This window comes from Camelus dromedarius, chromosome 12 (genome assembly GCF_036321535.1).
Source record: "Camelus dromedarius isolate mCamDro1 chromosome 12, mCamDro1.pat, whole genome shotgun sequence".
In the NCBI taxonomy this organism is placed as follows: Eukaryota; Metazoa; Chordata; class Mammalia; order Artiodactyla; family Camelidae; genus Camelus; species Camelus dromedarius.
In genome coordinates, this window is record NC_087447.1 from 11,786,572 (window position 1) to 11,926,963 (window position 140,392).

Here is a 140,392-nt window from a genome sequence, read left to right on the forward strand (position 1 = left end):
CCTGACCTAGGAATAAGCATTCCTAGCACCATGGGATGAAATGGTCATGCCACACTGTGGTCAAATTTCTGATCATAAGGGCACTTGCCATCTGCCTCTACAAGGACAGGATCATGTTGGCACTTGCCATCTACCTCTGCTTGGACTAAATCATGAGCCCCTGCAGCCACTGACCTCCAACACACCCTGAAAGGAGTTCAGGATGGAGGTCAGGAATGAGGCGCTCTGCGCTCTGGGAAAACTGGCTGAACAGGCCTTCAGATAATTAGATATTTTCAGGAAAAGATTTTATGAGCCCAAATTCTTGCATCTCCTCATATCTAGAAAAGTACTAAAATCATTAATGGTAACATCTGTTTTGGCCATTAAGGAGAAAAATGCATTTAAAATCAAAATGGAATAACTGTAGTTCAGACATCCAAGGTACAATTAGGTAACCAGTGTAGATGTGATTTCAGACAAGTTTCTGTATTGCTGAGAACTTGAGTTTTCTGAGCGGTGTCAAAATTAGAATGCCACCAGCCATTCTCAAAGCAGTGTCCGCTGGCAACTTGTAACTACAACCTTATGGGTTTAAGTTCTCCTCTTGTAGTTATTGAGTTTCTGGATTCATACTGCCTGCTGTATTTTCATACCAGATAAATCCAGGAACATCATAACTTCCTTGGAGGACATCAAACAACAAATACATAATGTAGAGAATTCAGAAGCGCATGCGCAAAAAGTTATAACCCAAGTTAACACCTGGTTTTCTGGTCCCTTTTCATGGACACCCCAAGGTCTCAAATCCATTCTTATGGGAATTTTACAGTTTCTGTTATCACTTCTGTTAATAGGAGTTGGCATATATCTAATATTCAGACTGTTTTCCAGTTGCAGGAAACATGCAGCTAAGGCTCTTTCTGAACCCCCAGCCACATGGCAAGATCAGGTTCACTCATTCCATTTCAAGGGCCCCAAACAACGCCCCCTTTCAGCAGGAACATGACACCCATCTCCCTATTTCCATAGAAATGGAATGAGAGAAACTGACAGTGGGGATTTTGAAGGAGGATTAATAAAATGGCTGCACTTAGGCTAACACATTGCTTATTCTTATGCTTGCCCTTGAAACGGTCAACTGATCTGACTGACCTGTTGCTACTCACAGTTCCAGGCCCATTGTTGAAACTAAAGCTATTGATCTTATTGTGTCTACTTTATTCCAGTAATCAATAGCTATAATCATGCTTGGTCTCTGAGCTGATTTCCAGGGAGAAGGTCACAGGACTGTAACCTTACAAAATAGCCTGAATTACCAAGACCACACCTTGGGTGCCTATAAGATAAAGAGATGGAAAGAGTGACAACCGCTAGCCTCTATAGAACTGGTTGCCTGGAGGCATCATGATGCCATTCTAAGTCTTCTTATGAACTAAATAGCACAAGAATCTAGTGTAATTACGGTACAGTGGGAAAAATTAACATTAACAGATATGTTTGAGGAACAGGAACCAAAACTCAAAGTTCAACAAAGTATCAAGGAGTTTTATCAGGATCAAATAGTTATAAATAAAAAGAAAGAGAAAAAAGAAAGAGAGATTATACTACTGACTAAAAATGCCCAGGAATGTTCCCGGGCCAAGGCTGATCAATTCCATTCCATAATCACCCCTTCATCGCCCCTTTCCAGCAGGAAGTAGCCAGAGTGGTCGTTGCCTCTTTTCCCACAAGGTAGTGGAATGGACATTGACATTGTGAGGAATTGTAGTAGAGAACAGCCTTTATTTTGTTGGAGGTTTACAGGGACACCATGACCTAGCCCATGTGGATGGCTGCAAGAACAAAAATGCCTACAGCAAGAAGATTGCAACTATCAACCACACCCCTTCCCTTATTTTTCTTATAAAAGGACCCTGTATTCTGACTAGAGCAAGACGGTTCTCCAAGACATTAGTCTGCCATCCTCTTGGTCGTTATTCCTTGCCCCAACACCTCATCTCCCAATTTATTGGCCTGTCGTGCAGTGAGCAGGATGAGTTTGGACTCGGCAACAAAAAGATATATGCATGCCTGACTGGGACATTGTGTGGTACACTGGAAATTGACACATTGTAACTGACTGTACCTCAATAAAAATAAACAAATAAATAAATATATATGCATGCCAATATTTATTGCAGCATTAATTACAATAGCCAAGATATGGAAGCAACCTAAGGGTCCATGAATAGATGGATGGATAAAGAAGATGTGGTGTGTATATATATACACACACATGCACACACAATGGAATATAATTCAGCCACACAAACACACACAGGAAAGAAATCTTGCTATTTGCAACAACAATGGATGGATCTAGAGGGCTTTATGCTAAGTGAAATAAGTCAGGCAAAGTCAATTATCATATGATCTCACTATGTGTAGAATCTAAAAAAAAACAAAACAAAACAAACAAACAAAAAAAAAACAGACTTATAGATACAAAGAACAAATGGGTAGTTGCCAGAGGGGAAGAGAATAGGGGTAGGGCAAAACAGGTGAAGGGGATTAAGAGATATAAACCTCCAGTTATAAAATAAATAAGTCATGAGGATGTGATATACAGAATAAGGTACATGGTTAATAATACTGCAATAATTTTGTATGCAGACAGATGGCTACTCAACTTCCCATGTTGACCATTCCATAATGTATGCAAATGTCAAATCACTATGTAGTACACCTGAAACTAACATAATATTGTACAACTATATTTCAATTTTTTTTAAAAAATTACATCTATTTTTACTTTTTAAAAAAGTGTAAAATTAGGGACAAATGTAAAGGTACAGTTGACCTTTGAACAGCACTAGTTTGAACTACAAGAGTCTATTTCTATGGGGATTTTTCTTCCAGTAAATACATACTACAGTTCTATACAATCTGACATTGACTGAACCTGCAGACACGCAGGGCCAACTGTAAAGTTACACAGAGATGATAACTGTAAAGTCATCCACTGTGTGGAGGGTCTGAGCCCTGAACTCCCACACTGTTTAAGGATCAGCTGTATTTAGTTAAAGCCTAAACTGCTTGGTTGAAATAAATATTACAGGAACTGAGGGCTGGGCAGGTATGGATTGGATTGGACCTTTCAGAGAAGGTTCCAGACAGAAAGTTAGTGTTGGTTTAAAATTAAAAAAAAAAAAACTTTGAAGCAACCATGATGTTCTTCAGTAGGTGAATGGATAAACATACCATGGTATAGCCATACAATGAAATATTACTCAGTATTTTTTTAAAATAAGAGCTATCTAGCCATGAAAAGACACGAAGGAATCTTAAGTGCATATTACTAAATGAAATTAGACAATCTGAAAAAGGGACATAAAGTATGATTCCAACTATAGACATTCTGGAAGACACAAAACTATGGAGACAGTAAAATGATCAGCTGTTGCAGGGGTTAGGGAGGAGGAGGGGGTGAATAGGAGCACAGAGAATTTTTAAAGCAGTGAAACCACTCTATATGATACTGTAATGGTGGATACATATCACTATACATCTGTCAAGAACACATAGAAAGAGAAACTCACACAAAGAGTGATGCCTAATGTAAACTGTGGACTTTAGTTAATAACAATGTACCAATCAACACTGGCTCACAAATACAAGATGTTAATAGGGGAAACTGCTTCAGGGCAGGCAGAGACTAAGTGAGACTATATGGAAACTCTCTGTAGTTTGCACTCAATTTTTTTGTAACTACTCCAAAAAATAGTCTGTTGTAATTTTTTTTAAAGTTTGCAAGCTATTCTCCCCAAGATTTAGTATTCACTTGTTTCTCTTACCTTTTTTAAATATAACTTTTAAAATTTAAATTAGTATAGTATGTGGTACGGGAGGGAAAAAAAATTTTTTTTCTCCTGTTAATGCCATCATCCCAACACCATTTACAGACATTTCTTCCCTCGGATCTGTGATGCTTTACGCAGCCTTACGCAGAGTAGGACCTATTTCTGCGCTAGTCCATTTAACATTTTGAATTACAATTGATCTACTCATCACCCAGTGAGTTTATCTTTATTCTTAGCTTTCTATGTCCCTGGTTTCTGCAAGTGAACCTTAAAAACAACTCTATTTCCTTTCAAATCATAGCCTACTAGAGCTAACAGACCATCAGAACCTAAATATGACAATACCCAAATGACTCATTTTACAGATGAGGAATTGGGGCCCAGATAGTACATAGAATAAACTAGTCATGCAACTGGTTAAAGGAAGAAATAGGACTAGTACCCAGGAGTTTTTCATCTATGTCAGAAGATAATCTAAATTTAATCTTCCAATTTTTCAAGCAGTTTAACCTTAGAAAATTTCAGAGATGTGTTCACTTATTAATTGAGGTGTAGTGGGCAAAACAGGGCACCTCATGTGCAAATGAACCTCAGGAAATCTAAGATAAGACAGAACCCTGGAGCTCTTCCCCAGCCCAGTCTCTGGGGAACATGCTCCAAGTTCTAGGATGGAGGGAACTGTAAGAAACTGAAAAATTAAAACCACTCTTGAGCATGGGTGGGAGGTAAGGATCCAGAGTCAGCCAGCAAGGACATCTACCTACCAAAGGAAGAAAACTGAATTCCAATTTTAAGGCAGGAACTGCCTGGGGAAAAGATAGCAGGAGTCTTAGCAGAGGCGCCAAAGGGGAAATAACTTTAGCCACAGGAGAAAGAACAAGAACAAAGGAGGCAAGTCTCCTGAGAGTTGACAATACCAATGGCAAACTAGGTTGGGTTCATAATCTAAAACTCTGTCATAATATTTACTCAGGCCTGAAGTCTCTGAGAGGATGTGGTGCAGAACTGAAAAGTTACACTTCTAGTGTGAACAAAAAGGACCCCCCCTCCACCTCAGGGGAGAAAAAGTGCTGTTCCCATTGATCCTCTCCCCCCATGTACCCACACTTCATTGTAACATCTTGCTTATGCGCAAACCCTTTGAAGTATTTTTGTTACATAGTGCAACTTCTATGTGTGGAAAGACATTGCCATTCAGCTAACCTTTCCTGAAAACAGTTTGGTACAGTATATCAAAAGCCTTAAAAATGTTCTTAACTTTTGACCCAGAAATTCCTCTTCTAAGGAAATAACCCCATTGACAAAGATTTATGCACAAAGATGTTTATTACAGCATATTTTTAATACTATACAAAAGTATTACACCTAAGTATTCAACAACGGAGTTAAATAAATAACGTTATGTTCATTTGATCAAATATCATGCAGCCATGAAAAAAAAATGATAGTCTTGAAGAATTAACTGGGAAATGTTATAAAACAACGTTAGACAAGAGAAGCAGGTAACTGTTGTTCATACTGTATAAACTCTATTATGCTTTTTTAATAGGAAAATACTAGGTGGAAGGATGCCAAAATGTTACCAGTGGTTGCCTCTGGATGGCAGGACCCAGAATTATAATAACTGACTTATCTTCTGCTTAAAAAAAAAAAAAAGTGACGGGAGGGTATGGCTCAGTAGTAGAGTGTGTGCTTAGCATGCACGACGTCCTGGGTTCAATCCCCAGTATCTCCATTTAAAATTAAGTAAGTAAATAAACCTAATTACCCCCTTCCAAAAAGAACCTTAACTCCTAAATGCCAGCAGGTCCAGTTAGATTCTGTAGGTTAAGGTTTCTGTTTTCTGTATCCCTCTACCCCACTTACAAAGCCCTCTAACCTGAACCACTTGCGATCCAAAGGAATAATATGCCAAAGACGAGGAAGACATGCAGAAGCACAAGACATCTTGCTTTGGGCAGAAATCTGCACCTCCACACCAAGGGAGTTTCCAAGCAGGACTGGAGAAAGTGAATATAGAAAGAACTAACGGAAGATGGATCACAGGAAGGCGGGAAACATGGGTCTCTCAGACATGGCTTGGCTCTCTGACTTTAGAACTATGCCTGGGAATGAAAGCAACCCAGTCCCGGTGTCAGACTCCAGAGCTCCTCCACCAAGAGGCTTCACTATAGCCCTAGAGGAAAGTAGTTACTTTCTTTGGATGAGGAACAGGACTCTAGAGTTTGAACTCCTGTAGCAACAGTTAAGTGGCTGGGAGGGGAAGATGAATAGACTGTGACAATAAACTGAGTCTTTAGAGAAGATTTTCTCAAATTTTAGTGGACTTAAGGGTTAACAGGGGGTGGGGGAAGGGATAAATTAGGAGTTTGGGATTAACATATACACATTACTATACACAAAATAAACAACAAGGACCTACTGTAGAGCACAGAGAACTGTATTCAAACTCTTATAATAACCTATAGTGGAAAATAATCTGAAAGAGAATATATATGTGTGTGTGTATTACTGAATCACTTTGCTATACACCTGAAACTAACATAACATTGTAAATCAACTCTACTGCAGTAAGTTTTTAAAATAAAAATAAATAAATAAAAGAAGTAACAGGGAGATTGTTTAAATTGTTGACTCCTAGGCTCTACCACCAGAAATTCTGATTTAATGGGTCTGGGGTAGAACCAAGAATGATGTATTTTTATCAAACAATTCCCACCACCACCACCAAAAGGCTTCCTGATGCATTGAGCACAGCTTTAATCACCTGGAGACGCTAGAAGAAATGAAATGATAAAGATAAGAGCAGAAATCAATGTCAATGAAAACAGGAAATCAACAAAACCAAAAGCTGTTTCTTGATATGAGCACTATAATTAATAAACTTCTAGCCAGGCTAACCAAGAAAGAAAGACACCAACTACTGATATCAGGAATGAAAGAGGGGCTATCACTGCTGGTCCCATGGACATTAAAAGGATAATAGAGAAGTATTATAAACAATAACCAAAAAAAATCTAGGAAGTCTGAAATTGTAGGCAAAATACTGTGTGTGCGCACTTCTCTGGAGAAAGTCCATAATTATCACCAGATTCTCAGGAGTTCCATAACTCAGCAAGGCTAAGAACTGTCTTGATGAGCACAAAAAGAACTAGGGAAGCTCACTCGGGCATCGGGTCAGAGGGGCAAGGGTAGGGTTTTGAAAAAAGAACAGAAAGTTACAAAGCCAAACTATTAGAAACCAAGCAGACGCAGGATGGAGTGATGCGAAAGCCAAAGAGGTGCAGAACCATGAGGATGTCCCTGAACTGTTTTCACCTGTAAGTCTGGAATGTTAATGGCTGTTTTTATCAGCCCCAGGAGCTTGGTGTGTGGGTGTGTGGCTTAGGGTGACATCATCTCCAAGGGAGAGTAATGGGGGGAAGGTGGGTGGACTTTCCTAGGCAACGTTGTGGAGATAAGGGAAGAAAAGGTGCTTAATTGGTGGGTTTTACAGTTTGGAGTTCACCTCCTATAAGAAGCTGGAGACAGTAAAGTAGTCCTGGTGGGCTCGATCTGAGGCAGTTGTAGTTGAGAGGGGGCAGCAATGACAGAAGTGGTCACCATGAGCCCAGATAACTGGCAGCATTCCCTTCCTCCCCACACCATCAGTCCTGGTGCACAGGAGGACCAGACTAGAGACTGGTCGAAGACGCTGAGACTGCAGCAAGGAGGACGAGTTCTAGTGCTCTGCCAAGAATGGGACAGAGGAGGGAGCGGCGTTCCAGCCCCGACTCTAGGAGGTGCTCAGTGAGACTGACTTTGTTAAAGGAATGAGCATATTTCCACACCCTCTTGGTTGTCCTTTGCAAACTGGGAAACAAGTATTACAAATACTATCATAAAAGGTTCACCTCCTGGACCGAATCTTCATTAGCTGAATTCCCCTCAAAACAAACTTCTCATTCATGTGTGATATCACAACAGTCTCTTAGCTGCTTTCCCTACCTCCAATCTTCTGCCCACAGCCCAAGTGAGAGTCTTCAAATATTCAACTGTTCCTCCAGTGGTTAGAGACAATTTTCAATGCCTCAGAATCCTGTTTTTAAATGAAATATGAATTACTGAGAAGCCCAATTTAATAAAACAGTCAGAAGCAAAGCTGTTCTTATTAAAATGTGTGAGTGACCTCGTGTCCCCTCTGCTCAGCCCCACCCTTCCATCCTTGTGGCCGCCCTGGTGGCAACACCACAGAACTCTAGGTGTCCATGGTGGTTTGAAACCCATTGGCCTGCATATGGCAGGAAAAGAACTTCATAACCCAAGCACTACAACTGCCACCACCATCCTTCCTTCTAGTCCCATTACCTGCCACTATCTAAGTGCCCCTGTGCCTCATCTACCTGGAACAATTAGCTCCCAAATTTTTTTTGCCATTAAAAAAAATTATTATTAAAAATTCATAAATATCAAATCAAATATTATAATAAACCTCCATATACCCGTAACCCAGCTTTAATGGTACCAGCTCACAGCCAATCTTGTTTCATTTATACTTCCCTGTTCACTCTTGCCCCATACTACTTAGAAGCAAACTTCCTCATAACATTTCATCCAGTAGAATTTCATTACATTGCTTACATTGACAAGGAATTAATTATAATCCACAATACCAGTGTCACACCTAAAAAGTAATAATCCCTTAATAAAATCAAGAATCTAGTGTTCAAATTTCCAGTTTTCTCCTGTCATTTTTATATCAGGATCCAAATAAGGCTGGTGCATTGAGATTGCTGATGTCTCTTAATCTATGGAAACTGATTCTTTTAATCTGTAGATATCCTTCCATCATTTTTGCAGTTATTTTAAGAATTAGGTTATTTATTTTGTAATTCTTTCCCCATTTTGCTAACTGCATCCTCGTGGAGCAGATTAACATCTCCCCCAATCCTCTGTATTTCCTATAAAATACTAACTGGATATAGAGGTTTGATCAGACTCAGGCTTGAATTTTTTTTTTTTTTTAAAAACTACTTTGTAGGTGGTATCTGATTGTTTCCTTTTGTGATGTTAGCAGCTGTTGATGCTCAACGCCTAAGGTCTTTTTATTAAAGATTAGAAAATAGTGATATTCTATTTCAATCACTCCATTTATTAGATAAAATGTTTTTATATAAACTTCCCCTCACCTACAATACCAACACCTCAATACTTTTGCACATTACCCTGTCTGTTCTGCATGACTTCACATCTCCAGCTGGTGGAATGCTAGTTATCCTTTCAAACCAACCTGAACATCACCTCTCAGTGAAGCCTTACCCTCCCTCCCAGGAGAGCTCACCCCTCTTCTAATGTAGAAATGTGTCATTATAATAATGCTTATAAACATATAAATGTAATGCCTGACATAAATTCAATGTCTCTATCCCTGGGGCTGGAACGCCTCAAAAACAGGAACAGCCTTTGGCCCTCGCCTCTGTATATAGTAGTAATTGAACAGATATTTGCAGGATGAATGAAATATTAATGGAGCCAGGATTTTATTTCAGAAGTCAGTTATCACTTAAGTGACATTATGTAAAATACAAGTTACAAAGCAACTGGCAACGTGGTAACCAGAATAAGAGTTACCAGAATTTAAGACACTTTACAAGTAAAGATGGAGTATAGCTGAGCTACCAAGTGTCCAGTCAGACATTAACCAGACTGAGAGGAGAGCTTGGGGCCTGACTTCAAAAAGACAGAAGAGGCATGGTGAGATCAGGCTGAGCCAGGATCCTCTGTAGGAATTCCATCAGGGACAAGTCAGAAGCAGGTAAGATTTGAACCCTGGTAGCACAATCAGTGTTTAAGAAGGGAAAGGAGGTCCTGAAAGAGGACTAAAAGGACTGGAGTTTGTTCCCTAGAATGCTGATGACGTCACAAGGGGCAGGAGATTAGAGAACTCTCTGGCTTAGGAACAATTTTTCTTTTTTTTTTTTAAAGATTGCATGACTTCCCAGTACCAAGAAAAGTTAACTAGCAACAAAGAGAGTAGGGTTTGCTTTGATCTGTTTCATTTTTGGATGATTTGCTTCTCTTCTGATCTTCCTATATATAGTGTTTGGATCTTGTTCAGGGGGGTCTGGGGCCTGGAAACCTGAGGGCATAGATTCAACCTTTTAACTCTTCTTCCTCTGGCATAAAACTAAGTTTCCATATCCTGAGGGGCCGGAGAAGTGAACAATTCACTCAACAAGATATGAAAATATTCTGTCTTTAAGTCAGATTGACCAACTCACACACCAGCCAGCAAATAATTTTTATTTCAACTTTGCTCTAATGGAAATTGTCTTGGAACTGTTCTCTTCACCCCTTCTCACACGTCACTCGCTGTCCTTTTCCTGCACACACTTAACTTCATCTGCACATACTATGTCCCAGTACCGTAATATTGAAGTAGGCTCCTCACCACCTCCTGTAACTGGTACCCTGCAAGCTTAGATTGTTCTGTCAGAGGTAGAACCGGATCTAATCCCCTACCCTCCTCTTGCCTTCTTCCATCTCTACGTTTGAAGGTGACATGCTCTATTCTTTAGTGGTTATTCTAGCTAATATGTATGGTTTCACAAGTCTTAAGTTAATCAATATCTTTACTTTCCTCCCGAATATAACATGAAAATTAGTGCTTTCATCACCTCAAGTTACATGCTATCGTTGTCCAGTATTTTAATTCTAGTCCGTATTTCCCTCCCAGAAACTACATATTGCTTTCACAGTTATTGCTTACTTACTTTCACCAACATCGTTGACCACTATCTTTGGTCAGTGTTCCTTCTTGCATTTCACTTTCCATTTGAGATCATTTTCCTTCTGCCTCAGGACATCCTGTATTACCTGTTTGGAGTGGCAAATACTGCTTTTGTCTGAAAATGTTTTGAATTAGCTTTCTTTAAAGTTTTACTACTGTATAGCACAGGTAACTATATTCAATTTCTTGTAATAACATGTTACTTATTATATAATGGGAAAGAATCTGAAAAAAATATATGTATATGTAAAACTGAATCACTGTGCTGGTACACCTGAAACTAACGTTGTAAATCAACTAAACTTCAATTTAAAAAATTTGTTTTAAGTTTCAGGATCAATTTCTATCAAAATAGTTCTTTTGTTAACAGGATGAAGGGTAAGCATCCTGCAGTTTCCTGGCTTTCACTGTTGATGCTGAGAAGTCCCCCATCGGGGCTGTTTTCTGTTGGTAGTCTGTATCTTATCTCTAGCTGCTCAAGATAGCGTTTACCTTGAAGTCTCTAGGCATGGGTTCTTTTATCTTGCTTGGAATTCATTTGGATTCCCAAATTTGAGATTTGGTGCCTTTCACCAAATCTGAAAATTTATCAACTATCAAGGATTACCTCCTTGAATATTGCCTCTTCCTATGATCTCCTCCTGGAGCTCCAGATAGCAATTAGGTCTTCTCATTCTCACGTCCTCTGTTGTCTCTCAACTTCTCTGCTGTTTTCCATTCTTCCTTCTCCTTCTTTGGACTGTATTCTGTATGATTTCTTGAGATTTTCCAAGTCATTAGCACCCCTTCAATTTCTCCAATTTAATCTGAGTTTTTATTTCAAGTTTGTATTTTTCATTTCTAATGCAGAAAGGCTTCCCCCCCTGCCCTCCCAAATCTACTGGGTTATTGTCCTTATTTTCAAGCTTGTTTTAGTTCATTAATCAACAGTTATTTCATTAGTCTGTGTAATAGTGTCATCACCTGAAGCATTCAAGGATCAGCTTCTGCATCTCTTTTATCCCCCTTACCACTTGTGGTCTTTTTTTTTTTAACCTCAGTGGCATACAAATTAATTTATTTGGGGGGTGGGTAATTAGGTTTTAGTATTTATTTTAATGAAGGTACTGGGGAATGAACCCAGGACCTTGTGCATGCTAAGCACACACTACCACTGAGCTACACCCTCCCCCCATCACTTGTGTCATTTCTTTGTGCATCTTATAATTTTTGAGCAAGGCTGTTCATTTGCCCTGGAAGTTATTATATATGAGAATTGAAGCTTTAGAGGGATTACATTTGCTTCTGAAAACACCTGGAGGTATGACCAACTGTAAGCAGATAGGGTAGGGGGGTCCCCTGAGGAAAAGAACCAAATGTAGCTTTTTACAAGAGAAGCCATTTTAGCCCCAAGCCACTTTGTGATCTACCTGGCCACAATATTTGCCCTTGAACAGGTCTCAGTGATAATGATCTTAAGGGAACAAAAGAACTGTTATCAGGCAAGAGAAGTAACAACAACAAAGATAATATTAAGTCAGTTGTAAAGACTCCCAGTTCTGTTTCAATGGTAAAGATCAGTCAACCACTGGAACCTAAGGGAAGATGACAATAACCTTTTCTGACCCTCTTGCCTTCAATCAGCTGAAGGTTGGGCTCTGTCAACCTTAGCCCCAATTCGATGCTGAATTCTCCTCTGCTCAAGCCACTTTATGAATATGCATATACCCTTGGGCTTAAAAATTCCCCAACTTTGCTGTTCATAGAGCCACTGCTTTGGGAGAGATCCTTGGTGTTCTCCTTACTTGCTGCAATAAATCCTCCCTTCTCCCCAACTTTGGCTTGGTTCTTCTGGCTCAACACCCACCAAGAGGCAAACCCAGTCTTGGGGTAACAGCAAGAGGGCTGAAACAAGTAAGTTCTTTGCTGCCCCCATTATACTCTACAGAGTTTATTTCTTGTGCACCTTCACACTGAGGGGATCCCAGCTTTACCTGCAATTACTTTAGTTTCATTTCGTTTCCCATATCCTGCGTAGTCACTAAAATAGATGTTTACAGCCTGCTGAGTTTGGCAAAAACAGTAAAGCTAGCTTTAGCAGTTGTTCACTTCCTAGGATTCCAGTTTTCACTTCATTTTGAAGATCTATGGATTCATTACTTTTGTGCTTGTTCAGCAATGTGTTTATAAGGATTTTTTTTTTATAAATACATTTTACCGAGCATCTTGTTTCTGTTGAAAGTATTTTTCAGAGTATCTAATCCACCACAGTGCTGAAAACAGAAGCCTGAATTAGTTCCAACTATACACTACACTCCCCCGACCCTTGATTCTCATAACAAGAGTGGGCTGTAAAAAGGCCCAGAGTCCAAAGTTTACAAAAGACCAATGATAAACTTTGCCCTAGAGATGGAACAAAAAGACTGAGGTGAAGAGCAGAGTAAGTGCCTGCACATTACCACAGATACAAGTGCCTTATGGCATTCAAACTATTTGTCCATAAGCGCAAGATATCTAGGGAAAGACAGCAAGATAGCAATCCCTTCTGTATCCTCAATAAATGGAAGAATCTGTCCTGTTCAACAAAAAAGATAGAAATGTATATGGTAAGAAGCACAGCACTTTTTCCTCAACTAGAAAAAAACAAAAAAGCTAGTTGCCACAAGCTCCTAAATTACACGAACAGGGGTAAAGCTCTTAATCCATTCGTGGATAGGCGACTCTGGCTGTTTCCTGGTTATTTCGTACTGCATAAAAGGGGAAAAAATGTAAGTCAGGACATAATAATGCAGACAGAACAAGATAATTCCTTTCACTGATGCTTTCCCTACCTCACTTCCTCCAGCTTCCTCTCCATGTCTGCCCCTAAATTCTGGATGGATCAGCTGATGAACTAATGCTTTACCTGACAGAGACAACAGGAAAGTCAAGAGGTCTTAAGGTTGTATGAAAAATAAATTCGCTCCTACAGTGTGCGGTTTGTGTACATGCGCTTTCTTAACAAAGGCTGTCTCTCAGGAGTGATTTAAGTTTCCATACATACTTCCTTGGCTTTGGCCAGTGGGGTCACTTGCTCCCCTGTTGTGATACCCGTTGTAGCCAGAGGTGAGATTTTGTTATAGCCGTCAGCTTCAGGAATTTCTCTATGCCCTAGAGGCCCCTATATCAAGGGCTAAGGCCACCTCTCAGGGTATTATCTACATGACATTAATTGCAAAAGAAATCTCTCCTACCCACATGCTACATAGCCTGTCACTATTATCAAATTTCAAAGTAAGCAATTCATTCCTTTGAGAGAACATTGTTTCCTCTATGAACTCTCCTTTACTGTGCTTACCACCACCCCCATGAAATCAGTATTACTGCCAGTGGTGTTAAGCCAGTCATCCTGGCTTCTAGTTTGAGGCTGAAATCTTAAGCAAGTCTCTAGATCAGTCTCTCAAGTTGCAATTAACTGACCACAGATATCGGAATGACCTAGGTTACTTAACAAGATTTCAGACTCCTGAGTCCCACCTGTTGAAGCAGTTTTTGGAAATGGAGTGTAGGAATGTCTTTTTAACAAGCTTCCCAGGTAGTTCTTGTGTACTTGCTCAGATCTGTAAGGCCAGATCTAGTTGGTCTATAACTCCATCTATGAAAATAACAAGATGAACCTTTACTATCCTATACTTCAGATATAAAGATAGACAAAATGAGAAATGATCTAGAATGATGGTCCTTAGTTCTTTCTAGGTGAGACTTTTAATTTGTAACAAATTGCATTAGTTCAGCAAGAAAGAACAAGTGGCCAAGTGAGGTTAGAACTTTGTCAGAATGTCACAGCAAGACTCATTACAGCCATTCCAAACATGTTCACAAAAAAGCCTCACTGAGGCAGAAGAGTGGATGAACATAACCTACAACCTAAGGAGGGGAGGGAGGTGGGCGGGCGGGGGGTGGGGGGGCTCAGTCTCTAAAGGATCCAGGAATAAGTGGGCAAAACCCACAGGATTCCTAAAGCTGGTGTAAGAGATAGACTTCAAAAGCATTACTAAGTATCAAGAAACAAGACACAAGGACTTCACAGATCATTCTTAATACCTTTAGTTAAGGGCAGAGAAATGTTTTGAAAAAATACCAATCTCAGCTGCATAGAATTTTCATGGATTGTAGTCTGTATGAGAAAGGATCTGTTTCATTCTCTAATCTAAACCTGACATCCACAACAATGCCTGGCATATAGAAGATGCTGAGTAAATATTTATTGAATGAGATAAAATAAATGGACTGATCGAGGGAGAGGGGAGAAGAGTAAGGTTTGTATATAGATCAATGCCAGTGGATAATAAAGAATATACTGGCTATTCACCAGTAGCCAGGTTTTTCTACACAGATAATAAAAAATCATTCCAACTAGGGCTACCAAACTTCTTTGGAAAGCAAACTCTAATAGCTTTTTGGTTCTGTGCTTCATCTAAAACTGTCAGACATGAATCAAGCTTTAAAGGGTATCAGCAATACTACTTAGATCTCCTGATCTCACTACCCAAGAAAGTTTTAATACCCAAGACCTAGTTCAACAAAATTGAGACATGAGCATCACCAGAAGCAGCTATATATTTTTAATCTAAAGATTGGGCATACAGAAAGCATTTTACATAAATTCTCGAGTCTTAGTATGTAACAGGAAATATGAATCCCAAAGAAATAAGCATCTTTCCATAGGTCTTAATCCTTGACATCTGCAATAAAGACACCCCTGGTAATCCAACAAATATTTGCCACCCACCCACATTACTACTTGGTAGGACACAAAGGAAGCTATAGGCCTGCCCCTTGTCTTCTCACTAAAGGACTGCAGATAGCCTGAGAAGAAACATTATGGCCAGGGAGCCTTTTAATTCTACATTTTCCTATTTGTTAGGATGACGGTTGGAGCTGGTAGCTTCTAATCTTCCTCCCATAAATGTTCAAGAGGGTCATGTACTGCAATGAGCTTTATTCAATGTTAGTTTTGTCAAATGTTGCAAAAAAAATCCCAGTGACTAAGGAAGTTATTAATTCTTTATACTTCAATTTCCTATCTCTAAGTTAGCAATAAGATTATTGTACTCTACTTAGCCACATTTAATTTTTAAGAATCTTCAGGGGGATTTTTAAATATATTTTTAAAGATGTTCCTTGTTAAGAGTTGGGATTGAGCTCAAAATAAATCCATCCTGGTACAACCCCCTTCTGGTTGCTCTGGAGAGAAAAAAAGACACTGATACATAAGGAAGTAACCAAGATGAAAAGGAGGAAGAAATACAGCTTGAAGTGAAGAAATGACACAGACCCCCCACATACACACTTTAAAAACTTTATTTATATAAAAAAAACTCATTTGTTTTTAAAAGCATTAACAAGAGAGAAAGAAAAACAGAAAAGATATGGAGCAGAAGACATGCCCCTTAGTAGTGTTCGGTGGGAAGGTGGGATTTTTGGTTCTCTGGAAATGAATGTTTAGTGTTTTTATAAATGAAAAAAAAAAAGACAGTTAAAGGTCCCCAAAAGCCCATGGCTGTTCTAATACCCACACCCCACCGAGAAAAAGAGCACCAGGAAAAGAGCAGAAGAAGACAAGAGAAACCATGAGTGGAGCCAGGTCCAGATGGGGGTGACTTCCCCTGTGCAGTATGCTCTTAGGGTCACAGAGAGGAAAAGGCTCCTTTTTTGCCAGAAAAGGAGAGGGAAGAAATGTGAAGGGGGGAAAGGGGTGAATAAGGAATTTTAATGCTTAGGGGAAGGGGGAGGAGGGTAGTGGGTTGTGCACTTGTCTCCTACCCCATAGCCTCAATACATAAAGGAAAGGGGAGAGAGGAGGATAAAGATTTCCAGTTGCACTGAACAGAGCTTTTAGATTAAGGGGAGGAGTAAAAGGCAAATAAGGGAAGGGGTTAAAAAAAATAATCAACCGCATAGCAGCTGATTCCTCTAGCCCAACCCACTAATACACAAAACTAAAAGGAGGGGGTAGGGCAGGGGACAGACACGACTTCCCTAAAACCCCTTCAGAGATGACAATTCTGGGCAACTAAGGAGTAAGAGCCACACCACTCACTCCTCCCACCAACCTCATTTTGAGATTCATCAAAACAGGATTTTTGCAAAATCCCAACATATACTGTTGAGCAAAAGCTTGCTATGGCTGAAATCAGAGACTATTCCAATTCCCAGTGGAGAGATTGAGGTTCTCTAGGTCACCTCTCCTCTTCTTTCTGCTGTTCAGGGCCAACAGTGGGTAAGACAGCAACAAAATATAATTTGCAAAATCATGAGAAATGAGACTGCAGAGGCAAAGAAAGGCACATGGAAGGGAGGGAGGAGATGTACCCCAGGCCAAAGGCACAAAGAAGAGGCAAAGCCAGGGGTGATCCCCACCTTTTAAGGGTAAAGGGGGCAGGACTATGTACATCAAGTCCTTTAGTCAGTCGGTAACCAATCCAGGGAGGAGGCAGGGGAAGATGGGGTTATAAGGGTGAGAAAAGGAGAAATAAGGGCAGGGGGAAGCCAGCTTTGAAACTTCCTGCCAGTTTCAGACTAAACGATTCATGTACATTCCTACTAGCTCCTCCTAGGGGTTCTTCTCCTCCCCGGAAGACATCTTTCTGCTCCTTCTCACCCAAAAAGTCTTCCTTGACATATTCTCCTCTTTCTAAAGCCTCTTGCAAATGGCCAGGCAAAGTCAGCAGACATTATCACAGGATAGGAGAGAAGGGTTAAGGACAGCCTCAGTAAGGGGCAGCAGCAGCAGCCCAGGGTTGGCATGAGGCTTGGAGAAGACATGGAGTCTGTAGGTCCTTGATGCTCCCTGCCCTGGAGATGAGGAGAGCAAGGTTTCTTAATCTCAGCTCTAGGTGACTTTCACTTAGTCAAGGGCCCTTGCCAGGTGGTACGTGCCAATGTTGCCGTCCTTCTTTGCTTCAAAAATAGTCATTAGGAATGAGGGAAGAGCTCAAACTTTCCATTCTCAAAAAAAAAAAAAAAAAAAAGCAGCCCCTTTCCCACCAGGAAAAAAAAAATCTTGATTAAGAACCATCGGTTTATCACATTGCTGGACACTGCATATACAGCATGTAACTTCCAATTCTTCCCACGGCTTCCAGTGAAGAGTCCCACTCTCTCCCTCCTTCCACACAAGGCCAGGAGTTCCAGGGAGAGCTGGCAAAAAGAGCTAATCTGCAGCAGTTTCTCAAGATATGCTTATAACTGAGTCAGGCTTCCAGGAAATAACTGCAGGGGTCCTGGAGGGGGAGGAGGGACAATTAAGCTTCACTGGAAGAAGTTAGGAATTGATGGGAAGAAGGCAGCCACTTAGGGCTGTAAGGGCAGGAGGCAGCCTGGCAGTTGGCACAACAGTCCAGCAAAGAAAGGGAAAAATCATCAGTCCATTTCACCACCAAAAAATAAAAATACATATATTATAAGCCCAGATGTAGCGGAGAGAGTGGCGCTAAATCTTCTGCTGTGGGGAAAAAAGAGAAAGAGATGTTAATAGGGTTGGGGAATAAGGAGAACCAAAAGGTAGTTAAGCAAATCTGGAGGGAAGAAAGTAGCACATAATGGAGAGTCAGATCACCAGCAGCATATCCCAGCCTCTTAAGAGGTAATAATCACAGAAGCAGGACCCTCAAGCCCCACGTGGCGGAGACTGATCAGATTAGTATGATTGGTAAACTGCTGGCACACAGGGACCTCCTTCCTCAAGGATGAACTTGGGGTTGGCTGGAGGACATACCATGGAGGGGTAAGACACTTGGTCCCCCTCATCATCCAAAACCAACTCATCCAACTCTTCCTCCAGAGATTCCTGCCCCTCGTCCTGCTGTGAATACATGCAATTTGTTAGTATGAGAGTAAGAAAACAGGAACTTCATGAATGTGTGCCAGACCTAGGGAAAATCCCCACATGTATAAACCCAAACAAAACAAGGTAATAGTAAGTGAAGGGCAAGACATTCGAGAAAGGCAGGAACAGAAAAAGAGTAATGTGAGAATAGATCAGCTGGCGTTAGTCACAAGTAACACATCTACAGCCTTCCTTCCCCCATGTCAACCATGGCAGAATGGCCCAAGAAATCCCAACATGAATCAAAACTCCTACTTTTTCCCTGAAAAATCCCTACAAGGAAAGGATGCTGTCTTTCACTAGGTACCTTTTCCCTATTTCACAAAACACTCAGGCTTCAAAACAGAACTACCCTTAGAAGGACAACAGTATATAAAGAGGATTTACCATCAGGGGTGTTCCCTTCAATGGCTCCATATCGCCTAGATCTCCAGATCGATCCAGTGTTCTATTGTGGTCCCCTCTCTCATTCAGTGTGGAATAGTTGTTATCTAGTTAAAAAAAAAAAAAGAAAAAGTACACAGAAACATGACAGTCCCTTCCACTATACAATATATTTTAAGCAGGTAAGTGTGAATTGGCACCTCTACTGGGCACTAAGCTTTAGTCAGATGTTCCAGAAAGGTATTAAGGTCTCATTGTCCTTGACTTAAAAAAACTTAAATCTATTTGGGAAGGCAATATATATGAAATATGCAGGGTGTGACATACGATAATAAAACTAAACTGAAAAGATCTGTCTATGAAGGGGACTGAAATTAGAAGAGAGTGAGGTATGCTGCAACTGTTAGGAAGGACCTAACAAAGGAGGCAGGACTTCAGCCAAGCCTTTAAGGATGAAGACAATTTAGAAAGCAATTAGGAAGGACATTCCAATAGGAGGTATTAAATAAGCAAAATTTTAGAAGTATAGAGTGGAGAGACAGAACACCAAGTAGACTAGGTGGGCTGAAACAGAGCACAAGAAGAGAGGACAGAGGAAGACTGGGGTCAGACTGCGAAAGGCTGTAACAGTTTAAGGACACAAATTTGATTCTGTACTAATGGGGGGGAGGCATATGAAGATTTCTTTTAAACCTATAAGCATGTGGGAATGTGGGGAAAGTAGATGGATCAGGTTTTACTCAGTTTTGTCACATCCTTCCAAATGGAAAACTCCAGCCAGTGCTCTTTCAGGAACTGGAAAGAACTGCAGAGCCAGACAGTTCTCCTCCTCCCAATGAACCATTACTCCATATCCTCAGGCAGGAATTAATCACCTACCTAATGATTTTGTGTTTGATCCCATATTGCTCATCTGAATTTCTTCCCGATCAGGTTTCTTATCTGTAGGAAGTTAGAAAGTTATCCAAGTCAAAAACCAACTCTTCAAATCTATACTCATCATAAAAAAATTGTTTCCTAGTCTGACCTCCCTTCCCCCTCCCACCCATTAAATTTTTACTGAGCACACACCAAGTGCAAGGCTCTAGACAAAGCCTTCATGGGACTTAAAAAGATCCCTTTCCTACAGACTTCTAACACAAGAAATCATTCACTAAGCCAGAAGGTTTCAAATTATTTGGTCTCAAGGCCCCTTTATAGTCTTGGAAATTATGTAGGTCCAAAGAGTATTCATTGGTGTAGGTTACAAATATTAATATCTATTGTTCTAAACATTTTTAATGTTGATTTATTTCATTAAAAAATAATAAACATTCCATGTTAACATAAATAATACTTTTAATTTTTAAAAAAGCATTGTTTTTCATTTCTGCACCTCTTTAAAGTTTGGCTTAAGATGAGATAGATTCTTATACCTGCCTCTGTATTCAATCTGTTGTGATGTTATTTTGGATGAAGGGTACAAAGAAAATCCAGCCTCATAACAGGTAAGAAGTTGGAAACTGGAGGAGAATTTTAATGGTCTTTTCAGATAACTGTGGATACTCTTTGATAGTATACTAATACTCGACATTAGAGCTTCTTTAAGGTTAGCAGCGATGTAGAATCTGAATCCAAACTAATGCTCTCTTCATACTCTGTTAAATTAAAACCCACCGGTCTGTCTTGCACTCTGAATTGATCAATTACTCATACATAATTTTGAAATTCACTTGGAACATACTGGTTCACAGAGTTATGCAGATCTTCTAAATGTTAACCCATTTCATGATATAATATTAAAAACTCACATTCATTAATATCACCACTGATTTCATTTAAAAGTGTTTTAAGTATTGGGATGTTACCAGACTCACAGTGGCAGATAAGTTTTCCAAAATTAAAATTTTCACTTGACAATTGAGGCATCATGTACTGTCAGTTATTTTTCCTCAAAGTGACAAGTTCACTGCAATCATTTCGAGAAAATGTCTGTCAAATACCCGAGTCTGAATAAGCATAGTTTGTCTTTTCAGTCATTTTAAGTAAAGAATAGTATTCCATTAAAAAAAAAAGCTTTGTTTTTTTTTTAAGTGGCTAGTCTACCTAGTAACTCAAACAATAACATGAGTGCTTTTCCTCAAGATAACCACCATGCTCTGGGGAATGCAGCAGGGTGCTTTATGAGTACTGCCTACTTCATCAACAGAGGATGTTAAACAGATGTGTACTCAAGGGCAGAAAACAATAAAGCTAATAATTTTTACAGCACAATCGAGTACATTCTTAAGTGAAACTGGATCTTTACAAACTGCAAGTACATGGCAACGAAGACCACAATGACTAGTCTAGTTTGGTGTCACTGTCCCGGTTTAAGCTCAGTCCCCCAGCAGTTAAGTGCCACCACTGCTTCTGCACCATCAACACAAACATCAAGAGACTTGGTGATCCTCAGACCACATTTCAAGTACCCTGAATGAGGAGGAAAGGGAAATAGCTCAGTGGTAGAGTGCATGGTTAGCATGCATGAGGTTCTGGATTCGATCCCCAATACCTCTATTAAAAAGAAAAGAAAAAAAGAACCCTGAATGAGGCAAAACCCAAGTGGCATTAAGATAAGGGCTATAATATACATTTACGTGAAAAAGAAAATATTTTACAAAACAAAATATATGACATCTTTTGGGTGTGCTTGCTCACATAGTGATGTTTAAAAGATATTACAAAATAGCAGTGGCTATCTCTGGGTAACAGAAATAAGTGATCTTCTTCTTGCCATTTTTCTGGTTTGTCTGCATTTTCTAATTTTTCCACAGTAAACACTTATTACTTAGTATTATATGGAAATTTAAAAGGGAAAAATATGTAGATCTTCCCTGGACTTACAATTGGGTTATTTCCCAATAATCCTATCTTAAGTTGAAAATGTAAGTCAAAAATGCATTTAGTGCACCTAACCTACCGAACATCATAGCTTAGCCCAGCCTACCTTATACATACTCAGAATAATTACAATCAGCCTACAGCTCAGCAAAATCACCTAACACAAAACTACTTTATAATAAAAATATCTCATGTGATTTATTGAATACTAGACTAAAAGAAAACAGGATGGCTGTCTGGGTACAGAACAGTTTTAAGTGTACCAGTTATTTACCCTCGTGATGGTGTGGCTGACTGGGAGCTGTGGCTCTCTGCTGCTACCCAGCATAAGAGAGTATCCCACTGCATTTCTCTAGCCCAGGGAAAGATCAAAACTCAAAATACGATGTACGACTTCTATGTAATGCATATCACTTTTACACTATCTTATAAAGTTGAAAAATCATAAGCCAAACCATGATAAGGGACTGTCTGTATACATATATCAAATCATTATGTTGTACATCTTAAATTTATACAATGTTATATGCCAATTATATCTTCAATACAGAAAACAAGGTGAGTAGGGTTCACTTTCCACTCATTTTAAGTCCACAAGCAGAGATAGGGGACCACAGCCAGGCTGCCTGTTTATTTTCTAATGCTCAGGCCTACCAGCTTCTATGTTATAATCCTGAAGTGAAGTATTACTCTCCTCTACCAAACAACTAGCTCCTTCAGAAATAAATATACATCCTATAGATAGTAAACCACTAAAGAAGAGCAGAGGTGGAATAAAAGCAGAGAGGTACGCCCCCTGGACACCGTACCTGACTTCTGGTTCCGGTCAATGAGAGGGAGAGTGCTATCATCGTAGGAATGACTACTCTGGCTTCGAGAAGCACTGTTTAGATTCACCTGGAGGCAAATATAAAATGCAATAATGTCACAGGGTACTGAATTCACAAACATCTTATTCCTTAATAGGCAGGGACTTTTTAGGTCCCTATTTCCAAATACAACTCTTACCAAAAGGTAACTCATAAGGGTTACGTAAATACCTATATAGTAAAACAAACTAGGATATAATGGCTTCTATTTATGTTCCTGAACAGATTACAAAGGTACCAAACACTATCAGAAGGAGATAAAGTCTCAGAAAATGATAAACTCCTTCAAAGGGCTATGGCAGATTTGGAGAAAAGTCAAAAAGGCCACCATACTTCACTGCACCAGTGTTCACACTACGCTAAGACAGACAGGAAGACCAGAGCTATCTGAGCAGCAAATGCACTATAGGCACGTTCTTTTTTGGGAAGAGTAAACCAAATGATTTCCTCACTAACAGAGACTTGCGTCAAAAGTAGACTCAGTGTGATAGGGAGACAGAAGAAACCAAACACAAAAAGCATTACTGGAAACCAAGGGGAAAAACAAAGATCAAAGTCTCAGTCCAAAGAGTTATTTATTCTACCTGAAAGTCTGATTTTTTCCATCCTTCTTTTTCCAGTGGCTTCCGTAGTTCCTTATATCCCCAGATTGTCTGCAATACAAGTGCTGCTGCTCGAACTTCTTTTTCTGAGCGGTTCCTTTTAAGGAAAGTAACATATGAAATTTGGATGTAAGACCAGGGAAGAAGCTGAGAACTTGTACTCTCTAATACAATGTAACATAAGAATATAAATTCCAAAATGGGCAAGAGCAAATACTCACTCACAAAGTCTGGTATTTTAACTCAAAGAGTGACACAAAAAAAAATGTTTGATGGAAGTCTTATCAATGTTTGGATCAACATTAAGACAGAAAAAAGAGCCATACTTCTTCACATTTTGTATGTTAACAAGGGGAAAAAAAATTAAAGAGCAAAAGGGAAAAGCTCCTTTCCTAGCAACTCCCCCTTCATATTCAAATTTTTCCAGCTATAACTTAAAGTGTTAAGCTCACCCTGATTTGTTGATCAAAACCAGCTTCTCAATACCCTGTGTCTCTCGAAGCTTTTTGGCAGCCTCCAGGTTCTCAGCAATAACTTCATTGATGGTGTTCAAAATAGAGACCACAGTGTCCTCAGAGAAATTCTGGGAAGAGCTCTGCTGCCCTCCTGGCAGATTCTTTACCAAGTTAGGAATAGCATGTTTACCTACAGCAGCAAGACAGGAGGAGTAAGTGCAGAGAGAACAAGCTGAGTCAGGTTCTGAGGAGACTAACCCTATACTGAATTGCACTGATCCTATCAAGTATAGGTACTGTTCATACAAATCAACTTCATTCTCCTATAGGATTATCATTTCAAAAGAACAAAGGACCTGGACAGCCATGAATGGATTATCCTTCCTATTCTTTTATTTGTTTTCTCCTTCAGTCACAATGAAACATGGTACACAGTCCATTCAGATATTCTAATGAAAACAGCATATTGAATATTATCATAGTTCAATAGAAGAGTCATTGTGAATTTGAAGGAAAAAAAAAAAAACCCAAAAACTGGGCTCTACCACACTTACGAACTATATTAACTCTGGCCAAACTACATAACTTCCTTGACCCTCAGTTTCCTTATTCTATTAAAAAAAAAAAGGATCTTTGTAAAGTGGTGACAATTAAATGAGAACATACAGAAATGCTTAATAATCCCTACTAACAAAGTACATGCTAAATAAATAATAGCTATTATTATTCTATTTTTTTAATGCATCACTTCCTGTCTTTTAAAGAACCATTAAACTATAACCCTCTCCAACTCTTAGATTCACAAACTGTGGGAGGGCCTAGGATCCTTCCTCTCAGTCATTTCAATAAATAAATTTAGTACCTGCTGGATTAAAGGTACTGTACCAGACGCTGAGGTAACAGTTAACATCCAACTCCTTACCAATTAACTCTTTGTTGCGAGCATCCACAGCCAGATTTCTCAGTGCTCCAGATGCAGCTTTCACAACCCGCTCCTGGTCATTGGTCAGGAGGTCAGCAATGGCAGAAAGAGCCTTCTCTTGACGCAGAGCAGAGCGGATGTATCGACCATACTACAAGTAGCACATGGAAAGAAGTAAAACAGATTACAGATGGTACCAAACTAGTTAGTTTGTTAGTAAGTCATCTCACCTCCTGGTAAAGGTACTCACCGTCCAGCGCCCAGCACACAAGTTCTGGATGGCCCCGGCTGAGGCTTCTAGGATGGCAGGATTCTTGCTCTCCTTGAGGAGTGAGATGTATATCCGCACCACCTCTGGCTGAAATAGAAGTTCATAGCCTGCACAAGAAAGGGCAAGAAAGCAGAGGATGCTTCTCAGTAACAATGACAGGCTCCGGCTGGCTGGAGTGACGGGTCTATGCTCCTACACCATTAGATTCCCTAAGCCCTCCACCCACCCAAAAGCAAAATTACAAGGCTTGACTTGAGTATAATTTATCCAACTCCTCTCTCTTCTTCCTCCTTGACTCTTCTCTCCCAGTTTGCTTTAGCCTTGCTTGTTTCCCAAGGGATTCATTTACTCAATGAAGGCACTCAAGAGTTAAAGATTCTTCATCTCAAATGAATTACTTCTAACTTAACTGAGTCATTCTGCCCACCTTAACCATGATTAAGTAAAAGGGCCTCTCAAAGATTTAGTAACAGCTAACTATTTATATCCATGGAGAGCTGTGAACTTTGGTCTTACCATATTGATGAATATAAAGATCCAGACTGTGATAAGGAGACTTCTTATAACAAGTAAAGTTTAAGTCCCATGAAATAGTGGCTACTTAGGGTAGTCCCTAAGCTCCTGGTCTAGATTACCATCAAGACCTTACCGTATCCTCAAGTAATCTGAATAGCTGCCAAAACAAGCAGTCCTTTATAAGTTACTGCTATAAAATTATAGTTTCCAAATACTTTCATCATCACATCAAATCCATAAGTCAGAAAAGACAAAACAGTGAACATACTGTATACCCTGTCAGGCTGCCAAGTACTTAGTCTGTGGACTATGTTTATGAGACCCATGGAGTCTAAGAAGAAAAAGATAACTTACCTCGAGCAGGACTAGTTCTTTTAGGGAAATCCACTGTATCATTTGCTGGATCCTCTGTGGGTTTTTTCCCTTTGGAAATTAAAAAAGGGGAAAGGAGTAAAAAGTTTAAGAAAGGAAAGAGTCCACCTGGTATATTTCTTTTATTCTTCAGTCAGAATCTTTGGATCAGAAACGCATTAAGAAGGACAAAAACACAAAACATAGGGAAAAAAAAAAAAAAAAAAAAACCAAAACCAAGGTCCCCAGCTTGTCTCAGCAGGAGGCTATGCAGAAACAAGAACAGAAAACAGGCAGCAGATGGGTAAGGTGAGTATAACCACTATCACTGCTATTATCTTGAGTTTTGATAACTAGGGCTGCTGCCCAGAAATAGCATGCCATGAGCCATTAGCTCAGAAGAGCTAAACTTGTTTCAATGGTCTTCCTCAACTGAATTTTCCTACATGCATCCACAGGGAAGGGTTAGGCAAGGAAATACCATGGAAGCTAAAACCGAAACATGCAAATTAGAAGTAAATAAGCGCCTTAAAAGATTCCACTCACCTCTGGAGAACCACTCATCTTCCAGTGCATCACCCAAGGTGGAAAGCAGAGAAGAGAAATGAAGAAAGAAAAATGCGAGAGAAAGATGTCAACAGGATCATGAGCAAATAAGCAGGAAAGCAGAGAGGAAAAGAAAAACACAGGAAACACAAAGGAGGAATGGGGGAGAAGGCTCCAGATTAGTTGAGTTCTCAGCCTTCACTGTCCAATCACTGGTACCAATACCAATACCACCACCACCACCACCACCACCATCACCACCACCACCATCATCATCATCATCATCACCATCACCATCACCACCACCGTGAATGAAGCACAAGACACAGGGGAAGCAGCAGCAGAGCAAAAAGACATCCTTGACTAGGCAGATTTCTGCACTGCTCACCAAGTATTTTGTACCCAAAGCTAAATGTTCCTTCCTCTCCTCATCCTACGTTAAGGAGTAAAGAACAAGGAACCAAGACTCACCTTTGCCCTTCTTGGCCCCAAAGCAACTGGCAGCATGTGGCCCAGTATTATTGGCAACACTGGGAGGTGCCTCTTGGTAACGTTCTGCCTGTGGGATTTCCCGGTGAACTTGATATGACAAGTTCCGAAGGAGGCAAACACAGTTCTCCACAAGCTTGGGATCACAAGATAAAAGTCTCAGTAAGAGAAGAGAATGACTATAGTGATTTCCCAGTAAGTATAGGTTTCCATAATTCAAGTTTTAAAACACTGATCCTCAAAAGCATAACCTAATCCATCATCTCTCACAATGCCTCTTAAGTACCCCAAGTGTCTAAAAATTCTTGTAGCTTCAGGCTAATAGAGGGTTTCTTCTAACATTTGACGTATAACACAAAACTTCGGGTCACTCTTTTTCCTAATTAGAAAAAAATTTACTATCTTGGAAGTATGGCTAAACAGCTTTAAAATATATTACACAGGTGAAGGAAATTCTAAAGGAAACAGTTTTCTTTTAAGGTAAACACCCACTTTAAGGAGTAGGTGGGGGTACAGGTATATAATGTTATTTGAAAGCCTGAGATGATAGGTCTGCACTATGGGTACTTCATGGTTACTGTGAATGGAATTCACTCACCCATTAACTTACCTTGCTGTCTGAATCTTTCTGTCCAATCACAGCCTGAACAATGAAAATGAGAGCATCCACCAAACCATCACATTCCCGAAGTTTCCGGCGAGCTTCACTCCTCTCTGAGCTGACATTCCTGAGAGGAAAAGGAGAGGCTTCAAGATGACTAAAATCCAGAAGTCCTCTCTTAATATCCTTAACATCTAAAAGCCTCCTTAATACTTTTTATCTTCACTATGACAAATAATGAGTACTTGTTATAAGGAAGGTACTGGAGCTGAGATAAAGTTGAGTAAAACAATTCCTACTTTCAGGACATTTATAACCAGTCTGGGGGCAGGAGGGTGTATAAATAAAAACAATAATTTAAGGTAGAAAAAAATACTTCTTGTATGGAAGTACAAATGAAGAATGGGGCACAGTACACAGGGGTATATTCCAAAGAGAGAAAGAATATACTGCACATTTATAGGAGATAAGAAAAAGAAATCAGGAAAACTTTCATGAAATAAAAGCACTTGAGTTTAGCCTCAGAAGATAAATAAGCAAGAAAGGTACTGCAGACAGAAGAGCTCTTCCTCATTCTATCCTTCTAGTATTCTATATTCCCTTTGTTGCATTTACTGTAGCCTGACTTGAAATACAAATAATTGAAGGCAGGACACAGACACATGCAAGTCCAGGACTAAACAACTGCCTTATACGTGGTAGGTACTGAACAACTGTTTACCAAATCATATGAACAAAGTCAAAGCAGCACACAAGTGAGTTAAGACGTGTGGGGAACAGGAAGTAAACCGACATCGCAGACATACATAGCATGCAAGAGAGCAGTGACAAAGGTAATAAGACAGGTTGGAGTCATGATATGTGATACAGACAGGAATGGAGGCTGAATGACAGGCTAAGAAATTTAAACTTTTTTTTAAAAGAAATTTAAGTTAGTCCTCAAAAATTCCATCTTCACCTGAAACTAACATTGTAACTACATTTCAATTAAAAAAAATTTTTTTAATTCCATCTTCATACTCTCAAAGTCCTTCTGTTACCTGAGGCAGCCAGCTGTGTTGGTGAGTACAGATTCCCACTCAATATGGCGTGGCTTACAATCCTCATTAGGTTCCCGCTCCCAACCAGAATGTGGAATGATCACTTCATCTGTCAAGGCATGCAGTGCATGGTCCACAATCTCCATTTTGATTGAGTCATGGGATGAGAGATTCCACAAGGTTCCTGGAAGAGACAACTCATCAGATAGCTCTCCAGAACCCAAGACAATACATATGAAGAATGCGAAAGAAAATCTCCTATTCCATCATTTCTCAGTCTTCCCCAATGATCAAATACCTGTAAAGACATTCAGGCTTTTGTTTGTGACTCACAATAAGAAATATATTTTATATTATGGCTCAATACAAACATATATAATCATAAAAATAAGGTTTCATAAAACAAGAGTATACTCTAGGTAAGCAATACTCTCTGGGCTTACCTACACAAGAGTTTCTCAATCTCAGCACCACTGACATTTTGGGCGAGCTGTCCTTTCCATTGTTAGATGTTTAGCATATCTCTAGCCTTTACTCGTTAGATGCCAACAGCACTCCCTCCCCACCTCCCTGAGTTATGACAACCAAAAATATCTTCAGACCTCTGAAGGTCCTCTGCGGGAAACATCACCCCTACTTGAGAACTAATGGTCTACACTACTTCTTTTTCTTTCTTTCTCTTGTGTTCCACAAAGTTGTGTTCAATACACACTGATGGATCACAACCCACAATCTGAAAAACACTTCTAAAGCAAGGACCACAAGCTAAAATGTCAGCATGTTCTAAGCAGGTGAGTGAGGACAAGCAGATGTTTAAAAGAAATTACAAGAATGTGAATAAGCAGCAACTGACACTCAGCTTCAATGTTTGGGAGACAATTTCCTATATGGCAGTAGTTAGTCAGAGACAACAAATTGGAGATTATTGCAAACTGCAAAGCACATGCCCCAATCAACTCAGACCAACTACAGCCAGGTAGTAAAACAGATCCATTGTAACCTGTTCTTGCACATTTTAAACAGAAGGCAAAAATCTGGAATTTTAGGTGAAATCAGCATTTAAAACATTAGCAAATAATGCTTTAAATTTTTGAAAATCTTTCATGATCCAAATCTGTGAGATGGACTTGACCCAAAAGCCACCAGTTTACAGCCTTTAACCAAAAGTCAAAGGACTAGCAATCCTTCTAGCTCTCAGTATCTCTAGGGATAACACTGACCCTAACCTGGCAGTTTCCCTTGGGCCCAGAACTCACCAGTAATAACTTCAGTGAGGTCCATATCTCGAGCCTTTCGGAGTAATCGCACAAGGGCAGGAACACCATCACAGTTTTTTATAGCAATCTTGTTATCCTGGTCACGCCCAAAAGAGATATTCTTGAGAGCTCCACAGGCTCCAAGGTGCACTTCCTTTTTGGGGTGGTCTAATAGTCCCACCAGTATTGGGATGCCCTTGAGCTTCCGGACATCAGTCTTCACCTTGTCATTGCGGTAGCACAAGTGTTGCAGGTATGCAGCTGCATTGGACTTGACAGCATCCAAGCGGAATCCTAGCATGGCTATAACCTCCGGCAGCTCTGGCTGTCTCCAATTAGGGGGTGGAGGTCCTCCCTTGCGCAAGCTATCCAAGCTTGCTAAACTTCCCCGTTCATGCTGGGCCAAAGGAGCCCAATAGTACTGGTCTGATGGCACCTCCTCACCAATCATGTCTTCATAGCTCCTGCAATGTGGAAGAACCAAGAAAAAAAGGAATACATTAAGTTGTCAAAGTCTGGTTTCCTGGAGAGCTCCCATTGCCCCTCATCTTCAAGGAAGGAGTAATCCCAGCTCTAGTACACTAGATCTTATTTCTCCTTTGCATAAAGGATATACTGATCAATTTTTCTTAATGATATAAGGTTGTAATTTTAAAGGCATCTGCAATTAGATTAAAACCATTTTTTTCTGTGAAGTTTACTAGCTTGGAGGGGTAACAAGCTATTTAGATAGTTAATCACAAAAAAGAACCAAATCCTGACTGCTTAGCATTTGAATGATGCCTTACAGCTATTAACTTCTCCAGATAGATAGAGATGGAAATAACCTTCAGACAGCAGAGTTAATGAAAGCAACTGACTCAACACCACAGAAATCAGCAAACAAAGTCTGAGAACAGCTCTCATAAGGCCTTTGCTAAAGGGGAAATGAGGCATTTACACACACAGGAAATAGCTGATGGGATAAGACCCTTGAAACACTTCATATTTAAGCCTCTCCTTACCCTATTTTGGAAATTATAAAAAAGGAAGTAATAATAGTATAAGCAGTATAGGATTTCTTGCTACCTCATGAGGACCTAGCTTTTGGTATTGATGAGCTTGAACATTCATCTGCACAGTTCATCCCAAGATCATCTCTGCTACTCAACAAATGTATAGGAGGTAAGATTTCTAGCCTCCCATTTCTAAAGACAGTACTTCCAATTCTGTCAAAATAGACATTACTGGCCACCATCACATTTGGGATACCCAGGCACTCAGAAAAGGAATAGAAACGAAGCAATTGAAGGTAAAGAATAAAGTCTAACCGGAGATATTTCTCCCTATTTCAATACTACCAACAACCACTAGAGGGTGAGTCTGTCACACTATTATTTATTCATAACCACCAGGAAGGAAGAGACCCATTATCTGTGAGCTCATCTCACTCTGTGGCTCCCACAGGAGAGGAGAATCCATTGTGTGGAACTCTCCAAATAAGCCCGTTGTATGTTCCACAAAACCACTCCCACTGTCACCAAACCCTCAAGGTTATTAACCTGAGCAAAGGGGCTGCCTCATAGCTGTCAACAGTGATTCAGGTAGACAATGCATTTAGTAAAAATCACTATTTTTTAATATTATTTAAACAAAACAAACAGGATATATAGCTAAGTTTTTTAAGTGGGCTACTAAACTGTGTGTTACGTAAGATTCCATTTTAGTATGGGAAAAATAAAGTCAGAGTATATTTACATGTATAGGAAAAAGAACACAAAGGAAATGCACCAAAATGTTAACAGCAGTTCCTTTTCAGTTTTGTAGTGAGCCATGTTCTCACCTTTATTGTTATTTCAATATAAGCAAGTACAAAAATAATTACTAGAACCAAGATTTTGGTCACTTGAGATATTTTTACAAGAGGTGGATCATGACATTCTTTCCCTTGTTTTACAAAGCTGTGCCCAGAAAGATTAAATGACTTGCTTGAGGCTACGCAGCTAGTGGCAAAGGCACAACTAGAACCAAGGTCTTCTGGTTCAGTGGTTTTTCTACTAATCATTCTGCCTTACTATTTTCGTTTGACCTCGTATTGCTCTCCTCGGCCTGGAATAGGAAGCAGCAAATGTTCTTGCTAGTCAAGCAGGTTTCCAAGTTCAGAACCACCCTGGAACAAACCCAAGAACCAAGCCCAAATCCTCTCTTTATGTCAGTTGCCACAGCTAGGGACAACAGAATGACCTGGCCACCTGCACGCACCTAAATCCAATCACTATACTAATGAGGAAGTCGGGAAAAGCAGACTTGTCAACAAGCAGAAGGAGCCAACACCCTGGACAGACTCCTTTGGTGAAAGCTATTATCTACCACTGCTCCAAGCTGCACCAGCTGAGGTCTGGTGTGCCCCCTTACCCTCACCCCAGGAATAAAAGGTGAGTCACATGGGAGTTGGATCTGCTGTCCAAAAGATACCTGAAAGGTAAGTGACTCAGGCTTAGATAATGAGGCCTCTACTCCTGGGCCCAGCCCAGTTCACTAACCAAAGCCACCTAATATGAGGAAAATGAGCACTAAGGCATTTGCTTTAGAAAGTCATGACCTCATACAGAAATTCAACAACAGCTGCCAGGATATCCTTACCATTAAGACATCCATAAATCTTCTCCCTTAATTCTTATTATTTCTCTTTGCCTGGAAAACACTGTCTCTAATTTATTCTAATGTTGGCAGCCCATAGGCCAACCCTGTTTCTGTACAGAACTAAGAATGGCTTTTATATTTTTAAAAGGTTGTAAAAAGAATAACCACATACAACAAAAATGATACACTGTCTGCAAAGCCTAAAATAGTTCTACCTAGTCCTTTACAGAAAAGGTTTACTAACTCTCATTCTAAAGCATTTTCTCAAGGCAAACCATCTACCAGTCCAAATATCATTACTCTCTTTTTCACATGACCAAAGAACCCCCAAGGATAAGCAATAAAGTCGGAAGAGGCAGCTGCTTACTGACCTTTCAGTGTGTCAACAATGTACCAACCTCTAAGGATGCCACCCCACCTCCATCACTTTTACAATCAAATATAAGAACCTAAATAAACACAAAGGGTCAGGGGTTTTGTGAGATTAACGTTTATTTTGAACTTGAGATTAAAACCACCACAGGGAGGGTTCTTATACGTACCCTTAACTGTCTATTCTGGCCCTGAAAGCCTAAAACTCTCAACCCCATTCTTAATACCAAACCAGAAGGTGAAGAAATTCACAAGTACTCCATAGCCTCAGACACCAGGCTCCCTTGTGGTACTCCCATATCACCAAAAGGGCATCAGATCTTAGGCAGAAATAAAAGAAACTCCTGGCATAGGAGCAAAGGCCACTCTTCAGGACACAGACCAATAACCATCACAAGTTGTTTTCTATAATTAGAATATATGATTTTTATAATGAAAAGGAGACAAAAAAGCAAGCCAATACTTTGTAAAATCAGAAAAGGGAAGAACAGCATGGGCTTCCACAAAAAAAAGGCAGAGGGGGAGGAGACCAAAGTATCTCTAATCCCAAAAAGCACTCAGGAGAAGGAAGAGCTACCCCTTTTTGCTATCTAGGAAAGACCCTTTCCTTGCCTACCTGAGGCGTCGCCGAGGGTCAGAGGGTGTCCCAGTCCGACGGGCAGTGCCATAATCAGACATCATGCCGTAATCCAGGTCATCGTAGCCCATGCTACGCTGGTCATCCTCAAGCCCATAAGGCTCTGGATGAAAGCGGTGCAGATCCACGCTGCTCCCACCTACCCGAACCTGGGGCTGCGGCCCGTAGACATCCTGTCTACTAGGTGCCCGGTAACCTTCCATGCTGGGCCTATACCGTTCCTCAATGCGGGTCACCCGGGACAGACTGCCATAATTGTCACTGCCACTTGGATAACCATCTTCATAGTGGCGGCCATATCCATCAGGAGGGTAGTGGAAGTTCCTGGGAAGGGTAGCAGTGCCTGCTTGCCCCACATAGGGACCGGGCCCCCCATTGCCATTCTTGCGGAAGTCACGACCCAGAGTCTGGATATAGTTATTAGAAACTGATGAGGCATCCACAGGCAGCCCATCTGGTCCCACAGGGACTGGCTGAACTGTCCGCGTTGTCACAGTCTTCACTACTTTCTTGACCTTGAAGTAAGGAAAGAGAAAAGAAAAATAAGTGAACAAATTAAGTTCATTTTACCTAGAAATGCCATGCAATCTACCCTTCTCTCCATCTTATAGGAAGTTGTCAGGCAGGAAAATTGTGCTGGTAGTAACTATGCCTCTACGCGAAGCTACTGCAGACTCTCTTCCTCATTCCACTAGATTTTTCCTTATCTCTTGTATCTTCTCTGTATAGCTAGAGATCACTTTCTTTATGCCTTCACTATAGATCAGTGGCTCTTCATCCATCCTAATTAAATGCTTAACCCCTCCCCTTAACAGAGACCACAGGAAGACCTGCTCCATCATCCCAGACTTTATGCAAGTCTTAATCTTACTGTGGTCTCTGTGCGCCGAGTGGTTCCATCATCCGAGGTTTCCACAGAGACTACAGACATGGCTCCTTCAGGGTCCTCCTCTGTGTAGGTCTCCACAATTTGCCCTGGCTCTTGCATCCTGGGAATGGTGCTATACAAGAGGTGACTGTGATCCTATGTGAAAAAGAGAAAAAAGAAAGAGCTACTATTAAGCCATATATATTAACAATCCATCCCAATGAGAGGCACTGCCTCCCTGAAGACAGAGATTCCTCATGCATCTTCTTTGGGCCCCAAGATTTTTAAAGTGGTGGCTGCCCCCACTTCCAGACTTGTACAAATGGGCAGAAGATATAATTTCCTAGTTCTAGTCATTTAACAAACATGAACTGAGTTAACTATAGCTACATCAATACCCAAGTGACAGAGACAGCAGATTTAACTTCCCAGTACTACTAGTCATCTAAGTGAATATGAACTATATTAACTGCAGCTGCATCTACATCTCAGTGATCCTTCAAAATAAAGTTCACCTAATAAGAAATTATAAGATGAACCAGAAAATCCCAGTAAGAGCCATCTTCTGCCTAGCTCTGTGCTATTCTCCAGATATGTCAAAGGCTCAAGACCAGCCAGATTATAGGTAAGGTTTTCTATGAAGTAGAACCACACCCATTCTAGAATAAGGATGCAGAAATTAGGGATCAAATACTGGGTCAATGGTCATTATAATTAATTCCAAAATAAAACTACATATATACTTTGAAGTTCCCCTTTAAAAATTTTCCTCAATGAAATTAATTAATGGGAGATTACAATGTGCCAGGCACTTTGCAAGACATCAATATTCACTTATAGGCTGAGGAAGTAAGAAAGATATGAATAAACAACCCAGACCTTGGGCCAAAACAATTACCTGGGGTCCGTTGAGCTTTAGATCTGAAAATTTCTGTCGCTCAAGGTCAGCATCGCCCACAAACCGGCCGTTCTGAAACACAGCCCACAAGAAGACAATTCATTTTGTGGCCTTCTTTTGCTCTATGAAACACAAATGATCTTTTTTTCCAAACAGGAAAAGGGCTTTCAAGAAGATATTTGTGGCCTGGAGTCCTTCTGTCAGTACACATAAAAGAACCACATCACTCCTTAGACTTAGCACTTTCCTCAAAATTGGAACTGGGTCTCGAACTCTGGCAGACTGGGTCTCTGGAACATAAGAACGTAAACGCTATGAGGGGCAGAGGTTTTTTTGGTTTTTGTGTTTGGTTAGTTTTGCTCAATGATGTATCCCTAGTGCCTTGAACAGTGCCTGGCACATGATAGGTACTCAAAACCTATTTGCTGAATAAATAGCAGAGACTCAGGTAAGTTCTCCAACACACAATCTTTTTGGAAAGCCATAAGAACATACGGAAAGTCGGAAAGGCTAGGTTGGGGCGTTTCCAAAAGCCTTCTTTATTGTTTCATGCATCTTCACAATCTACAACCACTGGAAACTCCCATACCAGGAAGCTTTTTAAAGAAAGAAGCAAGATACATGAGTCTCTTTCCAAGTAGGAAGAAAAGTATCTCAGCTCCCCTTAAGCAAACAGACATCTCAGTGTCTTCATCACCAATTACCAGAGCCACAGAACACATTTGAAAATGTCACTCTTAAGTTGTTCTGTCTTAAACATCAGGAAATAATCTAATGACATAATACTACATAAAAATACATTTGACTGTTCCCCTTCAAATAGAAGACAGTAAGATCCAGCCACCTTGGGAGACTCTTCCCCCACCCTACTCCCATTACATAGGGAGTGTAATGCTGTAGGGAAAGGAAGTTAAACATTACTCTCAGGAAGAAGGAAGGGTGTGGTTTCATTGCTGAGCAAAAGTTAAAAATAAAAGAGAAAGAGGCAGAGAATCCGTGCACTAAATCCTGGAATTCCCCACCACCTCCAAGGCTGAGCAGTCCTGCTCTCCTTTTCAATACATACCTCTCAACCTTAACTCTCTATTCTTGTTCCTAAAAAAATTCTAGGAACATTGCAAACACACTGCTTCCAAATTCCTGATCATCCCCAATTGGAATTATGTCCTCTCACTCAACATGTTCCTCAGCATAAAGGACCTTCTCTGTCTTAAAAAATAAATAAGTAATCAATGAAAAGCACTACTAGAGCATGAACACTGTTCTAAGTTCCCACAAGAGATCTGTATCAGGCAATGCCTACCACACACACACATAAACACACACACACACATACACACACACACACACACACATATACACACAAACCTCAGACAGATTACATCACAGCAAAGTCAGACTAGAGAAACCATAGGAAACACAAGATACTTCTCATTTCTAACACCAACTCTCCCAAGTCACATCATAGAGTCAGCCAACCCAGAGACCACTGGCTCCTGTGGTTATCTGAGTAAAACAGCAGCATGATGCTCCCTCTCCAACTCTAACCAACAGAGTCAACAATGACCCCTTCCTCCAAGACATAATATACACAGCCAACAAAAAGAGTATGGAGCAGGAATATACAATTTATGGACACTGCCACATCTTCTGAGCAGACTGTTCCCTGAGGGAGATTGAGAATACAAGATGCCCAACATCCCCAATCACTAAGCAGTAGGCATTTAATTTCCTGAATTTTTGATACCAAAGTGGGTAAGGGAAGACAGAAAAAAACAGAAGTAACTTAAGTACAGCTCCAAATTATATGATCTACCATTACTAGAACTGCATCCCAACCCAGAAACCCCACTCCAGCAAACAGGAAGTCAAATGGATTCCAGAGATAAGTCCTCCCAACTCCGCACAGCAGCCAACATTCCCTATCTCTTAATCAGTATTTATCACCCCTGCAAAGGCTATCATGAAGCATGGGTACTAGACAGTCCATCACCACAAGGACAGTAGTTTCCCAAGGATGACTGCCTCTCTACGACCATGCCAAAGTCCTACCTGCAGGTCTGATGGAGAGAGGGGTTACCTGATGCCGGCGGGTGAGGGTGCCGTTGGCCATGAGTGGGTTGGCATCTTGTGGTGAGACCCGGACGCGTTCCAGCTGCGCCGAGACGTGGCGCCGTTCCTCCTCCAGCGCCCGGGTCAGCTTCTCAAACTGGGCCTCTTGTTCCTTCACAGAGGCCAAGATGCTGGCGGTCGACTCCACCTCTGAGTCGTCCATGAAGGTAAGGGGCAGAGCCGCCGCAGGGCAGGGTAAAAAGGAAGGTGGATCACAGAGGGAGGAGGAAGGAGGGAAAAGGCCCCCCTCACTTCACACTACCGGGAAAAGGTAAGAGAGAGGAGAGAAAAGGTCACAGGTCAGAGAAGACAGATGAATTATTAACCCCAGAGCCAAAGATACCCTCTTGTGGTTTTACTGCAGTGCAGAAAGAGAGCCACCACCAAGCCTGGGAGCCCATCACCAGTGTCTGCTCAAGCACGATCCTTTGCCCACCACCCTCTTTAATACCCAACCATAAATAACTATTGAAAAGAAAGGTACAACCAGATTCAAGTCTCTACACTGTTGGTAGGAGAGGGAGAATGTGGCTAAAGCCTGTAGTCATGACATTAGATTAAAATTAGATTATTTTTCCCTGGAAATATTTGCTAGCATCAACTCAGTGAAAACTGTAACTCCACAGTATAGATAAGCACTCACTGTCCTGTAGCGACAAGCCACCTCTAGAGATAGGGGGCAGTACAAATCTTACTCAACCTCTCCTAAATCTGAACACTGAAAATGCTGCAGTGGTGGCAAAATATACTAAATGAATATGCTAAATTAAAATGCCAGTAAGCAATGGAAGTAGTTTAAAAAAAAAAAAAAAAACTTTCCACCATCAAAGGCAGAAAACAAAACTAAGACCCTCATATTTGATACGTTTATAAAAAACCCTTTCTACTTTTCAAAACTATTCTACTATTGAGGGCAAAACATGTGCCTTGGCTAATGGAGACAAGAAAGCAAAAAAGTCTGTGTTTAAAAGGCACCATTATCATTGATCTTCACACCCCTTTGCAGAGTCGGAAAAGGAGCATTAGGCTCAAACTATGAAGTTATCCCTTAAAGTAGTTCATATTCTAACCTCCAGACAGTCAATGGCTGGAACTTCCAACATCTCTGTTATCCTGCAGAAAGCTCTATACAGACTGTATTTTTACATCTTTATTTATTCCAACTCAGGGTAAATATCCAAGTATTTATGGAGGGTTTATATGTTTACACAATAAATGATAGTTATACAGAAATGAAGAGTTCCCCATGCCCTATTATATAAACTGCAAGTTGGCTAGTAACCATTAGACTTGAAGTTTTTCTCTTACAAGTTGGCTATGAGAGACTTTGTGGGCAGTTCAAGATACACCGTATTGAAAAGCAGGTTTTAGAATAAATCCCCTCTTACTCCCCACCCTCTTATCAACCCCTCAGAAAAAAAAAAAGGCACTTAAAAAATTTTATTCTTAATAAACATATTTACATACACACCTGTTAAGAGGTCGTAATTGATTGGTTTAACACAGAGAACAGCCCAGTCTAGATTCAAAAAATCATGGGAGAAGCATCCCAGCCACCACAGCAAGGAGGAAGCAGGAAGGAGAGAGCTGTAGAAATATTTAGAGGAAAAATAGGAATGAGAGGAAAATAAAATACACCTAATACATTAAAAAAAATAAGAGGACTAAGGGCAGGTATTGGGGAAAAAAAACAATCTGGGAATGGAAGGGAGCAATTTAAAATATGACTTAGAATTGCTTAATGTGACAAATGCCCTTTGGACTTTGCTGTTTTCAAATACCTGGACCTTGGATGTAGTTTTCACTAAAACCTGGATTCTACTATCATATCAGAGATCCTCTACTTATACTTCTGTAGAGAACCAGGAGCAGGTTATAATATGGATAAAAAGTCATTTACCCCTTGTTCTCAGCAAGCAAAGTGGGTGGGGGGTGGGGGAATCACTTTTGGAATGCCCTTCCCCCTCCTTCCCACCCCTAAGGCAGAAACCTCAAAGCCCAGTACCAGCATGCCCACAAAGACATTGAGAAACCAATGCAATAGTCGCAGTGGGGAAGACATGTGGGGACTAGCCTAGGCTGAGTCTTTTGCTTCAGTTCTCTTTCCCACGCTCCCCAGAGTCCCACCAAGCACAAATGCTTGGGCCTGTTTGCTTTAGAGTGTACACAGCATTCAAGAGTACCCAGAGGAACTGATTAACAGGTGACCAATAAACTGCTTGATTAATTCTGCATCACTGAGACTCCTTCCAGTGGATCCAGTCCCTAAATCCATGACTGTGGTAGCCTTTCTCTAAATTACTCCTATCCAGAGCTGGGCTCCCACAATCATTTTTCAACTCCTGTTCTTCCTTTAAGTCCAAAGCCCACTGTTGCTTTCTCATATTCCTACTCTACATTCCACAGGCCACTCAAAGGTCTTAGTAAGTAGCCTTATTTTTTTTTAATGTTGCTCCCTTTTCATCTTCTTTGCTTCATTTTAGCACTTGCCCTTATCCACTATGTACAATGACCTAAGAACCTCCTATACCAAGAGGACTCTGCTCAAGAGATTCTTCCAGTTCTGCGTTTCAACAAAGCTGAACTGCAGTTACCACTCCGGCAGTCTCCACCCTATAATCTTCTTTGCTCATAAAAGCCCAAACTACCACTACTATGGGGCATACACTGACAACACTCCCTGCTGCACAGAGAAATTGTCACCCTGCCATAAATAGCCACTTTTTGCCCCCACAACTTTAATACAATACAACGAGTTAGGAGGGGTAATAGGGACTCTACCCAGGACTCTATGTCAGGAAGCAATATCTGGAAAGTCCTTAGTTTCCCCCATCTTCATGGCTTTAAAAGCTAACCACCTGACTCTAATTTGGAGAAAGCAGAACAGTTAAGAAGAGAAGATCAGATTCCTAGGCCTAAAAGCATGGGGGGAGATTTTCTGCCTCAAAGAGGACAGAAGCAGAGCTGTGTAGGATAGACTAGGACTCAGAAGGCCAGTTCTAGTCCTGGCTCTGCCACTAGCCAGTGACAGTAAGTCACCATCACGTTCTCATCTGTAAGATGCCAATACCACCAGCCCAGTCTAACTCAGAGTTGCTGTGAGGATCAGGTAAGATAAGGTATGTTATACAAATGTGAGGTATTAAGTTGTTTCAGGAGTTAGTTTCTATCTTCCAATTATATTACTTAATGATAATGCCTCAGCCCAAAACTATTTTGTGAACTAGCAGATGAAATTAACCGGATCAAGAGCACAACTGAGTTCTAAGAAGTGGATGAGCTGGTTTCCCTACTCCAATACTATTTACTAGGAGGTCCCACTTAGACTAGTGTTTCAGGGACACAGGGTGCTTTTCTAATGCCTGGCAGTCATCACAGAATTACACATCTGCTATAATGAGCTCTCAATTCACTATTTGAGGCCTTAGCAGTTTATTACCAAGGAGAAAGGGAAGGTGAAAAGAATTAACAATTACTGAATGTTTTACATTTATTATCCTGGCAATCTTTACAACAACTCTAAGGAAGTTTTACTGCAAATGAGAAAACAGTCTGTAGGTGAAGAAATTACCCAAGGTCTTCAGTTAATAGCAAATTCTGAACTTAAACCTAGATCTTTGCCTTTCCAGAGTCTGTATTCTCTTTCTACTGCATGCTGTTAAGTCCAAAAAAACAAGTACATTTTAAGATGGATGGTCCAGCCCCCTTCTCCTACAACTCTTAAGAGCTTTCTTCCCAAACATCACAGGAAAATGGGAAAGGGTTTCTGTTTATCTTTAGGTTAAAAGGTTATCCATTATGTCTATATATATGATACAAGTGGAAGAAATAAATGGGAGGAAAAAGAAAGCATATGTGGCAGTTAGGCACATATGAATGAAGCGGTTAGGCAAACGATAGTACACCACCTCACAACTCAGAGACTTGAGAGCCTTCTCCATGCCATACATACACATCATTGAAAAATTATGCTATAGACCAAAATATGCAAACTATTAACTGATTTTAGTAGTTAAGAGTCAGGAAAGCCTTAAGACTCCAGGCCAACATCTTTACAGGTCGCCGCAATATTTTCAATGGATTACACATGCTCTCACTATAAAAAGATCATTAAGGAATTCTGAAGGGGAGGTGGGGAGGCAAAGTGAACAAGTGAATCTTGCTATTCCCCTGAGACCAGACATTCTGAGAAAAACTGATTTTACTCTTAGCAAGCAAGACCTATGAGTCTGCAGTAAGGCTCCCACATTCAAGCAATGAAAACAGCAAATACTCAGTCTATTTTGCAAGAATTCCAAACCAAAAGAACTTAAATGAAATCAAATACCCAGAAAAACCAAACAGTTGGACAATGCCAACCAGGTAACAGGACCAAAAAAACACTTCCCAATAGCACAGTCCCCAGAATGATTCATCCTACTGTAAACTGGCTGTAGAAATATAACTTGGAATTATGATTCTTAGAGGTTAAGAATACAGGCTTCGGAAAGACTGCATTCACATCGCAGGTCCATTGCTTCTTAGCTGTAAGACTTTGGACAAAATACCACTTGATCCCTAGAAACCTCAGGTTTCTTTTCTGTAAAATGGTGGAAATAAAACACAGGGTGGTTATCGAGACTAAATGAGACAATCCACATAAAGCACTTAGAAAATGTCTTGACACACAGAAAGCTATTAATATTGTTACTAATACAAATACTACTACAAATAGCTGTTAACACAAGGGACTAGAGTTTTTGGTGTTGGTAGGGCTGTTGAATATACCACATGTCTCCACATGCTCCCCTCTCCCACTCACAGTAGTCCTGTAAACTATAGGAATCCTATACTTTCTTAAAGGGAAAAACCAAACAAAACTCCAGACTTGGAGTTCAAGTCCTGGCTCTGCCAAAAAAATAGCAGTGAGATCTTGGAGAAGTTATAACCTCTGTAAGCTTTACTTTTTATTACTTTTCAAAGTTTAGCTTTAATGGGCTAATATATGTAAAACTATAGGCTGGGTGACTCTGAACCTCTCTCCTACCTCCATGCAATTCACATAAAGTATACTCAAAGACATGCCTCTGCAGAAAGAGAAAAAATTATTTGTCTTGAGGTAGAGAACTCTAAGCCCCAAAAAATGGTCTTTGGATTCTTAAGAAAGAAATTTTATCTTCTGTAACCAGCCCCAAAGGCAGCTCTCCTCTTTTCTTTCTATTTATTCATATGAAATCAAATCCAATGTCATAAAGTTATGCCCTCTCTCTAAAAACAATGATGAGCAAAACCCCTCTTCTATATCATCCTAGGGATTTCAAACAGCTTTTTTAAAAAGCACGCTGAGCCTTCTACTGAAGAATACTAATCAATAAAATATAGCACCTACAACACTACAGAACTGTATTACATAACATTCAAACCAAGAAAGGTAGCTCTTCCAGACACCTAAAAGGCATTTATTTGCCTTAACTGGCATTTACCCCCAAATTCAAAGCAATCAGTCCTGTTCAACCACACAATTGCCATTTTATTTTTAAATCAAAAGGAATATATTTTGCCAATAGTTTTTCTATGGCTTCTTATCACAGAGTGCTTGTACTTAAGTCCAAAGTCTAAGTACCCCACCCACTACTTTGATGTTCCCCCATCCAAAGCTTAGACCAATTCAAAGCTCAGTCAGAACAATTCTAGTATATCTGCCTCACTGGAAAGGCTCATCCCATACTAACCCCAAACCTTTGGATATGATTTGTAAAAAGAGAGAAAGAGGACAAGGACTCTGTTCACTTTACAATCTCATGTCAACTGAGCACTTCTCAGGAATTACAAAACTGATATTCTGGAAATGGCCTTGTCTTAGGTGTTTAGCAGTTTCTGGGCCTCTCTGTGGATCTGCTTTAATCTACACCCAGCTTCTCTACTTCAGAGAACCCAAAAGGCTGACTGAAGAGTTTCACTTTGACAAGGAAAGACTGGATTTGTGTCCACCATGAATCTCTCTGATGAATTTAGGGAGTCTCTGGCAAATCACTCTCCTCTTAGGAAAAAGTGATACATTCTACCTGACTGGAGTTTCAGAAATAAAAGGAAAACAAATACATATAAGATTTTTTGTTTTTTAATACTCCTTGTTAAAAGGAGGTTGAGCTGGCAATCTCAACAGGACACCTTAGATGTCCTAGTTACCTGTCAGGAGTTAAAGTTTTGGGGGGTTTTATTTATTTATTTATTTGATTAATGGAAGTATTGGGGATTGATCTCAGGACCTCATGCGTGCTAAGCAAGAGCCCTACCACTGAGCTATACCCCCATTCCCCAGGATTTAAAGTTTTTACTGTGACTTTAAAAGAAAGAAAGAAAGAAAAAAAACCTCCACCATCTTTACCCTGAATTCAGAAACTAGAAGGAACATTTTTCTTGCTTTCTTTTCCCCTCCCAAATATTATGAGAACCCCTCAATCCATAGTATACTAAAATGGCTAAATGCTGGACTGGCTTTGAAGCAAAGGAAGGGTGTGGCTTTCAGGTAGTGAGGGGCCCAGGACTGAAAGGGTATGGAAAGAAACAAAACCTGCTTCTCTCTGGAGCGCGTATGACACACACACACACACAGGACTGGTCTAACAAGTCCTTCTGATCTCTCAGGCCAGGCCGCCTCCTTCTCCTCCCCCACTAACCACGTGCCTCTCCAAGGACCTCCACTGGACAGATTAACACGGAATTTTCTCTCAATCCTGAGAGTCTGAGACACACCATGTTACTTACCTGAATCCCTGTTGCAACCCTGCCAAAGGCACCTCACCCAGCCTTATAAGGAGATAGGAGAGCTTTAGGGTGAGGCCGATAAGGAAACAAAGATAAGAGGGAGGGGCAAAAAACAGAGGGAGGTGTCAGACTGGAGGAAAGGGAGAGGCCAGATGCCTTTCTCCTTCCTACAAAAGGAGGGAAAAAGAGAGGGAGGTCAGGTATATAAAGGGAAATGAGAAAAACTCTAATCAAAATGGAAAGGTATTGTTTAACTCTTTTGTCATAAAAGACACACTTTACACCCTTCCTTAACCCAAGCTTGGAAAAAAAACAAAATTCATGGAAAAAAAGCTTAACCTTAAGGTTTACTAGAGGTCACCCACTGTTTGAGCTCACATTCCTTGTTTAAAGTGGCAGCTTCTCAACAAACCCCCTAACCTGCCTCTGGCATTCCCACCATCTCTTTGCCCATCATTTGAAGATGACTTGGAAAAGCTGAAAGTACGTAATTGAGTCATATTTACAGTCCAGCTTCCTCAGAGCCCTGACAAGAGCAGCAAGACATTAGGTTTAGAGTACACCTCCCTTTCAAGACAAGCAACAGAGAGAGCAAAGGTATGAGTATAAAGAAATCAAAAGAAGCATGAAGGTCCTATTTCAGCTACAGAGCAGATAGCTGAAGGAAACGTTTCTCCCTATCTAAAAGAAAGAAGAAAATCTGACTTTACAGGGGAAGAAAAGTTGTGAGTTATTAATTACTGATCTCCTCCTATAAATTATCACACATAATCTTCCCAATAACTTCTGAGGTAAGGTTGGCCCCTTTTATTGAGTAAACTGTTCAGAAGTATTCAGTATCCTGCCCAAGGTCATCATATAACTAGTAAGTGATGGAAGCACATCTGTTCTACTCCAAGTCCATGTTCCTTCTCCTTGACACAGTTAAGTATGAACTTTCTATGCTTCTTGTGGTTAAAAGTCAATCTAACTCCAACAGAGAAGGTGACCAAAAGTAAACTTTGAGGCGAGGAGGGAAAGGAGGTGAGAAAGGATGAGGTGGAAACATGCAGACTGTTGGGTCTCACCTTCATTTTAAAGACAAGACCTCACTCACTCAGTTTTGGGGAAAGGGAAAAATAACTTGCAATCTACCTTAGATTTCCCATTTTAAAAAGAACAAGAACTCAGGAGGGAAGGTGCAAGGAAAAAAGTGGTACTACTTTGTACAAAATCACCTACTTTTCCACTGAAAGGCCCGCTCTAGAAATCTGGCTACTTGCTACAGTCTCTAATAACACCTCAAGAAAGAAAATCTAATCACAAATATCCCTACTTTCATTTTCAATGTGACATCTCACTAAACCAAAAGCAGAGATCAGAGGTGGGGTGGGAAAGAGAAGGAACTTGAAGCAGGGAAGACAGTGCAGGCCAGCACCAGAATAGAGGGGAGGGATTGTTCTAGCGGTATGTTAGCAATCTGCCTCTAGGGCAGCTGTCCTCCTGGGCAATCAATGGCCGGTCTGTGTGTGTGCTCAGGGACTAGCCAGCTTGGCAAAAAGTTGAGGACTCAGCCACCCAATCCACAAAGTGAGAAGAGATGCCTGTTTCACAGCTGGAATGGAGGGCAAGGAAAACACAAAACAAGAGGGAAAACGGAGGAAGAGGAAAACAAAGTGCTACAGGTACTATTTCAGTCTAGACAGAGAGGGAAAAAATCCTAGGAAACTACCAATTCCTAGTTAAGTGCAAACAGAATTACCAGTACCTCTCAATACTGAAATTAAAAATGGGTAGTTTTCTCCAGCTCTGTTCGTAGTTAAGTGTCAATTGGAAGGATGAGATCTAAAATGTAGGGCCTCAGCATTGCCTGTTTCTCTGTCCCTTTCAGACCCAGCAGGGTATCTGCAATATATACAGTGAATAAATATTATATAAATAATCATCTATCTCCTTTCAACATTCCTTTCTTAATTAAATCCTAGAGATCTATAAATAATAGTAGCACACATAAAAGTCAGTGAGATCCCCAATGCTAGAAGATCGAGGCCATTTATATAACTCAAGTGCTAAGACGCAAAAGACCAGAATTCACACTCCCTAATCCCTCCGAGTAGCTAGATGCTCTGAGACCCATTAGACACACAAAGGTTGCTCTCTTCTCAGTAGAGCCCTAAAGCAGGGCTGCTCCCCAGAGACAAAGAGATTTCACAGGAGAACCACAAAGACATTGCCCCTCTCCGTTCCCCCACTCCCAGCTTTCTCACTTCCTGTCACAGTAGCACCAGACCACAGTCTCCCAGAAACAAACAAATACAAAGTGCTGGATTCTGGGCTGCAAGCCAACCGCATTCCAGGGCATCCTGTCTACCAATCACCAGCCAGAGCTCCCACTCTGCCCTGCTCAGTTCCTTATCATGTTCGGGGAAAACAACCCTCCTCCCTGCCCCAAGCCAACACTACATGGGACAAAGCTCAGGCCTTTAAGAATCAGCAGAAAGATACTGCGTAAGGATCTAAGGGTTCAGAGTGGAAGAGAGGATTTTAAAGACTCCTATTTGACTAGTTTCTTCACTTTACACTGGGGATTTTAAAGCTACTGCTATTATACTCAGCTACATGTGATACATCCCATAGAAAGCTTCATCATAGCAATCTGATCCCCAACCTGAATTCAGTCAATGGAATATTCGCACCAGGAGAACTACTTTAGGGCACATCCTCCCTCACGTTCTCTATCACCAACTTCTACTGTTTTCTAAGTCTTTCGAACTACTTTCCCCACAAGCAAAAAGTTGATTCCTAAGAGGCCCGGCAGAGAACAAAGGCAGCAGACTCCACCCTACAAAGAGGCAGGATAGGCACTAGCAGGTGCTGGGAGCAAAGTTCTCGACTTCCCTAGGGAATGAAAGGAGCCCCACTAGGAACTGAACAGTAACCCTTGCAGCAAAAAGGGCAAGACAGCAAACTCAGCTTTTTCTGCTCACTATTCTCCATGGAGTGGGTCAGGGGCTATAGATTCGGAACTTCATCAGAAAAGAAAGCCCCCCCTTCCTAATAAGTGTCTTCAGCTGATACCAAGAATGGGATAAATGATACATTCTTCTATTATCTTGTACAAGCTCAGTGGATGTTAGCCCTAAACCCCAGAAGCAAAGACGCAAATAGAAGTCAAGCTCCATTAGCCAGAAATTCTTGAAATCCAAAAAAGTAACACCCTTTGCCCCCAGAGCTCAATTCCCTTTGCATAAAGCAAAGCACAAGGCCCAACACAGAGTTCTCCAACCAGAGGGACATTCCAGACAACTAACTACTAATATGCTATCATTTCTTATCTTTTCTCCTCGACTTCTTTCCCCTTCTTGGATCTGCTAGAAGTACTCTGGGCAGAAGCCTGATTTAGACCATACATGATGGGGCAAAAAGAGCTAAGTCTAAAACAGCACACTTAGAAGGAATTAGTCAGTATCTGGATATGATATGACCAGGTGAAAGGAGTTGGGGCAGGTATATACACAATAGTCAGCTGTTCTAGGGCAGGATAGAAGAAAAAGAATATTTAGCAACACTATGTTTTAGAACAGAATTTAACAGCAGGGCCTAGCCACTGTAAACTCTATCACTGAAGCATACACACACACAAAAGTTTACCTAGCACTGACTCCTTTTTTCACTCAAGAATAACTTTAAAAATTAGTTACAGTTGTTAGTATTCTTATCCAATTCTCCGTCATCCATAGCCTAGACCAAATAAATCAGTCAACTAAGTACTACTGTGTGACACGGTTATACCAAAAGCAGGTAAAAAATAGAAGAGTCTAATAGGACAGTTTTCTGAGATACTTCTTTTAAAAAAAAAAAAAAAAGAGGGTTATAAAAGACACACCCCAGACAGAGAACTAGACACACCCATATCAATGCTGCTGCTCCAAATGGAAGCTTGACAGGCTCTCTGTCTCAAATTGAGCAGATCATTGAATGCGTGCTGCCTGCAAGAACGAATCAATCATCTGTGTCTATTTCGTATGCGTGCTGATTCCGAAATACAGTCAGCCCATGGTGTGAGGGAGGAAAGGAGACCAGTAGAGCCAACTGATCGCAATTCAGTATGATTTCACCAGACGTCCTGGTTCTAATTGTATCTCTGGCTGTTTGCAGACATATTTAGAAAACTCAACCAAAGGAATAAAAAATGGATAAGGAGAAAATCAATGGAAGAGCCCAAGACTTAAGCTGAACATTCAACGATTGTAAAAGTATGAATCTGTTTTACTATCTAACTTCCCACATATCCCTTTCTTTCCAAATCAGGCCCAAAGCTGACGATTGAAGGGAGGGGAGGCTGAGAAAAGAATGTGATTGGGAAAGGTTTTGCTACATTCCAACTAGCCAACATCCCACATAGCATTAAGAGTGCCCAAGAATCCAATCCCACTACTGAGAGTTGCTGGGACTCTGCTAACACACATCCAATTCCTCTACCACCCCCCCACCGCTAAACACCCTGAAAAGAAGCATAATTGAGATAGCTTGATGAAGGCACCAGCTGTTTCCACCACTCTCCCTTCCCCCACTCCCAGAGACCACAGTTCAAACTCACATCAAACACTTAATACAATTGACTGGCCAGTAGGAAGGAGAAGCCAGGACTAAAATAGCAGGAAGAATGCCAACTGGCCCCTCTCAGAAGGAATGCTTTCTTGGCTCAATTTAAAAATAAGAAACTTTTGTCATCTACTCCTTTCTGCCTGATTATATTCTCCTTTCCACAACCTACTCCTCAGTGTCAAATGGATTTCAGTTTCTTCTCTACAACTCCTCAATCTATTTTCAGTATAGAGTTAAATGTCAAATAATGTCTAAGAGATTGGAAGGCTTCCTGGACTGCAACAAACCTAGTACAGGGCTATCACTTAAGGTCAAGGAGACACGAGCCCACACAGCTGAGAAGGGAGCAAAAATTATGCACTTTGAACATTGACAGTAATCCAATTTCCCAAGGCCTGGGTAGCCAGTTAAAGTATTAACATGATCAGCCCTCCCCCACCCATATTCTAAGTTGACCAGCCTTAGCCAAGGAGTAAGGGAAGGAAGCCAGCACTTCCTTTTCAGACGGGAAGTAACATTGGCCCTTCCTGTTGAGTTTTAAACAAATTGTCCAGCTGAGTTTCAATGCTAACATCCTCTCTTGAATTTGTTCCACAATTTCAAAATGGAGAGGGGAAATGGAGATAGGGTCTAAAAGTTTCCCTTCCCCTAAGAAGCAAGTCCTACATTCCAAACTAAGTGCTGGCATAATCCCCTAATCAGGCAATGACATGTGTAATTCCAAAACAATACAGGATACAGAGGTAGAAAATTTCAAACTTACCATGTCTACCACCATGAACTATTCTTCTCTGCTTCTCATACTATTTAAATAATCACCCATCTGAGAAATGACATAGGTATGTAGCTTAAATGTCTAGGTTTTGTGGTCCTCAAACCTGTGATCAAATCACCTGGAAGTTTGTTTTGTGTGTTGTTTTTTTTTTAATACAACCTCCCAAATCTACCTCTCCATCCGCCATACCTCAAGCTCTGCAGGGAATGCCTCAGAATTTATGTTTCTGAAAAGCCCTCAAAGTGATTCTGTTAGTCAGCTGGTGGGAACCACTGTACTGGCCTATCCCTGACAACCCTCTGACTACCACATTCCTCTCCCCAAAGGGCACTCATTATAATACATTATTTGGACCTGCTTTACTGTTTTCACCAGACAACTCAGATCATTATTCAGTCTGGATTAGAGGCTCTCTGAAAACATGGATTTAAATATAAAGATGGCTGGAATGACATAAATCTAAATCCTATTTTCTAGACTCAGAATCTAAAAGGAAGAATGGTCTCACTTCTTTGGAATCCTGAGTTGCTACACTGGAGGATATCCCTATTTACACTGCAGACTGGACAATCCGATTATTTTTCAAATAACTTAGTTTAAGTTTTCTACAAGGAACAAAGAGCTGTGCCACATTTTCAAAGATTGGTTCCACATTTCACCCCAAAAGAAGTCCAAAGCCCTAACTCTAGCATTCAAGACCCTAGATAACTTTAGCCCAGTTGACAACAGAAATAAACAGAAACTCTGGATTCAGTGTTACCTCTGACATTTATCCACGCAAGTCACTTTAACTTCTGCGTTAAGTGAGAGCAAGTGAGTAGCAAGATGTTTTCAGAAGAAGCATAGAGGAATGGGTACAGCTCAGTGGCAGAGTGCATGCTTAGCATGCACGAGGTCCTGGGTTTAATTCCCAGTACCTCCACCAAAAAAAAAAAAAAAAAAAAAAAGAGGAAGAAGCATAAAGAGAAACATTTCCACAAGGAAGTATGTCACTAAAGACTTAGGAAAAAAGAATGGCACTGAAAGACAAACTCAGAACAACTACAAGCATCCATAAATGTTGAAATAATACATATCAAGCAGTTATTTAAAAAATTTCAAAATCTGGGGGAATCTGATTGCCTAGAATATCTCCTATGCAAGATGATAGTTACCTGACCAAAGGAGAAAGGGATGGAAGGGGGAAAAAATGTTTCCTGATTGAGGTCATCTCCCAAGGATGATATTAAGTAACAGGATGACTGACTACTAGATAGGATGACAACTAGATAGGTATAATTAAAGGGAAGAGCAGAGGGTAACCAGGTCAAGTTCTAGGGCTAAACTCCAAACCAAGAGAGACAGAGACAGAGAAACTCTCACTGAAATTCAGACTAGCTAAACTAGAAATCTTGAGAGGGATAGTAAGAATGGGTAACTCAAGACACAACTACCTACTCTGGTAATCAAATATCCTTTTACTTTCAAATATGGGGTTAACATAAAACATCAATCACTAAATAGTTGGTGCTTCTTCCTCAGTCCCAAAGTCAACAAGGCCAAGTGGTTCAGCATATACTTTAACAACCATTACTGCTTAAATACACATATGAAAAGGGAAAACAGACATACAGTTAGTTATCAGGGGTGATTGTCTTCCCTGACATGCAAGACATAAATATGGATATGGTGACCTATAACTGGCTCCTGAAGCCATTAAATCCCAATGATTACAGCTTGTGGGGAAGCAGGAGCTTTTTGGTCTAATGAGTAAAAAGAAAAGCAGTAGGTAAGTGGGGTAGGCATAGTATTTGGTCATAAACCAAACCAACAAAGGTACTCAAAAGGAAACTGTACCAGATCTAGGCTGTCACATCTTCTGTTCATAGAAATCTGACTCTGTAGATAAGAAGGTAGAGAAATAGATTTCTCTAGGGAAGAAAATTTTGATCTCACTTTCCAAACACATACAAACATCCTGCTACTCTGTCAATTATGTGATTATACTCACATGGAACCTCTGCAATGAGACAAAGATGGAGGCTGGGCCAGGTGTTGCCTCAACTCCTTATAAACACATTGAAAATTGTTAACAGCTGTTGTCTCTGGGCTCTGAAGTGAGACTTTTCCTTGTAATGTGTAGTGCAGGATGAGGTCCTATATTGTCCCTCCTTCCCCCAAATAAACTCACTGGACCTGTCTGAACAGGTCTACTTCTGCCCCCATCTCTCTGGCTTGCTGGTAACAATCATTTCAGGGCCTTAGCACTTTGTACTCCTATCAACAAGACTTCACTCGAATTTCTTTAGGTCTCTCTCAAACATACCTGATAAATGAGGTGTTCCCTGACCACTCTATATTAAACCACCTCACTCCTACCCTTGTGCTTCTTATTTACCACCCTACAAATTCTGCTTTATTTTTTCTCAATAGTATTATCACACTCTGACATACTATATATTTACTTACTTAACATCTATCTCTCCCAACTAGAATGTAAGCTCTGTGAAGTCTATCTAGGGTACCACAGGCTCTCAAATTTCTTTTGAATGAATGAAGTTTTACTTTTTCAATGAAAACAAAAAGTTAAATTTTAGAAAAATAAATCAACATTGTTTCATTTTCTTTCTATACATTTTTTTCTAATTATGACCTTAGGCCGATCAGCTAGGTTCTCGGATAGCCTTGCCTGGAGGTTTGGCTGACTTTAGCAAGACAGACATTCAAATTGCCAATTCTGCCTGGTTTACAAAGCAGTCAACAAAGAGCAGAACAGCAGAGAAGTTACAAAACTTCCCCCATTCCAACAAAGAAACAGTGGAAAGAAATCAGATTGGCATCAATTTCTCCTTTAAAATAGACTACTCTATTTTAAAAGTGTACTGAATATACACCAGCTACTTTATTTCAATGAGATTTACTTCACTTGCAATGAAATGGGAACTGTAAGTGCTTTATAAAAGTACTGAAAAGTTGACCTAGTTTCTATAACAATGTCTTAGGTCAGCAGCCATCAGAATATATATTTTGGCTTCTTAAAATATAAGCTTCCTAAAACAAAAATCTTTTTACTCCACAAAGAGATCTCTCTCAATGGGCTACCACACTGCAATATAGAAATGGGAAGCACACACAAAAGTGACAATTTACTTTGGGAAAAGTTCTTTTTGCTCTACTGTCAACAGAGCCAAAATGAGTAACTAATTAGTAAATATGGAGAGATTTCAAAACCAGAAGGATAAAAACTGTCTGAACTACAAGAAGAGATGAATCTTCTTGAACTACAACAATTAATCCTAATCTAGATCTAACTGAAATAAAACAGAAGCAGTATCCTAATATTTGTAGCTTCAACACATGTACAATTTATTCTATTAAGAATTAGAAATTTCTTCCATATTAAGTGTTACTGAGGCAAAACGATGCCCATGAAGACTACCAATCTAAGGCGAAAGAAAAATAGGGGAAGCAAAGGGAGACACCAAAGAAGAGGAAAGAAAACAAAAAGAAATGTAGGAGAATCAGTAGAGGAAAATTTGGGTTTAAAAAAAAAAAAATGGAGAGCTGGGTGACAGAGTTATGATAGGAAACTATGGAGTGCCAATAGAAATTAGTTTAAATACTATTCAGAACGCTAGTTTCATGGATTATTTAGAATGAAGGGAGGGAAAAAAGAAGGCAAATCTTAGGCTACAAGAAGCCAAAAGTTTCTAGGCAAGGCTACATCTAACACAGATATTTCCCACAGACTAGAGTTCGGCTTTTCCACATACAAGAGCAGACCTCTTTCTCAGAAGCACACTTCTCACAGGAAGCATTGATGAACTCAAAATTTCTACAAGTCCCAGTTTTGCAAATGTTCATAAATAAGGGTTGAAAATAGAGAATGATGTTTCTTGAACATAAAAGAGGGAGGTTTACTTCAAGAAAAAAGGTAATAAAAGACTGCCTTCATTTCTATGTAATTGTTCCCTCTATATTCAAAACTGAGTATTATCCCACAAAATCCTGGTTGGACAAGTGAGACGTCAAGGAAAAGAATCTGGTTCAAAGTCAAGAATAATAAACCCAACCAAAGCTTTTTTAATCCATTCTCTGCAGAAATTAAAGGAAGTTTACCCTCGGATGCTAGAGTTTTGTCTGTCTCTTGTAGATACAAAAAGGTAGGAAAAACTTGTATAGCTATTCTTTCCCCTATAGTATCCAAGTCTTGTAAATTACTGCAAGACATACAAGCTTTGACATAAGCTTCTCTTCCCCTACTCACACCTCACTTTCCTTTATTAAGAGTTATCCATTCCCAGAGGGGGAAGATTGTAGCTCAATGGTAGAGTGCATGCTTAGCATGCACGAGGTTCTGGGTTCAATCCCCAGTACCTCTGTTAAAAAAACAGTAACATTAGATAGATAAATAAATAAACAAACCAACCAACCTAATTACCTCCCCCCAACCAAAAAAATGTTATCCATTCCCATAGCACCCTTATTATTTTGAACAACCTTGTCCGCACAACTCCCCAGACCTGCCTATTGTTAAAGACACTTTTTTGCCCATAAAAAAATTAGCATATCCATCCAGGAAGCCCATTTATTCTGTAATATAAGCATTTATATCTACCACAGGGTTTCAGGTTTTAAGATACATTAAAGGGCACTTAGTCCAACAAACAATGTTTGAATTCATTTGAAGTATCCATTCTAATAGCAAACACAATGTGTAACTATGAGCTGGGCATGGTCCTATGAGTTTGTACGCATTAAGTCACTTCATCATCACAACGATCCTATAAAATGGTTAGTATTACTGTCCTCATTTTACAGACAAAGAGACCAAGGCAGAGAGCAATTAAACAATTTGCCCAAGGTTACTTAGTAGTTAAGTGACAGAATAAGAATTTGAGCCCAGGCAGTCTGGCTCCAGCATCCATGTTCTTACCCATGCAAAGCTGTTTTGCCTTTCCATGTTTATGGAACGCTCAGATTGGAAGTTCTGTTTGGTCACCATATTGATCCAAAAATAGTAAATAGTAAATAAAACATTTGCAGCAAAATTCTAACAACTGTTCTCAAGAGAAGGGAAGGGTATACAAGAGTTACTGTGCTACTCTTCCAACTTTCCTGGAAGTTTGAAACGTTTTCAAAATAAAAAGTTAAAATTGCTTTTATCATCACAAAATGGGACATGTTTTGCAAAAGTCATGACCAAACTACCTGTTGGCCATCCAAGAAGACTTTAAAAATACTCTGGATCCTCAGAATGTCCCCACTATATCCCTGCTCTAAATTGCCCACACCATTTCAGTCAGACTTAAGGACTCCCTGGAGAGGAAATGGCCTTAAAAATGAGGAACACTGTCCCTGAACCAGAATAGTAAATGTGGGCCCAGTTCTCAACACTTAATATTTAAGGATCAATGACATGTAACTCCAAGTAGAATTAAGGGGGAAAAAAGTTACATCCAAAAATACATTATACAATGTAACTAAATACATATCAATTCATATCCTTATTTCCCCCTTGTTAGTTCTAATCAGAACAGTTGTTCTTCCCCCACTTTACAATCTCCCTGCCAGGCTATATCAATGCACTCTATTGGAAACCTCAGAGGCAGCTGCATTTAGGCAAAGCAATTCCTATTTTAGCCTCTCATAGCATTTAACCCCTGTTTTGAAGGAAGAGACCGTGAAATCACATACTGATAACCTATAGCTCATTCATTTAAGCAAATTTCTTGTTACTATTACTTCAATTTCCTATGAAAATTAATTTGGGTTCTTAAACTCAAACTTCCCAACACACTCTGTGAACAAAATCTCCTCAAGTTTCATGGCGAAAGCAGTGACAAAAAATACAATGATATCCAACCATACTTTCTTTGAAATACCAATGTCCAAAATTATCATCCCAAGGTTTTATGTTTTTATTAACAAGTATATAAATCATTCACTTCCAACATGGCTGAAAGCAATACTTCCCTGCTGCGGTCCTAATATGTTCTGGGTAACCAGTTCCTCTCCTCTAGAAAATGGCTACATTTAAGGTTTCGCTGTCTTAAGTCAACAGCAGCCTATATTATGAAATGAACTGACTAGGACCCTTACTTGTCACACTATTTTTTGTACTGCTTGCCCAGAAAGGAAGTAGGATTAAATAAAAATTTTAAATTTAATTCTTCAATTACTTCCAGAAACTTTACTTAAAAATGGAAGGTAGGAGATACATAAAAGGTTAAACTACAGATTAAAGTTTCAAAATTACACCACAATTTTATTAACCTATGTTGTATTGCTTCCTATCTCAACTTCCTTTCAGCCTTCCCCACAAAAGTTCCTCACTGATTCCCATCAAGTACCTTATTTAACCAAGGCTTACTGAGCACTTCAGGGAATACCAGACACTAAGATAGGTGCAAAGAGGATAGAGATAAAACAGTACCTACCCTCAAACAACTCAGTCTAGACGGAAAGACAAAAATAAAAATAAATAGACAATTTTTAATACAATGTTATAAACATTATTTGAACTACCTATTACAAACCTCTCCCTGCAAGCTGGCAATATTATTCCAAGCCACATGCCTGAAAATTCTGTTAAAAAGAAAAACTTTCACTGATAATCAAATGAAGTTTGAGGTATTTCCAGTAAGTTTATGAAATTATGACAGCAATGGTGTGCATATGGAAAGATCCCTACTCTAAAGGTTGAGATAATATCCATTCTAGAATATCTAGCTCCCATAGGCTTTATGGAAAATGGATTTTTTTTTTTTTTTTTTTACATACATTACCCTAACATGGAGAGGGTTAGAAATCTGAGCACTGACCCTCAGCAAGAGGAGACACTCCTGCTCAAGCAAGAGCTCATTGTAGTTCTGGCTCTTGTTTCTGTTCTGTCTGGAGAATGGCAATGTTTTAATGGTTAAGTCCATGAACTTTCTAGTTAGTCAGATCAGGGTTTAATCCTGCCCTTGACCACTTAGAAGCAGTGAAATTTTCAGCAAACCTCAGCTTCTCTGAGGCTCAAATTCCTTAAAAAAACAAAAAATAAACAAAAACAAAAAAGTTTTTGTGGAAAATTAATAGTTTATGCATGTAAATCAATTATACTTCAATTTAAAAACATAGTTTATGCAAAATGCTTAGCACTCAGTAAAAAAAACCAGGAGGGGGTTGGAGGAGGCAGGGCTGGCAGTCAGTAACAGGGGACCACCAGGTACCAAAATTGAAAGCAATAAATTATACAGAGCTAACCATTTTGTTATTGTAACTGAATAGTGATCTATGCTTAATTTATTTGCATCCATTCTGTCTCACCCATCCCTAGAGAGCAACTACCTCATAAACCTAAGGCTGAATTTCAATTACTCAGAGCCTTTTTTTCTTTCTTTCTTTCTTTTAAGATTTCCAATCGTCCCAGTTTTCATCCTAGCTGAAAGAACATATTCTAGTCCCTTTGATTCTCTATAACTGGAGTCCTATGAAAGGCACTAGAACTCTATAATCACCCAAGAGACCCCCACCTGGAACACAGACCATACCTTAGTCATATAACAAAGAAACCCAACAGTATATAGGAGTCCAACAAGGAAAGAAAAATCCGCACAACTCACACTTACTTACTTGACATCTTTTACTCCCAAACCAAAATGAGGAGCAAAACAAAAACTAAAAATGTACTTATTCACACCCCTTATATTTCCTGGAAGAACTAGTCCAGGTAAGATAAAAGACAAATCTTCCATCTTATCAACCAAAAGGCTCTAACAGTACACACCAGTCAAAACAATGCCTCAGTTCGTGAAAATAGTCCTGGATGCTAGTTAATGAGGATGCTCACGGCAGCTACACAAAGCCCAGTACTTAAAGCTAGACCCAAATCACCACCACTCAGTCATCCAGAACCTATTTTCAAACTGCCTTTGTACTCCTTCTTCAGATTCCCTCATCCCTCCCCCTAAAGGTTGAGTGGGGAAACCAACACTCTGGCAGCAACAAGACCAACCCTCCCAAAGATCCACCAACAAACCCCCACCCACCGACTGAAGTCAAGACAGAGAGGGCATTTGAAAAAAAAAAAAATTGGAAATGAAATAAGAACTACAGCTCAACAGACTGTACACGTTGTCCTTTTTCTTTCTTTTCAACTGCATTTGCTCTAATTAGGAGATCCAGACATTAAAATCTTACTATAGCCCTTGTATAAATTACATTAAAATGTAGAACAAAGTTCTATTTCCTCTGAAGCCACAACCTCACAAGAATGAAATCAACATTCAAGAAATACTCTTGTTCTGGAAAGGAAATTTAAGGAAGTGTTCTAGTCTAAAAGGAATTGAGGGGTTGGGGGTGGGCACAAAAATCAGAGGATTATTATAGTTACATACCAGTTTAAATCTAATGAGCAGCTTACATATTAAAGCGCATCTTTTTACAATTATAGTAGTATCTATTCTAGTTATAATTTTCAGAATGATTCGCATTTTCAAAGGGAGAAGGAAGAGAACACCCAGTTTTCAGCTACTGATGAGTTGGCTATATAATTATCTAGAATCAGTATTTTTGCAAGAATGTATTTGCAAAACAAACAAAAAAACAAATCTTAAGATTAAATATAAGATATGAAAGCACAGTCATGGGCCTTCAGCTCTTACAGATTTCTGATTTCACGGCAAATTAACCAAACAAAAAACTCACCTCCAAAAAACAACTTTCAGTATGGTTTTAAGAATTCCTCTGTGCTTTCTCGGATGCACTCAAAACACTAAAGTTTATATGGGTGTTATACTCTTAGCCTAACCTTATTTTAATCTAAGGCCCTTTCAGAGAGAGCAGAGCTGAAAATATCTTCAAGTGTGTTGCCACTTTACTCAGGTGAACTAAAAAGCATGATTAGAATTTCCTTATCCCTTTAAGCACATAAACCAAATGTTACCGTATATGCAGACTGAACATACAACACCTCCACAAATCTTTGCCATCAAAGGTAGTTTTAGAAGCAAGGAAATGGCAATTCAGTTAACATGGATCCATTTGTTTTCTTTTATAAGGCAAAGCAGGGCAGCTACGTCTAGCAGAATGAGGCTCCCACCCACCGCACCTGGAAAAGTAAAAGAGGGATCCACCCAGGAACAGCAGGGCTGAAGCGGATCTAGGCCGTTCAAACTCTCTGGGGGTAAAAATACCACCATATAAGCTGCAAAGCTCCCCTGCAACTTTCCACTTCCCCAGATTTAATGATAAAAGCGGGAGGAAAACTTTTGAAACAGATGAAGAACCATCTGTATAACCAGCTTCCGACCCGGACAAATTCCTTTCCCAACCCACACGCAACATGCCAAAAAAAAAATCAACTTTTGGTTTGGGCTCTGAAAACAAAAGTTTGTTAGTCTACTCCAGAAAAAATATATATAAAATCAAAGAACACACCAAAGCATAAACTTACGGAATTGCTCTCACCCCTCTGAAATCTACTCATCTCTCTGTATTAGAGAGACCTAGAAGTTTGTTTCTGGATCTTGAATACTTTACCTTTTAAAAAATGTAATAAAATGCCAAAATTCCCCCAAATAAGTAGAAACAAAAATTAATAAATGCTTAAAAGTCACCCATCAGCATAACAGACTCTCTCTTTTTTAAATTCCCTCTGGTTACCGTAAGATAATAATTCGACTTGGCTTATCCTCCTTCACCCGTCTGTACACATATTTTTTTAAAAGGCACACACCTTAAATGTGGACTTCTGAAAACCAGTCCTTTAAGAAAGAAACCCAAGGCTTCGTCAATGTGCTGAGAAAGACAAATCCAGCAAGGTAGATGATTTTTCGCCACCTCTTCCTCCTTTCAGGATCTTTCCTGCTCTTCTTTCTCTCTCTCCCTCTCTCTTTTTTTTTCTCTCAGATCCAACACCTAAAATGGAAGTTGCACCCAGCCAAAGGCTAGGGAGCCTGGGTGGTGACAAACTGATCTGGCAGCCCTACCCCCTCGCTTTCCTAAGTGATGTCAGCCCCTGAGAACTTCCAATAGGAGCCAGGCATAAATCAGGGAGCTGATTTTATCCAATAGGAAGCTTCATTATAGGAAATTAAAAAAAAGAGAGACAGTGAGAGGAGGAGTAAAAGAGAGAAGGGGATGTTTTATATATATATATTTAAAGTGGAGAATATACAATCTCTGAGGAATTACTGCAGAGCTCGGGGGGAAGGGGGACGCTGAAGGAACAGGGGCTTTTTAGAATGGCACGCCTAAGTGCCTTGGTTCTCTTTGACGATAGGGTTCTTGCACCCTCCTTCCTTTCAGGGTGGGGAAACAGAAAAGAGCTGGTTTTATTTGCCTGCTGCTATTTGGTTTGTTGCTTTCCACCCCAAAGCATTTTCCCAAAGACAGGAAGGGAAGGAGAGAGAAATGCTAGAAACAGAACTACAACGTGTTGATAGAATGGTAGGGTATATCTGAGGTAAACTCTCAATTTCATTATTTTGGTTTAAATGCATTAGAGCTAACTAGAAAAAATTAATGCAGTTTTTGGCATCTATACTTCCACCTAGAAGGAAGCTGTATCCACTTGGCTGATGAGGAAAATCACTGTCTTCCCATTTGTCCCCAAATCAAAATAATGTGGGTTTGAGGGGGAGAATAAATGATATCCAATAAACAAGCAATAGTTTTAGAGGAGATAAACAGTACATATAAGGAAAAGAAAGTCTCACCTAGAAAATTCAACTTCTTTGTGAACTTCAAGGTTAAGACAATGTAGTCCATACATTCTCCTTTCACGCTTGACCTAAATAAAGAATTATAACAGGTATTCTTTTTCTGACTTATCTTCAGTATGTGCTTAGACTGTTTGGCCATGAAGGACAGAGACTGGATTTTTTTTTTACACATGCTTGACAGAGACTAGTATTTTATGGTCATTCAATGATTATATGAAAATGATAATGATGACCTGAAAATTTCCTTTTTATTTTTTACTGAAAAATCTAAAGTCTATCCTGCAGACTGCTGCCAAATCAATCTTCATAAAGTTTTTATAATCTAAAATAGTGGTTAAGAGCATAGGTTCTGCAGTCAGACTGGCTCAAACCTTCCTCCTCTGTACTTACTCAAGTGAATGTATTATACACTGTGTGGCCTTGGAAGTTACATAATCTCTCTGACTCGGTTTCTTAACTATAAAATGGAGATAATAACTCTCTCTCTCACAGGACTGTTGTAAGAATTAAAATACACATGAAGTTCTTTAAACAATGCATGACATATAGTAATAAACTCAGTAAGAATGAATATTATTATCAATACCTACCCTGACCAAAAACTTTCAGTGGCTTACCATTGCCCAATAACAGCAATCAACGATGAAGCATTTATGATGTGAGGGACTTTCACTCATTATTTCTAACTTCTAAAACATCACCATGGAGATAGTATTACCACCATTTTACAGGTGAGAAAATCAAGGCTCCTCAAGGTTAAGAAACTTGCCTGAGCTCATCTGGCTAAGAAGTGAACCCGTCATCAGTCTGACTCCAAAGCCCATGCCCTTTCCATTACCTTACACTGCAGTCAGGATAAAGGCCAAGTTCCTTCGATTGTGTTCAAGGTACCCTATTTATTCATGAAATACATTAAAGTAACACTTAGTCACCATAACCTGACCTTTCCTTATCTATCTAAACTGGAATTCCACTCGTCTTCAGCAAGAAAGTACCCTTCTAATCAGGTTATCTGATCAACATCCACCCTCTCCTATTTGGTCTGCAGTCTCATCGACCCTCCTCATATTTGGTCTAATGTGGCTGAAAAGGACTTCTCTCAGAAGTCCTGGAAGACCAAACAGAGATCACAGCACTTGTCTGATGGGCTTTAAACAAACTAGAATGGGAAATGAGTACATTTAACAGAGAAACAAACAGCCTTCAACGCTCATTATCTAAGAATATTTTCCTACTACCTTATCACATCTTCTAACTCTACTTTCCATTTACTCCTAGTCCTACACAGTACATTTAAAAGCCAAAGATGATTTTCAAAGGAAAACAATCAGCACAAGAAATGTTTGTTGATTCACTGGTCCCTAGATCAGAGCCATACTCCAGAAAATCCTGATTTTGCCTTCGTTTTTCGTGTGTGTTTCCCTGTCTCCCCACCAAAAGATAAGCTCTATGAAGGCATTAAATGTCTTTCCAGTTCATGGTGTATCCCCAGAGCTCACCCTTGTATCTCATATTTAGCCACAGATGAATGAATGAATGAAGTCTGTTGACTTACTAGTTATGTAATCCTGGACAAGTTATTTAACATTAATGCATCTGTAGGTAACATTTAGAATAAAATTATACACAAATCAAAAAGTTAACTCAGTGGTGGAAAAGTTGATAAATTTTAAATTTATCTGAAATAGCTACCTCCAAATAGAGCATCACAAGGATTAATATTCACTAAGGGAAAAGCTGTTTATACTCAGTGAATAGAAAATAAAAAGACTAGTTACTCTTGGGTTATTTTGAGCACTTACTGTGAGCCATGTACTTGTCTAGATATCAAGGATAATGAGATAGACAAGTTTCCTGCTCTCAAGAAGTTTACATTCCAGGGAAATATACACAAAATGTTATGATAACTCACAGAGAAAAAAATGTGACAATGAGTGTGTATATGTCCATGAATAACTGAAAAATTGTGCTGAACACTGGAATTTGACACAACATTGTAAAATGATTATAAATCAATAAAAAATGTTAAAAAAAAAAGAAGTTTACATTCTAGTTGGGGTGGGGCAGGGGCTGGGGGAAGAAGATTAACAAATATGATGTGAGGTGGAGGACTATGCAGAGGTTAAAACAGACTGATGAGATGACTTGTAGCTTGTTCTAGATTGGATGTCAGAAACAAACTCTGGAGAGGTGACATTTAAACTGAAATCTGAATGGTAAGAAGCAGCCAACCATGAGAATATACGAGTAATGGTAACTACCAATGTCAAAGCACTGAAGTGTAGGGGCTGAAACATACTGGACCCAGCAGAGCATGTTGGAAATGAGGAGGAAGGGATAGGCAAGAATCAGAATATGAAGGGTTCTATAGATTATAGAAAGGAGTTTTTAACTTTATTCTTAGGTAGAAGAAAGCCTGTGGGGATTTTGAACAGCACGATGACATAATCCAACCCACATTTTGAAGAGATCTGGCGGCTTATGTGACAAAGGGATTAAAGTGGGGGCAACACTGAAAGCAAGGAAATTAGTTTGAAGGTCAAGTTGCAGTGATACAGAGTTGACTATGGTGGTAGCAGTAAAAATGGAGAGAAGTCAATGAATTGAGGATGTGTTCAGAGATAGAGTTATTTTCTATTTGGGTTTTTTTTTTTTCTTTCCTTTTCTTCTCTTTTTGTTGTTTCTGGCTTGTTTGTTTTTAACGCATGGAATATTGCATTAAGTGCTCGATTTTACAACTCTTAAAGTTTAACTTCTCCACCCACAACCATCACCACTTACACACAGAAAAACAAAGTATCATAAAATGGTGAAAGATTAAGAAAGAGTTGTGAAATAAAATTGTATTTTAAAAAGAAACGTTAAAATGACTATACAGGGCAGCGCACTGTGCTGCAATGACTCTACTTCTAAGAGAAACTAAAACTATGAGTGCCAAGAATAAATTCTTAAAATCAAAAAAAAAAAAAAAAACCACCAAACTCCTGGCTATCCATACAAAGAAAAACAAAGTATTTTTATTCCTTTCTACCTTGTGGTGCCTACACATTACCATCCAAAGTCTGTCATTTTTGAAGCCCTGGGTAGGATGGCCCTTTATCATTCCCCTTTAGAAAAGGGATTTAACTAAACACAAGATTTAACTAAAATGGATTTTTTTAAAAAATGAATCCTCACTACTTCTTGAAAATTAATCTAATCTTGATAACAATATATTCAAGATGGGATATATTTCTTCACAACTCCACAGAATCACCTAAAGTGTTACTGGATCTGCCTAATCAAGTCTTGATTCCAGTCATGGATGACACGAACAAGTAATGTTCTGCCTTTTTTTTCCTTGCGTGCTGGCTTTCGTGTGTGTGTGTGTGTGTGTGTGTGTGTACTGCTGACAACATCTAAAATCGGTCCTCCTGCTAAGATTTATGTCCTTTCACGAATTGCTTCCTCTTCAAAATATGAGAACGGCAACCAAAAAATGTCCTCTGTTCCTTGTTCCTCTTCCATCTTAAGAGCAGAGGCCTCAAACCAGGGAAACTATTACCTGACTTGAAAATCCACCCCACCCCACCCGCATATTTCAATCACATCAAATCCTTTCTGAAAAGGTGTAAGAGCTCAATAAAGGTAGAATTGCACGCTCTCTACTACTCACCCCTCTGCGTTTTGTCCATTTGCAGGTTTCCCTTCTCTTAGGCATCGTCCTTTCCGCCTCCAGCTGGCCTCAGCGGGGGCTGCTCCGTGTTAATTCACCACATTCTGTCCCCGGTGGCGGTGGATTCGGCCGGCGCGGTCCAGAGCTGGACATCACGGGACATCCACCTGAAGCTGGGACCTGGGTCCCAATGTGCACAAGGAAAATAACTGCTGTCCGCATTTTTTAACGGGGACTTGGCATTCTCTCTAAATGTTTAAACTTGAGATCATTTAAGTTTTGATATCATCACTGAAAACAGCTGTTTCCCGTCAGGAATTGTGCTAAAGGAACCAACACCGGAGACCGCTCCAGACGTAAAGTTCTGGTGACCTCCTTGGTCACCAGGTCTCGGAGATTTGGGGCTGGAGTGGAATCTGAGAAAAACTTGAATTTAGAAACTAGCCCAAGGACCTTGTTCCAGAACATTCCTGGCGTTAGCAGACATCTAGACTAGAAACATGGCGGACAAGGTGCAATAAAGACATCCAGAGGCCTACTCCTCCACTCAACCTGTTGCGCTCTTGGCAGTGGCCAGCCATCCGCGGCCTCGTCAAAGGGAAGCCAGAGGTGTCCCGCCACCGAGGAGCCTTCGCTACTGGTAGTCCTGAGCCTCTCTGGGGTGTGTTTTCATCAGGTGCCGAAGGTGAAGACGGCTTCCAGAAGAATTCCTCCCAAGTGGGCCCTTCCCGCCTTCCTCAGGCATCTCGACGGCCTTCCCTCCGCCCTCAAGTCCCTCGAGACTTAGCCTCCCGCTCAAACGCTCCTCCTCCTGTGATTGGCTCTCCGAGGAGCCTCGGCCAATGGGGATGACGTATTCTGGCTGACGTAAGCCCGAGGGCTGGAGGGGGGAGGAGGGACGTCGGGCCCCCGCGACGCACCGTGCGCGAGGACGGCGGCGCGAGGTGTGTGGCGCGGGTCGCGTGGCCTCAGGCCCTCGCTGTCACCACCTCCCAGTGCATGAGGGGGCTGGGGCCCGCGGCGGGACGAGGGCACCAGAGAGTGGCTACAAAGCCCGTGCGGCCGGAGGTGACGGTGAGGGTGAGCCTTGAAATCGGGCTTTGGGGATCCCCACACTCCATTCCCAGAAACCCTTGCGCCGAGAGGTCTCTCTTCTAAGGAGTTGGGCCCCCGTCTGCCAGAGCGTGCCGGGCGCCCAGCTTTGCAGGACCTTCCTTGAAGTCCTGCTGTCCCTGCCAAACCCCATTACCTTGGTTCTGGACGGGGAGAGGAACCCTCAGGATGTCGTGCTGCTTTGTTCAGCCTCCCTGCCCAAGGCTGGACTTTGGGAGGAAGCAAGGCAGGCTGGACAGAGGACCCAAGCACAGAAAGGCGAGCAGGAGCATCCCCTCCCGCAGAGCTATTCCAGGTTGGGTCTGGGGGCAAGGCACATTGCTGGTGGATTGGGAAGCTTCTCCCCCCTACCCCCGCGCCTCAGTTTGGGCCCTTGCAACAGCTGCCGTCCTCCATCCCATCTCTCTGGCTGGGATGGAATTGAGTTTACAGTTTCTGAATTTACCTTTCCATTCTGTTCTTTCCTGATAATTTGATGTGCACTATTTGGATCCTCGATGCCACCTGACAGAAAACTGCATGCCAGGAAAGGAACACCAGCTGTGCAGGGAGTGTGGGCATCTCAGTGCAGAAAGCTGGAAACATAGTAAGCCCGAAGTCAGAATACCCACCTTAATTAACCTCGCTTCATTGTTAGCCAGGTAATTAACCAGATTGACAGACCTAAAGGTCAAATTCTTTGCCAGTTTTCAGGCAGAATCAGGCTCACTTTGGTCAAGAAATCTGAACCAAGGGTGGCAATATTATTTCTGTGAGAGACCTTCCTACCAAGTTCAGCAGCTTCTTTTCTTTACTGTGCACCCTCTGCTGGTTAGTGTGATAGAGTGAGCTCAGAGAAAAGGTGTGTACGACTTCCTAGAGATCATTTTATACTCAATATTGTTTGGTTAAAATGTGTTAAATTGGGGAGTACACCCTTCAAACTCTGAAATGTGGTGCTCAGGAAGAGTATGAGTAGTCAGCACTGTAGGAGTTGAGTCTTAGTGATAATGTGAATGAGGAAGGTTTAAGGATAACAGCTCCATTTTTGGAGGGCTAATTTTGTGCCAGGCACTCACAGTGGTAAGTAATTTTACCTCTGTTGACTCATTAAATCTTTAAAACAGTCCTACAAGGTAAGGACTGTTACAGTTCCCATATCCTAGATGAGAAAAGTAAGGCCCAGAGATGTTAGGTCATTTGCCTGAAATTATACAGGTAGGCCAATAAACAACACAGCTGAGATGGAAATCTAGTCTATCTCTGAACCCCCATATGTAACCACTAGGATATTCTTCCATAAGACACCCTTGGCACAATTTCTGGGTTTATGGTTCCTCAGTTCATGCTGTTGGCTCCCACTTTCAAAATTTCCCTGCCATTTTAAAGACAAAAATCAAACTAGGTATAACCATATATCTGAAATGTATTATCTCACCCACAGGAATCTGATCCATGAAAACCTAGAATTTTGTTAAGAGATCAACATGTGCTCGCCTGCCAGTACCAAAATCCTATACAGGAATCCCCGGTTCCTCCGGTTAGCTTTTCTGCAGCTTCATCACCAGCAACAGAGTGGTGTGTTCTGTGATGTCCTTCTGCAGGCAGAAGGTAAGACACTATTGGGGACTCAGTTGAAAACTCACCATGGATTAAGATAAAATGATTTTAGGTCTCGGCAGTGAAGGACAAAGCCAGTAAAATGTGTAATTATTGCCTTTGAGTGCTGTAAACTAATTGGTAAAGAGCTATTTCTGGGACAATTAGATTTTTCAAGAGTGAAAATGACACTATGCTCTTTCTCTTAAAAAATGAAACCAATTGTAAGGTTTTGTAAGCATAGGAATTCTATAAAATGTGAATAATACCGTAGTGAAGATTGTGTTAATGTGTGCAAAGCACTTAAAAACAGTACTTTTAACGTTCTAAGCACAATGTCAGTATTAGATGATACTGTTACATATTTTCTTCCCAAGCTGTTTTAAGTTTTTTACTTTTCTCCAAATTGATGGCTTTTGTTGTTGTTAAACCTACAAATATATAGCTTGTTTCCCACCCCTTCCTTTACACTTGAAATGTTAAATCAGCTTAGGGTACAGCTTGGTATAGTGTAAAAGGCCCAAGACTAGGAGTCAGAGTTTTAAGTCCTAGTTTTATTAGTAACAAAGTCACAAATGGGCAAGTAACTTCATCCCTCTCCAGCTCACTTTCTTCATTTATCAGAAAGGAGTATGAAACCAACATTGTGCAGCACTCTACAGTTTGCAGAATATAATTAGTATAGTATCTCCTTTGATTCTTGTAACAGCCTTATAAGAGACGTAATGTCATATAGTTCCAGTTCTACACAAGTGAACTGAGGCCCACAGTTAAGTGACTTGCCTGTTGGTTCTCTTAGTGCAGAGTTGGAATTCAATCCTTAATTCAAAATAAATTTTAAAAAAGTATTAGTTGCCTGGTATATGCTAGTATACTGTACATAGATACGAAGGTAGTCCTTCCTTATAAGGAAACCATGTAAGGGAGAGACAAATAACCAGTGCATTCAGATAACTGGGCAGTATAATAAGTAACACATTGGGGTAAGTATAGGCTGATAACGGAGCACAAAAGAGGAGCATCTTTCACAGAATTGAGGAGGTTGGGGGATAGGGATTAGGGAGAATTTCTTGGAGGAACTAACCCCTTAGGTAAATTCTGAAGGACAAACAGAAGTAGGAAGAAGTGGGGAAAGATATTCCCAGACAGAGAAAACACTATGTACAGAAACTTAGAGATGTGACCAGGGATTCATGAGTGGTTCATTATGACTAGAGCACAGACTATAAGTGTATTGATTGGGGATATGGCTGGAGAAATTAGCAGCAGTGTAAGGTCTGAAGTTGGTCTTGTCCTCAGAACACTGAGACATATATTTAAAGGTTTTAAAAAGAAAGTCATGATAACTGCTTTAGAAACAGCAGTTGGGCTGCAGTGAGAGTTACTAGATTATTACTGAACCAGATAGGAGGCTGTTTTGGAATCCAGAAGAGTTTAGATTGAACAAGGCATTGAGAGTAGACAGAAATGAATGGCTTATGAGCTGTTAAAGAGCATTTACAAAGCCTGGTGCAGTTAAGAGCAGTACAGACTGTAGCTGGGCTGCGATCTTGTCCCTGTGACCGTGGGCATGTGAGCTCACCACGCCAGTCTCCTCTGTGGTAACAAGAGCTACCTCAGAGGGCTGCAGGGAAGATTAAATGGATTAATATTGCTAAAATCCCCAGGTGCTTGGCACATAATACTCAAGAAATATTAGCTTTTATTTTTAAGTTAATGTTTGATTAGATGGAGTAGGTAGGAGAGAAGGAAGAATCAAAGATGACTTCTAGTTTTCAGTCTTGGGCAACTGGGCGAATGTGATAGCTTATTTTGAAGTAAGAATTGGTAAGTTCTGGAGTGTGGGGGATGATGCATTCGCTTTCCAGAAAGGTTGCGTTGGAGGTACTTGTGGAACATCCATGTAGTCTTGCAGGCTGTGGCATGTCACTATCTCAGAAAAGATATCTGGGCAGAAGTAGAATCTGGAAATCATCAGCAAGCCTCTGGTAACTGAAGCCATGGGGGAGACTGAAATTGCCCAGGAAGTGCCCATAAAACGAGAAGGTGGCTCAGGAGAGTGGATACCAGGCAGAGGATGGAGCTCAGGAGAGAACTGGATCCTGATTGTCTATATCCGAAGCCCATGCTCTTTCTGTTAGACCACAAGCAGCTTCTATGCAAATTTTTAAACTCTTGTGTGAGTCAAACACATTTATTCAGCAAGTATTTGATCCCCTACATTGTGTCAAGCACTGGGTATACTTCAGTGAGCAAGACAAACATGGTCTCTGTCCCCACAGAGCTTGGTTTAGTGAAGGAGATGGACAGTTACAGTGCAGAGAGCTGAACGCTATGACAGCTACAGAGTACCTCTCTGTACCTGGGAGCACCTAACCTGGACAGGGGATGGGGTTGGGGAAGGGCTTCTGAAAGAAGTGATGTCTAAATAGATTTTGAAGGATTAAAAAAATTGAATTAACTAGGTAATGGCAGAATGTTCCAGGCAGAAGAAACACATTTCTCCTTCTATTTATATTTCCATGGAGGGAAACTGAGAGGAGGGGTAGCATATTTAGGTAGACACATGTCTGCTTAACCCATGAACATGCCAGTCTGTATGAGGTAACAAAGTGTTTGGGTTTCCCTCCAGGTGAGGCAGTCCCAGCCCATTGCTGCATCCTGTCGGCCTGCAGCCCTTTCTTCACAGAGCGCCTGGAGCGGGAGAGGCCGGCTCAGGGTCGGAAGGTGGTGCTGGAGCTGGGAGGCCTAAAGATCAGGACACTTAGGAAACTCGTGGACTTCCTGTACACCTCAGAGATGGAAGTATCTCGAGAAGAAGCCCAGGATGTGCTTTCTGCTGCTCGTCAGCTCCGTGTATCTGAGCTCGAATCCCTTCAGCTAGAGGGTGGGAAATTGGTGAAGGCCCCTGAAGGCCGAAGACTGAACCGGGAGTGCTTACAGCCTCCCAGTGCTACACCTATCTCTGCCAGGGTGGTGGCGTCCAGCCCCCGCCTGCGAACTCCACTGCCTGTTACCCCAACTCCCTGTTCTTTTGAGACAGTGAGATTGAAGATCTCAGGGAAGGAAGAGGGGTCCCAGGAGAAGAGCAACCGACAGAACGTGGAGAACTTGTCTGGCACTCTTCTGCTCAAGAGGAAGGCCAGAGCCTGCCCAACTCCACAGGAAAAAAGCTCTTCACCATCAAGCCGCAGCTGGGGACATAAGGAGAACAAGAGTGATCCTGCCCTTGGTCCTACAGCACTTTCCCCACCCAGCTTGTACCCCTCTGTGGATGAACAGCTGTTGCCCAGAAAGATCAGGCTGAGTCGCTCAAAGCCCTCTCCTGATGTCTGTATATCCAAGCCTGCCAGCCTTTTAAGCGGACCCAGGTCAGTGCCCACAGCCCCTGGCCGGCGTCTTTGGAGGCAGAAGAGTATAAAGAAAGGAGCGCCAGAGGACAAGCTGAAAACAGAGCGAGCTAGTCCTCTGCAGAGCACCTCAAGCCCATCTGGCCTCGGAAAGACGAGCGGGAGCAAGAAGCGGAGCCCTGAAGTCAGGGCACCTAACTCAGACTCTGCAGAAGAGGGGCAGGTTGGAAGAGTGAAACTGCGCAAGATTGTCAACGGCACCTGCTGGGAGGTGGTGCAGGAGCCTCCCCTCAGAAACTCTCAAGATAGCCCTCAGATCCCAGAACCTGAAGACTGGGAAGAGCCTCCAGGGACGCAGCCACCCTCAGTTAACAAGCAGGAAACGTCACCTGCCAGAACAGACCTGTGTGAGGGCTCCCCGGGGTGCTCTAGGCTGCAAGACATCCTGCTCTCTACTAGCCGCTCCCCACACCGCCCAGTGGTGAAGTCTGAGTTCGGGTCCAGCCCAGAGATGGCAGGGAAGGAACCTGGACTGGCTGTTGACTGCAGAGAGCCCTATGCGTTTGACACAGCCCTACTCGGGCAGCCCTGTGAAGCCGAGGAGTACCGAATCACCAGTGCTGCCGCCACCAGTGAGCTGGAGGAGATCCTGGACTTCATGCTCTGTGGTTCAGACATTGAGCCACCCATGGGGTCTCTGGAGAGTCCCCGGCCTGAGGGCTGCAGAACCCCTAGTTACCACCTGACAGAAACAGGAAAGAACTGGATAGAAGGGGAAGAATGGTGTTTGCCAGACATGGAACTGTGGCCCAGGGAGCTTGCAGGACTGGAAAAGGAACCTGTTGGTGAGAACAAAGGGCCAATTGAGCCCTTTAGCTCCCTTGTCTTGCCCTCTGAGAACAAAGAGCCAATTGAACCCTTGAGCCCCCTTGTCATGCCCTCAGAGACGAGTGAAGGGGAGGTGTTTTCAGTGGAAAGCTCTTGGTCTCCAGACCTGGAAATTACCAGCTCCCAGTCACTGGATGGTCAGAGAGACAAGCTTCTCCACACTGACTCCCTTGACCCTCCCCAAAGGTCCTATGGGGACCTCTCACCTCCCTGTTCAAACTGGGTGGAGACTGGGCTGGAAGTGTCCCTACCTATGGATGAGGTATTACACCCTGCTCCAGAAGCAGGCAAGGAGGTATCTGGCAGCTCTGAGTTGCTGGGTCCACTTCCTGCCAGCCCTGAAGAGGAAGAGATTGACGTGGTGGACTGGTCGTCAGAGGGGACTGCGCCCACGGATATTCCCTCCGTATGGCCCGACCCTTCCTCAGAGTCAGAAACAGAGGTAGACATACTAACGTAGTGGAGTGGGGAGGCAGGTTGGAGGCACTGGGAGGGTGGGAAATGTTGGCTAGCAAAAGATACACTGACAGGCAAGCACATGCCCTGTCCTCTTAGCACAAGGGGCAGTTGTGTCCCTAGCTCGCTCTATAGGGCCTCTCCTTCCTTCCCCAGGCTTTTGGAGCCAGGCAGAAGTAATACCATGGTTAGAAAATTATGAACTTGAACCACCTTACTTCTTTATAATCTATTTTCCAGTTAGTAACAAACAAGCAAAACAATAAACCGTGTGGTTGCCAACTCTAGTGGGTCATAGGTAATAGCCAAAGCCAGGTCTCCCAAGTCATGAGGCATCTAATCACCACTTATTTAGGAAAAGTTGAGAAACACCACTCTCTGTGGTGGGCATTCTGTATAGAGAAAATGTTCCAGAAGGTATGAAGCAGTGCTGAGGTGGAACACTAAGTGGGGTGGGAGGTGGAACACTAAGTGGGGTGGGCGTGACGGGATGTTGTCCAGTACCTACATGTGTGGCTTATTCATTGCCAGTATGGTAAGCCAAAACCTCCGCAGGGGCCAGGAAAACATACTTCCATCATCACTTCCAAGAAGTGAGTTGAAAGACAGTTGCTTTTTAAAAAATAAATTACTTTCCCCCCATAGTTTTTACAAGTATTTCAGATACTCTAACGGGGACCATAGGAGTTCCAGGTTAATTGGTAACCTTAGGCTATGAAAAACACAAGGGGGAACAATCCAATAAGGCTGGTTTGCCACGTCCCTTGATGTAACATTAAGTTTTACTTTATGACCCATATTTTCATATCAACGCAGACACTTTATTTTAATTTTTATTAAACAAAATCCAGGAACTTTTCAATGCCTTATTAGAGGGTTGCCTCACTACTGAACCATCATTTCTGGAGGGGAAGAAACCATGGCTTCAGGTACATGACTGAAGTTTGGCCATGTCCCGTCATAAATGCTCCAACATCACCAGGGACCAAGGCTGTGAAAATGAGAGGGGAAGATAAGTTAGAGAAGGGATCCAGGCAATCATATATAGTCAGTCCAAGGAAGACGACATGTCCCCCACCTTTAAACCTACAAACCCAGGAGAGCTCAAGGATTGCGTCCTCCCCCCAAATCTCACTCAATATATCAAGTCCTGACAACATGCCACAGCACTGTATGAAACACTAGGGATAAAGACAAGGTCAGATCCCGTGACCAGGAGTGAGGGTACCATACTGCAGGGTTATCTCACGGGGTTATAACAGAAAAAACACACTGGTAACAACACAAGAGGACAGGAGTATTCCTGAAGTTAATACAGATTTGGCTGGTAGAAGGGGGAAGTCACGACTCATACAAATAAAACAGTTGTGAATGATTTTGTTTCATTCATAAATGAGGTAACCGGTTCAGCGAATCAAAACGTGCCATCAGGGATGTAGAAGATTAGTTTTTTTTAACAAATATAAATTAAACTGGTCCATACCCCGAGGGCAACAATTAACTGCATCCCCTAAGGACACAAATTGCATTTCTATAAAGAGTTATTTACATTACCACCGGTATTCCACGCCTTAGGCTCAAAGACGGTGAAATGAAACAAGGTAGTTAGCATAGGGCGCCCTGGATAGGAATAAGTTTTTTTGTTGTTGCAGACTTCAGTTTTTCCCACCAATAAAAAGGGGAAGAGGTATTCCCACTAGAGGAAATCCTGAGAGTAGAAACGAGTTATGAAAATGTATGTCCTGTGTGAAATGAGGGGTAACACTAAGGGCTGCTTCACAAATAGGCACAAAATCAATCCATTCCTCCTCATTCCCCATTTCAAACCTCAGAGTGAGGACTTCCGCCCAAACCTCCCTACGAAAGGTACTTCTTCAGCTCCTCCACCACCTCTTGAGGCTCAGGGAACTTAAGTTTGCGCGGGGGCCCCTTCTTAATCCCAGTCCAGAGCTCCGCAGCTGGGGAGAGACCGCGGAAAGCGAAGTTACTTTAGAATCCACCAACATCTCCCCGAAATCATCAGGTGGCGGCGGTCTGAGACCGACCTTCCTCGCCTAGGACCGAAGCAACTCCCCGCCCGGCGCCCCAGACCTGGGCCCCACTCACTGCTGCCGTCGGGGCGCAGCAGCGTCACCTCGAAGCTGCCCCTCCGAGGCTTGGTCGGGTTCACCTTCACAGGAAGTTCCGGGGCCTCCAGGCGCAGCGCCTCGCTCAGGGCCGCGGCGTTGCGCCCGTAGACGCGTCAGCTCGTGCTAGAGAGATGGGGAAGGTCAGAGGCTGGGGCCGTCGGTCTGCGGCGCCCCTGCCCGTCCCCGGTACTCCCCAGACCCCTCACCAATGCTCGATAACGACACTCGCCTCCTCCACTCCCTTCTGGCCGCTCGCTGGCTTCTCCCGCTTCTCGGCCGCCGGGACCGGCGCCGCCTCGGCCTTTCGCTTCTTCCCGCGGGGAGCCATGGCGCCTGGGGCCCGGCTGGGAACCGAGCCGACCTAGGGCGGGAATAGGGTGGAGATGCGGTCACCGGGCAGAGGCCGGGCCCGCTCCGAGCTCCAAACCGCGGGCCAGAAATCTGGCTCCCGGAACAAAACCTCCCCAAAGCCGCAGAAAGCGTGGCGCAGGGCGCACACGTGGTCTGGAGGCGGGACCTTCGGGCACAGGCACTCTGCACGCAGAGGCGGGGGCGAGGCCAGACCGAACCACCAGTGCTGGCGGTAGGGGCGACGGGGTAGCTCGGAAAATGAGCCAAGCTTCACAGGCTTTTCTGCAACCGCGCGGCCAGCTAAACGGTGTGCACCATGACCCCGCCCCTACCCAAACCTCGTTCCTGGAACCCGCGGGCCAATCCCAAACTAACTCCACGTTATACTCCAATTTAATAACTCTGCGGTTAGGGAAACGAAAACTTCAACTCTCCCCCATCCTGGGGACCAATGCGTGGCATCTGGTGAAACTAATCATGATTGCCTTTCGAATTAAGGAGACGACGGCGATTCCTCTGCAGTTGCCAGCCATTCTCATACAAGAATAACACACAAAGGCGCAATCAAAAGTAAATGCCAGTCCCTTTATTATGGAAAACGATCAACTGGGTGTAGGGAGTAGCAAGGAGGGTAAAAGAACTCCAACCCTGTAGGTCCCACCACACAAGGTAAGTCTGAAAGGTCTATTTCCCTTCCTCCCAGTCTCCATAAAGTAGAGAGATTATTCAAGACTATGTTCTATGAGAAAACTCTGGTTAGAGGTTTCTCCTTGGGACCAATAACAGTTAGGCTTATACTTTTTAATGCAGGGCACAGACCAAGCCAGAAGGGCCTGGAGAAACAAGGGTCCTTGAGGGAAAAAAAAATCTCAGCACTAACTCTGCATCTGGGCATTTTATATTAGGGTTTAACCTAATCTAAGTAGGCTGTGTAGGGCCACTAAGGAATAACGAAACCAGAGCGTGGTGGAGATCTGTGAGTGGCACACAGCAGCTGAAACACTGGCCCAAGCTTGGAGGGAAAGCATTTCCCCCGTACCATGTAAGATCTTGCTCTCCCTCCAGTATAGGAGCAGGCCAGAGAAGTGGAGGCCTTCCTGGAGGGTACCTGTCATTTCCCTGAATGCCTCTTAAAAATCAGAAGCAATACCCTGCCCTACCTAGGCATAGCCAAACAACGAAATATAAATAAAAGGCCAAGGCCTCAGGCAAGGCTTGTGGTTACAGAAAGGGCAGGGCCTCAGAGGCGCCTGGGATCCACAGGAGAGGAAGCACTGAAGGCAGGGATCCTATTTGTCCTTCTTGCTCTCCTCATCTGGCACTGCAGTAGGCACTGGGGCCACAGGCTGCTCCTCGGGGATATTATCTCCAGCCTTTGATAGCTTCTTGGCCCGTTGATATAGCTCATTCAAGTTGAATTCTCGGATCACATTCTCCTGTGCCAAAGAGATGAACACATCAGGGTTCAGATTGGAAGAGAGAGTTCAGAGTCTGGGAAGCACAGCTGACCCTTGAACAATGCTGTGGTTAGGGTCACCAACTCTCGCCGTCAAAAATCCACCAGTAACTTATAGTCAGCCTTCTGTATCCCACTTCCTTCAAATCCGTGGTTCTGCATATGTGGATTCAGCCAACCATATGGATCGTATAGCACTGTATTTACTATTGAAGAAAATCCACATGAGCAGACCTGCATAGTTCAAACCCATCTGTTCAAGGGCCGACTGTATTTAGACACAGTCTAGGAAAGGAGGAAGCAAAGGTCAGGAATCTACTCTGACCTAGCTCTCCTTTTTTGGGTACATGGAAAAGTCAACCAATGTTTAAGTACCTATTATGTGCCAAACACTGTGCCAAAAATTACAGCTACATTATTTAATGTAATCTGCAAAACAGCCTGTGAGCCAAGTGCTCCTGTCTCCAACTTACTGCTAAGGAACCTAAGGCCTGTAGACTGTAGATACAAGAGCCACTGAGACTGAATCTTCACTAATAATTGTTCCCCCATACTAACAAGTCTGGTAGGTGGTAGAAATGTAATACAAATTTGCTAAATGAATTCACAAATGAGGTCTAATAACTAGTCCACACTCTCAAAGCCTGTGCGCAAGTAGCCAAACTAGGAATCAAACACAGGTTGGGCTCCAAAACTCATCCACTGTTCTACACCCTTCTCCAAACTACTCTTTTATACCTCAGAGAAAGTCCAAGAGACAGCTCGTCCTTTCTTGTCAATCTGTGGCCGCCGCATGACCTCCTTGCCACCTTGGAACAGGATCAGGGTAGGGAGCTGCTTGGTGAGGGGTGACGTGCTTACTTTGTACCTACAGGGCCCAGAAGGTACTCAGTAAATGCACCTGTATACATCACTCAAAGTGATTCCCTGCCCAGGCCTTTACCTACCGTGTACTAACATCAGTGTAGCGTCCAACGTCCACCTTCCCAAAATTTAGCCCTGCACAGTTGTACCTGAGAAGAATATATTACTTAACATAGTGAAAGAAGAGGGAATGAGTCAACAAAAGTAGAAGTACAGATGTTAGGGGTTGGGGATAGGAGTGTCTTTGGCTGCAATGTGCAAAAACTCAAGGCCAAAAACTATGGGAGGGGAAGGTACAATTTCCATCATCCCTCCCTTTGTACTACTCACTTAAGGGAGAGGTCAGCGTAGATAGGGGCAAATGATTGGCAGTCATTAGACCAATTGGCAAAGAACTCCACAATCCAAGTGACCCTCTTGTCCCGCTCCAGCTCTTCCTGCCACACACAGAGAAGAAACAGTGAACTGGATCACACAGGCTACTGGAAAGATTCAGACCTTAGCATCTAATTCCTCATCCTGGCTTCCCCACACCTCTCTCCCCTAGATCCCAAAATGAACCACAGTTCTGAAGCACTGTTGTTCCTCCTACTGAGAAGAGAGCACAACTACAAAATCAACCCACAAGGGACCCAAGAAACAGAAGGGAGGAAGAGCACTCACATCAATGGTTTTATCATTGAAGTACTTGATGTACTCAGGGCCCATGTACAGGGGGGGTTTGCATGTCATCAGGAACACTAAACACAGAAAAAAGGTGTCAGAGGAAACATAAGGCCTTGGGAAAGGGATTTACTTTCAAACCAACTCAAAGATTTCAAGCACCAAAGAGTGCATTTTGTGGGCATACGTAGACCACTGACACACCCCCTTCCTCTTAAAATAAAATCTCCATAAATTCTTACCAGTTGAGCCACACACATGATTAATCAGGTACAAGATGTGGAAGAAGGGTATGGGGAATGTGGTTTGGGGTTAGAATTCGGTTCCCACAAAAAAGTCTTACAGTCTCCTTACCTATGCAGAGTGTGATGTAAAGCAGGCCCATGCGAATATCCAGGCGGAAGAAAAGAATTGCATTGGCCACTTTACTAAACATGAAGATGTTGCCTATATGTTGCTCCACAGTGACTGAAACACAAAGATGTCACAGGTCAGGCTGGGCTGCAAGGTCCTGTGTCCTATTATTTGCCCCTCTTCCTGGAGTACTTTGAAATGGAAGGGGGGAAGGGGCTAAAAGTCCAAGATCAAATTCAGCCTTGGCATGAAATGAGGGACAAGTTCATAAACAATACCCCTCTCATAACATGAACGAAAGCACCTTGGAGGTCATTAGGCCTAACCCTGAGAGACTGAGAAGCAGGCTACACTTACTGGACCTGCGGTTCTTCATCATCACAATGGCACTGAGAAACATCAGGATCTCCACTTCTCTCTGGAACAGAAAGTGACAGGAATGCCATCAACAGAAATGACTTGTGTGAGCAAAGGACCCAGGCTGGTAATAAAAGCCAGCAGAGATCCAAATGGGGAACAGTAACAACAGAGAAATAAGTGGAGTCAGCTAAGGTGTCGTGGGGAAAACAGCAGTCAGAGAGCTTCAGGTTCTACTCCTGCACAGGCTGGATGGTGCCTTTCAGCAAAGCACTTAACCTCTGAGCTTTGATTTCCTTGACTGAACAATATCTATTTCAAAATGCTGTTGTGGGGATTAAACAAGACAATGGGTATGACAAAGCTGTATAAAGTATATGGTGTAAAACTGTAAGATATTACAAGCAACTCGGTATGACCTTGGTAAAATAAAACTTTTCCAGGGAAACTTTCTTAGTAATACTCCATTAATACAACATATTTCATTTGTTTGGTTTTAAGTTAAATCATTCTTCTCTACCTAATATTCATAGTGTTAATCCATGCACCTTTAATATAATTTGAGAGGTGAAGGAGCCCTTTCAAAGCTCTCACAGGTCCTTTTCAGTACCCTTGGCTTATAGTTCTTTCTCATCTTCTAGAATGTAAGCTCCATGTGAACAAGTGAGACACAAAATAAACATGACAAAGAAAACAAACAAGATAATTTCAAAGAGTAAAGACTGCAATGAAGAATAAGCACCTGGTGAGAGAAAGCATGGGAGGAGGGCCAACCACAGACTGAATGGTCTAAGGCCTTCCATATCTTTCTGTTTATACTACAAGGACCCAAATCATTATTTCAGACAGAACTAATCAACTTCGATTTACAGTTAACAGTCAGGGACCTAGGTTCTCAGCCTCAATCGCCAATAAAAAGCCTGACTGGAGTTAGATATGGACATGTAAAGTAGGGGGTTGGGAATGTAACAGACCTTACTAAATATTACATCTGAACAGAAATTAGGAAGAGCTTCCAAGAATGAAACTGGATTAGAATTGACTCTTGTAATTGTGGAAAGATAAATTTTTAAAACGTGGCCATTCAGGAGATCAAAGGTAGGACTAAAAGGAATATACTCTAGAGAATGGGTCTGTGACAAAGACTGGCCATGTATACGCCAAACCATATTTCCTTTTCCTCCTGGGCATACTGCAACTAGACTTCCTCATTCTCCACGCAGCTAGGTAGAACTGTGTGACTAGTACTGCTAAGTGGAATGTGACTGAAAGTAACGTGCCATTTCTGTGCCCAGGCAGTTGAGAAAGGGTATGCCCTCGTTACCCAGCTTTTTCTTCATCTGCTTGCAGGATGATGCTGGGATGACCTTAAAGCCATTGGCTAAAGACAGAAATAAGACTGGGTTCCAGAATATCTATATAAATCAGAACCCCTTTGGTGGTTCTGCTTGTTTATTTATTGTTTTTAAACCTTTTATTAAGGAAATTTTCAAACATACACAAAAGTAGAGAGGATACTGAAGAATAGCAGAATATGTCACCCCCAAAATATGCCACTCTGGCATAAGGATTATTTTAAGCCTGAAGGCAAATTAGAAGTAGATAAAGAAAAGCACCATGCCCTCCCACTATTTGTCTAAAAGTAGGACATAAAATTTCAAAGTGGTTCCTCCAACCTTCTCTACCAAGGACAAAATTAATCAAGGAGATAACTTTAGACCATATCAGCCTGGAGACAGCACCAGAGGAATCTACGTAACAAACTAGTCTTTATCTGCCATTAGTTTACCTTTCCACAGTATTCTGCTCTTGGAAGCCTAAAACTGCTTTCCTTTGTTCTGTCATTGCTCCACAAATGTATTGTTCTTTGTTGAAGATACTACATAAGCGGGAGTTCTAAGCCACCCTTTGAGTTATTGTTCCCTGGGTTATCTCCCATGTATACAAGGTATACATGTTAATAAACTTGGTTGTCTTTTAATTGCCTTTAGTCTGTCTTTTATTACAGGGGTCTCAGGCAAGACCTCAGAAAGGTCAAGGGAAAAATATTTTCCTGTCCCCTACAATACCGTAACGGACCCCTGTTACTCAGCTTCAATAGTAATATTTTGCCAGTATGGTTCCATTTCATCTGAGTTACCCATTTCTTTTGCTGGAGAAACTTAGAGCAAATTCCAACTATACCATTTCACTTGTAAATACTTCTGTGTGTACTTCTTACAGATAAGCATTGCTTTTTAAAAACAAACATATTATCATACCAAACAAAATTAACAATAACTCCTTACTGTTATCTAATACCTGGTCCTTATTCAAATTCAGAGGGTAAGAACAAGTATTAGATTTTGTACAACTTTGTACAGTTGTTTGTTCAAATTAGGAATGAGCAAGCAAGATCCACAAACTGCGTTTGGCTGATATGTTCCTTTGGTCTTCCTTATTCTCTAAAGGATACCTGCTCTTCCTTTTAACCCCACACCATTCATCTGTTGAAAACATTGGACCATTTGTACTGTCAACTTTCTGGCTTTCTTGGATTTGGCTGCCTGCATACTCATGGTACATGTTCTGACAATGATGATCCTCTGTTTCTCGTATTTCTTGCAAAGTGGTAATGAAATCTAGAGGTTTGAATACAATGAGATCCAAACCTCCTGCCAAGAATATATTATAAGAGGTACGAGGTACTCCCCACTGAATCACTCCAGAGGACATATCAACCTTTCAACTGATGGTTTTAGATGATCATTGCATAGATGTATTATTTCATCAGGGGATGCTACATGATTTTTAAATGCTATTCCTTCTGCATATATTAGCTCAAAATCTTTTAGCAGGAAATCAACATTCCCGTATCAATTATTCGGTTACTCTGACAATATATACAGGAAAAGCAAAATGCTTGATTCTTTCCTATTACCTAATAAAGTAGAAATAAACTTATTCTGTTAAGCCACTGAAATTTTTAAGTTTACTTGTTATTGAAAACACTATTTATCTTAATATCTTAACTTCCCAATCACCAAGGTAAATCAGCAAAACACAGATACTCCAAGAAAATGAACATTGGCTACGAACCCTAAGTAATTAAAAAAAAATTTTTTCTAACAGCATAATAATATAAAGTCTTACAATATTTTCCTTACAGTATTAGAAGAGCATAAAAGAGAAATTAATTGTATAAACGGTTCCCACTTTTATTAAAATCTGTGTTACTATCCACTTATGTTTGAGTCCCATTTTAAAGTGGTATAGAATATCAGATAGAAGTAGGATCTTTTGAAGTAGCATAGCTACATTTGAGTGAATAAATAACACTGTTTGGGAAAGGACAGAGGAAGTATGAAAGAGTGAACAGGGATGGAGAATAAAAGCAAGGGAATGGATTCTGTTAAAGGCTAAGGCTCATGTTGGGGCTTGGGAAAAAAGACAAAAACTCAGGGTGACCCTCCTTCCTCAGAACACAGATGTGACTATACAGCAGAGGGCGTAGAGCTTCAGCCTATTTTTCAGGGTGGTCACTCCACTTCTACTCAGGAAGTACCGCAAGAGGCGTGAGATATATTTCTTTACAACGTGTTTTTTATAATTCCATTTCAGTAGGCCTCACAATTTTATCCATTTTTACATTCTCACGATGCAGCATAGTGCCTAGCATACAGTGCTCACTCTGGAATATTAATTGAATTAAGAAATGGCTGATTAGAATGTGCTGGTACCATGGCCAGGAGAGTGGTTTCAAGTCCTAGCCAGTCACTAGTTGTGTGATCTTGGGCAAGTCACCTAACCACGACGAGATCAATTTCTTCATCAATAAAACGGGAATACGACTACTTGTCTGTTTTTTTTTCACTGGTTCCTCAAGAGGCTTTACATAACGAGCAGCTCCGTAAAACAGTGTACATGTGTCGTTTGGGTAGGACTGTTGACGAGTATGAATGGCGAGATGGAAAGGACCCTGCACTCAAGAGTCAGAAGACCCGGGCTGTCGGGCAGGCTAACCGGCTGTTTTCCCACCTTAAACACGAAGTTTAGGCCGATGACGGTCCAGGCCCTACACTCCTTAGTCTGTTAGGTTCGCTACAGGCTCGGAACCTCAGGTGTTCTCAAAAAGGCGAAACTTGGGGCTCCGGAAGCAAACGCAGGGGCAGGGACAGTCAAGGTCGCGGGGTCCCAAGGCGGGGGTCGCTCACCCAGTCGAAGTCACACGGGTTACCGTCTTCGCGCTGCGTGGGGAGACTGTCGCAGACAGGGGGCAGCTTCCTCACGAGTAGGAAGGCAACAGAAAGCAAGGCTGACAGAAGGTAGTAAGGTCGGGCCAGCCATCGTGAAAGTCGCGGCACCGAATACACAAGAGCAATTAAAGGTGCCAGGACCGCCATCTTTTCGGCCCCTGCGGCGCCGGCCGCTCATCAGCGTCGTAGGTCTGGCCCCGCCTCTCCCAACACAGAGGCTTCCATTGGGCCTAGTCTCAGGTGCACCGCCTCTAGACCCGGAAGTAGATCTCTTATTGGCTTCCATGGCAGGTCAGAACTGAAAAAAGGGGATTTGATACTTTATTGGTTAATCTAGCTGTCGTTTTTCCACCTAAGTCATTTTATTGGATATGCACTGTGGCGAGCAGAGATATGAGAATTTAATACAGTTAGACAGCACTTCCGGAACGTTCTCATAAAGCGACGGAAGTAGTTGCCGGAAGAAGGTAGGCAGAGCCCGAGGCAATCCAATGGTAAGCGGCTCCTGGAAGAAGAGGGCGGTACCCAGTGAAAAGATTGACCAATGAAAATCACCAACGCCAGACACCGGGACAGCGCTGGGGCGGAGGGGACGATGGAGAATTTTACGGCGCTTTTCGGAGCTCAGGCTGACCCACCGCCGCCCCCAACCGCACTCGGCTTCGGACCTGGAAAGCCTCCACCCCCGCCGCCTCCTCCTCCGGGCGGGGGTCCAGGCACGGCCCCGCCCCCCACCGCGGCCACGGCCGCTCCCGGCGCTGACAAGTCAGCGGCAGGTTGTGGCCCCTTCTACCTAATGCGGGAACTACCAGGTGAGTACGAGGCCTGGCCAAAGCCAGCCAATCAGATCATAGCAAGAAGGGGATGGGCGTGGCTCTTAGCCCGCTGGCTTAGGTGAGGAGTAACCCAGGCAACGCTTGCCGGGATTTCCGAGCTCTAAGTCCGAGGGGCTCTGAAATTCACAACCAAAGGGATGATAGAAATTCTTGAGATGGATTGGGGATGGGAAGAGAATGGATCTCCGTGACTACCTTTCACTCCGTATCATGCCCCTGTCCCTGACATTGGTTTATGGCTTCCAAAAAATTATCCAGGGTTTGAGTATGGAACTTGAAAGCCTTGATTCAACATCTCTGCAGACCTAAGATTTTACTTCCAAATCTGTTTGGAGTTTGGAGCTTGTTGCCTTCCTCCCTTCTCTGGGCCTCGGCATTTCCTCATCAGTTTAAAGAGGTGATTAGAATTGAACCAGATTCTTTCATTCAAAAATCTTTTTTTTTTTTTTTGAGCACCTGCTATGTACCAAGCACTGTTCTAAATGCTGAAGATGCAACTGTGAATAAGACTGACAAGATCCTTGCCTTTGGGGAGTTTACATGCCTAATGGAGGAGGCAAAGAGTAACAAACAAGAGAATGTCAGAGAGTGGTTATGTCTGCAAAGAGAAAACATGATAAAGAATTGAGGCAGCAGAACTCCTTTAGCTAGAGTGATTAGAGAAGCCCTCTGAGTAGGTAACTTTAAAGCTAAAATTTAAGCTCCAAAATTCATATTGGTGAAGAAAATTAGGGAGCCCAGTAGTGCAATTTGTTAGCACGCAGTACTTACATGGTGAAGAAAATTAGGAAGACTTTTCCGATAATTAGGTCAGTTTTCCTAAAAGAAATTTTTTTAAGGAAACAGTGTGAGGGGTATTTTTTTCAGATGATGGATTCCCCTTTGGATGGATCAAAAATTTTGTATAGGGGAATAGGGCTTGGTTAGGCCCCAGAGGTAAATTACAGTAAGAAGTGTTTAACCACAAGTGCCAGTCAAAGGAATTTAAGCTTTTTCCTAAGGGAATAGCAAACCATTGAGATATCTGAACTGAATACTGCTTCTAAAGATATCTGGAGAATGTGTGTGCCACATGTTTAAATAGAGGAACGATGAATGAGGTGGGGAAGATTTGAAGTTAAAAGAAAAACTGAATCTGCAATGAATGAACTAAGAGGATGCTGGCAGTGGAAGATTAGTTTTCAGGAGAGGAGTGAGGCCCGAGGAGAGAAATTTATAAATTATCTTAATAGAACTGATGGTCAAAACAGAAAGTTGGATGGACCCTTAAGTTAAAGAATTTAGAAAAAGCACAGAGTGCCCTCTCACCTGAGCCTTGAGTATAATCATCTAGAAAGGGAACTGACAGAGGGGGAAAAATCAGGATACCAAAATGGCAGGAGGCAGTGCCATGTTATGAGGAGAAGTACCGTGGCACTGAGTCTCCTGCCATTCAAGTGGACCACTCTTCTGAGACATCTGACATTGGAAGACAAGGGCAAGAACAGGGGTAAGGTCTGTAGGTATGGAGGAAAAAACACCTTGTTCAATGAATGTTGCGTGTGAAGTGTGTGTACTGTGTTGAGGACCAGTGATACACGAATGAGCAAGACATTTTATTTTCTCTGCCCTCAGTGGGCTCATAGTTCGGAATCTGAGTTTTTCTCAAGTGAATGGTTATAAAAAAGTCACTTTTGTCATTTGTACCCTGAGTGTTCATCATAACTATACATGAAATTGTAGGCTAGATATTTCTACCCTTGCCACTGGATCCTAGTTAGATTACTAATAAGTTCGTATTCTTTGGAAAAAAGTCAGCCATGAAATATTTATGCTAATAATGCCTTCCATTTATATAGTACTTTATATTTTTCAATATGTTTTCATTTGAACCCTGAAAAAAATTAAGTGTACTTCAGATACCTTTTACCCTGTTCTATAGATAAGAGGAAACTGAGGCATAGAAGACAGCTAGGGTTAGAATTCTAGTTGCCCAACTAATCAAACATCTCTTCTTGGCAAAGCATCATATTCGTATTATTAGGAAGAATAAAGATGGTGGTAACAAAAGTTAGGCAGCAGTAGCTAGAAAAATCTCTTGTAAATCACCTCTGTAGAGGTGATTAGTGTTTCTTGCTAGTTTAAAAAAAGTGGTGGGGAGAAGCAAGACACCCAGGCCAGAGGGTCATATTTGGCCCTAAGCTTGGTTGTAGCTGAGCTGTGAGGTTATGTTATGCTGGTCATGTCATGGCCAAGAGTGTAATTTCTCACTAGTACATTTATGGAACACAGAACAGTGTTTAGCATGGAGTATAAGCATCGTGTAAGTTACTACTCTGGTTAGTCGGAGGGGAGTGTCTCCTTCATTGGGTCAGAGCAGTTCCCACCTCTGCCCTATTTGAATTTTTGCCTATTTTTCCTTCTCCTCCTTCCAACCTACCATTCTGCAGTATTATACTTCTAGTGTTTCTGTTGTTTACTTTTGCTATTTCCTATTTTTTTAAATATATATTTTTTTAATTTATCACTTGAAAGATTCCTTATTTAAGTTAAAATATAGTTCTTTAACTTTCCCTTCTGGGTCAATGACTTAAAAAAAATGCTCAACTCTTGGGACTAATTTTATTATTTTTCTCCCTGTATCCTCTAGGCAGCACAGAGCTGACAGGCAGCACTAATCTGATCACACACTACAACCTGGAACAGGCCTATAATAAATTCTGTGGGAAGAAAGTGAAGGAGAAGCTAAGTAACTTCCTGCCTGACCTGCCAGGGATGATTGATCTGCCTGGTTCCCATGACAACAGCAGCCTCCGCTCCCTCATCGAGAAGCCCCCTATTCTCGGTGGCTCTTTTAATCCTATCACAGGGACCATGCTGGCTGGCTTCCGCCTCCATACTGGTCCGGTGAGTCCCCTCTTCGGGAGGAAGGAGACAAATGGGGAGGCCTGAAAGGCATGGAGGTGGTTTTTCTGTCCACGTCTGTTCAGAACAGACGTACTGAGCAGAACAGATGATGGGAGCCGGGGACTTCCTCTTCTCACCTGGACCTTCCTTTGGTTCCTTCAGTTGCCGGAGCAGTGTCGTCTGATGCATATTCAGCCTCCCAAGAAGAAGAATAAGCACAAGCACAAACAGAGCCGTACCCAGGATCCTGTCCCCCCAGGTAAGAAGCGCTTCTATTCAAAGCCAGGAAACCGGACATCCTGAATCTGGTTGGACCTTCCTCAGTTAAAAACCCAATTAAGTTCCCTACGAGCCCTGGACTCCCAAATTCTCCTGAAAGAACTGACATAATGGGGTCTGCAGGGCAAGTAGGAACTTGGGACAGGGGCTTGAGCAGTGCCTCAGAATCTCTGGTCATTTGAAGAAAAGCAGTTGCCCTGGTCTAGGGGTTTTCCTCTAGTCTTCAGAGTTCCATCAGTGGGGAATTTAAGCTCTACAGGTGATAGGCACCTCGTGTCTCCTGCAGAAACACCGTCTGACTCAGATCACAAAAAGAAGAAGAAGAAAAAAGAAGAGGATCCTGAACGGAAAAGGAAGAAGAAAGAGAAGAAGAAAAAGAAGGTAGGGAAGGGGCCCGTGGCTGTACCCCAGTGACTTTTCCCTATCTCACCCCTGGCCTTGGTGGAGTCTTGTCCTCTTACTCTTCCTTTGTCTTCCCCAGAACCGACACAGTCCAGACCACCCGGGCATGGGCAGCTCTCAGGCCAGCAGCAGCAGCAGCCTCCGCTAACAGAACCAGTGACTCTGCCAGAATGACCTTCCTGCTGTACTGAACCTGCTGACAAAAGCTGCCCTCGCGGCTCTTGGTCACTGCCTCCGGAGCGTCCGCTGCTGCTGGGACAGAAGCCAGCTCCTGCTGTGCTTGGTTAAGATGAACACATTGTAAGAGAGAAGGGCCCTGCTTTTGTAAGGCTCAGCCGTTTGCTTTCTCATGGACATCCCTTCCTCTCCCAGGAAGCTTTCTTTTCATCTCTTTTGTGCAGTTCGTCTGATTTAGGACTTTTATCTGATTTAGGACTTTATCTGGTATGTTAGGATTTTTAATTTTCTTAAAATTGCATTTATCAAACTGGCTGAAACATGGCTGCCTGTTAAGAGGTAAGTGCCTTTCTATGAGAGTCAGGATTTAAGCCAAGGCATGCTAAGATCTGAGGGGATTTGGGTCTTGTATTACATTTATCTCATCAGCAGGCAGGGAAACAGCCAAAATGAGACTGGGCAGCATGGTCTAAACATGAGGCAGGGCTTGCTGATACCTCTCCACAGCAGACACAGAACACTGCTCATGTTAACCAAGTACCTGCGTGATCTTCAGGCTTCATCTGAAGGAGCTGATCCAGTTAGGGCTCAACTGTTTTCTGTGTGAATTCTGTGTTGAAACAGAATAGCCAACTGAAAAAGCACCCACCGTCACCAAGGTATTTCAACAAGGTAGCTTCTTGGTCAAGCCTACGAATTTTTTAAATAAACCTCTGGCAAAGGTAAATGCTTCTCCTCATAATAAAATCTTTTGCCCTGCCTCATTCCTTAAGACAATGAAATTATTTGACTGATACGAAAACATTTCTAAGCTTCTAAGACAGCAACAAAAAGGCAGCCTAAACAAGCAAAATGTAAAATAAATCCCTGTAGTCTTTGCAGCAGGCCAGCTAACTGGCAGCATCCATGAGAAAACCCAAGCTGATGTAATCTGTATTTAAGCTCAGTTTGACAGAGAACAGTTAAAATCTGTTGCAATGAGCCAAGGTTATTCCTAGATCAGCAGTGGAAAACCATACATTCAGCTCGTTTTAACCTAGGACCTCAGAGCAAGGGCTTATATACTTAAGTTGTAGACAGTGAAAGTAAAAGATTTTGTCCAGTTTTGTGAGATTTGGTGTCTGAGGATGCCTATTTAAAATTAGGGCACAGACTTTTGCTTTCAACAGATGGGAGAGACATTATGAGATGTCAAATTAACTGCTGCCCATATATCCCTCCAGTCTGTCTGCTTTAACAGGCTTTCACACTGTGACCAGCCACCGGCTCCCCTTTGGCTACATCCAAAATGAGCTTCATTTTCCAGAGACAAAATTCCGTATTAAGGAACAATTGTGTCAAAAGTCAGGAGCTCTTTAAGCTTTGAAATGACAGGTTTTGGTGGTTACAAGAGACTTTTTTCAGAATTTTTAATTAAATCACCAAAATAAAAACAGGGCCTCTTGTTTTAAGTGGTTATTTTCACTACACTCCTGCCTAAAGATGGGCCAGGATCAGAGAATCTTACAAGGTTTTCTTTGTAACTTCCCACCAGAGATCATTCGCCCTGCCTTGACCATACAAAATAACACAAGTCAGGGGGAGCTGGTTAGATCAGGATTTCTTTTTATTCCTTGTTGGTTTAAAATGGCTATTCAGAATAAAAAATAAAAGGGCCTCTGTCTAGAGGCTGGGGTCTCCCCTACTTAGAGGATAGAACCCAGGTATGCCCTCTACCCAGCACCATACTGAGGTGGGCCGAGGGGTAACCCCCAAGGGACAATCGGAGAGGCCTAGGCCTGCCACTCCTTCTCTCTATCCTCAGTTTTTGGCATGTAATGAGAAATATTGCTTTTTGGATTCTTATCTCCCGGCCTTGGATTTAAAAATGTCAACCATGTGAGTTAGGGGAAGGCTTTGAGGGGCTAGTTGAAGCAGCCCACCCTAATCCCTCACCCCTAAGAAGGGCAAGTTATCCAGTATTGTTTCTGGAGCTCGGCCAAGCTCTTTTCCTGATCTCCCCCCCACCACCACCACCAAAGTCATGGGGCTGTGACCCCTTTCCTGGGGAAACTAAGTGCCAGTGAGCCTAAAAAACTAACTCTCCTCTCCAAGTCGTTCCCTCCTCTGACCAAGACCCCACCCAGACTCGCCTCCCTGGCTTTCTTTCCTGATCACTTAGCACCAACGACAGGGGGTGCTATCTCCTTAGATGGTAACTAGGACAGAAGAGAGGGAACCATGAGGAAAAGGAAGACTTTGATGGATGTCTCCCCTCTTTTCCTGCTGGTCTGAGGAACGAGAAGAGTAAGATCATCCTCCTTAGACATATCCCTCCCTCATTTTCCCATCCCAGGATAGATATATAATTTCTTTGATATTTATAATATATATATATATATATATGTACACACACACCTGGTAACGCAGAAGAGGAAAAAAATAGAATCCGTAACAATAATAAAAAAAATTATTTCTGGTTTAAAAATGATCTGGTTCCCTCCAGGGCGAGCAATTGCACAAATGTCCACTGAGTCTGGTCCAGGGGTTAAGGAAGGGAAGGTCTTAAAGGTGAAGGGGGTTGCTACCCCAGTCTCAGGGCCCCAACTCTCCGACTCCCCAACCCCACTGCATTTTATAAAACGCTCCTCATCCTCTTGGAATCGGTGGTTTAAAAAATGTCCATGCAGGGTAGGGGAGCCCCTTGAGGAAAGGAAAGGTGGCCACCTGGGGCCCTTTGGTGTAGGTGCAGAGGCATGGGGGAGGGGAGGTGCCGAAGGCTCACACCGAAATCTCATAGGTGGTGCCACCAACCCCTGACACCTTCTTGACTCCCCCCCTTGTGGGGCTACTGAGAGGTGGCTGGCCTGGGCCAGGGGAGGCTGAGCCTATGCTCTTGGGCTGCCCGTTGGATTTGCTGTAGGCCGTCTTGAGCTGTACTTCATCTCTGGGAAGGAAAGAAGAGAGGTGTCAGAAATGGTACACACAACACAGAAAAGTGAGGCAGTTTAAAAAGTTGAGAAAATGTACCCTCTACATATATACTTTCTTATGCAGACATTCCCTCTTATTTCATTACCCTGCTTAAAATAAGCCTGACTCCCTCTCTCCACTATTTATCCCTTTTCTCTAAAAGCAGCTGTCTTATCATACTTATCCTCAGGCAAATACATTACTTTTTAGGAAGACAGGACTAAGAAAAAGTATTAATCTTCAGTCTCTTTAACAGCAATGGCCCAGGAAGGCAGCTGGACTAAGAGTGAAAATGAGGGGCTGTCTACACGCAGGATAACCCTGGGTCCACTTGCACTAGAGTGTACAGGGGAAGCCCTGACACCGTCTACAGGGCACTCTGCTAATTTTAAGTCCAACACGGGGGAGGATGGACTAATACTTACTTGGGTGTCAGTAATGGCTGCAAGGCCACTTCCTCCGTTTCAGGGACACCAGGTGGGGCTTTTTGGCTGCTGTAAGACATGGACCGGCCCAGGTAGGGGGCAGTTGGGCCTGGTTCAGGGGACCCTAGTCCCCGGCCTCTTAGCCCATCTGGCTTGCCAAAACGGGGGGCAGCAGGGCGTCCCAGTGGAGTCTTGCCCAAGGGCGATCTCTTCGAATCATCTGAGGAGGAACTAGTACGAGGGGCATGGCCTGAGCCCGGTGTTGACTGAATGCCTGAGTCCCCCAAGCCTGGTTCTTCCTCACGGCCTGAGAGTGGGGGTGACTGGCGTAGCAGCTTCTCTCGTTCCTGGAGGGAGGCCACAATATGGCGCGACAGATTGTCGTACCGGACTGGTGAGGGCTCTCGGTGCGTTGGGCCGGTTGGCACCAAACGTGGGTGCCTCTCGGCTTCCCGTTGCTGGGCCAGCCGGGCTGACAGGAAGGGAGAGGTGTAGCCTAAAGGCGGGTCTGGCTCAGGCCCTGCCTGCACGGACTCAAAATCAGGGCTGTCTGAAGGCGTGAGCAGGCTGTCATAAGACAGGCTTCCGTTGCGTGTCTGGTTGGCCAAGCTCTTATAGGAGGTGGAGGTTGTGCCCTCTGAACGAATGGACTGCAGCTGGCCCAGCTCAAAGCCTGTGCCCTGGGCCGACTTGAGGCTGGAGGAGCGTGAGCCACTGGATAGTGGATCGAAGTGAAAACTTTTGCCAAAGGTGGGAGAACGGAAGCTCTCTGGCTCCAAGCTGGGCTCTGAGCGGTAGCTGGGATGGCGGCTGCTCTCTGCAATTGAGGTTGGCTCCTTCAAGCTGTCCCCACGACTCAGCTGAGGGAGAAAAGTAAAGCAGACTCTTAGTGCTCCCCATGCTGTGACAGCTTCTAGGCCCGAGCCCAAGGAGGCAGTCAAAACAGTATCTATTATGTACCAGCAACATGCTTAGAACTTTGATGCACATTATCTTGTTTAACCCCTAACACAAATCTATGAGTAGGAACAAACTATATCTCATTTTGAGATGCAGAAATTGAGGCTTAGGTGAAAGAACTTCCCTGTGATGGCAGAACTGGGTTTTGAACTCAGATCTGACGCTGTAATCAGTGCTTTTATCTAATGTGCTACAGTGACCCCTCTTGGATGAAGGACACACTATCAAGGAGTTTCAATCCCTCTAATGCCAACAATTAGTAAAGTGCCTTTGGTTTTCTTCTCTTCCCTCTGCTCCTTCCTTCCCTTCTCCCAATCTTCTTTTCCCCAGAACGCTGGCATGCATTACGACCCTACTTGTTCAAGTACTCAGTACCTTGGCGCTGGACGAATGAGGCATGGCAGCTGAGGTGCTGCTGCTGCTGTAGCCCGGCCGATACTTGTACATGGTTGGTGTGGGGGGGCTCTCCTTGCCCAGGAGGCTGCTATCTGCAGGAAGAAAGGCCCAGGGGGCACCACTTTACAAGCTGTTCTCTTACCCTGGCTAGAGTTCCTTCAAGTACAGGGAGAGAACAAGGTAGGAACAAATACACTCAGCGGAAGCAAAGTCCCAGGAACATGATTTTGCTGAAATCAAAACTATAGACTCATATTGGCCCAGAACTCAGAGTGAGTGAATGTACAAAAAGGTCCCAGGATGTTTTCTATCCAGATGCTGAGTCCAATTCACTGCCAGTAGCCAAATGGCATCCCCTTTCTCCCAGATGTCCAAAGAAGTGGTTCAAGTACCACTTGGTGTTCTCGGTCATAAGTATTATCTCCCAGCCCTTGCCTGTGTCTTCTCTACAGCTCACAAGTAACGTTCTCCCACCTGCTGCAGCCCTTACCCTCATTAGGAGCCAGGCTGAGGTGTGTTCGTAGCCCCGTGTAACGGCTCAGGTCTGGCTTTGGAGGAGGTGGAGGTTCAGCGTCTGCAGACTGGCTTTCTGTTATCTCCAAGCTTCCCTTAGACTGGGTACATGAGGGAAAATCAGATTTGGAGAGCTGAGCATTAGGGCGACTCAGAGTATTAAACTAGGGTAACAGGTATTGGAGAGTCATCACCTACTTCTACACTGGAACTGGAAGACAAGAAATGAGAGTCACTTTGGGGATGGTATTGGATAAAGAAAAGTTTTCAACATAGATTTCATTTTGTCACTTGTTTCTTTCCACCAACAACCACTTGTTGAACTCCTACCATCTGGAAGCTGCTATGTTAAGTCCTATAAAGACATGCAAATGAATGGACTCAATGCCTTCTGTCAATGACCTTACAATCTAATGGAAAAAAAAATACGTATTTAAGTAACTTTAACACAAATCAGAAAGTGATAAATGCTCCACAAGAGACGTTAACAAATCAAGCTTCCATCTCTCTGCCACAGGGGAGGTTCCCCAAGTTACCTAGCTTTACTTCCCGAAGTTCCTCACCTTAGTTCTCCTCAGCTCTCCCTGGATGCCATTGTCCATGATCTTCACAGTTATCTGCCCATCTGACACTTCTGGCCGAAGGAAGGGCGGTCTGATTACAATTGTCTTCTCTTTCTTTGGTCTCCCCAAATACCTGAGTGTCAAGAGTGAGAGGGCTTTTATTCATTCACTCAAAAATACCTATTGGTTGCCTACCTTGTATAAAGCAAATACAGGAAACAGTCCTACCAGGCCAGTGACAAGATCAGCAGTGAACTGATTTCTCTGATTCCATGAAGAGCAAGAACAGCACCAAGACCAGGTCTAGGGGCGGATACACCTAGCTCAAGCACTCCGGAGTCCTCACCACTCCAGAGAGTAACATACTATCTACAGAATGCAAGTAAACTCACCGGGTCCGTTAAAGGATGGAATGACCCTCCCGCGCAGGCACCTCCCATTCTAAGAGAACCCTTCCTAAGAGGCAGTCTCCCAGCAGATCCCCCCAATACCAGAACAAACCCGAGAAGACAAACGTTTTGACCAAAGGTGAACACTAGACCAAAGTGGTAGGTGTACCTGGGTGCCGGGGAACTGCAGAGTACACGGCTGACATTGTTACAGCAGCCATTGGTAAAGGGGTTCACACCTCCCCGGAATTTACCCGTAACCTAGAGGGAGGGAGAAAGGACCAGGTCAGTCAGACAATGGGACCGTGACCACCAAAAGCCAAAATATTAGTTAATGACAAATTATTGTGCACCTACTATTTGGGAAATACAAAAGTCAGTAAAAGACAATCCTACCATAAAGAAGTTTCTACTTGGGATGGTTAAGACTGGGAACTCTAGAGTCAGGGTCCTTAGTTCAAATTCTAGGTCTACTTCATAGTAGCCATCTGACCCTGAACACCAGTCTCCTTACGTAAAATGGCGATAAATAGCTCTCTGAATACTGAAAACTAAGATAACATACATAAGAGTAAGCAAGTAAGGTCAGCAATTACTATGTGCACAGAATTCGTTGTTTTTCTTTAAGCAGCACTATAAGCTTCTTGCAGGCTGGCCCAGGTCTTTTATTATTTCTATAAGCTCAGAGCCTAAACTGTCCAGTATACAGCAGACATTCTATAAATGTCTGTTAACTAAGAAGTGGCCCATTCTCCTGCTTACATGAAGAACTTGGACACCTCATTACACAAAGCACTCACTAAGCATCATCATGTGTAAGTGCTAGCTCTACCCTAATCAGAGGCTGAGACACATGCCCTGCTCTTCAGGGACCCCCCCCGTCACCTCTCCTCATACCTGTTCATTGGTCGTGCGTCCCCTAGCCACCAGCACCACGTGAAATCCCGTGAGGCCAGCTACCGGGATGAAGAATAAGCCAGCCACACACATCACTGCCATTCTGAAGCCAAACAGTCAAGGAGAGCAGAACGGTGTGATCTCACCTTCCCCAACCCGTGCTGTAGCGTCTTCCCTTTGACCCTCACTGCCACATGACTCAACGTTCCTCACTCTTCCCCCTCCCAGTCCTACAACCCACAGGCCTTGAAGGATACGTGACAGCCGTGCGTACCCCTGAGAGTTCCTCCATGTGGTAGAGGACATAAAGGAGGCCGAAGCCAAACACACCCATAATGTGGGCAGTCAGGGAAAGGAGGAAGAGGAAGAAGTAACGGTAGTTCCGGCGACCAATACAGTTGTTCACCCAGGGGCAGTGATGATCAAATTCCTAGGAGCAAAAAGAGACAGACGGAGAGGCATCCTTGGACCACAGCACTAGATCATTTCTGTCAAGAACAAACAGCAGAACTTAAGTATTGCCTTTAATAATTTGTGATCATGTTCACCATGTAGTTACAAAATTAAATTTTGTTTAGTTACAAAAATAGCTCATGCAGTTTATCTTGCTCAATCTGTAAAGAAGAACTTCCAGAGGTAATTCAAAAGCCAAGGCCGCCTCTCAAAGCTTATCCTATGTGATCAAGGAACTCTGAGACATACAAGAGTCAGCGGCTTTGCAAAAACACTTAAGATTCAGGAGAAAAGAGGTTTGGAAGAAAAATCTGGCAGGCAACTGCTTACAGCTAAGTAAAAATGGATTGGAAAAAAGGGTTAAAAATCAAAGACATGGAATGCAGGACAGGCAGGCAGAGAAGTATAACTGTGACACTTGAATGCAGCAGCATGATGTAGTGCAAGCAGAGAGAACACAAAGTCAAGACAAATGACCAAGAAGATGAGTCAAGGGATGGAAGGCTGGAGCTATGACTCCTGGTCTTGGGAAAGCCCATGCCCACCCACCTCGGGTCCCTCCTGTAACAGAAGGACATTTATGCTCTACCTCTCATGTGTGTATTGTTGCTAACACTTTCTGACAGAGCTAGAACACAGCCCAGGTAGTTAGCTGGGACGAGATTTCATCCAAGGCCAAGAATCCACAGGATTCAACTCTCATTCTATGGGTAGGGAGAAGATAACTTAGGTTAAGTTCACCCCACTCATGGTCCTTACCTCCACACAATTGTCACAGACACTGCAGTGTGAACACCGAGGAGGACGGTAGAAACGGCAGGTGGCACACCACTTCATGCGCACCTGGATGCCCTTGATCTCCACTGTTTTGTAAAGGGGAGCTCGGAAGTCATCTTCCTTGTCTTCATCCTCTTCAGCTGGAGAGAGGAAAAGTTAATTAAAAAATAACTACACCAGAACTGTACTAGGCACTAGGGATGCAGTGGTATTTAAAGTACGGCCTCTGTCTTCGAGGAGTTCACAGTCTAATGGAGAGAGAGAGACTAGGAACTAGTAATTCTAATACTGTGAGATCCGCTCTATTTACAACACTATGGAAACGCAGATGAGGAAGCAATTTATTCTACACTGAAAATGACGTTCAAGAACATGACTCAGAGGTGGCTCTGCTATGGATATGCTGATATTCGTGGTTTACACATTATGAATATATTTCAAAAGAAACAGATAATCCACCCCACTTCAAAATTTAAAGGACATTATGGGCCTTCTCATCTATAGTGTGCATTTTTTATTTTTTATTATTAACCTAAAAAAAGATATCTGTGGGAAGGAAAAATTAAATTAGCAATGGCATAGTAATTAGCAAAAACTAGATTTTCAAATTTACTGACTTATAGAAATGCTTACAATGTAAATAAGTGAGAACAGTACAAGGTAAAGAACCGTACAAACAAAAAGATCCCATTTTGAAGACAGAAATAAAAATACACACAAACATATATGCTACAGATACATGGTATATATAAATAAGCATTATATGTACAAGTCTTCAAAATATTGATTGGAAGAAAATATACCACAATGTAACAGGAGTTGTCTCTGGGCTGTAAAATTATAGGTGATATTTACCTTTTTTATACTTTCTACATAATGAACATCCACTACTTACTAAAATCTACTTTTTTTCTAAAAAGGGTTTTTTTTTAAAGGAAAGAAATTTAAATGCTACTTATTTTGAAATATCTGATTCTTCCACATTATCATCTACCAGAAGTGAGCCCTTTCTCTTTTTAAAGTACTGCAGTTCTTTGATTACTCTTAAAACTTACCACAGTATATTAATTTATGTAAATGCCTTCCCTATCTTTCCTTCTAGACTGAGCTATTTGAAAGCAATGTGGACCTTTTAAAAAAAAAAAAATCCCAAATGACCATCATCATAGTAAATACTTGAGAGTGAACATTAAATGCTCATTAAAATAGACTTCCTTGGCTTTAGGGCCTTTAAGTTCCTTCTTTGAATCTTTGAAACCAAAGTCACGAAGCAGTGACACAGGCTCTGTAAGCAGTGAATTTCAGAAAAACCTCATCTTAGCAAAGTTGCTATCTCAATCCCACCTGCCTCACTCTTACAAGGTAACTTCACATTTGAGAGAATTAGGTATCATCAATTTCTCTCTTTTTACCTCTAATTCCACTAATGAGGGTCCTCACTCTCACCTCCTAGTCCAGAAACAGCCTACTTCTGTAAGCACAACCCTTCCAACATGCACAGGAAAGCATCTCCTTTCTCCAGAAGGTCACTCTCAATTATCTTCTTTCTTCAATTTCAACTTTTCTCTTCTCTGATCCCATCTCCTCATGCTACCAACATGCTAAAGTATTCTGTATCATTAAAACAACAAACAAACAAACCCCTTCCTCTCCCCTAACACAGTCCACCTTCTGCCTCTTTGCTTAACTTCTTGAAAGAATAATCTTAACACTCATTATCTCATTTCCCATTCACTGCCTTCCAAACCATTACAATTTTGTTAATTTACCAGTACCCCTCGCACATACATACACAAACACACTATTAAAATTATTCTTGTTAAGATTACTAATTTCTTAGTTACTAAAACAATGGGCAATTTTGAGGTTCCATACTGTTGGATCTACTTTCTGATCCTGCCAACCATCAGCTACTTCATGAACTTTCCTTAGTTCCCACTTTGTCCAGTTTCTCCAAGTACTAACTTTTTTTGCTCTGTCCCTCTTCAATAGCTCCTCCTTCTCCTCTGCTCATTATTAAAATGTCAATGCTGGTCAGGTCTGACCTTGGTTCTTTCCTAATCTCATTCTACTTTTTCCAGATAATTTTACTCCTGTTGCTTCAAATACCATATGGCTAAAGATTTTGAGACTAAAGTCTTCCAGTTTGACTACTCAACTGCCCACTGGGTAACTCTATTTGAATATCCATTAACTGTCTCAAATTCAACATTTCTAAGATATTCCATCTTCCCTCCAAACCTGCTCAACATTCCTATAACCTGAGTCTTGGTTAAGAAAAATCAGCATCCAACCTATCTCCCAAGTTAGGAAACCTCGACTACCCTAGACAATTTCTTCACCGTCTCACCCTAACCCAATAAAAGCAATTAGTCATGAAAAATTCTGCTGAGTCTACTTCTGAAAATCTGTAAATCCAGCCTTGAATTCAAGCCTTCATCTGGTTTGCATTATTGCAATAGTCTCCCAAAAGGTATCTGTACATTCTAACAAAACTTATTTTTGTAAAGGGATATCTGATGCTGTGATTCCTCCAATGAAAGAGGTCTTGCTGTCCAAAGGAAGAACTATCATCTATTTAATTTAGCATATAAAGTCTTTACACACTTGGCGCTGGGTTTATCTCTTGCCCCTTCTGGCCCCGCCACGTGTTCTATCTTCCACCTCACTGACCAAGCATTTCATGGCTACAAGCTTCTGTACCTGCTGCTCCCTCTGCCTAGAATGCCCTTCCCCTCCATCCTCTACTTGGTGAAGTCTTTCCTACCCACCTTCAACAGCATTTCCCCAATTTATCCATGCAGATATAAGGTCTCACAGAACCTTGTTCATGCCTCCATTATAGTTTGTATCACACTGTTACTCTCTAATGCATCTTAGATTATTATCAAAGCTAGCAATAATGCCCAACTCACATGCTCAAAATAAATTTCTACTGAATAAGTAACCAAAGTGGATCATATGGCTAGAAGTTATGACATATATTCCTAGGACCATGACCTGCTTTTCATCGTTAGACTATAAAAGACCAAATGTGTATGTCCAAAAATCATTATTTTTCAAAAGCAGTAAGGAAATTCCAAGAGAGAAGAGGGAGATCTTACCTCGAGGGAAAATCCCCGGGTCCATGAAGGTGGCCATGCTGAAGTTGGCCAGCACAAAGAGAAAAACAACCGCATTGTAGATGGGCACTGCAGGTGACACATAGAGGCTTAGTCCTGGACAGCTGCACAGACAACAAAGAAAATGAGGGGCTGCCTCTAACTCTGGACATCGGCCAGATAAACACCCATGAAGACGCAGTCTCCTATCTATATATAAATCTTGTGGAGTTCACCTTCACTGTCTCAAATTATCTTCCTCCTTCCCAGTAAATGGGTCTAGTTTCCCACAGAAATGCTCATTTTAGATCAAGGTACGAGACTCAGCGTCTCTCCTACCATAACCCCTTGCACTAAAGTCTATGTTCTTCAGACGCACTTTTACCCTGTGGGTCTTTCCACATGTTTTGGACTCTGTCTTTACCCCCTTTTTAACCAGGCACAGGAGCTAGGGACGAAGCATGTAACTGATACCAGCTACATTCCCTTCTCTGGAACAGCCTGAGGCTTCTGGATCCCAGCCATGCCCCACTGACCTGCACACTGGCCCAAAGCATGGGACACCACCTGCCTCTCTGGCTCCTCTTCCCTCTTCCCAGCTGGCTCTGAACTACTCTCAACTGCCTACAGTTTCTTCTCTGCATCAAATATTCCTGACATTTTTAATTCAACTAGAGGCTAGTTCTCAAGGTAATGAAAAGGAAACTATACACAGTTAAGGAAGGATACCAAGACACAGGACCAGACCCCTCGAGGTCAATAAATGAAGCAGGAGAGTGGAGGAGAAGAAAGGAGAAGATATTAGACCAGAGCAGCCCTAAATTCTGTAGGAAAAAGAAACCAGCCAAACATACCCAATATTCCACAGGGCCCAAATCAAGAGATATACTTCAGGTAACTTTTCTTTGACAAAAAGAGTGGCCTAGCCCACAATTAAGCTTAGTTGCTTTCAGGATGCGAGTCTAAATAGGAATGCAGAGAATCCTTTCTCTGATGATTTCCTGGGAGCTGGAAGTTTCAGAAGAGCATCTGATACGCTGCTTTGCTTGGTCAGTAGTCTCAAACCCCTCTCTCCTATCTCACTCAGGAAGAACTTCCCATTACAAGACAGTGGCTAAATACCCTAATCTGCTTTGTGGCTGAGAACTTAATCTCCAGAATTAGGCCAGCATCTATCCTTGTCCCCTTTATCTAGACCAACTGGAAGGAAAGGAAGAGTTCAGTGAAGGAAAAGAAGAAGGGGCCAGGAGAACAAGACAGCCAATGAGTCTGGAGAATTCATCCACAGCAATCCTGGATTCTGCTGAGAGGTGATATGCCTCTATCAAGATAAAAAGCACTGCCCTGTACAGTGATTCAGGACAATTCGAAAGAACTGAGCTCCTTAATGAGAGATAAGTAAACAAATGGTAAGAGGCAAAACTGACTGTCACAAAGCATCTCACAAATCTTTACCACCACCATTTATTTCAAATTCCATTTAGCCATTCATTAAGGAAAAAAAAACTTAAGTAAATATTTATAATGCACCAGGCTTTTTAGATAGTAAATATCAATTAACTCTTTGCTTCTCTTGATGGGTCAGTACATAATTGAGGGACAAAATAATGAAGCTAAAATGAAGGCAATGATTTCAAGGAGAAAACAGACCTTCAGTCACGGCTCCAGTTTTATTCTATTAAAATCTCCTACAGAAGCCGCTGCCTCTGCGGGGGTTCTTTGATGCAGAAAAGCAGTCCCCATACTTCAGCAGGGTTTGGGGTGGAATACAGCAAGAAGGTAGTCTTTACACAGCCCCACATAAAGCCTGACCTCCTAGGCTCCTTAGGAGGGAGGGAGGGAGGGAGAGAAACTGAAAACCAGTCATCCAGGTCAGAACCCCTCCCTAGTACTTAGCTGTCACTTCAATTTCCGCCCAGGGAAGAGGAGAAAGGGTGAGTCACTCACTTGACTCCTACGGCCTGGGAAGATAATTAGAAGGGAAAAAGAAATTAAATCCTTAGAACACTGAGGTGTCCATGATTTAGAAATCTCACTCCTAGAACTGGCTACTGTGGCCTCTTGAGCTTCTGAAAACTAAGGGTACGTCCATCTCCGAGGGAAACTAAGGTGAATGAGAATGACACATCAGCCCCCTCGCAGGCCCGGATGTCAATCTTTCTGACCCCATTCTTCCTTCAGTCTCTGCGTTTCCAAACAAAGCAAGTCACTCCATTTCTTGGATATCCTGCCAACCACCTGTCCCTGGATAACCAACTTTACCTCTACAGCCTTCTCGGTATCAACCTATCCCAGCTGAAGTGTGTAACTCCAGAATCAAGTTCCAATATCTGCTGCCAAAATAAAGCCTACCCCCACAGTGGCAGTATCAAGAAATGATGCAAATAACTCAAGTTCACAGGCAGCAGCTGCTCCTAGATTCAAACTGAAGACCACGGCTTCCAACCTTAGCACTCTAGCAGAGGGAACGCCCCACCAAGGAGAGGCCTGTGTGAGCAGAGTCTGCTTCTGCCATATCCCCCATTCCACGCACTCCAGGAGAGGCTTGCTGATGCTACAGCACTTTGCCAGATTTCTAGATGACCACCCCAAGTGGCCTGTCTGAATCTGTTGCCTCTGATGTTAGGAGATGAGGCCTGAGCTGAGGAGGAGTTGTTGGGGCTCGTCCTCAGCCTATGGCAGTAATGACAGCGCTCCAAAGCACAGGGAGTGGCCGCAGCCCAGAAGGCTGGCTGACTCACTGATGAGACTCCCAGCCCTGCACCATCCCCGGGAGAACAGGTTCTTCTGCCCACCCATTTAGCACTCCTGTTTTCAAGGCCAAATAAAATTGGGAGACTGGGTTTCAATACCCACACTCCTGAAAATCTTGTTTCCTAACCCTAACTCTGTAATTAAAAAATGGCTGAGTTCCTGGTCAGAAAAACAAAGTAGGAGTCAAGAACCTCCGGATTTTAATCCTGTCTTGATCAGCGCTTTGCTATGTAGCCTTAGGTAATCCACAGGAAACGCTCCAAGCTTGTTACTTCAGCTACATAACATGAGAATGAAGGTATGAGAATGAAGGAGACGATGTTTGAAAAGAGCCTGGAATTCTTTTTAAACCAGCTGGCTTAATACTGAGCATTCGAGGGATACACAACAAAACCATTATTAACTGTCTTCACATTATCATCAATTATCATTCCAGCTCCACCTTCATCCCTAACTCTACTTCCTCTACCTCAAGTACTAGATTCAAGAACATTTAAAACAGAGGCGCTCTTAAAGAATAGGTCTATGCATTCCTCCCAGGCCGAGCACATACTCTGAGTGTATGACTAGTGCTCCTTGTTGATGAGGTAAGGCTGCAATGAATATCCCACTTCGTGCCCCTGGGGAGCCTCAAGATTCCATGGGAAAACAATCTCTCCCCTTCCTGGTGGGTAAGTTTCTCGTAAAACACTTGATTTGTCGTGTCTTACCTAGACTTTCAAGCAGCTGAGTGCAAGATGTAGGACTTGGGCACTTATTTCTGGATGAGAAAACAACGTGGGAAGGGAAGGAACAACCACTGCTCAATTAGTGCCTCAAATCACGAGGCTGCTCCCACTCAAATCAGGTGCTAGCACCTCTGCAGTCACGAAAAAAAAAAAAAAAAAGGACCCGAGGGAGAGTCACTGAGGTTGCCCAACTCTGTGGATACAAGGGTTGGGAGGGGCTAGGGGCAGAAACTGAAAAGGAGAAAGCTCTCTCATGGATGGGACACTGGAAAGACCATCACAGATTTTCTGGACAACCCTGACTTTCATTCTTCCCGCAGAGGACTTTACCCCTATGCCCTCCCCACCAACTGTAGAAACAGACAAAATAAGACACTAGCTCACTTAACTCACTGCTCAAGGAGACTTTAGGGGGTACAATTCAGTGATTTATTTCTAATGGTATTGCCAGCAGCCCTAAGAAGGTCTCAAGGGTCCCCAGGAAGGCAAAAATGGAGACACCCAGTGAGTGGCTGGGCCTCCTTGCACCAGCCTCGCTTCCAGAGCAGCCCTACTCTTATTATTTAAATAATGGGGTCTCACGTAAGATCTCACTTGAAAAAAATGGTCACATTGCTTAAACTGCTCTAGGTTAACTTCCTCATTATACAGAGAAGAAAGGGGTCCACAAAGGTCAAGAGACTGTACCACAATGTCTCCTGGCCTCCAAACAGTGCTTATTGCTCTCACAGGGCACTGCCCCCTTGCCAATCACAAAAGGACACTAAACTAGGCCAGATGAGGATCCAGGCTTGTTATCTTAAAAGCAGTGTCCAGCACCTAACTGGAACAGCAAGGGTTACTTTAGCTCTCCTTCCCAAATGGTGAAAAGGGAGAAGACTTAAAACAGGCTCCCCAATAACTCTCCTGCTCAGTTTTAGTACTGGACAAATTCTATGAATGAGAGGGATTGAGGGGGAGACCTCAACTTCTCTGCGGCAGAAGATCACCTTATTTTGATGACCAAACCCAACTGATAATTTCTGCTCATAGCTCTCCCTACGTGACAAAGAAACACGGAGGGTAAGTTGTTCCTAACTAGCTGAAGCCTACGTGCCTCCACTAACTATGTCCGCCAATTGAAAGGGCTCTTCCTCCTACTCCCAGTCCTCTAGGGCCCAAAGTAATTCTCACCTGGGGCTCATACTGATGTTAAGAACAGACAGCTGTAGCCTAGAACAGGAGGATGACGCAGTAGCTACAGATTTAAGGCCCCAAAAAGGACCTGGTTCCAAAAGAGCCTTCCTCTTGTCTCTATTCAAAACCATGCATTCTTTTGTAGGTTGTCTATGGTTCTAAACAGGGGGTTCTTCAAAGAACTGAACCTCAAAAGGGCTAGAATCCACCGGGGAACAGCTATGGAGAACAGTGTACCTCAGCCCAGGTATATGCTGGCAGAGGAACCACTAAGGTCATGTGTAGACGAAGAGGTGAGAATTTCCAAGGGACCAAGAGCTAAGTGAGTGAGATAAACGGGGTGTTTATGTCTCCACGAGGCGGGCAGGGGAGCCTAGGGAGGAAAGACAGCCCAGAAACCTGTCCTGAGGAAACTGCTAGGGGCACTCTAGCTAAGACTTAGGGCTCGTCTCCCTCTGGATTAGAGGCAGTAACTCCAGGGTCAGTACTGCCCTCCAACATTCTTTTTCCTGGGGCTGAGACACCATGGAATAAGGAGGGCCCCCTACTTTTCTGGCACCAGGCAACGGGAAAGTAGGTTAAATAGCTTCAACTATCAGTTGAGAAAATGCCTATGTCAGGACAACTCTTTGTGGCAAAACTGGTGTAACCAGCCAAGCACTCCAGTGGTTCCAGATTAGCAAAGTAAGAACAAGGACTCTGCTTGCCCAGACTCAAGATTAGATGGGTTGAAAGAGACCTCTTAGGCAGTCCCTAAAATCTCCTAACTTCCCAAAAGCTTTGCCTCTAAAAGGAAAAGAGACTCTCCCCAGTTAAGCAGGTCTAAGGGTGTCAAACTGGTCTTGTACATGTCCCTCCTGACAGCACCACAACTGCTACAAAGATGCTGAGATCCCACATAAATGTCCCTTGGTTAAAATGTTAATTCTATTTAGTGGTCATAATAGCAGAAACCAAAACAAGACTGACACTGAAGACTCACTCCTTACTGGTAGTCAGTGTGTTAAGGACAGAACACTGAACATGCTGAGCATAAGCAACAGAAAAAGACTGTGAAGAAAAGAGAAGTCAGAGAAGAGTAGGGCCGCTTCTGATCCCTGAAGGATTCAGCAGGTGCGCTCAGGCTGCAGGGCTGGGGGCCAGAGAATCTATGCCTTCTGCTCTTCAGAGGAAGAGGTGAAAGGAGTATCTGCTCGTATCTTATTCAGCAGATTCATTCTTTCCTTGTTTAAAAACTAACTAGAAAAATATCATAACTTTGCTAACTCTTTGGGCCAACGCCCCACTTTTTTTTAGAATTCCTTTGGCATCAGAAACTCAATTGGGGGGGTCTTTCTTCCTTTCTATCTCAGATTTAATTTCTGTCCTATCTTCTCCCCATAATAGTTATTGGCCCTACTCCAGCAATTCCTGCTTCATTCATCCTTCAATGAATTCGAGTTGCTTTTATTCCCTGGCACTTCAGTTCATTTTCTTCCTCTTGCCAGCAACCTTACATCTCTTGAAACAGCACCTCACAATTAGGTTTGAGCCTGAATGACAGCAAAGTAAACTCCCCAGTAAACCTAGCACGCTCTGATTGTCCCAGGAGCTACAACTAGAACACTGACTCAGTGACTCAACAGTTTAAGGCTCAGAAGCCTAGCACGTGTTAATTTATTAGCAGGTAACAGCAAAGATGCTTGCCAGGTAGTTGGCAGCTAAAATACTGGAGGAAAGGAGGATAAATCACTCAGGGCTCCTCCAGCAACAAGCAGATGAACAAAGGCTGAAGATCCTAAGCGGGAAATCTTTCAACACCAACTGCTTTTCCTAATAGGACCAAGGAATGGGAGAAATTACTGCCACTCCCTTCAGCAGGAACTAACATAAAGGAAGGTTTCTAGGACTCTTCTTCCTAAATAAAACTTGCCCTTTCTCAGTGGCCTTCACATCTCTGGGCTTTGGCTCTTAGCGTACAGAGAAAACCATCCAAGTAACTAAAAGCCAAAACTATCTCCTTGGTGTAACTTCTGAATCAATTCTGAAATTCTCCAGTCCTCTCAGTTTCCACGATCTCAAACCTGAGCTTCAGATATCCTGGGGGAAAACCCACTACTATTTGAAAAAACCTTCCATCTAGTCTAGTTCTCTCACAGAACTGAATGCTTAAGCTGCTTCAAACCTCTCTGGTGATTCCCTCCCACTTCCTTCCTAGTTCAGAACCATCTAATAATGAAGCTGGGTAGGAAAATATGAAGACATCTGTGACTCCAAAGGAAGAGAGGCAGGGGAAGGTAGAGGATTCAGCAGAGCAAAATTCAAAACAACGCCAAAGGGTAGGCCTGTTCTTGTTCTTCCTACCGTGTCTCTGGGATCTGGATTAACCTGTATCAGACCTCAAACTCTCCCAGTCACTTGGCTTGGCAAATAGGTAGCCAACCTCAAGAGGAAAAATCCCCCCTCACCTCCCATGGAGCCCACCCTCCCCCTACACCACAGCTGGGGAAGGACTCACGTAAAGGCAAAGAAGAGGGTCGTAGCTCCCACTAAGAAGATGGCGGCTGCTGAGACCGGAACATACTTGCTGGGTTTGAATCTCTTTCCAGACTCTGAGGGCATGTTGGAGCTCTGATGGGAGATCTGCCCTGCCGCATAGCCCAGGCCCACACAGCGGCAGAACAGACAAGAAAATGGGATGAGGGAGACAACAGAGAGAAGAGTCCGGAAGGAAACCAGGGAAACAGAAAATTCAGAATTATCACCCTTCCCCCTCCCAAAGAAAACCAAAGGTCAAAAGATCTCAAATGCAGGAAAGCATATGGGAGGGGGAAAGGTGATTCCAAACGATGAATAACCACCTCCCCAGAGCAAGGCAGAAGGAGAGATTAAGAAACACAACTTGTACAGCTTAAAAACTGGAGACGCACTGTAGGCTGCACACATGCAAATGGCTGCAGGTAGAGAACACGGGCAGTCAGACAGATCAAGGAACAGTTCATGGACGGAGGCGAGTCTTCAAAAGGAAAAGGGGGGCTATCAGGCTAGGACAGAACAGTTCAAGCAAGGAAAAATTCTCCGGAGGAGATACTGTAGTACCCCCACGACTACCACACGTCCACAGAATGTGAGTGGCACCTCAAAGACGTGTGCCCTGTGCTTCTATTTCAGTCCAAGCAGGAACCAGGGGCCCCTTCCAGCTTTAAAGAGAAGCTGTTTTTACTGCAGTGCTTGTCCCTTTTAGGCAGTTTTCTCAGTGCCACCACTCCCGCACCTTGACTTCAGGGCTTGCAGTCTGGCAATGGTGGTTTAATTTTATTTACTTTCTCTTGATGGCTAAAGCTGGGCAGCAGCTGTTACAAGGTTGAGTTGTAAATCCCTTTCTTCAAAGAGGGAGGGAAAACAGAGAGAGAGAGAAAGCGCAAGCTTGTCTGTCTTCAATCTCTTGTTATTCCCCAACTGTTTACGAGCTCCGTTTCCTATAGTTTGTACAAAACTAAAGGGAAACATAAAATCCCTGAAGCCATGCTCTTCCCAACAAGCAGAATAAGATGAAGAAGTCAATTCCACTCGATGATACTTTTAAAAGGTTACTGTAGATGGAAGCAAAGTTTCAAAGAGGTCCCTGTTTCCAGGTTAGTCAACGTTTCTAATCTTCAATCTTGGGCTTTCTGGATGCAGAGTTCAACCGGGTTACAGTGCCTCACCTGGAGAAAAACAAATATACTCATCAGAGAAATTCTTTCGGAGTATTTCTTAAGAACATCAAGGCAAAAACCCCGCAAGCTACTGTTAAAAAAGTGCCTTTTGAAAGAAAGATGATTTTCCACCTCACTCTGTGTATGTGGCAGAGGACTCTGAACTGGGAGGACAATGGGTTCAGAATTCTTCACTCTTCTAAAGCATGTTCATATTGAAAAAAGAAAAACATGGCTTCACCTGGCTAAGGTCATCAAAGAACTAGCTCTTGTAAGGGGCCCATCTCCCCTGACACAGATGGGCGGTAACAAATATCAGGAATATCAAAATCTAAAAACAAACAAGGGCACAACAGTGAAGGGCAGTCCTAGAAAAGAGATTTCTCTCTGAACAAAGAGAATATTTATTGCTACAAAGAAGAAAGAAAAAAGTAGGACAAAATTAGGACAGTAAGTCTCATTTCCTTTCTGTGTATGCCTCTCTCATCCCTCTACGCTTTTTAGTTATAACCTTAAAAAGGCAAAAGCTGAATTTTTGGTCTTCTGGAACAACTCATGAAAGGATCTGGATGAGAAATGTTCTTGCACTGAAAGCCGAGATGCCCTCTATGAGAAACTGAGTCAACTGGTCCTTTTCTTCCCAATTCAACAGTTTTTAACTCCTACATTGGCCTATTAGGATGTTGACTGAGCCCCACCTTCCCCAATATGATTAAGAATAACAATTATTTCTGTTGATGGTAGTGGCAAAATAACACTAGCACTTGGGATTTTACAGGATGCTTTTCATCCAGTGATCTCAAAGCACTTAACTCATACTGTCTGGTGACATAGTTCCTTATCCCACTCTGTAAAATTGAAGGCTACAGAATGCCTGAGGCCACTCCACTTAATAACTTGAACAGTCAGGTTCAGAACCCAAGAGTTCACAGTCCCCTTTGCCAACACAAAGCCTTTCTACCTCTTTCTCATCCACTACACTACCAGCCCAGGGATGACAACTTGAATCTGCAGACCAAAAATTTTACTTGTTTTTTTTTTCCAGCCCAAGTGCAAGTGGTACAGTATTTCCCTTAATACCAAAGGCAGAAATTAAAACATCAGAAGATTTGAATAGTGAAAGATGAATGTACCCTGGAATTTATGACTTCCTCTCTCTTTTGTGGCATGGAAGGCAAAGGCGCCTTCCTTCAAGATGCATCATCTTTCTCTCTCTCTCTCAAAAATGGGGTTTTAGAGGGCCAAAAAATATTATTAGAATAGAATGATTCCTACAGGAATCAAAGCCCAACTGAATTTAGGCCTAAGTAAGTTTGTTAACAATGAGAAGTAAATTCCTGGTTTGCAGACAGTACTATTAAAGTAAACTTTCCCCTCAAAACCCCCAAGATCAGAGAAGATGGAAAACTGCACTGCTTATATTTTATCTAGAGTAATATATCATTCAGACACCACATATTATTTCAGATTATATTTTATGACAGGAAAAAAAGTCACTTTGGCTAATACTGCCAGAGCAATTCAGAGTCATAAGAGACCATGCAATTTGGGGAGTACCATACTGGGGAACAAGAGATCAGCATCTGAGATGTTTAGGGGATCTACAATAAAAGGGACAAAACAATACCTAAGAACTTACTGGGTATAGTAAAGATGCATCAAGTCTTAGCAGAAGGCTGTACTGTGGGTAGTAGGGATGAGGGGAAGTGGGGCTCATCAGAGCCAGCTGTCTGGATCCACACCAGTATAGGAGAGAGGTGTACAAGAATGTGTATGACACATTCAGGCACAGAGTAACTTACGGAATGGAATAATGTATACATAAGACAAACTAAAGACTATGTGGTTTGAAGGCTTTAATAAAGGTTTAATACAAGTGCCTCCTTACAGGGGTGAATAAATGTGGCAGCACAGCTGATAGCACGACTGTTGAAGCAAGCGGTAAAATAGTATAATACAGTAAACCTGAATATAAAGTCAAGGTATCAAGGAATAATCCACATGTCAAGATACTGGCTGAAGAGTCAAACAAATTTAATGTGGATGTTATGATTATATACCAAGGCAGCAAAGTACAAGGCAATATAAATCTCGTAAGTATTAGGTACGGATGATAATGAACATTCTGAAGAGACTTAATACAGTACAAAAGGATACTGGGATAAAAGGATAGGGATGCAAATGTAAAGTCAACCTAAACAAGATGGAATTAACCAGGAAGTGAAAAATCCAAGGCAGAAAAATGGTCCAGAGTATAACATATCTAATCCTACAGCTTCTTCCATAATAACTAAGTCACTTTCTTACTTCTCATTTCAGTGTTTTCATTCGGCCAAGTGGGTAAAACATTTGCTGCCTCCCTGTCCCAACAGACATTCCTATAGGTAAAATAGTGGCAAACACATTCGAGTTCCACTTGTAAAAAGTACAAAGTACTAAGAGCCTGGAGCACCGGGCTGGTGGGGGTAGGGGAGGAAGCGGACGGATGCGAGGGAACAGGTAACAGGATGAGGCTTGAGCCAAAATAAGTATCAGCAGAGTGGGGCGACGGACCTGAAACGTAGGGAGAGAACAGCACCCAGTACCCACCCAGGAGCTGGGGCACTGAGAAGCACCGTATGGGGCAGGGCTGGCCGAGACACAGAAGACGGGTTCCGCGGCGGCAGGGCCCACTAGGGCTGCGGGAGCGGGGTGCGGGAGGTGGCAGAGCCCCCGGGCGCAGGGCCGGGGGCGGAAGGGGCGGCGGCTGGGCGCCTGGCGCGGAAGGACCGGGGTCCCGAGCTAGGACCCGGAGGCCCGGCACTAACCTGTTCTGAGCCCCGGCAGCCCCTGGATCCCCGGCCTCCACCCGTCGTCCGTTTCCAGGGCCCACGGGTCCCACCGCAGTTGGATGACCCGGCCTGGAGGAGGAATGGGGCCTCAAACCGCCTCCCCCTCCTGGGTCCCCCTTCCCTAGAGGTCACTCTCCCCTCCCACCTCCCTGGCCCAGCACTTCCGGTTCCGCAGGGGCCCGTGTCCCCGGTACTCACCCCCGGCGCAGCTCCCGTCACAGCCGCCGTCGTTGTCGCCGCCGCCTCCCGGCAGTGCCGTCCGGCCTCTGAGAGGCAGCGCGCGGCCCCCGCACGCTCCACGCCCGCCCCGCTCTGCGCGCTCCCGCCCTGCGACGCTCGTCTTCGAGCCGGCGCGCGGCCGTCGCCCTCAGAGCCGGGTCTCGAGCCCTCGCAGCGTTCCCATTGGTTCCCTGTCCCGGGCGCGCGCGACGTCTCGCGCGGGGCACGTTTCTCTCATTCATGCGGCTCGCGTCGCCGCGCCCGCCCCCGCTCACTCTCCCATTCACCCGTAGCCCCCACCCCCACTCCGCTCTAGGGCGTGCGCGCGAACCCCGGCGACCGCGGCGACCTCGCCGCCTGATTGGCCGCAGGAGCACAGCGCCGTACCACGCGAGAAGACGAGAACGCGCGCGCAGGGCCGTCGGGCACCGTTGACGACTGGGCGAGGAGGGTGGGCGTACTGCGCAGGAGTCGGAAATGGGGAAATGGCCGGGCGAGTCTTGCCTGTTCCTGCGTCCTGCTTTCTACCTTAAGTGTGTCGAAGCAGAAATCCTCAGAAGTAAAAAATAATTGTATGTGTTGACTTAAAGTACTCAAAAACGAGTAGTTACCCTCCCGAATCCGCCAAACCCCCTCCAAATAAGTATGGTACAGTCCAGACAGGCTTCTGGTGTAACCAATCACCCATAGGCCCCGCAGTCTTCCTGCTTCAGCCGCTTCATGCATTGGCCAACCGTTTGGCCACTAAATAGTCCTCCCCTACCCACCCCTCCCCCCCTTTTTTTTGGTGGCGAAAACTTTATTTAAAACAATCTTGTTGGAGCAGTCCTCGGTCTGACAAGTTCCCCAGGACCAGCAGAATGCCAGGGTAATGGGACGGTCTAGGCCGCGGCTTGCGCGCACTGTGGGGCGGCCGGGACTGGAAGTCTTTGCGGGGCGAAGCTCCTGCCAAAGGCCGGGAGGAAGAGGAAAGGGAGCGGGCGCGAGCCTTGGAGCCGTAGTGCCGACCGTGGAAAGAGGCGCAGGGAGTGCGCGCTGAGGTGGTGGCAGTCCCCCAGCGTGGGAGCCGGCCCTTGGCCCCGCTTAGTTCCCTAGTGTTTCAGTGCAACAACCAGGGCTGGGCGTCCACATGCCTAACCTCGCCCAATCCGGGAATACAGGCAGGAAGGAAAAGGTTGTCTAGAAGCTCCTGTTCCTGGTGAGCTGCTGGCCAACTCTAGATCACAGCGCCACATTTTGCCCTAATTAGCCCTACATGGCTGTGAACCCAAGAGCGAGGCCCGGTGTTCTCTCATTTAGCTCAAGGCCATTTCTCTTTTGAAAGCAGCTCTGGCTATTATGTAACAGTCTTTAAGAAAACTGTTCCACCAAACACTTCCCTGAAGCCAAGGTTCCTCACCTGTAAAGTGCACTTCTAAATCCTGTGGCCCGTCCTCCGGTTTGGTGTCAAATGTTGCTGGTCTAATAGTGCTCTGATAACGTTAGTACTAGGCACCAAAATAAAGGAGAAGGTCTACCTTCTGTCTCCTGAGGTCTAGTCTAGTTCCTCCTCTGACATGGCATATATAAGGTTCTAGCTCATTCTTGCTAAGGGCTTCAGTATACCATTTATTGCAGCACACTGGAGAGTTCTCTTTTAATGACAGTGTATATTAAAAAAATGAAAAATTTTAAAACTTTAGACCTTATAAAAAGTAAGGTATTACTGGAGATACAATATTTGTTGTACTTGTAGAGGCTTTTCATCTGTATATCAGGTTAATTTGTTTCCTTAGGAAGAAATCAAATTTCATTTTTCTATTGTATATTTTGCTTGGATTTTAAGACTTCATTTCTCCAACTTTACAAATTAGGCTTCTTTCTTTTTCCATTTTCAACAGTCTAAGAACCTATAAATTGTTTTGTCTCTTGGCTAGACAGTGTTAAATGGGAATGAGAATTCAACCTTCCACCAACCAACCACATACTAAACTTCCCTGGGACACTGGATTACTAGAAGCCAGGCTCTTAGCTGGATGAGCACTAACGGTGGCATAATCACTATTCCAAGGTTTAGAGAGAGATTCCATTTTCTTGTCCAGTTTACCTTGGGATCAGGCAAAATATTTCCCAGGAAGGCCGTTTAATAAAACATGAGGTTTGCGGGGGAGGGTATAGCTCAGTGGTAGAGCGTGTGTTTAGCATGCACAAGGTCCTGGGTTCAATTCCCAGTAAAATCATATAGGTAAATACCTAATTACCTCCCCAAAAATAATTAAATAAAATTTAAAACATAAGGTAAAATCTAGACGAAAACAATGGGATATCCAGACCACTAAACTTCAAATAAATTACTTTGCTATGTGTATCAAGTAATACCTTACAGTTTTTTTCTAGTGTAGTTTATACTTTTTCAAATCATCTTCACTTGCATTTCCCCATGTTTATAAATGGCAGAACACAGGGCTGTTTTTATTTAGTTCAGCTCACGGTAAATAAACAGACAGACAAGAACAAAATGCCACCCTTGGATTTAGACACACAGAAGAATGCCCTTTCAGCACCAAAACCACCAATGACCTTTTTCTATTTAAATACTGCTGCCTTCCCTCCTGTCCTTGTCCAACGTCTTTGCTTGTGTTAAAGGACAGTGTCTCCCCTTGCGCTCTGGGTCCCCTACCCTTCACTGCTGCATTCTCTTCTGAATCTTTTCTTTGACAGTTTACTTGAAAAATGAAAAACACAAGGAAAAATAAAAGTGTCAAGAATACACCCATCATAAATTCCCTCCCTCTAGGGTCTATTGATATGCTGAGAGGTATCCTGTCTAACACCCTAACGACAAACCCTCCCTTGACCCTACACCCCCACTTCCTTTCTTAGCAAAGCTTGAGAGTTACATACAGTTATCGCTACTTCTCAGTTTATATTATTTCAGGAAGACTTTTATCCCCACCATTCCAAGATAACACACCTCCAGATCAGTAGCCAAGTTTCCTTCGCTAGCTCCCATTATATATTACCTCTTATGTTTAGAGTGCTCTGGAAGTTCATCTTCTGCCTCCCTTTATTTCCATTTACACAGTCCCTAAGTGACTTCATCCACTACTATTACTTTAAATGCCCTGTAACCCAAAAGCTCCCATGAACCTCCAGCCCTAACTTTCCCCAACTTTCCAGATTCATGTTTCCAACTGTGGCATTCCCATATGGATGACTATTACACAGCTGAAACCTAACACTGTCAAAGTAGAACTCCTGTTCCTTTTATCCCTCTCCCTAAGTTTCCCCAATCTCATATCCAATCTAGTTGCTCAGTAAAAAATGTAGGCATTACCTTCAATTCTACTTTCTTTTCCTCACCACTCCCATCAGCAAGTCTTTCCAATTTTACCTCCAAAATATACCAAGGCAATCTACTCATCAACTCTATCTCTGCTGCCCTCTTCTTATCCATTCATTCTCACATTGAAGCTACCACAAGTCTCCAGTGTCCTTGCTTCTCCTCTTGCCTCTATAATCTATTTTATACATAGCAGTGATCTTTTCCAGGTGTAAATTTGATGTCATTTCTCTATTTAACCACCTGGTCTGAGTTTTTGTGTCCGTCCTCCTTCCCAATTCTTACGTTGAAAGCCTAACCCCCAAAGGTGACGGTATTAGGAGGTGGGCCTTTGAAAGATGCTGAGGTTGTGGATGTAGAGCCTTCATGGATGGGATTAGTGCCTTTATAAAAGGGGCCGAGATCCCTTGCCCCTTTCACTATGTGAGGACACAGTCAAAGCAGGCAATCTGCAACTGGGAAGAGAGCCCTTCTCAGAACCCAGCCATGCTTGGCCTTGATTTGGGACTCTGCAGCCTCCAGAACTATGAACAATTTCTGATGTTTATAAGCTACGCAGCCTGTGCAGTTTTTTTAATAGCAGCCCAAAGGGACTAAGACATTACTCCTCTCCCATCATTGCCCACTGCTCTTAGATTACAAAAATCCTACATTATCTGGCCTTTGCTGCCCACTCCAGCCTCAATTTGTACCACTCTCCCCTTGATTCACCACATTCCAATCATGCTGGCCTTTCCCTTCACCTGATACATTTAGCTTTTTCCTTTCCTTTGCACTGTTTTCTCCACCAGGAAGATTTTGCCCTAATTTAACACAACCATTCAGGTCTTAATCGAAGTGTGTGCTCAGAATCTAAGCAGCCTTCCAGTCACCCTGCCTCATTTAAGTCTCTCTGTATAGCACTTACCTTTGGTTACTCTATAATGTAAGACTTTGTTTGTCTTGTTCCCCATCTAGAATGGTTCCTGTCAAACAGTGGGGGTGTGATAAAAATTTGTGGGAAGAATGAATGGATGAAGGGCATCAGATACTTATTCAATGACACAAGTCCAAACTAGAAACACCAATCATTTGCAAGAGATTGGGCTCTCCCAGTTTATCGCCTGAAAGCTCCATTTACATTTTGACTTAGGGTCTGGTTCCAGTCAAACAGACAACAGGAAAGATAGCTGTAGCAGAGAGAACATGAGCTATCTCTGGAAAATATCAGATCTGAAATCTCACCCCAAGTTCATTACCACCTCTTTAGTTCCTCACAGTAAGAGCGTCCCTGACAATAGATTTAGCATCTATTTATCTAAATGCAGAGGAAAGGGGAAATATCATAATAAGAATTCACCTGCTGAGCTCACAGGTGGGCTCTAGGTATTCAGCACTAAATCATTCCAATAATGTTTCTATAATGCTTGGGAGGGGTACGAAATTTTAAAAAATTATACCAACTTCTATGATATGGCAAAACAGATTTATTAAAATAGTTAACCAAATACGAACTTTATTGGAAGGAGTCCTTCGAAATCACTGTTTTATCCTGGACAAACAAGGTAACGAGTACTATATACAGAATATAAAGCAGTAATAAAAAAAAAAAATCCCTCCTAAAAATTAGTCCACATAGTCACACAGTGAAAGAAATGGGATTTTTCCAGAACTCAGAGAATTCAAAGTGGCACCTTAGGTGATTTAAGAAACCAATTATATTCTTATGGTTTTCCTTTTGGTTCAAGAGTAGATGACTCAGTTTACCACCATCTGTTTTAAGAGGTAGAACATACGCTTTCTACTAGTCCATTTACTGGTCGGCCTGGCCCCCAGACATTCTCATACCTCAGCCCATCTGCCTTCGGTGAGGGCCGGAAGATCCCCATGCCCCAAGCAGCAAGGCTTTCTGCTGATCTCTACTTTAGGTCCATGAAGCGGATATCCATGATGAGAAGGAAATTCTTAGGCAGTGGGCGGGGGGCTGGAGAGAGAACAGTAAACACCTGATGCTCCAGGTCCACACTGGTCACCACGATGAAGCCAGCCACACTTGTCTCAGAAAGGTTCTCCTCTGTGCCCTCAGCAGTGCTCACGCTCAGGAGGTGGTGCACCATATCTCGGCCAGGGGTGACAGGAACTAGCTTGAGCTGATTGTCCTCCTGAGACATGCCCAAAGGCAAACAGGAGTCTGGGATGGTGGGTGCCCCAACTTTGTAGATTTTCACATCTGAAAATTTGACATTGAAAGCATGGGGATAGAAACAGCCCCGGAAGCCATAGAAATACTCACGGATCCGCTCATCCCTACATTCCCGCCGGAAGTCCTTGGAGCGCTCAACCACACCCCCAGATTTAGGGAGTAGCACAGTGCGTACAAAGTGTGGCAGGTCCCGTTTCAGTTCATTGTACAGTCGCTCCTGATCCAGAACCACAACTACATCCACCTCAAAGGCTGAGGCTGCATGCACCAGGGCCTGGTAACCAGAGCCCTTGACCCAGCCACAGGTGTTAATGACACAGCCACTCACAGAGGCCCTTCGGTTCACTTCGCACCTTTGGTTGAACACATCTGCTAAACGAGACGTAATCTGCAAAAGAAAAGATCAAGGTGAGGGGAAAAAAACACAAAAACAAACTCACAGCTATTTAATCTCTCTTAAGAATAAACAGTATTAAGTATAAGAAAAAGGGCATTCTTAATGGCTGTGGTTTTGACCTCATGAATTTTGGGGGGAGGGTAATTTGGTTTATTTCATTTTTCTTTATTGGAGGTACTGGGGACAGGACCTCATGCATGCTAGGTATGTGTTCTACCACTTGAGCTATATCCTCCCCGTAATTTTTATTTTATGTTTAACAATCTGAGGCTGACTTATTTTTGTAACCATCTTTTCCAAAAGAAATCATGTGGCAATGACACCAGCTGAGAGGGAGCAAAGTCCTGCACAGCTTCCAACCCTGATAGCAGCCCTTCCCTCCACCCCACCACGGTCCCAGCTCTGACCTTATTATAAAGCTTGATGTTGGTGCCAGGAGTGGTGGAGCCAAAATGATATACCAGAGGGGCCTGGATAGAGAATCCCTCTTCAACATCTGCTGGCCGCTCAATGTAGAGGGCCCCCATGGTACCAGGGATGGACACAGAGCCCTGGCCCACATCCAGTTCCACGTAAGTGGGCCGGCGGCCCAAACGCACTGCGTAGTTGAGCAGCAGACGGCACACTGTGGACTTGCCCACATCAGTGGGGCCCACAACCATCACCCGGGGGCCTCGCTCTTCTTCCTTCTCCGCCTGCCTCCGCATCTGTTCCAAGGCTGTATGAGTGTTGAGATAAAGCAACATAGGGGTGTCCTTGGAGACATAAGCAACCTCAGTGCGGCCACTGAGCTGTAGAGAACAGCCATGCCAAGTGAAAACAGCCACCTTGGCACCAGCATCAAAGGTGAATTTCTTGTTTCGGGTCAGCTCTGTGCCAAAGATTTCCGCCATGCCAGCCAGCAGCTCCAACTGAACTGTCTGAGAGGCCTCCACCTCAAAGCGAAGTTCTGTTTCTCGCTCAAGTTCAAATTTAGTTGTTGGCTTCTTGTCATCATTGGCCTCCTCTCCCATCTTTTCTGTGTAGATGCTGTGCCTAGAACACAAATAACAGAGCTAAACCTAAGTTAGGACTCAGTTTAAAATCCTCCAGTGGCTGTTTCTCCTAACCTTGCTTTACTTTTCGCCTTATCTCTGATCACCATCTAAGTTTGTTTATTGTCTGTCTACCCTAGAATGTAAGGATTGGGCATTTTTGTTTGCTGCTGTAACTCTCATACCTAGAATAGGAGTTGACAACCCAAAGGCACCTCTATAAACACACCGAGTGAATAAATGATTCAGATATAAAAAGAAAACTATGTCTACAGGTTGACAGAAGACTTGATTACATCCCCTTCATCGCTCCCTTCATCACTCTATTGGGATACTCCAGACTTAAAAAGGCAACAGATGCCCCCTCCCTAACCATCTTAGTCAACAAAAAAGGGCATCAGCAATCGGATGCAAAGCAGAGAATACCGGGCTCGGACTCAGAAAACAGCATTAAGATCCCGCTCAACAACTACCAGTAGTGTCTTTAGACAAATGAACCAATTAACTTCTCTGAACCTTTTCCTCAGCTGTCAACTGGCGGCACTTAAACTTCCACACACAAAGTGGTGTTCTGGGGATTAAAGGGATTGCCGGGGAGGAAAAATAAAATTACTTCGTGAACTAGAAAACGCCGAGGAACAGCGAAGAATTATCTCGGATCCCGGACCGCAGCTCTGGGTCCAGCATTTATCCCAGCCTCCCCAGACACCGAAATCTGCCCAGGATCCCAAGAAGGCGACGGTTCCTGAGCTTATGATCTTACCTGTACAGCCACGAGCCCAAACCCGTAAACCAAAGAACCCTAGATAGCACCTAAACCCAACCGTAGCCTTGCTCACCAGGACCCACACCGGAAACGTCTGCGGCTCCGCACTTGCGCATTGGAGGAGACGCGGCCGCGCGATGCACCCTGGGATATGTAGTTGTGCTTGAACAGCCGCGAGCGGTCGAGCTCGCGCAGCCGCTCGGCCTTCTGGGACTTGTAGTTAAAGGATTGTTTTTATCGTGACGTCAAAGGTAGGCGTGGCGTCGCCCGTCATTGTTTGCCAAGCCGGCAAGAGCGAAGCTGAAGGAGTGGCGGTTACGCCCCCGCGGGGACGGGCGGAGGGGGCCAACGGTCGCTGAAGCGCGGCGGTTGCGAACTCTCGGACCTCTGCTCCAGCTCACCTGCCACCCTGGAAAGGGCAGGGCGGCGGGAAGGAAAGGGAGCTCTCTACCTTGGTCCCACGATCGCCTAGAAGCGGGGAAATTAGCAGGAAATACGAGGAAACCTAGGGGAAAGTGGAGGAAAACAGCCAATCAGAGACTACTGGACTGTCATCCCCTACCTGCCACAGTTCTTGGCCCCTATAGAGCATTCAAAAAGAATTTTTTTTAATGAAAGAATAAAAGCCCAAGAATTTCTTCCAGTTTCTCTGTAAATCAGTCATTACCCCACATCCTCTCTCTGTTGAGCGGGGACTATTGTTGGGGACTCATTTCCCTCTCTAAAGCCCTGACAGTTATACAACGTCAATCGTTTACCCCAACGAGCAACAGGTTGGGCCAGGTCTATACTATCCTGATTAGCTTGGACTTTGGAATCTTGTATTCTTTGCTATGCTACTTACTTGCTGTGTGAGTTCGGGCAAATCACAGGCTTAAACTCTTTGAGACCCAGTTTCTTGACTATAAAATAGGGATTACAACAGTACTTAACCTCTTAAAGTTGCTTTGAAGACTGATGCATGTAAAGTCCTAAGCACAATGCCTGTAGCATAGAAAGTGATGTTAGTTCTTAAGTTTTTATTATAGGTCGAGGAGGAGGAGCTATAACAATGCCATCCACTTGTAGAGTAGTTGACATTTTGCAAAGCCCTTTCAGGCATCTTCTTGCAAAGCCACCCTGTAAAGTCAGCTTTATTATTTTCAATTTCAGATAAGGAAGGAGACAAAGATAGGTGAAGGGGCTTGCCCAAGTTGGGATTCAAACCCAGGATTTTGGAGTATGATTTCGGTTATAATAACAGCAAACATTTACATAGTGCTAGATGCCACATAGTGTTCTGTGGGCTTTACAGGTGTAAATTCATTTAATCCTCACAAGAATCCTGTGAAGTACACACTATAAATGTCATCTTCACTTTGCAGATGAGTACTTTTTTCAGTCCAGCTTACATGGCTAATCCGGGTTGAAAAGCCTGAGAAGATTTTCTGGGTTGCCTTTTTCCTGCTGGTCCTACCTTAGCATTCATTTTCTAAGAGTGCCAGCCTCATTTCTCACTCGTCACAGTTCTCTTTTTGATGGTTTGCTTTACTTATTTAATTCATTCATCATGCAAGTATTCGTTCTCCAATTAATTATTAGGTATCCCCTAATCTTCCACCATTCTTCAAAAATTCAGGTCTAGGCTTCCATTTGCAAAATTCCCTCCCTGAGTGAGCTCATCCTTTCCTGTTTCCATGCAGTCTATCTGCCAGATCTGTGTCTTCGCCTCCACACTCTCTCCCTTGAGGCAATTTCTCCCAATTATCTGAAGGTCATCTTTATTTGGATATTGTGGAGCCATCTCAAGCTGAATTTAGGGAGAAGAAACCCCTCCCCTCCTTTACTGCTCTCCATTTTGCTTCTTAAACACAGAGTCAGGGCACATTTAGAGCATCTGTGCTTGCCTACACTCTCTTTTCTCACTTTCAATCTTTCACCAAGTCCTCCTGTCATCTCCACCCCACCCCCAAATAATACTGTCCTCATATGTCTTTTTCATTCTTCTCTCCAGCTAAATTCTTGATCATTTTCTTCCTGAGTGAATTTAAATTAACTGGTATCCCTCTTTGCATCTAAACTTCCAATCCACGCCCTAAAAAACTACTCACAGTCCTTTTTCCCACTTCCCACTCTTTCCCTCAACAAATTCCTCCTCCGCTTAACATTTTCTTTTTCATCTGCTGCCCAGATAAGAACATTTCCCTTTTCTTTCTTTACTCTGTTCTCCTTCTCAATCCCAAACCTCTGGTAACATCACTCAAGATACCCACACTGTGTTTACCTTAAACCCCAGAATCTTCCCTTTAAATATTCAGAATTTCTTTCACTATTTCATACCCAGCAAGCACTGCCTCCCATTCACCTCATTTCCCTATCTTAACTTTTCCTGTGAAAAGAAAAATAAACCACCCACAGGCACTTCTTTCCAAAAGCCCCTCTCTTTGTGCCACTTTAATTTCTGAATGTTAGCCTTAGCTAGCAATCGAGGTTTTTATCTCTCTATGTTTAGGAGTATTAAGTTGAGGACACTGTTTTGAAACGACAGTAACTACTAAGTGTCTATCACGTGCCAGCCATTTTTTAGGTTTTTCGGTGGTATTTTACCTTACTTCATATCCCCATGAGGTAAATACTATCAGCTTCGTTTAGCAGAAGAGGAAAACTGAGCCACAAAGATGATCAGTAGCTCACCAGTGGTTTCTGGTAAGTGTATTGGCAGAGCTGGGATTCCAACTCAGGTTTGCTCTGAGAGCAAAACCAGACACTTGGACCACGTCTGAAGATGCAATTCAACTGCTGTTTTGTTGAGCATCTTCTGTATGCAAAGATCTGCGCTAGGCATTGCAGTCCTGGGATGCAGAGAGGAGTTTCTCAGAGGACCTGCCTCCTAGAAAGTTTATAGCCCAGTGGAGAACCTTATGTAATGTGGATGTCTCCACTGATGAAGCACAAGTAATTTGGAGGTAGCTGATAAGAGGTACCTGCCTGTGAGATGTCATATTTGGTCTATGACTCTTTTGGAGGTATTAAGCTGAGGTTTTGAGGCTTGCAGGTGCCTAGTACAAGCTTGGGGGCACTCTATGTCATATGTGACAATCAGGGCCGGTATCAGGGCTGAAATGGGAAACGTATCATCTTGAACATGTGTGCACGCGCCTGACTCTGCATGCATCTCTCACCATCAGCCGCCTGTCTTGCCACCGCCTTTCCTCCAGCCCTGCCACTTGTACTCCATCCTTGCCCAGCCCTGTCCTTTCCGCAGGTTCTTGCTGTCTCCTTGGCCACACTGCCTTCCTCCTCAGCAGCCAAACTCGCCTCTCGCCCCCATCCCTCCCGCCAGACCCTCTGCTCCGCGAACCCCTCTGCATTCCTCCCTTAGCCCCATCCCTCAATGCCTGCCCCCTCCCTTCCTCCCGACCCGCCTCCTGTGTCTCCCAGCCCTGCTCTGACGTGGGAGGTGAGGGGGGTGGGGGATGGATGACTCACAGTGTTATGATGCAGTTCCACAACACACAGCTACATTCACCCACAGACCGAGGTACAGACGAGAGACAACCTCTGGCCCCCCAGCAGCTGGCCAGCTTTGCAGCCCCAGTCTTGAGCCCCTAACTACCCTCCCCCGCCCCCATCCCCTTCCCAATTGAAGGAGCGGAAGGAGAAGAGAGAAGAGTGAGCAGAGAGATTGAGAGAGAGAGAGAGATAGACGGAGATCTCTGGAGCAGACCTCAAGGTGAGGGGGCAGCCCTTCTCCAAATGAATCTTTTTCCCTTTGCAAATTCCCTCCTCCTGCTGCGTGTTGCTTTCTCCCCTTTGCAAAAGCATTATTCATCCACCCTTTGTCCTCCCTTCCCCCTCCCCGCTGCCTCCGCTCCTCTCTCAGCTCCTCCATCCTTCTCCAAGCTCTGACGGTTCCCGCACTTATTTCCCGGCAACTTTGGCTGCAGCATCAGGCATCACTGTTTATTGTTTTGCTGCTGGTGCAGACCCCCTGAGCCCGCCCGGGGAGCTGGCTGCGCTGCTAATTATTTGGACCATACCATACCGAGAATGCCAGCCCGGGGGGGTGCCAAAGCCTCAGAGCAGATGAGAAAATCCATTGTGAGCAGGTGTCCCCCTCCCTTTCCCCCCCACCCCGAGAGGCACGGGATTCGCACCTGGTTCTTGGAGCCTCCGCCTCGGCGCCTCTGCTGTCAGCGCTGGTTTGGTTGCTCAGCATCCCCCTCCCCCAGCCCTCCCTCTCCCCCCCCCCCACAGTCCAGCCCCGACGCACTTGGGGGAACATCCTCTCCCCAGCACTCAGCTTGCCTTTGTTTTTTTTTTTTCCCAGTCATTTGCCCAACTGGCTTCTCCCGGTAATCTGAGATGGGGGAAGAAGTGGCCCCTACTCCCCCTCTTGTGAGTGATCCTCTGGCCTTCTGTGCAGCCGTTCCTTGGCCTGATGGGGAAGCAGGGGAGAGAGAGGGAGGGAGGCGTGCCGGAGGCTGGGAAGGAGTCTGAGAGCAAGGACCTGGCCCCTTCCTGGGGCCCCTCGAAGGTGTGCTAGGTGGAGCGCGTCAGAGGGGAACTTGCAGGCAAAGTTGAAGGCAGACCTGAGAAGTGGAGGCTGAACAGTGTTCTGCTGGTGAGAAGGGCTGTTTCCTGCGGCCAGAGCCCAATGTCACCCTGAACTCAGCCCAAGGTGTCTTCCTGGGCCCCAGCAGGGGGAGAGGACCTGAAACTGAAGATGGTCTCTGTCGAGGGGTTTTTGTAGAGACTGCCTGGTGGCCCCAGGGAACACTGAAACAGCTGGAGTGCTAGCGGCCACCGCAGAGGACAGGACGAGTGATCCTTTTTGCCCTGGCTGCTCAGGGCCACGCTGACTCTGCTCTGCCTAGTGGCCTAGCGTTGCCAGAGCACCCAGCTGGCATCTCTGAACCAGACTTGGGCTAAACCACCCATGATGGGCAAGGACCCACGAAGAAGGCAGGACCTCACTTGCTTATCAGAGCCAACAGAGGACACCTCCCTCCTTATCATCTGCCACCAGCATCCCCAGCCACTTTGGGGTTGGAGTCTGGGCAACTGCCTCAAGATTCTTAACCAGATCCCAGCAGTTATTTTATCTTGGGTCACCCATAGAGTCACTGCTGTCCATCCCTGCCCCTGGGAGAAGGTGGGAAGACACATCCTCTGCCTTGTGCCCCGAAGCACAGGATTTGAAAACAAGAGTCCCCTCTTCTGCTGCCCTTCTTAGATGTTGTTCCCACACACACAACTCAGCCCAGGAGCGCTGGCCTTCCTGACACAGTCCCAGGTTCCCACTGGTTCCTGCTGTCAGACTCAACCGGAGGGAAGATAGTTTCTCTCCTAGGCTGGAGGCCCGAGTCTTTAACTGAGAGCCAAAGCAACAATTACAGAGGGCAGCAGAGAGAGTCCACGGGCTCAGGGGCTGAGAGGACGGCCAGGTGCCGCATCTGAGCCAGAATGAGTGGCCCAAGGGGCAGGACTGGGCAGCAGCCATGTCTGAGGTCTTGGTACCAGAGGAGACATCCGTCAAGTTCTAGTTCCCAGAGTGCAGGACTCAGCCCCAGGAGAGGGCTGAAGCAGAGTGTGTGCACCTGCCCGCTCCCCTCCCCTTTCTCACCACGCCCCTCCCTCCCACACAAACAGTCTGGTGGACCAATTACATTGCAAATGGAGGCTGCAAGGAAGAAAACCCTCCAGACATCCCCAACTTTTACAAAGTGCTGAGCCCCAGAGCCTACCCGTGCACGTGGGACGCAAATCTTCACAAAAGAACTGAAAATCCAGTTAAGAGCACTTGCAAAGGACGTTGCTCCCATGGCAGCGCTTGTGCCAGCGGGCTGCTCTCAGTGGAAAATGGTAGAGACTGCTCCCGCCCCAGGAGGGAGAGACATCACCTCCAGGGCTAGAGGCCTGGGACCTCTAGAGCAGATGGCAACCCAGAGGACAGGGAGACCCAATGCAACTGGACACTGAGGAGGGTCGATGGTGATGGGGGAAGTAGGGGTACAGGTGGGCAGGGCCCCATCTTCTCCGTTCCCCCCAGGTAGGGGCTCCTCACAAGGACAGGGCTCTCCTGATGCACCTTCCCCTCTTCCCAGGTGACTTCCATTTCTATCTGGTTCACGTCTGGGGGGGCCCTGGCCGGGCAGCCCCCCCACATTTCTCCTGCCCTGAAACACGGCTCTAGCCAACCTGCTCCGCTGCTTCACCTGCGACCGTCTGTGTGGGGGCTGCACGGCGCCAGCCCCTCCCGCCCGCCAGGGCATCGTTCTCCAGCCAGTCATGCCCAGCTGCGACCCGGGCCCGAGCCCTGCCTGCCTCCCCGCCAAGACGTTCCGCAGCTACCTGCCCCGCTGCCACCGCACCTACAGCTGCGTCCACTGCCGCGCACACCTGGCCAAACACGATGAGCTTATTTCCAAGGTACGCAGTGGTGGTGAGGGGGCTGCCACTCCCTTCCTCTCCCACCAGGTTTGTCCGAACATCACCCAGGGGTGCAGCAGCGAAGCCCATCCTCCCGCCTCCACGTCCCGGGGGGATTCCAGCCCAGGGCGACCCTGGGGCCAAGGGCTGCCCATAGTCACCGTCTGTCCTATGTCTCCACAGTCCTTCCAAGGGAGCCATGGCCGAGCCTACCTGTTTAACTCCGTGTAAGTCTACCTCTCTCCTTGTGCACGTGCAAATAATTTTCCTCTGTGGAGAAAGGGAGTGAGCTGTCAGAGGTGGCCCTGCACCTTCTGCTTTTACCTCTCCTTTTGCAAAGGGGTTCAGAAACTCAGTCTTTTCTGGAATCACTGCACTGGAGAAGGAAGGCCCAGGAGCTAGACTTAAGGGGGTGGATTGCTGAAGGCGGGGGCCTCCAGTTGGGCGGGTTAAGCTCTCTCCGGATGGAAGTTCCTTTGGGCTGTTTGAGGGCTGGACTGACAGGGTGACCCCACCGGGTGCTGGGTCCTTCCTGTTTCCCGAGACAGGGTCAACGTGGGTTGTGGGCCAGCGGAACAGCGCCTCCTGCTCACGGGGCTCCACTCGGTAGCTGATATTTTCTGCGAGAGCTGCAAAACCACACTGGGCTGGAAATATGTAAGTACCTGGGGGGAGGGCCACCCTCTCAGGTGGACGGTCTCTGTGGCCCTCCACACCCCAGCGGCCACCTGTCAGGTCTTTGCTTTGTCCAGAGGGCAGAGGGAGCTGGTAGTTGGGTTGGACTGAGTGGCGGCGGGGGGGGGGGGGGCAGTGCTGGGGGCAGGGGGGGATGAGGAGTGCTGGGGGCAGAGGTAACACAGGTGGCAGTAGGAGGACTTGGAAGGAAATGGCTTTGTCCTACATTCAGTGCTCTCCCTCCACCAGGAACAAGCTTTTGAGACGAGCCAGAAGTACAAGGAAGGGAAGTACATCATTGAAATGTCACACATGGTGAAGGACAACGGCTGGGACTGAGGGGCTCAGGCAGGCTGTGCCGTTCCTCCGCATGCCCCACCCTCCCCACACCTGTCCCCTGGCCCTGCCAAGCAGTCCATACCAGCATGAGTACTGCCCCACCCCTGGGGGGAACCCGGCTCCCACCAACCCCTCCCCCGCCTCCACCTCATCACTCCCAGACCCCTTTGGAACAGGGGTCTGGGGTACCCCAGGGGTGTTGAAGGCTCAGGAGTGGGCAGCAGTCAGGGAGAGACAGACTTTGGGAAAGGGATGGTTGTGGGTCCTTCTAGCCCTAAGTTCCTGAAAATTGCAGGGATGGCAGGGCACAGACTCAGGCAGAGAGGACCATGGGAGGAATCAGTGTTTGAACTATGAGTGAACAGAGGAGAAACCTTGAGTTATGGGGCTGGTAGATCCCAGGCCACAGAAAAGCAGATGAGAAAAGGCTCAAGTTGGAGTGAAATTTTGGCCTCAGACACCAGAGTCCCTGAGGGTGAAGTTTCCCACCCCCATTTGTAGGAAAAAGGATTTGGGTCGGGGTGGGTGGAAGAAAAAAGTCCCAAATCCCAGGCCCTGGGAAATAAAAGAATCACAGGGGTTTCCATTTCACTCCACTTGTTAGTTTATCTTGGCACTAAAGAGGCACTTTCGAGTAACTGACCTTTGCCATTGGGTGGGGTGGGGAGAGCTGCCCCTGGGACAGACCCCACCCCCAGCTGGCAGTTTCCAGAAAAAGCAGTCTTTGTGGGCATTCTCCGAGGCCCAGCCACTGCTCCCTGGTACCCAGTCCCTGGGAGGGAAGGTGGGAAATTAGTACTATGGGGCCAGGCTTCCTCATGGCTGCCACCAGCGAACGAAACTTTTGTATGATACATAAAGTGTTTGGGTCTATTTTTAATAAAAAGGGGAAAAGCAACCGTGAGGCACTGTCCTCTGACTTTTCTTCCTCCTGCAGGTGCCATATGCTATCCAGTCACACTCCCCCACCCCGAGCCTGTCCCTTCATACCACTAGGGGGCAGCAATGGCTTTGCCTATGGCAAGATACCAGGGGATGGAGATTAAGGTGAGGTTTTGCTTAGTAACAGCTGGCTTCTTTGAGTGGTATTCCAGCTGAAGCACCCCGAACAGCTCATGTCTTTTGGAGCCCTTACAGTGAATCTGTTTTTTCCTGGATTGGGCATCTGGAAGAGGTTCATCCAAAAACAAGGATTTTCCTGGGTCCCCTTGCCTTTCAGCCTGGTTCCGGAATGTTTTGGTCAACTCATGGTTACACTTAAGGCTTTAAGGAAAATCGATCAGCCAAGGTGCTGGCCTGGCAGTTGATACAAAGTGGAACAAAATAGCTCAAAATCGCAGCATCAGTGCAACCATGTGACCCAAGTGCTATTTTTGGCAGTGATGTGAAATTCCTATTGTTGTGGGGTCACCAACAACTGCGGGGAGGATTGTATGCATCGTAAGTCATTTTTTGTAAACTAGTTTGTCATTTCCAGATTCATTCATTGATACTGCAAATATTTGTAGAGCACCTTTTACTTACCAGGCAGTGTTCAGCACTGGGGATGCAGTGGAGAACACAGCAGCCCTGGCCTGGCTTCATGGAGCTTTTCGTCTAGTGGGAGGACAAACAGTAACCAGGCAATTCCAGGAGGTGACCAGGACTCTGCGCAGGGATGGGGGAGTAAGCTCCCGAGCTCACAGAAGCTTAGCCTCCATTTAGGGAGTCAAGGAAGGTTTTGCAGAAGTGATGGCTCTGATGGCATTTGAAGGATAAGAAGTTCGGTGGGCAAAGAGAAAGAATGGGGGGAGGGGATATTTCAGGCAGGGAACTGGGTGTCAAGAGGCTCAAGCTGAGTTAATATGAGGCAGAAAGCAGTTTCCAACAGCTTCAGTATAGGTGCAAGAGGGTGAGAGATAACGCAGCAAAGAGGCAGCGGCCATAGAACGCTTAGGGATTTCAGCCCAAAGGCACTGAGGAAATAATGAATTTCTTAACAAGTGGGTGGCATCACCAAATGGCTGTTTTGTGTCCAGAGAAGAGGCTCAAATAGAAATGTTAAGAATGAAGAGGGGAGGATGTAGTAGTTCAGTAATAGAGTGCTTAGCACGCAGCGGTCATGGGTTCAGTCCCCAGTACCTCCATTAAAAAAATAGACCTAGTTACCCATCCCCCCCAAAAAAAACAACAAAAAAAGTTGCTTAGTAAATACATATATATATAATTAAAAAATGAAGAATGAGACACAATGCTAACTGTACCATCTCAAATACTGTTGTCAACTCAGAATGGAGAAGCTGTCTGGGCAGAAAACTGGAAGACACAGGTGCTAGAAGGCAACTCAGGACATGAAGAAATGATGCCCAACATCCCCAGGCCTCGGGGGTCTGTCTGATCCTTCAGTTCCCATGTGCCTGGTGATGCCTAGAGGCCCTTCTCTCAGGCTCCAGCAAGGGACCCAGCAACACTGTCCCTCTTGGTCTCACTTCTTGCACCAAAATTCACCTAGACTCGTCAAGCCCCAGGCTCTGACTTCAAAATCAGGCACAGACTAGCTGCCTTCTTAAAGCTCCCCAGATCTGCCTGTCTCTCAATTTACTTAGTAAGCTGACTAGACACTGCGGGAAACAGGGAAGTAAATGGCAGTCACTGCCCTCAAGTTCTTTGTAACCTCTCCTGGAAGGATCATTCTGTGTGTTGGGCTCAAGGAATCCTATTTAATCTCTAAGATCAGGCCATGGGCAGTGCTGTCCAAATCCTGGATACCCAGGCAGGGGTACTCCGGGGCAGCATAATGTCAAATGCCCTGTGACTAAGAGGGGTCCTGCTGGGAAATGCAGGTGCAGACGAGGTCTCCTTTTTATGCCCAAGCCGGAGGCACACAGGTCCCTGTCCCTGGGGAGCAGTGCTTTCAGCTATAGCCCCTTCTCCTTCTCTGCGCACCCCCTTTATCTCATGGAGGTCTACTCTGGTCCTGACTGACTCTCCCCATCTTCTCCACCCACCTTCCAAATCGCAAGCTAAGTCTGGGAACTCGTTCTTAGCCACCAAGTCACCACTTTTATCCTTAAAGGCTTGAGCCTTTGGAAGATACCCTCACACAACCAGCAGGTGGTGTCACAGCCCTCTACCCCTCAGCTCTCACAATCTCCCAGATGAATCTACTCAACCTTCTCCAAAGAGCTCTACCAGACTGGTGAGCTGTCAGATTTAGGACAGGATTAGATCTAGGGTCTGCAATTTAGGTGCTGTAAAACTTTGGCCATGCTGCTCAAACCTTTCTTTCAGTTTTTTTTCATCTGTAAAATGGGGGTGTTACTTGCCGAAGTCACTAGGATCCACTGTGATGTGTTTAGTGTCTGGCACATGCACCGCGCGTGGAAGTGCTTCTGTAAATGGGAGCTATTAGTCTGACTACTGATAGGGAGGCTTCTCAAATTCCCGCCAGGGTAGCTGATCGATGCCCAGAGGGGAGAGGAAGTCTTGATGCTCAGGAGGCAGCCAGCGCTGGGTAGCACCACGCAGCCAATGCCCTTTTAACATTGCACTGCTAGTGATAGGTGCAGACAGTAGCACAATGTGAAAAGAGCTCCGGCCCGCGGCAGAGGCACGCCGGCCTTGCCTCCGCGCCCCTTCTCATCCCCACTACAGCTTTTCTCCTTTCTGACTGTTCTCAGCGTTAATCCCCTATTTTCCCTCCACGCTCCACCCCCTCTTTTCGTTAACCTTTCTCCTCGCGCCCTTCTTGGCACCAAAACCACCTTTTTCTTGAGGTTTTAGGGCTGGGGGGACAGGGTCCAAGGAGGCAGCTGAAGGGATACCTTGAGCTTGTCACCCCACCTTCACAGGACTGACTGATAGAAATCCCCCATTTGGGGGGGAGGGGGTGACTTGCATGAAGCTGTGTTTATCTGGATTTTTATCTCTGCCAGCCGCCTTCCAGAGAGGAGCTGCCTGACCTGGACCACAGGACCCTCTATTCCTCCCTACTCTAAAGCTCGCTTTCCTTTTTAGCTTAGATAAAGGGGCATTCTAGGCCTTAAAAGGGGACCGCTTCAGACGAACCTTCAAGACCAGAGGGGTGGAAAATAGTCACAGGTCCCCAGGCCACACAGAGAAACTTCCAGGTCTGGAGGTAGAAGATGCAGCTAAAGTCCCACCTCTGCATCTCCTCTTGGAGGTCTTCAAAATCCACTTTATAGATTCAGCATCAAACAAAATGGCGAGGGCGACTCCCTCACCACAAGGGATAGGCTTCACTGGCAGTGGGGTCAGAATCGGAGTTGTTTCCGGTTTTATCCAGGATCTCAGTTAGGGAGTCTTCAAGCTCAACCAGAACTTCCACATCCTACCCTGGTCTAAGGGGCTTAAACCTTGGATAAACAACCCTGAGACTAGCCACCCAAGGTCCAGAGCCAGGCAGAGCCCCAGGATGGGACATTCCTGACTAGAGCTGTGGCCCCAAGGCTCACTCAGCTCCAGTCCTGACCTGGTGACCCGTGTGCAGCCCAGAGGGGAGAGGCTGAGGGGTAATTCCTCCATGCACTCATCAGTGAAGGCTTCTGGGAGAAGCCCTTCTCCGCGCTCCACAGTGAGGTAAGGGAGGACGGAATCCCAGTTGGGAGCTTTTCCTCTGGGCTTCCCCTCCAGCCCCCTCCCACCCTCTCAGGAAGCAGGAGAGCCTCCGGCCCGCCTTCCCAGGCAGTTTGTTCCTGTAATCTGCAAACCGGGGGCCCTGTCCCACAGTTCCCACAGTTCTAGTGGATGGAGACCAAAGCCCCACTAGGGTCAGTCGCCAGGCCTCTGCTCTTGGGTTGAGGGAAGTAGGCCCACTTGGGAACAGGATCATGCCAACAGGGGGCAGAGGGGCAAAGGCAGAACTGCCCAGCAAGCTTCACGGAGGTCAGGGGAAGATTCTTGACCAAGGAGTTTCCGGATATCTCCTTGGGGAGAGAAGGGAGAGGGGGCTGGGACCAAGATCCCCTCAGCGCTCACACCCAACTCACTCCAGAGCGGGCCCTGCGATTCACCAGCCGGCAGGGCCCCTCCCCCACCTTGGGCCCAGGAGCCATCCCCCAGCTCCTTCCAGAGGCGGGTGTAGAGACCGAGGAGGAAATGGGGGAGGGGAGGCCCCGGCTCAAGTTCTCTCCACTCCCCCTCCTCATTGGCCACCATCTTCCGGCCCCTGCCCCCCAGAGCAGCAGGGGATGGGGCCCAGCCTGTGGAAGGGAGAGAAAGGGCAGGTGGAGGGTTAGCTGGAGCAGCAGGGGCAGGGGCTGGCCCCAACTGTCTCCTCCCACCCTCTCCCCGCAGCCATGGCGACAGGAGGAGGAGGCCAGGAGGGTCTTGAAAGCCCTGTTCTGTGAATGGGATGAAAGGGGCAAGGAAAAGTGAGAGGGGGGCTGGGGGTTCGCTCTCCCTCAACACCCAACTGTGCCCCCTCCCCACACACACACCTTGAGGCTGGACCACACACACGCGCGCGCACACAAACTCCCAGCCATACTTGCTGCACAACTCAGCTCTTACTACACACTTACCCAAACAGCAAGCACTGGAGTGTGAGCTCACAGCTCCCCCACAGAACACACCCCTTAATACCCTACAACTCTCAGCCCAAGAGCGGGCCTCACACCCACACACAGCCCCTTGGCTCATCCCGCAACTTCCTCAAGATGCAGAACTCTGGCCGGCTCCAGCCCTTCAGCCACTGCGTTTCCCTCTGTACACACCCGCCAAGTCCCCCCATGCCCGCTCCCCCGTGCCCCACACCCCCGCACACACGCCCGGGCACGGACAGATGGCCCAGCCTCAGCCCTGCCCGGCGGAGCCCACCACCCCTTCACCACCACACCCCCAACTGGAAATTGACAGTGAAGCCTCCCCAACGAGACATGCCTGGTGCTTCCCAGTTACAGTTGTTTCGAAAGGAAAAAATAGAAGCGATGCCCACGAGTGGGGGAGAAAGAAGAGGGGGAAAGAAGATGAGAGGCAGAACCCAGACCACCCCCCCTCCCCTCACCGAGAGAATAAAACCGAAAATCGGTGGCGTTACCCTTCAGGGCGCTCTCGATACCTACACATTGCTCCTCGTTACGTTCCTCTGCCTGCCACCTCCTTCTTCCCGGGCTCTTTCTCTGCCCTTCCCTCCCTCTTGGCTTCCCTCCCTGGCCTCGCTCCCCCTCTCTCACGCCCTCTCGCACACCGCCAGCCCCTCTCCCAGGCCAGGCTCGGATCCCCGGCGGCCGCCCCTCCGCCCGCCGGCCTGGACCGAGGTCCCGGGGCCGGCCGGCCGCCGCGCCCTGTCCTCTGCCGATCTCGCTCTTCCCCCCTCGCCCCCTTTCTCCTTCCACACTCCCTGCCGTCCATCTTGAATACTTGGGATTCTTGAATGGAGTGAGCAGGATCCGCTCCCCCAGGCTCCCATTGGCTGTGGGTTAACCCTTTTGAAACGAGATCCTCCCTCTCATTGGCTGCCAGGCTCCCCTCTTCTCCCCCAACCCCCATCCCCTCCGTCTCCCAACAGCCGGCGAGGTCAGGGCGCTCCTGGGCGCCCCCTCCCCTGGCCTCTCACCCCCCCTTCACCCACACCCCAGGACGCACGTCTCCCTGCTCTTTCCATCACACCCACCACCCCAACAGGGCTGCAGGTGAGGATGGATACGGTTCCCGCCAAATGCGGCCCCAAGGTTAGGCTGGCAGAAACCCTATTCCCAGATGCCCCTTGTGCTGGACTTGGAGACCTTAGAAGATGCAAGAGGTGCAATTTCCTGCCTATCTCCAAATCCTCCTTCAGCAGAAGTACCGCTCCAACAGGGAATCCACGCAGCCATTCAGCCTCACCCAAAGCGGTCAGACAGTGCTCCTAAACCAATTGGCCCCCTGGGCTGGGCAGGAAGAGGGCAGCTCCGGAAAGAAGATCTGGGGCTCTTCAGAGAGGCTAATTCCCCGAATGCCGCGGGGCAGGTCTGACCCTACCAGGAATGTGCAGCATCTGGAGCTCTGCTCTGTCACAAACATCCCCAGGGACCAACCAGCCCAGCCGCCCAGGCCTGTGCTGGGCCCACTAGGGGCTCTGAGCTGGGAGCCCAAAGAGGCACAGAGGAAGGAGGCAGCGGGGAGTAGGGCAATGAGTCAGACTTAGGAATGGCCTACCTTTGTTTTAGGCCCAGATCTGCCATAACAGGCTTGGCTAGTCATGTCTCCCGTCTGGGCCTCAGTTTCCTCCTTTGCAAAAGTTTGATCTAGAAGAGAACTGTCCCACAGGATTTCCCGTGTGAAGGTAGAGTGTTCTGTGCTGCACCATCCAATATGGTAGCCACTAGCCACATGTGGTTATTGAGCCCTTGAAATGTGGCTGCTGCAACTGAGGAAATGGCTTTCTAATTTTATTTAATTTTAATTACTTTTAAATAGCCACATGTAGCCAGTGGCTACCATATTGGACAGTGCAGATCCAGAATCCTTGTGATTCTGCTGGTGAGTAACGTTCTAGGAATCTCCCTTGGGGAAAAAAATTCTTTCTCTTCATCCTCAGGTGCAGAATCTTCTAAAGCCAAATCGCAAATCCCCAAGGGCGTCCATTCCCAGGAAATGAGTTTTGAATCCTTGCCACTTTTGTCAGGAACATTTTCCTCCTAAGTGTCAATCTTTGTTCTGCGGGAGCTGAGATACACACACCTATGACACAGTGGGAGATTAGGGTGAGCGGAGAATTTGCAAGTTTGCCCAAACTTCTTGTGTTTTCAAGGATAGAAACCAAAATGTTGACAGGAGTCAGGGTGGGGGATGTCGGTTACCCAATGGCACACAGTAATTTAACACATACCCATAAACTTGGGGTTCTTGTGCACCCCCACACGCATACATCATTAAGCTCATTCAGTAAATATGTATTTCTCTGACCCAGGACGAAAGTTAACTGGGGTTGAAACCAGCTGATATGACTGATACCAAGGGATAGCCAGCTCCAGGGGAGAGGCAGACAGCCCGTCCTACCAGCACGTGAAAACCCGGGGCTCTTGGGTGCGCCAGGGCTACAAGGACATGGGTAGCTCAGAGCCCGTTTCCTAAATCAGTGTGGTTAAGAGACCCCATCGGGCATCCCCGACCATGAGGGGAGGAGGCAGCTGTGAGGTAGAAGAGTGGGTTCATCCTTGGACTGGCCAGGAAGCAGAAACAGCACGGGGCTGGGGCTTCTAGAGGAGAAGGGTGCAGGGTGTCCAGGATTCTAGTACTTACAGGCTAGGACTGGTGCATACAGGACCCTAACCCAGCAGAGAATGGCCCCAGGAGCTAGTAAAGGGGACCGTTTAAACAGTCTGAGCTTGTACTGTATTTGTCCAGCCCCCACTTCCGGAGGACATCTGCCTGAGTAATGTGCTATGGGTGAGGGGAAGACACAGTGCTCCCTGGGGGATGGCTTCTGTCCTCAATATTTCTTTACTACAGGAGAAAATTGCTAAATGGCCTCCCTGGTGACAGACAGATAAGGAGTTCAGAGGAGGGAAAGATTGCTCCCAATGGGGAATGGAATCTATGAAGGCTTCTTGGAGGAAGTAGCATTTAAGACTGGAAGAATAGAAAGGATTTAGAGATAAGAAGACAGGAAAAAGGAAGACCAGGAAATGCTAAGGAGAGGAAACAACACAAAGGCTGAAAGGTGCAGAAATGGTGGTATGTGTTTACAATGGGTTGGAAGAGTGGGAACCTAGGACATAAGAAGGGGAGTACCAAGGATGGAAAGTCAGGCTGAGATAGGTTGTGGAGGTCCTGAACACTTCCCTCCAGCCTCAGCTCCGCTCCAGTGACCTCATTTCTCCTGAAGATGCCCTTCTCCTCTTCCCCATCAAGAGATGTTTCCCACCTATTCATCACGCTACCCCAGTGCCTCCACCCTCAGCTTTCTGCTGCTTCCACCTTAGTCTGCAGGCCCCATCTATGTTCCACAAAGGGATAGACTCTCCATGGTCCCTCTCAGCTCAGTCTCCAGTCTCTGGATCCCCGTGTCCAGGTATGAGCTGCATGGAGAAGGCTTCCTTTTTCACATACCACTTTTTAAAAAAATTTAAGCATACTTAACCTACATATTGTGTTAGTTTCTGATGTACAGCATAGTGATTCAGTTATACATATATATTCCTTTTTCAGATTCTTTTCCAGTATAGGTTATTACAAGACATTGAATATAGTTCTCTGTGCTCTACAGTAGGATCTTGTTGTTTATCTATTTTAGATATAGTAGTTAGTATCTGCAAATCCCAAACTCCTAATTTATCCCTCCTCTCCCTTTTTCCTTTGGTAACCATAAGTTTGTTTTCTATGTCTGTGAATCTGTTTCTGTTTTGTAAATAAGTTCATTTGTATCATTTTTTAGATGCCACATACAAGTGATATCATGTGATATTTGTCTTTCTCTGCCTGACTTACTTCACTTAATATGATAATCTCTAAGTTCATCTATGTTTGCTGCAAATGGCATGATTTCATTCTTTTTTATGGTTGAGTAATATTCCATTATATATATTCTGTCATCTGTTGATGGACATTTAGGTTGCTCCCATGTCTCAGCTATTGTAAATAGTGCTGCTATGAACATTGGGGTGCATGTATCTTTTCGAATTAGAGTTTTCTCCAGATATATGCACAGGAGTGGGATTGCTCACTTACCACCTTTTAAACCCCCACATGGCTCCATCCTGTCTCAGGAAAGAACTAAAAGTGGAGGCCAGGAACATCTAGACAAGGTCTAATCTATTATAGAAGTTTTTTAAAAAATGTACCCAGGAGCTATCTGGCTCCAGCTCCCCCACCCCCCACCCTACCTCCACATTTTTCTGTCCCCCTCTGGGAGTTCCAGGATGCTCCTGGACTTTGCAGTAGCCTCCGTCCCCCGCCATCCCCATGGCATGTCCAGGATCACGCTGGAGGTGCCTTGCTGCCTTCCTCCCTAGTCTCTGGAGTCTTCCCCGGATCTCCATTTGGGTATATCACTGAGAATTCTGTAATTGTGAGACGGCAAGACTGTCTGCCCAAATCCTCTGCCTCTTGGAAGGACTGAATCTGAAACATCAGAGAAATGTTGCCTCCCTGCTTAAACATCAGTGGCGGGAACGCGGCTCCCAATTCATTAAGGTGACACATGCTTTTCCACGTGTGCTTCCTCCGTTTCCCCTCCTCCTCCAATAAGGCACTTTTGTAACTTGACTATCATGCTTCTCTCAACCACTTACATGTCTGAGCACTTCCCGTGTGGAAGGCTCTGGAATCGTTGCTGGGAAACATTCCTAGCCCCGAGGTACTGATCGTTGAGGTTACGAGGCAGACACACCACAAAGAGGAAGTCAGAGAGCAACAGGTGTCCAAATAGATGCAAGAACCTGCTTTCTGGGACAAATCTGCTTCCCCGAGGTCCCGGTGCTGCTCTGGCTTCGTCAATAGCCCCAATAGCCCCGTTTATTGCATCTCCCATCCCTTTCCATGAGCCTGGAGCAAGGGTCAGCAAACTACAGCCCACAGACCAAATCCCGCCCTCTGCATATTTTTTTTTTTTTTTGGTTTGGTTTTGGGTTTTTTGGTAAATAAACTTCATTGGAACACAGCTCACTTGGTTAGACATTGTCTGTGGCTGCTTTCCTGCTGCGATGGCAGAGTCAAGTGGTCATGACAGATACCCTGCAGCCGGCCACGCCTAGTAAACTTCCTAGTTGGCTCTTTACAACAAAAGTTTATGGACAGTTTCGGCCCCTGTCATCTCAGAAAGATGTAGTAGAACTCAAGGAAGGCAACCAAAATTACCCCGAGATGGGAGTGGAGGGACACAGCCCAGACTTTCCCCCTCAGCCTACACGTATGCTCAGATCTTCCCACAACCTACCAGGAACCTTTGCTCAATGCTGTTCAGATTTTTACATCGCTCCTCCATGTCCCACCCGTTCTTAAACCCATGCAGTCCGGCTTCTGCCCCTACCTTCCACTGAAATGTTTCTCACTGGGACCACCACGACCTCCCCATCCTTGGCTCACTGTTCTCGGTCCTCATCACACACAACCTCCGGCATCTGCCTCTCCTGACTCTTTCAGTCTTGAAATGCTCCTGGCTTCTGGGACACTTGTCTCTCTTGATTTGCCTCCTGCCTCTCCAACTATTTCTTTTCAGGTTCCTTCCTGTGGGTCTTTGTCCTTCCCTGCTGCCTAAATACACATTCTGCAAGGATTTGTCCAAGGCTCTCTTCTCCTTTCAAGCCCTCTCACTGGACAAAATCATCCACATGCCTGATTTTAACAGTCACGTGTCTGCTGATGATTTCCCAAGGCACAACTTCTGAACTGAAGACCCAGATTTCTAACCCAATGCTGTGACTCCTCAGATGCTGGTCTTACTGACCAGACAAGCTGAATTTGTTCAATATCAAACACATCATCCTAGCCCTCTGCCCCTCACCTAATCACCTGTGGCTCTTCTTCCATCTCCCCCTTAATGGTTGCTCTTCCTAAGAGACCTGCCCTTGACCCTTCTCTCTTTGGGGGTAATTTCATCCATTCTTACAGTTTCAGCAATCACCTGTGCATGAGTCACTGCCAAATCTCTCTCTCCAGATATGTTTATACTGCCTCCTTACATCCCCAAGTAGATACCTGAGGTAGGTAACAGGTGGTTTTGCCTGCCCAGATTCCAGCTGCTTCTAGCAACTACACCTTAGCTTTCCTTTGGGGAGACAACTCTTCTCTATTTTCATTCCTCATGGTTCATATGAGGCTGACAAATAACATGTGTTATTTGCCTATGGCTGTGGAACAGATTAGTCCAAAACTTAGTGGCTTGAGACAACACACATTTATTTTCTCACAGTTTCTGTGAGTCAGGAATCTGGGCAGAGCTTGGTTGAGTCCCCTGATCCTGGTCTCTCATGAGGCTGCAATCAAAGTGTCACTCAGGGCTGGGACCTCATCTGAAGGCTCAAGGGGGGAGGAGTTGAGTGGCTTCCAAGCTCACTTTCACAGTGGTTGGCAGGATTCATTTCCTCACGGGCTGTTGGACTGAGGGTCTCGGTTCCTTGGTGGCTGTTGGCCACCCTCAGTTCCTTGCAATGTGGGTGTCTCCAATATGGCAGCTTGCATCAGCAAAGCAAGCAAGGGAAAGTCTGCTAGAAAGATGGAAGTCACAGTCTTTGGTAACCTGTCACAGGTTAACAACCCCTCAACATGGCCATATTCTCTTGGTCAGAAGTAAGTTACCCAAGAAGAGGGGATGACACAAGTGTATGAATCTAGGAAGCAGGGTCACAGGGGGTGAACTTTGAAACTGTCAAGCACTGCACATTTAGCTAATTAAACCACAGTAATGGCATCAAGGATGGGTATCTAATCAGAATCAGTCAGAATTAGACCTGAGAAGTTTGCTGGAACCTTTGAGAGAGTGGCGTTGCTGGGATTGTTATGCTGGCAGAAGAGGGTAAGCTTGAAGCTACTGGTGGTCATAACCACTGCCACATGGAGGAGAATCTGCCTAAAATGAAAACACAGCAAAGAGAAGGCAAGAGATGGAGAGAGACAGATGCTTGATAGCATCATTTGAGAGCCTGATACAGCCATGCCTGAAGCAGGACCTCTTGAGTTTTTAGTCACGTAAGCCTAGACAGTCCTTCTATTTACACTGGTTTCAGATGGATTCTGCCACCCACAACCAAAAGGTTCCTAATGGATAAAATGTTTCAGGGATACCTTGCATTCAGTTGGCTGCAACCCAGTTTAATCATCTTACCTTCACCTTCCCCACAAACCTGCCTCTCTTCCTAGGTTCTATTTTGCAGTCAAAAGCATAACCCAGCAGCTTAGGGTGAAAACCTGGACATCATCTTTGCCCTTCCTTATCTGCTGTGGAAGTTGGAATAGCCCATGCAACATGGGTTGATTCTATCAACACAGGAGAGAACTTTTGCTTTGCAAAGATGAGGGAGGCTCTAAGGTGACTGAAGGAAACATAATCTTAACTATAGCTAAACAAGTAACTAGGTTTTTCTCCAAGTCATTAGAATCTTACAGAATTTCTGGACGTGAATCACATAATTTAGAGGATGAGAATAATATATCTCTCATATCAAAACATCCACGGACAAATGAAATTCTAGCAAACTGCCTGGTGACAATGTATTTTGGAAGGCACCTTGGGCTGGATTTGAGAAAATATTCCTTCTGTCTCTAAGGCAGATTAAAAGAAATCGTGTCATTTGAAAGTCAGGCATAATCTCCTTTACATCTTTTTATTTAGAGTTCCAATCATAATTCTAGTCTTTATCTTTCTTTCCCTATGCCACCCTAAATCCTGTGCATTCTACATCTCAGCCGTGTCCTGTTTTCTCCATTCCCTGCCAGTTTAATATCCACCGTGGGGTTTCGTATCATCCTCTGAAAAACTTTCCATCCAACCTCCACTGTGTCAGAATGTGAGCCCACAACACAAACCTCAGATCATTCATCCGCCCCAAAGTGTGATAGCTCCCTAGTGCCTAGACAATGCTTTCTAACCTTCACTGGGTTATGGACATTTAAAAAAAAAAAAAGATGAAATCTATGGGTAAGGTAACTCTTTCTAGAAAAATCTACAGGTTGTGTTTTGGTTACATTTCAAGATCGTGAACCATCTGGAGTCTGTTTTCTAACGATCGTGCCCACTTGACAACATATCTTCTCATCTCCCCCAGGTTAGACCTACTTAGAGAAACTACGTTCCTAACGTCTTCGCTCAGCATTCAATGCCTTCCAAACTTAACCCTTCCTTCCTTTCTTTTCGCACCTTCTGCCTTGTGCAGCTAAGGTTAGTTTACGTCTGACTTCCCAAGGCCAAGAGCCTCCCTGAAGGCAGAGATGGTGCCTTTTTATTTTTCCTTGTTATATCTCCCCGGACAGAATGAAAGTTTCTCTGGAGCAACAATCAGAATGCCTAGATTTGTGTGTAATATATTGTTAGATCATGACTAGATTTATTATTTTTAAAATTGACTTTATTGTGGTAAGAATACTTAACAAACAACATGAGATCTAACCTCTTCCCAGATTTTTCAAGTGTTTCAAGTGTACAATACAGCCTCTTTGACAATAAGTACAATGTTGTGCAGTGGACCGCCAGAATTTACTCATCTTGATTAACTGAAACTTTATGCTGGTTGACTAGTAATTTTTCATTTCTTTTTCCCTCTAGCCCTTGGCAGCCACCATTCCACTCTTTGATTCTAAGAGCTTTACTATTTTCAATACCTCAAATAAATGGAAATCACGCAATACTTGTCTTTCTGTGTCAGGCTAATTTCATTTAGTAAAATATCCTCAAGATTCTCCCATGTTTTCACATATTGCAGAATTTCCTTCTTTTTTAAGGCTGAGTAATATTCCCTTGTATGTATTGACCACATTTTCTTTATCCATTCATTGTCGATGGACATTTAGGTTGCTTCCACATCTTGACTATGGTGGGTAGTGTTGTAATGAGCTGCCAGATTTATAAACTTCTAGCTGCAAAAGCATTTTAGGGTGATGGCCTACCTAGTATAATACAATGTCATATGTTCCAAATTATATCTGGGGAGAGTTCTGATTTCAAAACTTTTCAGTTTCAGTGGACCCCCATAAGGATAGGGATTTCTCAGACCTTATGCCATGATTTTGGTTTAGAAAATATGGGTCCCCACTGGTGAATTTACCACATTTGCCAGTACTAATGCCAGGAATCCTTTTTGGTAGCTGGGGCCCTTTGGGACCCTGGAGAAAGTTAAAGAACTGGCTCGCTTGGTGGATTCGTAAGTGAGTTTATTGATTTCATATTGTAGCACTGACTCAACCCCCACCCTCAGGACAAGCCAGAACAAGACATAGGAATGCCTCCTATGTTGTTCCAAAATGGACGTTCTGAGGGAATCTAGGGCAAGAGAAAATTACTTCTCTTTGGCCACATTTCAAAATTCCACCCACATTTCAGTTGTTCCCCCCGCCCCACCTCCCACATATACTAAGGTATTTCTTTTCACATGCTGGGAGGTAGAAGACATTGCCAGTCCATAAAAGTGCGTGATCGCAGTGGACAAGGACTCTGCCTGGTTTAACACTTTATTTCCAGTACTAAAGCAGTGTTTAACACAAAGTAAGCACTCAATTTATGTCTGATGAATGAATGAATGAATGGGAAAACAGGAGCAGTCAATGATCTTGGCTTCTCATTTGTAAATGTTTGTCTTCAGAACCTCTATACTTTCTTTATAGTTGCTTGGTATCTTATAATTCTATCCAACCATAAACACTGAAGGATCTGTGTCCTACTAGACATATCATGACAAAGGGATGACTTCAGAGTTCTCTCATGAGCAACACACGCAGCATCAATAAATCAGATGCATCCATTGTGTGCAAGGGCCTCACATGATGATATGCTATGGTTTGGGTTATCAGTTAATATTAATTTCTACCTCATGACCCAAGATGGCCACTCAGGCTCCAGCCAGCCATCATATTCTATTCCAGCCAGTAGAAGGGTGGAAAAAGGCCTGAAGAAGGGTGTGCCCCTTTTTTTAATGATACTTTCCAGAAGTTACCTATAATATGCCTCCTCACATCCCGTTAGCCAGAATTGAGTCCCATGGCCACAGCTAACTTCAAGGAAGGAAGTCTTTATTTCAGGTGGCCAAGTAACCAGCTGAAAATCAGGCCTTCTATTACAAAGGAAGAAGTGGGGGAGACTGTTGACATCGGTGGGGAGGTGGTTTGACATGGAAAGTCCAGCCTTGCAAAACCAGAAAAACTTCTCTTAACTCATGCCCTCCACTTACTGCTCTCATCTGTGGAGTGATGGTCACCAGCCCAATCCCACTTGAAAGTGGATGAGTCTGAGCAGTGGTTAGAAAGCATGGCTTCAGGTTCAAATATGTCTCTGGATGTCTCCCCTCTTCCTTTAAGCAAGCGAGGAAAACAATACCCATCGTACAAACTTACGGTGAGTATCTTACTCCTGGGAAACCCCAGGGACAGAGTTGGTGCCTGTGAATGGTAGGTTTTCTCTTTTTTTTCCTAATAATAAAAAAATACAACATACGATTACCCTTTGCACCATTTTTAGTGTATAGCACAGTAGTGTTAACCCTACACACACTGTTGTGCAACAGATTTCTAGAACTTATGCATCCTGCAAAACTGAAACCCTACGCCTATCGAATAGCAAATCCCCCGCTCCTTCTCCCTCCGACCCCTGGCAACCACCACACTACTCTCAAAGGGTTTGACTACTTCAGATACCTCATATCAATGGACCCACACAGTATTGTCTTCTTGTGACTGGCTTATCTCACTTAGCATAATGTCCTCGAGCTTCATCCACGTTGTAGCATATGGCAGAATTTCCTGATCTTTTTAAAAGCTGAATAATGTTCCATGATACGGATCTGCCACATTTTCTTGATCCTTCATCCAATGACTGTTTAGATTGCTTCCACCTCTTGGCTCTGTGAATGAGGCTGCAAGAATGGTGCTTCCCATCAGCCTAGTTA

General features: G+C 43.9%; 8 protein-coding genes and 1 long non-coding RNA gene across 23 annotated transcripts; 3 read left to right on the plus strand and 6 right to left on the minus strand.

Moving 5' to 3' along the window:
- Positions 1-5,461: 5,461 nt before the first annotated feature.
- On the minus strand, positions 5,462-59,173 carry CTNND1 (catenin delta 1). Of its 8 annotated transcripts, none has more exons than XM_064492310.1 (21): positions 58,925-59,173; positions 38,584-38,699; positions 37,081-37,370; positions 35,001-35,072; positions 34,106-34,258; positions 33,214-33,749; positions 29,604-30,067; positions 28,348-28,531; positions 27,317-27,434; positions 26,689-26,842; positions 26,218-26,235; positions 25,675-25,743; positions 24,784-24,911; positions 24,534-24,684; positions 23,609-23,801; positions 23,139-23,253; positions 22,495-22,582; positions 19,703-19,765; positions 18,827-18,930; positions 18,329-18,415; positions 15,158-18,052 (listed from the first exon to the last, which is right to left on the minus strand). In XM_064492310.1, the coding sequence occupies exons 3-21, from the start codon at positions 37,273-37,275 to the stop codon at positions 18,044-18,046; spliced, it is 2,901 nt and encodes a 966-aa protein (XP_064348380.1). In that variant the 5' UTR covers positions 37,276-37,370; positions 38,584-38,699; positions 58,925-59,173; the 3' UTR covers positions 15,158-18,043. The 8 variants fall into 8 exon arrangements, with proteins under 8 accessions (XP_064348381.1, XP_064348380.1, XP_031315404.1 ...); XM_031459544.2 differs by having other exon boundaries at positions 15,158-18,055; XM_064492311.1 differs by lacking the exons at positions 15,158-18,052; positions 18,329-18,415 and adding an exon at positions 5,462-7,899.
- On the minus strand, positions 9,750-14,457 carry LOC135322648 (uncharacterized). The gene is made up of 2 exons (XR_010383338.1): positions 11,198-14,457; positions 9,750-10,676 (listed from the first exon to the last, which is right to left on the minus strand). It is a non-coding gene; the product is annotated as an uncharacterized LOC135322648 (long non-coding RNA).
- Positions 59,174-66,146: 6,973 nt separating the features above from the next.
- BTBD18 (BTB domain containing 18) lies at positions 66,147-71,184 on the plus strand. The gene is made up of 2 exons (XM_010994363.3): positions 66,147-66,270; positions 68,891-71,184. The coding sequence occupies exons 1-2, from the start codon at positions 66,147-66,149 to the stop codon at positions 70,954-70,956; spliced, it is 2,190 nt and encodes a 729-aa protein (XP_010992665.1). The 3' UTR covers positions 70,957-71,184.
- A 567-nt stretch (positions 71,185-71,751) lies between these two features.
- On the minus strand, positions 71,752-73,601 carry SELENOH (selenoprotein H). 2 transcript variants are annotated; one of them, XM_031459547.2, is made up of 4 exons: positions 73,288-73,601; positions 73,059-73,204; positions 72,780-72,910; positions 71,752-71,943 (listed from the first exon to the last, which is right to left on the minus strand). In XM_031459547.2, the coding sequence occupies exons 1-3, from the start codon at positions 73,407-73,409 to the stop codon at positions 72,810-72,812; spliced, it is 369 nt and encodes a 122-aa protein (XP_031315407.1). In that variant the 5' UTR covers positions 73,410-73,601; the 3' UTR covers positions 71,752-71,943; positions 72,780-72,809. The 2 variants fall into 2 exon arrangements, with proteins under 2 accessions (XP_031315407.1, XP_031315408.1); XM_031459548.2 differs by lacking the exon at positions 72,780-72,910 and having other exon boundaries at positions 73,288-73,600.
- A 395-nt stretch (positions 73,602-73,996) lies between these two features.
- On the minus strand, positions 73,997-81,633 carry TMX2 (thioredoxin related transmembrane protein 2). 2 transcript variants are annotated; one of them, XM_010994332.3, is made up of 8 exons: positions 81,320-81,633; positions 77,127-77,187; positions 76,770-76,883; positions 76,416-76,492; positions 76,083-76,189; positions 75,836-75,901; positions 75,627-75,756; positions 73,997-74,868 (listed from the first exon to the last, which is right to left on the minus strand). In XM_010994332.3, exons 1-8 carry the CDS (start codon positions 81,506-81,508, stop codon positions 74,722-74,724), a joined length of 891 nt encoding a protein of 296 aa, XP_010992634.1. In that variant the 5' UTR covers positions 81,509-81,633; the 3' UTR covers positions 73,997-74,721. The 2 variants fall into 2 exon arrangements, with proteins under 2 accessions (XP_010992634.1, XP_031315406.1); XM_031459546.2 differs by lacking the exon at positions 73,997-74,868 and having other exon boundaries at positions 75,629-75,756; positions 75,847-75,901; positions 81,320-81,558.
- Positions 81,634-81,913: 280 nt separating this feature from the next.
- MED19 (mediator complex subunit 19) lies at positions 81,914-86,705 on the plus strand. The gene is made up of 5 exons (XM_010994333.3): positions 81,914-82,173; positions 84,827-85,083; positions 85,246-85,342; positions 85,649-85,743; positions 85,844-86,705. Exons 1-5 carry the CDS (start codon positions 81,957-81,959, stop codon positions 85,910-85,912), a joined length of 735 nt encoding a protein of 244 aa, XP_010992635.3. The 5' UTR covers positions 81,914-81,956; the 3' UTR covers positions 85,913-86,705.
- An 824-nt stretch (positions 86,706-87,529) lies between these two features.
- Positions 87,530-109,042, minus strand: ZDHHC5 (zinc finger DHHC-type palmitoyltransferase 5). Of its 3 annotated transcripts, none has more exons than XM_031459550.2 (12): positions 108,732-109,042; positions 104,523-105,711; positions 97,371-97,492; positions 94,249-94,406; positions 93,294-93,466; positions 93,037-93,139; positions 92,309-92,400; positions 91,751-91,883; positions 91,165-91,288; positions 90,654-90,766; positions 89,319-90,178; positions 87,530-88,867 (listed from the first exon to the last, which is right to left on the minus strand). In XM_031459550.2, the coding sequence occupies exons 2-12, from the start codon at positions 104,624-104,626 to the stop codon at positions 88,702-88,704; spliced, it is 2,148 nt and encodes a 715-aa protein (XP_031315410.1). In that variant the 5' UTR covers positions 104,627-105,711; positions 108,732-109,042; the 3' UTR covers positions 87,530-88,701. The 3 variants fall into 3 exon arrangements, with proteins under 3 accessions (XP_031315410.1, XP_064348383.1, XP_031315411.1); XM_064492313.1 differs by having other exon boundaries at positions 97,371-97,457; positions 108,732-109,041; XM_031459551.2 differs by lacking the exon at positions 108,732-109,042 and adding an exon at positions 108,510-108,655.
- A 4,483-nt stretch (positions 109,043-113,525) lies between these two features.
- CLP1 (cleavage factor polyribonucleotide kinase subunit 1) lies at positions 113,526-116,561 on the minus strand. Of its 2 annotated transcripts, none has more exons than XM_064492315.1 (3): positions 116,527-116,561; positions 115,061-115,688; positions 113,526-114,644 (listed from the first exon to the last, which is right to left on the minus strand). In XM_064492315.1, the coding sequence occupies exons 2-3, from the start codon at positions 115,664-115,666 to the stop codon at positions 113,973-113,975; spliced, it is 1,278 nt and encodes a 425-aa protein (XP_064348385.1). In that variant the 5' UTR covers positions 115,667-115,688; positions 116,527-116,561; the 3' UTR covers positions 113,526-113,972. The 2 variants fall into 2 exon arrangements, with proteins under 2 accessions (XP_064348385.1, XP_010992638.1); XM_010994336.3 differs by having other exon boundaries at positions 116,451-116,552.
- Positions 116,562-119,908: 3,347 nt separating this feature from the next.
- On the plus strand, positions 119,909-124,776 carry YPEL4 (yippee like 4). 3 transcript variants are annotated; one of them, XM_064492316.1, is made up of 6 exons: positions 119,909-120,165; positions 120,763-120,830; positions 122,540-122,864; positions 123,048-123,091; positions 123,413-123,521; positions 123,789-124,776. In XM_064492316.1, exons 3-6 carry the CDS (start codon positions 122,724-122,726, stop codon positions 123,876-123,878), a joined length of 384 nt encoding a protein of 127 aa, XP_064348386.1. In that variant the 5' UTR covers positions 119,909-120,165; positions 120,763-120,830; positions 122,540-122,723; the 3' UTR covers positions 123,879-124,776. The 3 variants fall into 3 exon arrangements, with proteins under 3 accessions (XP_064348386.1, XP_010992641.1, XP_064348387.1); XM_010994339.3 differs by lacking the exon at positions 120,763-120,830; XM_064492317.1 differs by lacking the exons at positions 119,909-120,165; positions 120,763-120,830 and adding an exon at positions 120,844-122,450.
- The last annotated feature ends 15,616 nt before the right edge of the window (positions 124,777-140,392 follow it).

Bases quoted from the DNA above. Each gene is read 5' to 3' on its own strand.
- CTNND1 (XM_031459544.2), bottom strand. From the start codon at position 37,275: ATGGACGACTCAGAGGTGGAGTCGACCGCCAGCATCTTGGCCTCTGTG. The intron at 28,532-29,603 runs GTGAGTTCTGGG...TGTCTCTTCCAG, and splicing joins CCTCACTGAAGTTATTACTG to GAACCTTGTGGAATCTCTCA. The intron at 26,843-27,316 runs GTAAGTTAATGG...TGTGATCCCAAG, and splicing joins AGAAAGATTCAGACAGCAAG to CTTGTGGAGAACTGTGTTTG.
- MED19 (XM_010994333.3), top strand. From the start codon at position 81,957: ATGGAGAATTTTACGGCGCTTTTCGGAGCTCAGGCTGACCCACCGCCG. The intron at 85,343-85,648 runs GTAAGAAGCGCT...TGTCTCCTGCAG, and splicing joins CCAGGATCCTGTCCCCCCAG to AAACACCGTCTGACTCAGAT. The intron at 85,744-85,843 runs GTAGGGAAGGGG...TGTCTTCCCCAG, and splicing joins AAGAGAAGAAGAAAAAGAAG to AACCGACACAGTCCAGACCA.
- BTBD18 (XM_010994363.3), top strand. From the start codon at position 66,147: ATGTGCTCGCCTGCCAGTACCAAAATCCTATACAGGAATCCCCGGTTC. The intron at 66,271-68,890 runs GTAAGACACTAT...GTTTCCCTCCAG, and splicing joins TGTCCTTCTGCAGGCAGAAG to GTGAGGCAGTCCCAGCCCAT.
- YPEL4 (XM_064492316.1), top strand. From the start codon at position 122,724: ATGCCCAGCTGCGACCCGGGCCCGAGCCCTGCCTGCCTCCCCGCCAAG. The intron at 122,865-123,047 runs GTACGCAGTGGT...ATGTCTCCACAG, and splicing joins ACGATGAGCTTATTTCCAAG to TCCTTCCAAGGGAGCCATGG. The intron at 123,092-123,412 runs GTAAGTCTACCT...TTCCCGAGACAG, and splicing joins GCCTACCTGTTTAACTCCGT to GGTCAACGTGGGTTGTGGGC.
- CLP1 (XM_064492315.1), bottom strand. From the start codon at position 115,666: ATGGGAGAGGAGGCCAATGATGACAAGAAGCCAACAACTAAATTTGAA. The intron at 114,645-115,060 runs GTCAGAGCTGGG...TTTCTTTTGCAG, and splicing joins ACATCAAGCTTTATAATAAG to ATTACGTCTCGTTTAGCAGA.
- ZDHHC5 (XM_031459550.2), bottom strand. From the start codon at position 104,626: ATGCCCTCAGAGTCTGGAAAGAGATTCAAACCCAGCAAGTATGTTCCG. The intron at 92,401-93,036 runs GTATGAGGAGAG...CCCTCCCTCTAG, and splicing joins GACGCACGACCAATGAACAG to GTTACGGGTAAATTCCGGGG. The intron at 90,767-91,164 runs GTAAGGGCTGCA...TTCTTCCTGCAG, and splicing joins CAGCCTGGCTCCTAATGAGG to ATAGCAGCCTCCTGGGCAAG.
- TMX2 (XM_010994332.3), bottom strand. From the start codon at position 81,508: ATGGCGGTCCTGGCACCTTTAATTGCTCTTGTGTATTCGGTGCCGCGA. The intron at 76,190-76,415 runs GTGAGTGCTCTT...TGTGTGTGGCAG, and splicing joins TCAATGATAAAACCATTGAT to GAAGAGCTGGAGCGGGACAA. The intron at 74,869-75,626 runs GTATAAAAGAGT...TCTTTGGCACAG, and splicing joins TCTCTTGGACTTTCTCTGAG to GAGAATGTGATCCGAGAATT.